Raw genomic sequence first — 144,179 nt, 5'->3', positions numbered from 1 at the left:
CACATCTTCCAGTGTCCATCTACTATCATCCAATCCCCCTCCACACAATACTCCACCATTGTTACTCCTCCACGTCTTCCAGTGTCCATCTACTATCATCCAATCCCCTTCCACACAATACTCCACCATCATTACTCCTCCACGTCTTCCAGTGTCCATCTATTATCATCCAATCCCCTTCCACACAATACTCCACCATCATTACTCCTCCACGTCTTCCAGTGTCCATCTATTATCATCCAATCCCCTTCCACACAATACTCCACCATCGTTACTCCTCCACGTCTTCCAGTGTCCATCTACTATCATCCAATCCCCTTCCACACAATACTCCACCATCATTACTCCTCCACGTCTTCCAGTGTCCATCTACTATCATCCAATCCCCTTCCACACAATACTCCACCATCGTTTCTCCTCCACGTCTTCCAGTGTCCATCTACTATCATCCAATCCCCTTCCACACAATACTCCACCATCGTTACTCCTCCACTTCTTCCAGTGTCCATCTACTATCATCCAATCCCCTTCCACACAATACTCCACCATCGTTACTCCTCCACGTCTTCCAGTGTCCATCTACTATCATCCAATCACCTTCCGCACAATACTCCACCATTGTTACTCCTCAATATCTTCCAGTGTCCATCTACTATCGTCCAATCACCTTCCACACAATACTCCACCATCATTACTCCTCCATGTCTTCCAGTGTCCATCTACTATCATCCAATCCCCTTCCACACAATACTCCACCATCGTTACTCCTCAATATCTTCCAGTGTCCATCTACTATCGTCCAATCCCCTTCCACACAATACTTCACCATCGTTACTCCTCCACGTCTTCCAGTGTCCATCTACTATCATCCAATCCCCTTCCACACAATACTCCACCATCGTTACTCCTCCACGTCTTCCACTGTCCATCTACTATCATCCAATCCCCTTCCACACAATACTCCACCATTGTTACTCCTCCATGTCTTCCAGTGTCCATCTACTATCGTCCAATCACCTTCCACACAATACTCCACCATCGTTACTCCTCCACGTCTTCCAGTGTCCATCTACTATCATCGAATCCCCTTCCACACAATACTCCACCATCGTTACTCCTCCACGTCTTCCAGTGTCCATCTACTATCATCCAATCACCTTCCACACAATACTCCACCGTCATTACTCCTCCACGTCTTCCAGTGTCCATCTACTATCGTCCAATCCCCTTCCACACAATACTCCACCATCGTTACTCCTCCACGTCTTCCAGTGTCCATCTATCATCATCCAATCCCCTTCCACACAATACTCCACCGTCATTACTCCTCAATATCTTCCAGTGTCCATGTACTATCATCCAATCCCCTTCCACACAATACTCCACCATCATTACTCCTCCACGTCTTCCAGTGTCCATCTACTATCATCCAATCCCCTTCCACACAATACTCCACCGTCATTACTCCTCAATATCTTCCAGTGTCCATCTACTATCGTCCAATCACCTTCCACACAATACTCCACCATCATACTACAACACATTCCCACTGTCCATTTACTATCCTCAAATTACCTTTCACACAATACTTCACCATATGTGGTCCACCACATCCTCCATTGTCATCTCAGCACCTTGCTTAGTCTGCCATCGGTTCCCTCCTGGACACAGCAATTCATATCTATACTTTTCTATATGATTCCAGCCTTTACCACTGTGCATGGAAGTTTCCTCAACCTGATGATTGCCCTCCATTAAGTCTCTGCATTTACACCAATATAACCATTAGCTGTTCTTCACCAGGCATATCTACATCTTCTAGCATTGCTCCACCATCATCCATCATCTGACCCCTTCAGACTATCATTAGTAGTCTATTAACATAGGATTATTGACAGGACACTCGTCTTTCAATTCCAATCCACCTTTTCATCCAAGATGCCAAATCATTACCTTTACTGTACTTACAAATGTCATTACTCTTTATTCATCAGTCATTCTACTCAACTGTCCTCGGCTGGATTATCGGTAAAACACACCATTTATCATTTACACACCATTACCAACCCAACACCCATCTTACCTTTCCAAAGACATACCAAACATATCTTACCACCTTCCCAATCACACCAAACCCCATCTTACCACCTTTCACCAACACCAACCTATTCCCAAACCCCATCTATACCACATTTCATCCTAACACAGCAACCCCCATCTTACCCATTTCTCCCCCAACCACCTACATCTTACCACCTTCCACCCAACACCCATCAACCCCCATCTTACCACCTTTCCTCCAACACACCAAACCCCATCTCCCTTCCAACCAAACACCCCCATCTTACCGCCATTCATCAACACCAATTCCATTACCACATGGGTCATCACCCCATCTTACCACCTTTCCCCCCAACACACCAACCCAATCTACCACCTTTCCACCCAACACGCCAAACCCCATCTACCACCTTTCCACCCAACATGGAACACCAAACCCCCATCTTACCACCTTTCCACCCACCAACACACCAAACCCCCATCTTATCACCTTTCCACCCAACACACCAAACCCCCATCTTACCACATTTCCACCCAACACACCAAACCCCCATCTTATCACCTTTCCACCCAACACACCAAACCCCCATCTTACCACCTTTCACCAACACACCAAACCCCCATCTTACCACATTTCCACCCAACACACCAAACCCCATCTTACCACCTTTCCACCCAACACACCAATACCCATCTTACCACATTTCATCCAACACACCAAACCCCCATCTTACCACCTTTCACCCAACACACCAAACCCCCATCTTACCACCTTTCCACCCAACACACCAAACCCCCATCTTACCACCTTTCCACCCAACACACCAAACCCCCATCTTACCACCTTTCCACCCAACACACCAAACCCCCATCTTACCACATTTCATCCAACACACCAAACCCCCATCTTACCACCTTTCACCCAACACACCAAACCCCCATCTTACCACCTTTCCACCCAACACACCAAACCCCCATCTTACCACCTTTCCACCCAACACACCAAACCCCCATCTTACCACATTTCATCCAACACACCAAACCCCCATCTTACCGCATTTCATCCAACACACCAAACCCCCATCTTACCACATTTCATCCAACACACCAAACCCCCATCTTACCACCTTTCCCCCCAACACACCAAACCCCCATCTTACCACCTTTCCACCCAACACGCCAAACCCCCATCTTACCACCTTTCCACCCAACACACCAAACCCCCATCTTACCACCTTTCCACCCAACACACCAAACCCCCATCTTATCACCTTTCCACCCAACACACCAAACCCCCATCTTACCACATTTCCACCCAACACACCAAACCCCCATCTTATCACCTTTCCACCCAACACACCAAACCCCCATCTTACCACCTTTCACCCAACACACCCAAACCCCTATCTTACCACATTTCCACCCAACACACCAAACCCCATCTTACTACCTTTCCACCCAACACACCAAATCCCCATCTTACCACCTTTCCACCCAACACACCAAACCCCCAACTTACCACCTTTCACCGAACACACCAAACCCCCATCTTACCACCTTTCACCCAACACACCAAACCCCCATCTTACCACCTTTCCACCCAACACACCAAACCCCCAGCTTACCACCTTTCACCCAACACACCAAACCCCCATCTTACCACCGTTCACCCAACACACCAAACCCCCATCTTACCACCTTTCCACCCAACACACTAAACCCCCAACTTACCACCATTCTACCCAACAAACCAAACTTCTAAGAGATGTTCCCGAGTCCTCCATTATCATTGCCAAGCCACCATCTTCTCATCACACTTCCCTCTCACTTGTTTGTGGTAGAACATTGGCAATAACCAGGAAGGAATTTCACCTTGGACCCTTTCCTGTAGTTAAGTACAACTCTTAGCCCACACAATTCTGGGACTATTCACCAGCCCATAACAGAAGTTCAGAGCAATGTGGCTCCTCAGTGCACCAAACTTGTGAACTTCCTCTGTGTCCTGAAGCCTCGGAATAGAGTATTATTTCATGATTTGTTGAATGATCTTATTAACCTTCCTGTGATAGGAAAACCTATATTTAGAGAGAAATTCTACACACAGGACCCTTGAAGCCCCTCCCACCTTTCACAGCCTGCCCTGCAGACGCTAACGCCCCCCTGTGGCCGGTGATATGGTAATCTCTTCCCAGCAGGCCTCAGCTCAGGGTGATCAGAAGAAGAGCGACTCTACGCATTTCACAATGGAAATTTTGCCCCCTCTTATAAAAAGGCAACAAAACAAAGAGATCACCCAACGGAGCCCCCATTCCAGGGGAGTGCTAGATGAAGTACTTGAAAAGCAAACGAACTTATGTTTTATGCGTTTTTAAGATGTCTGACAGGGTACAAAAGTTCATCTTTAATAGGGAGGCAACATAGAATGCTTAAAGCTGCATTCTGACACAGAAATCTTGCCTTGCTGCCTTTGAAGTGCTTTCTGATATTCCATTCTGCCTGAAGATACTCGGCATGTTTATGCAGCAGATGGGGGGGATATTCCCAGGATGCTCCTCTCTCTGTCTTCCATCGCACACCAGACACCGCCATTCTCTGCCTCTTAACTCGGTGAGATTCTTAAAAAGCAGCCGGGCCCCCCGGGAGGGAGGCGGGGGACACGGAGCCTTTATTATGCATCCTCATTTCTCTTATTTAATCAGAGGTTTTTTTTTTTATCTGGATAAAATTATTCCTGATAAGTCCAACATGTTTGGAAGCCACTTTAGAGAAAGATGATGGATAAAACGCAGAAGTTTACAGGGGAACAAAAGGTGACCGATTAGCATCTGTTTGAATCCGAGTCACATCAAGTTTAAGCTCCATCAAGTCCACAAAGTTGAGGGAAAAAAACTGCCGATTTGTTGGAGGAGATGAAGTTCACCAAAAACATCTTTCCCGTCTTGTTGCGTTTTTTTTTTTTTTATTAGCGGCTTTGAAAAATAAATACGATGCAAGTTCCATCATATGGCATTGATAGCCAATCGTCATCGCTGGCTGTTGTCTTCCACCAATCCTCCTCGCTCAGCGAGTCTTCCATCTATGATTCCTAAACCCCGGACCTCACCCAGCGCACCGCCCAATACACATGTCCACAACCAAAACATTTCTTTAGTTTCCTTATTTACATAAATTCATTTCATTTGTTTCATTTATTTGTTTTTAAAATCGATTTGAAATGTTTTCTAATAAATTTTCGAAGAGTTTTTGAAGTCGAAAAGTTTTCCAAATTTCCAAAAAGAATAAAATAGAATAGAAAATAAAGCAATAGACTAGAAATAAAATAATTCTTTTTTTTTATTCTATTCTATTCCTTTATTTTCTATTCTATTTTATTCTCTTTGGAAATTGGAAAATAATTCGAAAAGTATTTGAAAACAATTTGAATTCGAAATTCGGCCACATTTTTTTTTTTTTGTATTAATTTAAATTCGGTACTATTCTAATTCAGATGAACCACACATGTTTACCACCCAATGCTACCAGTCATGGGACCCCCCCCCCCCCCCGAGAGGTCTCCACCAAGAAGAACACAGTTCAGGAAGAGGACCCAACACTCAATGACAAGAGGCAGCTGCTAGGGCAAACAAAATGTCCAGATGTAGAAGAAGCAGACGAAACGCGTATGTATGAGGAGGGTGGATTGAGGCACCACATTGTAGAAAGGATAGCATGATGCTCGGGGGAGGTTTAAGGGCCAATTCACATCATATAAACCCAGTCCAGGTGCTTTCTAGATGCTTTTCTGCATGCGTGTTTTTGATGTGTTTTTGATGCAGTCCAGTACATTTTCCCCCCTCTTTTTTCGTGACCTTAAATAAGGACATGTGTGTTCCGGTGCATTTTACAGCGTTCCCTTACAGTCCAGTGAAGGAAAAATGTAGCATGTTCAATTTTTTTTTTTTGGGGAATCTTCTTGAAGCTTCTTGAAGCTTCTTACTTCATCTTCTTCAATGAAGTTTTACCAATAAAAGCTGGAAGCTGATTGGTTTCTATGCAGAGCTGCACCAGATTTGGAACTCTCCGGTTTTAGTAAATCCCCCCCAATATTGCACATTATTCACCATCTATGAGCGCCCTCTCTGAAGGTGGACATTCTTCAATTCACTTTCTTCATCAGCTGTGACTGAGATTCTGATCACCCCCAAATCCCGGGTTCTTCTCGTCTCTTCTGTAGAAGAATACAAACCTGAAATGCCCCCTCCACATCGGCCCCTGGTGGGGTGGTAGGTACCAGCGGGCGAAGAAGGGAGGATCTCGAAGAGAGGAGACTTGGGTGCAGGTTGAGGCCCCTCTGGGTTTCTCATTGGTCATTGGTGGTCAGGGACGTAGTTTGGTCTCTTTATGTGATTTTGGTTTCTGGGATTCCGGAACTTTCTTTCTCCAGAGAGATGAAATGCGACATTCTTCTCCTATCATCTTCCAGCTAATTGGTCCTCGCTGTGTTTTTCTAAACTTGCTGTAGAGAAACCCTTAAAGTCCATCTGATTGTTCTGTGAGATCTGTTATTTTTTTTGGCCCCTCAAGGAGATAAACTTCCAGAGATGACGATTTATAATAGACTGCAATCTCTGGGACTGAAAACACCAAGAAGATGAGGGATCAATAATTGTCCATTTCCACACTGGAAGGAACTACTGCGATGGCCGCCTGTAGGAAACGTCTTTATTCCGATGCGTCTTCCCCCTCTCCTCTTCATTTTATTCCCAACTGAGAAATGAAACTCTAACCTAATTACCGGGAAGAGTTCACCAATTACCAATCCTGCCGGAGAATATCCAGGGTCTGCCGGTCATTGGGAGGTGTGTGGTCTGACCAGTGTCCGGCTGGCATGCTCTGCTCACCTGGTGATGGGCACTGGCCAGAAGAAAGTCAGTTTGTGGGTTTGCATGGGCACAATCCCCTAAGCAGGCAATATACGTAGAAATTTGATTGAGTCATTGAGGACATACAATGGTGGATTCCAGGGCTGCTTTTAGAAACCACGGGACCCCATACAGCCAACCTGATAGAGTCCCCCCCCCCCCTCAAATAAACACAGTTTACTATGCTTCAGTTATCAATGATTGGTACTGATCACTCATTGTGTTCATTCATATGACAGATTTACCAGACTCTCCCCCACTTTCCATCCTCAAGGATCCTCTTGTGTGCTTACAGCTGCCAGCAGGAAGGAGAGGAGGGGAGCTGACAGCAGTGCAGGGGGGCCTGGACAGCAGGGGGAAAGCTATGGTTTATAGGGAGGGTGATTAGTGTGGTAAGGGGGGGGGGGGGCATTACTGAAAGCAATCCCCAGTATGGTTCTTTCTGCAGCAGCTGAAAGCCAGTGGGTGGGAGAGTAGAAGAAGCCGACTTTCAGCTGTTGCAGAGAGAACCATACAGGGGATCAGTTCTAGTTATTGCCCCCCTGCCATGCTGATCATCCTTCCTGCCCACACCCAATTCACCATGTTGCCTGAGCCCCCGTACTGGCCTGGGCCCCATACAGGAGGACCAGTGGTACCCCCTTATCCACAGCCCTGGTGGTTTCCACCAACCTCAGAGAGGGGTGCAGCCAGCAAATCTTATTATATTAAACTTTCTGCATCCAGTGCCTAACCAAACATTGTATATTGGTGCAAACCTTCCTGAAATTTTGTATCACAATTTGCAAAATAAATGGAAACTTTCAGATAAAATATACTGCACATCATATGTGTCCATGTGTGTTCTCCGTCCAGAATATCGGAGTATCTGCCCTCCATGGTGGAGAGATTTCCTTCTTTTATATGGTCACCATGTGTGCTCCTCCAACCATCACACCCCTAGGGATGGGCGAACGGGTCGGCCCAAGCATGAGTTCAAGCTGAACTTTGGTTGTTCATGTTCTGCAGAACACTGAACAATATGCGGTGTTCGAGGCATATTCAAAAAACACCATTAAAGTCTATGGGACATGAACATGAAAAATAAAAAGTGCTAATTTTAGAGGCTAATATGCAAGTTATTGTCATGAAAAGGGTTTGAGGACCTGGCTCCTGCCCCAGGGGAGTGTGTGGGGACCCGGGTCCTGCCCCAAGGGAGTGTTTGGGGACCCGGCTCCTGCCCAAGGGGAGTGTTTGAGGACCCGGGTCCTGCCCCAGGGGAGTGTGTGGGGACCCGAGTCCTGCCCCAGGGGAGTGTTTGGGGACCCGGCTCCTGCCCCAGGGGAGTGTTTGGGGACCCGGGTCCTGCCCCAGGGGACATGTATCGGTGCAAAAAAAAAGGTTTAAGAACGGCTGTTTTTTCGGGAGCAGTGATTTTATTAATGCTTAAAGTGAAACAATAAAAGTGAAATATTCCTTTATATTTTGTACCTGGGGGGTGTCTATAGAATGCCTGTAAAGGGGCGCATGTTTCCCGTGTTTAGAACAGTCCGAGAGCAAAATGACATTTCTAAAGGAAAAAAGTCATTTAAAACTACTCACGGCTGTAATGTAATGTTGGGTTCTGGCAATACACATAAAAGTCATTGAAGAAAACAGCATGGGGTTCCCCCACAGTCCATTACCAGGCCCTTTGGGTCTGGTATGAATATTAAGGGGAACCCCAAACCCAAATTGCGTGGGAGTCCCCCCAAATTCTATTCCAGGCCCTTCAGGTCCCCTTAATATTCATACCAGACCCAAAGGGCCTGGTAATGGACAGTGGTGGATCCCCATGCCGTTTTTCTCAATGACTTTTATGTGTATTGCCAGGACCTGACAATTCATTACAGCCGCGAGAAGTTTTTAATTACCTTTTTCCTTTAGAAATGTAATTTTGCTGTCAGACTGTTCTAAACACAGGAAACATGCGCCCCTTTACAGGCATTCTATACACACCCCCCAGGTACAAAATATAAAGGAATATTTCACTTTTATTGTTTCACTTTATTAAAATCACTGCCCCCGAAAAAACAGCCAGGAGCCGGGTCCCCAAACACTCCCCTGGGGCAGAAGCTGGGTCCCCAAACACTCCTCTGGGGCAGGACCCGGGTCCCCAAACACTTTTCATGACAGTAACTTGCATATTAACCCTTAAAATTAGCACTTTTGATTTTTCATGTTCGTGTCCCATAGACTTTAACGGTGTTCACGTGTTCTGATGAATTTTTTGCCTGTTCGATATGTTTTGGTGCGAACCCAACGGGGGGGGGGGGGGGGTGTTCGGCTCATCCCTACACATTATGCATACATGTAATGAGTAGGTCACCATGCGGCTTCTCCTTTAATCTTGGCATTTACAATCTCTCATGGATTTCTCCCAATTCGCTGCCTTCCCGTCATTCCGATCTGATGTGCTCTCGGCTGTCATGGGCACTGCCGTACTCTCCAGGTCTTCCAGGTTCGGACCCTTTGGCCGGTTGATTGGCTGAACTGTAATGATGTCACTCCTGCACATGTGCAATGGAGTCACATGACCAAAGCACAGAGTAAATGTGTGCTGCGCATGTGCGGCTCAGTTTCCAGCTAAAGGCCAGGAGAAGCTCGTATGTCAGAAGAGACCAATAGGGTCCATCATAAAAATCCCGCTTGTCAGTGTTTTCTTTTTTTAATTCCACCTTAAAACGTTTTGCCAGTTCTGACGCTGAGGGCCAGCAGGTCATGTTTTCCAGATTGTAGGCTCAGCAGATGGGAGAGTAATTGAGTGGTCAGATGAAGTGGGCACTGTGGCACGTTGCTAGTTCCCGGTCACTGTTGGTGTGTTCTGGTAAATTGGCGCCTTTCTGACGGGTGAAGTACAGACGGTAGTGATGGGTTCTGCGTCCGCTCTCCTTGGTTGTCATGACTCCACGCCTCTTTCACCCGCCAGGCTGATCGGGATTCAGAATTGTTCTTCAAGCTATTTTTGTTGTGACAATTTCACAGTCAGTTTCCATCATCGGAGATGATCCCGTATCTCGGCACTTTCCGGAACTTTCCACCTCAATGAACAATTCCTGAGCAGGTAAATGTAGAGCCTGCGCTCCTGGCAATGACGCCGCTTGTGACACGCTGATAGCTGCACTTACAAGACGGATGATTATGTCCCATCTGTCAGTGCTGACGACTCCGAGATCTCAGCTAGAGAATACAGATGTGGTCCCTGAGGCCGGGGCCCCAATTGTGCTCCAGGGCCCCTCACAGACACACAACGAGCCAATAGTTAGAGCGCAGAACGTGCAATGCCATGAAACGTGAGACATTTTCTTTGCCAGTATTCTTTCCCCACTTCCCACCCCCTCTGTGAATGGCGGAGGAAATCACCTCTGTGACCTTGCTGGGAACACGGCGGGCACAGCCCTGACTTACCAGAGACTATCAAGGAGAAGCCGCACTGTGAAGACTGGTGGAGGTCACCTACAGGAAGTGACATCACTGGGCGGTGATGTCACTTCCTGTATAAGTGGAAGGATGAAAATAATCAGGACAGTGACAGTCTAACTGCGGCTAAAATACAGATAATACTTATTAGAGGGAGCAAAACAAACACCAGCCGTGGGAAATTCTGAATCCCTGTCTGTATGGCAGCCGGAAGGAGACCTCAATGAGTCATCATGTCCAATCACATCCAGTCCCTTCCAATCCCTCCAATCACATCCAATCCCTTCCAATCCCCCTTCCAATCGCTTCTAATCCCTCCAATCACATCCAGTCCCTTCCAATCGCTTCCAATCCCTCCAATCACACCCAATCGATTCCAATCCCTCCAATCACATCCAGTCCCTTCCAATCCCTCCTATCACATCCAATCGATTCCAATCCCTCCAATCACATCCAGTCCCTTCCAATCCCCCTTCCAATCGCTTCCAATCCCTCCAATCACATCCAATCGATTCCAATCCCTCCAATCACATCCAGTCCCTTCCAATCCCTCCAATCACATCCAATCGATTCCAATCCCTCCAATCACATCCAGTCCCTTCCAATCCCTCCAATCACATCCAATTGATTCCAATCACATCCAATCGATTCCAATCCCTCCAATCACATCCAGTTGCTTCCAATCACATACAATCTCTTCCAATCCCCCCTCCAATCACTTCCAATCCCTCCAATCCTTTCCAATCACATCCAATCACATTCAAACCCTTTCAACCCCTTCCAATCACTTCCATCCCCTTCCAAACACATCCAAATTTCTTCCAATCGCTTGTATCCCTCCAGGCCATTGATTACCGGCGATCAGTGTTTGTCAGACTCTGTAGACATCACATTGCCGGAATCTCCCTCCAGTTTCCAGTTGAGTCCAGTATCCGCCAATATCGGGCGCATTTCTACATGAGAAAGTTTGAGACGTGAGAGACTGGAAGCGGATTAATAGAGCAGAAAATCCTAAATGATGTGGAAATAATTTCTTAAATCTTAAGTAAAGCTTTCAAGGTGTTTAATTGTATAATTTGGTGGCGCTCCTGTTTGTGAATTGCGGTATCAAGCAGAGGAGACGTTCCTGGACGCCACAAACAATTTGCATTCAGAGCAGCGTGGAGCGGATGGAGCAGCCTCGGAATTTGGAATAAATTAGGAGGATTGATTCTGCCTGAGCAGACGCCTGCCGTCCCCGCTGATGGCGGCACACGCACGCGCGCCGCTCCCCCTCTTCTTCTTGTCCGGTGGTGACCTCTGTAGAGATGTGAGAGGCACAAACATGGCCGACCTCCAAACTTTCCTCCAGTATGTGAGCTGTGGAATACATCCCTCCTCCGGGCCCCTGTGCTCCTGAGGGCCGGGCTATGGTGGACGCACACCAGGGAACGATCGAATAACAATTCATGGGCAGACCTTCATCAGAAGTGAAACAACTGAAAAAAGTGCAGCGCTGAGTGTAAATCTCAATGCAAGGATGAACACAACCATATGCAAAAGGGAAAAACGTTTCATTGTGCACAATGGATATTCAAATATCAGTGTAAAGTGCAATGTGCTAACAAAGGAACGATCAAAAGTATGAAGTCCTACAAAAGGAGACTGATCGAAAGTGACAACTACGCACTAAAGGAGAAGTCCAGACTGGGCTCGTTTGGTTGGGCTTCTCCTCTGGATCACAGGAGTGAAATTTGTTTTGCAGTCCTTTGACCTGGATCTCAGACCACGCTCTGCTGATATCCCCGATATCAGTCCCGCCTCATCCCGACAATAAACTCTGGATCCACCAGGTGCCTGGACTGACACCAGTCTCAGCCTCTCAGCATGCCGCTCCCACCTCCACAGCTCAGTGCTCCAGTGAGCGAGGAGGAGCAGAGCGGAGAGCTGATGATTGACAGACAGCAGCTCCCTGCTTGGGGAGCTGTGAGACCCGAGCCATCGGCGGTGTTCGATCGCTCGGTTCTCAGTGCAGAGGCGGCGGGGGACAGATGCAGCATCCACCTAGGTAAGTATAAAACTGCAATAACCCCCAAACCCATACGTCTCGTTTAACCATTGGAGGTATGGAAATCTGAAGCTAACAGCATGATACTCCAGATGATGTCCTTGTGGACGAAACACGTCGGCTCATATTGAGCTAGCTCCACGTTATTGAGCTTTCCGGACTCCTTTTTGGGGATTTTTTCAGTGCCTGTATACATCATCGCTGATGTAAATGTTCTACTTTTTAAATAAACCCATAGTTTATGGCTTTACACTATGTGGAGGCCTTTTTCTTTTATGGACGGTGGAGTTTAAGGTCTTATCTGGTGATGAGATGTTGCAGTATATAGTGGATCTCATGACCCTTCATAGTGATGACATACAGCTCTACCTTAATGCTTGCTGCTGGCAGAGGATCCATACAGTGTGGTAAGAGTATTTACTCTTCCCTTCTGGTGGTGGATGGACAGATCTGAGGACAACTTCTATCTTTATATTCACATTTCCTCACAGCGGTCCATCGTTCTTCACACTGAATGGAGTGTTATCTTCAGATGTCCTCGAAGGCCTAATGCATAGTTGTCACCTTTGATCAGTCTCCTTATGTAGGACTTCATAGTTTTGATCGTTCCTTTTTTAGTATGTTGCACTTTATACTGATATTTGAATATTCATTGTTCACACTTCTGCACCCGGTTGTGTTCATACATGCATCCAGATGTATGCTCAGCTCTGCACGGTTTTCTGTTGTCGGATTGAAATGTCGGCAGATTTTATGATTACTAAGTAGCGGAATTCTTCGAGATTTTTATTTTCATCAGATGCGATCGAACCTTCTACCGATCTCTGGAAGCTCTCTGATTATTATCAGAATCTTCTCATTCTATCAGTATAATAACAATCCGTGTCCAGGCTGGGATCCACATGATCGGAAGAAAGGGAAACGCATCGATCGTCCTCATCAACACCAGGAAGGAAGATCCAAGTATTCCTCTGATGGTGATGATTGAGCTGCTAGGGATGTGCAGCCTCAATGGCAAGGCGTAATGGAAGAGAAAGCATGAGGAGAGGAGGAGCGAGGAGAGGAGGAGCGCGGAGCCGGTGACATCATGACTCTCAGGAGACCGGTGACATCATGACTCTCAGGAGGCCGGTGACATCATGACTCTCAGGAGGCCGGTGACATTATGACTCTCAGGAGGCCGGTGACATCATGACTCTCAGGAGGCCGGTGACACCATGACTCTCAGGAGGCCGGTGACATCATGACTCTCAGGAGGCCGGTGACATCATGACTCTCAGGAGGCCGGTGACACCATGACTCTCAGGAGGCCGGTGACATCATGACTCTCAGGAGGCCGGTGACATCATGACTCTCAGGAGGCCGGTGACACCATGATTCTCAGGAGGCCGGTGACATCATGACTCTCAGGAGGCCGGTGACATCATGACTCTCAGGAGGCCGGTGACATCATGACTCTCAGGAGGCCGGTGACATCATGACTCTCAGGAGGCCGGTGACACCATGATTCTCAGGAGGCCGGTGACATCATGACTCTCAGGAGGCCGGTGACATCATGACTCTGAGGAGGCCGGTGACATCATGACTCTCAGGAGGCCGGTGACATCATGACTCTCAGGAGGCCGGTGACATCATGACTCTCAGGAGGCCGGTGACACCATGATTCTCAGGAGGCCGGTGACATCATGACTCTCAGGAGGCCGGTGACATCATGACTCTCAGGAGGCCGGTGACATCATGACTCTCAGGAGGCCGGTGACACCATGATTCTCAGGAGGCCGGTGACATCATGACTCTCAGGAGGCCGGTGACATCATGACTCTCAGGAGGCCGGTGACATCATGACTCTCAGGAGGCCGGTGACACCATGACTCTCAGGAGGCCGGTGACATCATGATTCTCAGGAGGCCGGTGACATGACTCTCAGGAGGCCGGTGACACCATGACTCTCAGGAGGCCGGTGACACCATGATTCTCAGGAGGCCAGTGACATGTGTCCACCTTTCCCTTCTCTCCTCTACGCAGTGAATGTGGACGCACAGCTTATACAATCGCTGTTCACATTCATTCCTGCTGTTAAAGATACACGATCGCTTCCCCACGGAACGCAGCAAATTCTTCCCTCTTCCTTCTTTTCAGAAAAAAAAGAACTTTTCAAGGTGTCCTTCCAACTTCACAGAAGATAGATAGATTGATCTGCGATCGGCGTCCCCGGAGACCCTCCTGTCTGTACTGCACACATAGAACGTGGAGGGGTCACGCTGGGGCAGGTGTCGGGGGGCATGTTGGGGGTAAAATCAGCAGCGTCTTTTTCAGGATGATTCCAGAGCGGATGTCAGAAATTGTTTCAGTTTTAATGAAAAATGGGCAATTTGTAGGCGGCTGTGCCGGGGAAGGTTAACCCTCTCCTGTCATGTGTGCGGCGAACGATTCGCTCCATCAGGCTTTGTGTACATCATGTGGGGGAAGGGCAGAGCTCAAAGGATCTTCTGGAAGTCGCTCCGTCAATGTATTCAGCATTTAAGTCATATGTCTGTAGCACTACCCCCGAAGGAGCTGCTGGTTAGATTTGGGCTCACCGTTACCTTCTGTTCTCCTTGTTGTGCGTCTCGGGGTGTCCCGGGGTAGATGGCCCAGTAACTCGAGAGACCGACAACAGATCCACTGGAATGGATTTTATTTGCAAAACGTAGACAATGAACAGTCTCTTAAATTGGGATCAGAGGGTTGGAAAGGAAGTTCAGGTACTCCTATGCCGCGTACACACGATCGAATTGTCCGGCGGAATTGGTCCGGCAAACAATCCGCCGGACTTTATAACGAACGGACTTGCCCACACACGGACGCTCCGAAAGTCCGGCGATTTCTAACGCAATGACGTACAACGCGTACCATGGGACTAGAAAAAGGAAGTTCAATAGCCAATAGCTGCCTTCTCGTACTTGCTTCAGAGCATGCGTCATTCTTTGTTCGTCAGACTAGCACACTGACCAACGGATTGTCCGCTGAAAGCCAAGTCCGGCAGACAAATTTTGAGTCAAAACTACTTTCTAAGTCCGCTGCACTTTACGATGAAAAAGTCCACTGGAGCCCACACACGATCGAATTGTCCGGCGTAATTCCATCACGTGTACGCGGCATTAGTGTCAAAGTCAAAGTGTTGAAGAACTTGCTTACTTTGACTGCATCCAGAGAATAGCCAATCACAGCTGGATGATCACTCAGGTTGGACAGTCCGTCTCTCACAAGGCCTAGCAGCCAACTTGGTGCTTCCTCAGGAACAAAGTGTTTATCACAGACGTTGTTGTAGAACATGTAGGGAATCTAAGCTGTAGAACACTTGTAGGATATCCGGATCTCTCAGCCAGCTTGGTGATATCCACGAGACTGGATTCTCTCGGGTACTTCAGCCCTTCCAGGCTCTTACTAAGAAACCAGCCCGTACGTGGTCTTCTTCTGAAGAGTCCTCCCCTGGAATGCTTGAAGTCACTGGGTCTCTCCCAAACCGGAGACGGCACCCAACCACCTCAGAATCCTCCTTTAGTTTCCTTGCCTCGGGCTAGCCAGCCCCGAGACATCAAGATCGGGTGGATCCGCACCCCAGGCCATAGCCTTCCTGGGGGCTGGTCAGGAGGACCAGGACCATGAAGTCAGAACATCATTCTGGACCGGAAACCCCGAACCATGTGACATCCGCATGTTAAATACCACCCTCTCCAAGAAAGCACAGCAAGAGCGCCACTTCCACTGGGCGGGCTCCGAGAGAGAGTAACTTAAGCACCTAACCAGACCATAGTTCCATGCCTGGCAGAAGAGACAGCGCCCCCTGTGGCCAGGCTGAATCTCTCACAGTCCAGTCAGACTGATGCTGAAGTCTAAATTTAGACAATTGTACCCAAACCGAACTGCAGTTCAGGCATAACTTTAACTTTGAAAAACGCATAGCGCGTGCTCTTCAGGAGCCGCCGCTACCTGTCTGTCACAGATTGTGTATATCGGATGTTGGGGATTGTGTATATCAGTCTCAGATGTCGGGGATTGTGTATATCAGATGTCGGGGATTGTGTATATCGGTCCCGGATGTCGGGTATTGTGTATATCGGTTTCGGATGTCAGGGATTGTGTATATCGGTCTCAGATGTCAGGGATTGTGTATATCGGTCCTGGATGTCGGGGATTGTGTATATCGGTCTCGGATGTCGGGGATTGTGTATATTGGATGTCGGGGATTGTGTATATCGGTCTTGGATGTCGGGGATTGTGTATATCGGTCTCAGATGTAGGGTATTGTGTATATTGGTCCCGGATGTCGGGGATTGTGTATATCGGATGTCAGGGATTGTGTATATCGGATGCCGGGTGTTGTGTATATTGGTCCCGGATGTCGGGGATTGTGTATATCGGATGTCAGGGATTGTGTATATCGGATGTCGGGTATTGTGTATATTAGACATGTGCGATTCGTTTCGTACAAATCTCAAATTCGTACGAATTTCCCAAAATTCGTACGTTCGGGAGGATCCGAAATACGAATTGCCGTGCGTCCAAATTCTGTATGCAATACGAATTTTTGTTTACGAATTTCGGATCAGTTGTCATCGCATTGACGACGACTCAGTCATTATGCTTATTATGAGGGGCTCCCACCATCCCTTTACTGTGCTGACTTCCTACTGGGGCTGCTTATTATGAGGGGCTCCCACCATCCCTGTGCTGTGCTGACTTCCTCCTGGGACTGCTTATTATGAGGGGCTCCCACCATCCCTGTGCTATGATGACTTCCTCCTGGGGCTGTACCTCTGCTGTGCATATTATGAGGGGCTCCCACCATCCCTGTGCTGTGCTGACTTCCTCCTGGGTCTGTACCTCTGCTGTGCTCAGTATGTCAGTAGTATAGCCTTGTAGTATAGCCTTGTAGTATAAGTACTGAAGTTATATCAGGAGCACCTTTACCTCCACTTAACTTATTTTAACCCGTGGATTACAAATCACAAGGAATTATTTTAGCTAGTGAAGACAAAAAGACAAAAAGACCAAGTACTTTAAGTGAGATCTCACTCATAGCTTAAAAAAGTAAGGGGAGCTCCCGAGTATTTATCTATATGTATATTGTTTGATATTATTTATACTGAATTCCATTGTACTGTCGTCTTATGTTGGGATGACAGCTCAATTACTGTAATCACCTCTTTGAATATTTTCACAGTAAAATACACTGTTGTTTACAATGAGGTATCCTGCATTGTATTATATTGTACTGTATTGTATTGCACCACAGCTGTGTCAAGGGGATAAAGAGCCAAGTTAGTGGGGTGTTATTACCAGAGTGCAGGCCCAAATCCAACCAGCCGCTCCTTTGGGAGTCGGTGCTACACGTATATGGATGTCAGGGATTATGTATATCAGTCTCGGATGTCGGGGATTATGTTTATCAGTCTCGGATGTCGGGGATTATGTATATCAGTCTCGGATGTCGGGGATTATGTATATCAGTCTCGGATGTCGGGGATTATGTATATCAGTCTCGGATGTCGGGGATTGTGTATATCGGCCCGGATGTCGGGGATTGTGTATATCGGTCTCGGATGTCGGGGATTGTGTATATCGCTCTCGGAAGTCGGGGATTGTGTATATCGGTCTCGGATGTCGGGGATTGTGTATATCGGTCTCGGATGTCGGGGATTGTGTATATCGCTCTCGGAAGTCGGGGATTGTGTATATCGGTCTCGGAAGTCGGGGATTGTGTATATCGCTCTCGGAAGTTGGGGATTGTGTATATCGCTCTCGGATGTCGGGGATTGTGTATATCGGTCCTGGATTGTGTATATCGGTCCCCCATGTGCTGATTATAAATACATTTACAGATAAACAGTGTCACCAACAACAATAATCGTTCGGTCCTGTAAGAGGGATCTGGCTGGAGATTGCTCAGACAAAATTATGCCTTTATATTTTCAAGCAGCAGAGACAATTGCCGCTGGAGTTGGGGGATGGAGGGGAATCATTTTCCGGTAATGAGGTGCGGGAGTCGGGGGATGGAGGGGAATCATTTTCCGGTAATGAGGTGCGGGAGTCGGGGGATGGAGGGGAATCATTTTCCGGTAATGAGGTGCGGGAGTTGGGGGATGGAGGGGAAATAGTTTTCCGGTAATGAGGTGCGGGAGTCGGGGGATGGAGGGGAATCGTTTTCCGGTAATGAGGTGCGGGAGTGGGGGGTGATGGCCACCAGGAGGAGTTAGAAAACAACAGTAAATACAGGTTACCGTTGCTGAGATTGGAGAGAAAAATATTCATTTCTGAAACCATTTCCAGCAAATTCGCTGCAAAAGTCGAACGGCGTTCAGACAATCTGTAGCAGAATTAGAGGCTTTGGCTGATGGTCACACCTGCAGAAAACGAAACCCTTGATTATTGCCGATAACCGACAGAAAACAGAAGCACGCATGTTGTGCCAGCTAAAAACATTTCACATAAACTCCAAAACAAATGTGTCATCAGCCCGCCAGCTTTTTCGAGACACAGAGATGAGGCACCATTGTATGTTACCCAAACCGTGGCCCAGTGCAGATAACCCGGCAATTGTAGAGTAGTTGGGAGAATGGTCCATTGTAGAGTGGTTGGGACAATCGCCCATTGTAGAGTGGTTGGGACATTCATCCATTATAGAGTGGTTGGGACAATCGCCCATTGTAGAGTGGTTGGGACATTCGTCCATTGTAGAGTGGTTGGGACAGTCGTCCATTGTAGAGTGGTTGGGACAGTCGTCCATTGTAGAGTGGTTGGGACAGTCGTCCATTGTAGAGTGGTTGGGACAGTCGCCCATTGTAGAGTGGTTGGCACAGTCGCCCATTGTAGAGTGGTTGGGACAGTTGCCCATTGTAGAGTGGTTGGGACATTCGCCCATTGTAGAGTGGTTGGGACAGTAGCCCATTGTAGAGTGGTTGGGACAGTCGCCCATTGTAGAGTGGTTGGGACAGTCGCCCATTGTAGAGTGGTTGGGACAGTCGCCCATTGTAGAGTGGATGGGACAGTCGCCCATTGTAGAGTGGTTGGGACAGTCGCCCATTGTAGAGTGGTTGGGACAATGGCCCATTGTAGAGTGGTTGGGACATTCGTCCATTGTGGAGTGGTTGGGACATTCGTGCATTGTAGAGTGGTTGGGACAATGGCCCATTGTAGAGTGGTTGGGACATTCGTCCATTGTGGAGTGGTTGGGACATTCGTCCATTGTAGAGTGGTTGGGACAATGGCCCATTGTAGAGTGGTTGGGACATTCGTCCATTGTAGAGTGGTTGGGACAATGGCCCATTGTAGAGTGGTTGGGACATTCGTCCATTGTAGAGTGATTGGGACAATCACCCATTATGGAGTGGAGAAAGGTCCACTGAGGAGGAAGTTGAGCTGATGGGTCACTGCTGTGGGGCAGGGTGAGCTGAGCTCCTGAATCACTGCTAGGGGGCAGGGAGAGCTAAGATGCTGAGTCATTGCTGGGGGGAGGGGAAGCTGAGGTGCTCGGTTATTGCTGAAAAGAGAAGCTTAGTTGAGAATGGCTCGAAAGACTTCAATGCTTCTGCCATAAATTTGAGGATGAATTGCTCCACCATGCCTGCAGTTACAGAGAACTGGTTTGAATTCCATTATCTCAGGCTATGTACTTAGTAATACACAAATAATAAAAGGCAGAAAAGGTGGCCAGATAGATAGTGGTCAAGGAGAAGGCGAACAGGTAGAATGCGGACAGATAGAAGGCGGACAGGTAGAAGGCGGACAGGTAGAAGGACAGGTAGAAGGCGGACAGGTAGAAGGCGGTCAGGTAGATGGACAGGTAGAAGGACAGGTAGAAAGTGGTCAGGTAGAAGGCGGTCAGGTAGATGGACAGGTAGAAGGCGGACAGGTAGAAGGCAGATAGGTAGAAGGCAGACTGGTAGAAGGCAGACTGGTAGAAGGCGGATGGCGGTCAGGTAGATGGCGGAAAGGTAGAAGGCGGACAGGTAGAAAGCGGACATGTAGAAGGCGAACAGGTAGAAGGCGGACATGTAGAAGGTGGACAGGTAGAAGGCGGACTGGTAGAAGGCGGACAGGTAGATGGACAGGTAGATGGTGGACAGGTAGAAGGCAGTGAGGTAGAAGGCGGACAGGTAGAAGGCGGACAGGTAGAAGGCGGACTGGTAGAAGGCGGACTGGTAGAAGGCGGACTGGTAGAAGGCGGACAGGTTAATGGCAGACTGGTAGAAGGCGGACATGAAGAAGGCGGACATGTAGAAGGCGGACAGGTAGAAGGCGGACAGGTAGAAGGCGGACAGGTAGAAGGTGGACAGGTAGAAGGCGAACAGGTAGAAGGCAGACTGGTAGAAGGCGACCATGTACAAGGCGGACATGTAGAAGGCGGACATGTAGAAGGCGGACAGGTAGAAAGCGGACATGTAGAAGGCGAACAGGTAGAAGGCGAACAGGTAGAAGGCAGACTGGTAGAAGGCGGACATGTAGAAGGCGGACAGGTAGAAGGCGGACAGGTAGAAGATGGACTGGTAGAAGGCGGACTGGTAGATGGCGGACAGGTAGATGGCGGACAGGTAGATGGCGGACAGGTATAAGGTGGACAGGTAGATGGACAGGTAGAAGGTGGACAGGTAGATGGACAGGTAGAAGGCGGACAGGTAGAAGGCGGACAGGTAGAAGGCAGACAGGTAGATGGACAGGTAGAAGGCGGACAGGTAGAAGGCGGTCAGGTAGATGGCGGACAGGTAGATGGCGGACAGGTATAAGGTGGACAGGTAGATGGACAGGTAGAAGGTGGACAGGTAGATGGACAGGTAGAAGGCGGACAGGTAGAAGGCAGACAGGTAGATGGACAGGTAGAAGGCGGACAGGTAGAAGGCGGTCAGGTAGATGGACAGGTAGAAGGCGGTCAGGTAGATGGACAGGTAGAAGGCAGTCAGGTAGAAGGCGGTCAGGTAGAAGGACAGGTAGAAGGACAGGTAGAAGGCGGTCAGGTAGAAGGCGGTCAGGTAGATGGACAGGTAGAAGGCGGTCAGGTAGAAGGCGGTCAGGTAGATGGACAGGTAGAAGGCGGACAGCTAGAAGGACAGGTAGAAGGCGGTCAGATAGAAGGCGGTCAGGTAGATGGACAGGTAGAAGGCGGACAGGTAGAAGGACAGGTAGAAGGCGGTCAGGTAGAAGGCGGTCAGGTAGATGGACAGGTAGAAGGCGGTCAGGTAGAAGGCGGTCAGGTAGATGGACAGGTAGAAGGCGGTCAGATAGAAGGCGGTCAGGTAGATGGACAGGTAGAAGGCGGTCAGGTAGAAGGCGGTCAGGTAGATGGACAGGTAGAAGGCGGACAGGTAGAAGGACAGGTAGAAGGCGGTCAGATAGAAGGCGGTCAGGTAGATGGACAGGTAGAAGGCGGTCAGGTAGAAGGCGGTCAGGTAGAAGGCGGTCAGGTAAAAGGCGGTCAGGTAGAAGGCGGACAGGTAGAAGGACAGGTAGAAGGCGGACAGGTAGAAGGCGGTCAGGTAGATGGACAGGTAGAAGGACAGGTAGAAAGTGGTCAGGTAGAAGGCGGTCAGGTAGATGGACAGGTAGAAGGCGGTCAGGTAGAAGGCTGTCAGGTAGATGGACAGGTAGAAGGCGGACAGGTAGAAGGACAGGTAGAAGGCGGTCAGATAGAAGGCGGTCAGGTAGATGGACAGGTAGAAGGCGGTCAGGTAGAAGGCGGTCAGGTAGATGGACAGGTAGAAGGCGGTCAGGTAGAAGGCGGTCAGGTAGAAGGCGGACAGGTAGAAGGACAGGTAGAAGGCGGACAGGTAGAAGGCGGTCAGGTAGAAGGCAGACAGGTAGATGGACAGGTAGAAGGCGGTCAGGTAGAAGGCGGACAGGTAGAAGGACAGGTAGAAGGCGGACAGGTAGAAGGCGGTCAGGTAGAAGGCGGTCAGGTAGATGGACAGGTAGAAGGCGGTCAGGTAGAAGGCGGACAGGTAGAAGGACAGGTAGAAGGCGGACAGGTAGAAGGCGGTCAGGTAGAAGGCGGACAGGTAGATGGACAGGTAGAAGGCGGTCAGGTAGAAGGCGGTCAGGTAGAAGGCGGACAGGTAGAAGGACAGGTAGAAGGCGGACAGGTAGAAGGCGGTCAGGTAGAAGGCAGACAGGTAGATGGACAGGTAGAAGGCGGTCAGGTAGAAGGCGGACAGGTAGAAGGACAGGTAGAAGGCGGACAGGTAGAAGGCGGTCAGGTAGAAGGCGGTCAGGTAGATGGACAGGTAGAAGGCGGTCAGGTAGAAGGCAGACAGGTAGATGGACAGGTAGAAGGCGGTCAGGTAGATGGACAGGTAGAAGGCGGTCAGGTAGAAGGCAGACAGGTAGATGGACAGGTAGATGGACTGGAGAGGTTTTAGTTTAGGTGAGACCAGCTGTGATAAATTGCCGAGCAGACAGTTTGATAAATAACTTCTCAGAACTGAAGGTAGGATGGTCCCGTTATAAATTCATCGCAGGAAACTCCACCACAGGATTGCGGCATCCCAAACACACAACTGCAGCAGATTCCAAATCAATGGAGAAAGATTCCGGCTCATCCTACACAATGCGCTCCTTCTCCCCTCTGACCATGGAGGGCGCCCTCCCACCCGCCTTCTTCTCTGAAGTTTTTTCATTTGCTGAACCAACAAGATTTGTGTTGAGGAAACAGCAAATATTGACTTTTATACTTTGTATTATTATCTCCTGGGTGAGGAGAGGATGCAGCGGCGGCGGAGATGGCGGGGCTCATTCCTGGGGTATTAACCCCTTGTGTGAGGTCTGAGGACTCCCGCTAAAGTCGGTTGAGATTTGGGGTGTTCCTCTGGGGAGTCCCTCACCCCTCTTCTCTCCTTGTAGGTGACATTGTGGAGAGTGTTGTCTCACTGGGATATTTCCGGACCCGGCATAGGAAGTGACACCTCTCCTCATTTTCTGCTCAGGAACAGCGGGGGGGTCACAGGGGTCCCACAGAATGGGGTGTCTCTGTGTACCGCAAAATCCTTCAAATCCTGCGATATTGCTCTGCGCAGGGAACACTATGAATAAAAGTTGGCGGCCTGTGACTCCGGAGCGAAAGATGGAAATCTCACATCTTCCCAGCTCTGACCTACTTCTGCTACTCGCTGCAGGGTGACATCACACCTGAAGGCATAACAAATGCAACGCCCAATGAAACTGCCTACCAGGACCCCCACACCTACTACAACACCATGACTCCCAGGCCTGCTGCAACTCCATGACCCCCTAGACCTACCATAACCCTGAGACCTCCAGACCTACTACAACACCGCAACCTCCAGACCTACCACAACACTGCGACCTCCAGACCTACCACAACACCGCAACCTCCAGACCTACCACAAGACTGCGACCTCCAGACCTACCATAACCCTGAGACCTCCAGACCTACCACAACACTGCGACCTCCAGACCTACCACAACACCGCAACCTCCAAGCCTACCACAACACTGCGACCTCCAGACCTACCACAACACCGCGACCTCCAGACCTACTACAACACCGCGACCTCCAGACCTACCACAACACCGCAACCTCCAGACCTACCACAACACTGCGACCTCCAGACCTACCACAACACCACAACCTCCAGACCTACCACAACACTGCAACCTCCAGACCTACCACAACACTGCAACCTCCAGACATACCACAAAACTGCAACCTCCAGACCTACCACAACACCGCGACCTCCAGACCTACCACAACACCGCAACCTCCAAGCCTACCACAACACCGCGACCTCCAGACCTACCACAACACCACGAACTCCAGACCTACCACAACACTGCAACCTCCAGACCTACCACAACACTGCAACCTCCAGACCTACCACAACGCTGCAACCTCCAGACCTACCACAACACTGCAACCTCCAGACCTACCACAACACTGCAACCTCCAGACCTACCACAACACTGCAACCTCCAGACCTACCACAACACCGCGACCTCCAGACCTACCACAACACTGCAACCTCCAGACCTACCACAACACCGCAACCTCCAGACCTACCACAACACTGCGACCTCCAGACCTACCACAACACTGCGACCTCCAGACCTACCACAACACCGCGACCTCCAGACCTACTACAACACCGTGACCTCCAGACCTACCACAACACCGCAACCTCCAGACCTACCACAACACTGCGACCTCCAGACCTACCACAACACCACAACCTCCAGACCTACCACAACACTGCAACCTCCAGACCTACCACAACACTGCAACCTCCAGACATACCACAACACTGCAACCTCCAGACCTACCACAACACCGCAACCTCCAAGCCTACCACAACACCGCGACCTCCAGACCTACCACAACACCACGAACTCCAGACCTACCACAACACTGCAACCTCCAGACCTACCACAACACTGCAACCTCCAGACCTACCACAACGCTGCAACCTCCAGACCTACCACAACACTGCAACCTCCAGACCTACCACAACACTGCAACCTCCAGACCTACCACAACACTGCAACCTCCAGACCTACCACAACACTGCAACCTCCAGACCTACCACAACACTGCGACCTCCAGACCTACCACAACACTGCAACCTCCAAGCCTACCACAACACTGCAACCTCCAGACCTACCACAACACGCGACCTCCAGACCTACTACAACACCGCGACCTCCAGACCTACCACAACACCGCAACCTCCAGACCTACCACAACACTGTGACCTCCAGACCTACCACAACACCACGACCTCCAGACCTACCACAACACTGCAACCTCCAGACCTACCACAACACCGCAACCTCCAGACCTACCACAACACCGCAACCTCCAGACCTACCACAACACTGCAACCTCCAGACCTACCACAACACCGCAACCTCCAGACCTACCACAACACTGCAACCTCCAGACCTACCACAACACTGCGACCTCCAGACCTACCACAACACTGCAACCTCCAGACCTACCACAACACTGCAACCTCCAGACATACCACAACACTGCGACCTCCAGACCTACCACAACACCACGACCTCCAGACCTACCACAACACCACGACCTCCAGACCTACCACAACACGCAACCTCCAGACCTACTACAACACTGAGACCCCCAGACATACCACGACCCTGGGATCTCCAGACCTACTTCAACACTGTGACCCACTGGCAGGTGTCAGGCCGGTGTCACCCACTGTGTGAGTTTTAATTTAAATCGTCAGGTGCCTGCCTTCACATAAAGTCCCACCTCCTGGTTTGGCTCCTTTGACAGACAGCACACTTGTCCAATACTGGGACATTTGCTGCCTATCATAGGTGGAAACCGGTCCAAGAGTCGGGACTTGTGTGACAGCGGGCACCCAGCGATTCAAATAAAGCTGACATGTGTGATGTTCTGGCCAGCTCCCCTCTCTGATCCTCTGCACAGGGGAGGCTAAATTCTTGGGCACTGGTGAGGCTGAGATGTGGGCTCTGGTGAGGCTGCCTTCCTGGACACTGGTGAGGATGAGATGTGGTCACTGGTGAGGATGAGATGTGGTCACAGGTGAGGTTGCATTCCTTGGCACAAGTGAGGCTGCCTTCCTGGGCACAGGCGAGGCTGCGTTCGTGGGGACAGGTGAGGCTGCATTCCTGGGCATTTTCTTGTACTGGGATCTGAGGTCTGCACTAGGATCTGAGGTCTGTACTGGGATCTGCGGTCTGTACTGGGATCTGCGGTCTGTACTGGGATCTGCACTGGGATCTGCGGTCTTCACTGGGATCTGCGGTCTGCACTGGGATCTGCGGTCTGCACTGGGATCTGCGGTCTTCACTGGGATCTGCGGTCTTCACTGGGATCTGCGGTCTGCACTGGGATCTGTGGTCTGCACTGGGATCTGCGGTCTGCACTGGGATCTGCGGTCTGCACTGTGATCTGCGGTCTGTACTGGGATCTGCGGTTTGTACTGGGATCTGTGGTCTGTACTGGGATCTGTACTGGGATCTGCACTGGGATCTGTGGTGTGCACTGGGATCTGTACTGGGATCTGCGGTCTGTACTGGGATCTGCGGTCTGCACTGGGATCTGTACTGGGATCTATGGTCTGTACTAGGATCTGCACTGGGATCTGCCGTCTGCACTGGGATCTGTACTGGGATCTGAGGTCTGCACTGGGATCTGCACTGGGATCTGCGGTCTGCACTGGGATCTGTGGTCTGCACTGGGATCTGTACTGGGATCTGCGGTCTGCACTGGGATCTGTACTGGGATCTATGGTCTGTACTGGGATCTGCACTGGGATCTGCGGTCTGCACAGGGATCTGCGGTCTGCACTGGGATCTGCACTGGGATCTGCGGTCTGCACTGGAATCTGCACTGGGATCTGCGGTCTGCACTGGGATCTGTGGTCTGCACTGGGATCTGTACTGGGATCTGCCGTCTGCATTGGGATCTGTACTGGACTGCGGTCTGTACTGGGATCTGTACTGGGATCTATGGTCTGTACTGGGATCTGCACTGGGATCTGCGGTCTGCACTGGGATCTGCGGTCTGCACTGGGATCTGTACTGGGATCTGCGGTCTGCACTGGGATCTGCACTGGGATCTGCGGTCTGCACTGGGATCTGCACTGGGATCTGCGGTCTGCACTGGGATCTGCACTGGGATCTGCGGTCTGCACTGGGATCTGTACTGGGATCTGCGGTCTGCACTGGGATCTGTACTGGGATCTGCGGTCTGCACTGGGATCTGTACTGGGATCTGCGGTCTGCACTGGGATCTGTCCTGGGACCTGCGGTCTGCACTGGGAGCTGTACTGGGATCTGCCATCTGCATTGGGATCTGTACTGGGATCTGCGCTCTGCACTGGGATCTGCGGTCTGCACTGGGATCTGTACTGGGATCTGCGGTCTGCACTGGGATCTGTACTGGGATCTGCGGTCTTCACTGGGATCTGTGGTCTGCACTGGGATCTGCACTGGGATCTGCGGTCTGCACTGGGATCTGTACTGGGATCTGCGGTCTGCACTGGGATCTGTACTGGGATCTGCGGTCTGTACTGGGATCTGCACTGGTATCTGCGGTCTGCACTGGAATCTGTACTGGGATCTGCGGTCTGCACTGGGATCTGTACTGGGATCTGCGGTCTGCACTGGGATCTATACTGGGATCTGCGGTCTGCACTGGGATCTGTACTGGGATCTGCACTGGTATCTGCGGTCTGCACTGGGATCTGTACTGGGATCTGCGGTCTGTACTGGGATCTGCGGTCTGCACTGGGATCTGCATTGGGATCTGCGGTCTGTAAGGGGATCTGTACTGGGATCTGCGGTCTGCACTGGGATCTGTACTGGGATCTGCGGTCTGCACTGGGATCTGCACTGGGATCTGCGGTCTGCACTGGGATCTGCGGTCTGTACTGGAATCTGTACTAGGATCTGCAGTCTGTACTGGGATCTGCGGCCTGCAATGGGATCTGTACTGGGATCTGCGGTCTGTACTGGGATCTGTGGACGTCGGGGTGACTAAATAGAGGAAATGTACAGGCAGTCAGTGTGACTTGGCCCTCTTGTCCCAGAAGCTTACACTCTATAGTGATGAGTAGAGGCGGAAGGTTCCAGTCTCGGAGAATGGTGGCGGGGGAGGGGAGTGGAAATCTCTGGCTATTTTCTTTGTTGTGCCAACAGTTGCGTGTAAAGGGTCATCCATGCGCGAGGAATAGCGTGTCAAGCTGCCCCAGGGGGCGCCGTATCATTTCTCGTTACTTCCCTCTCCTGCACACACACCGGCCACACCGCTTCCATTATCTGCAACTGTCAGTCCTGCCCGATGAGGCGAACCGACTCCATCCCCCCCCCCCGCTCTGCCAACGTGTGTGCCTACCCTGCCAGGACTTCCATTCATGGGGGATTATGGGGAATGCCCAGGTAATGTCAATGCCCACCCTGACAGTGCCGCCTCATCAGTGCCAATCAGTGCTGCTAATCATTGCACATCAATGCTGCCTCATCAGTGCTGCCCATCAGTGCTGCCTCATCAGTGCCAATCAGTGCTCCTAATCATTGCACATCAATGCTGCCTCATCAATGCTGCCTCATTAGTGCTGCCTCATCAGTGCCAATCAGTGCTGCCTATCATTGTTCATCAGTGCCACCTATCAGTGCTGCCAATCAGTGCCGCCCATCATTGTCCATCAGTGCCACCAATTAGTGCTGCCAAATATTACCCATCAGTGCTGCCCATCAGTGCTGCATCATCAGTGCCACCTCATCAGTGCTGCTAATCATTGCCCATCAGTGCCAATCAGTGCCACCCATCATTGTCCATCAGTGCCACAAATCAGTGCTGCTAATCAGTGCCCATCAGTGCTGCCAATCAGTGCTGCCAATCAGTGCCGCCTCATCAGTGCCCATCAGTGCCGCCCATCAGTGAAGGAGACAAATCCTATACTTTCATAGACAGAAATGAAGAAATGATGTTTGTGTCTTTGGTTGGCTGATTTATGGATTATTTATCACCAATAGAAAGCTGGATTTGTGTGGAGTGTTGTATGACTGTGTAATTGTCATTCAAAGTGTGAGAGTGCTGGAAGCTGAGCATTGGCCTGGGCAGGAAGGGGGGGTGTCCGGCATTATCCAATGGGCATTTGTTCTGGTTTGTGTCGGTGGAAGGGATGGAGGCGTGGCTTTTATCATGATGTCATCGCCCATCCATAGACTACAGATACCACGCTCCGCCATCTTTCCCTGGAGTGACCAGTGGTGGGCCGTCCATATGGGTGCATGAGCACCACCCCTCCAACCCATGTGTCCGCCCCCTAATCTACATACGGGGCACATGAGCACCACCCCTCCAACCCATGTGTCCGCCCCCTAATCTACAAACGGAGCGCATGAGCACCGCCCCCCCAAACTATGTGCCCGCCCCCTAATCTACATACGGAGCGCATGAGCACCGCTCCCAAACCATGTGTCCGCCCCCTAATTTACATACGGAGCACATGAGCACCACCCCTCCAACCCATATGGCCGCCCCCTAATCTACATACAGAGCGCATGATCACCGCCCCCAATCCATGTGCCCGCCCCCTAATCTACATACGGAGCGCACGATCACCGCCCCCAAACTATGTGCCCGCCCCTAATCTACATACGGAGCGCATGAGCACCGCCACCAATCAATGTCTCCGCCCCCTAATCTACATGCGGAGCGCATGATCACCGCCCCCCAATCCATGTCTCCGCTGCTAATCTATATACGGTGCGCATGATCACCACCCCCCCAATCCATGTCACCACCCCCTAATCTACATACGGGGTGTATGAGTACGGCCCCCATCCATGTATCCGCCCACTAATCTATATACGGAGCGCATGATCACCGCCCCCAATCCATGTCACCGCCCCCTAATCTACATACGGAGCGCATGAGTACCACCCCAATCCATGTCTCCGCTCCCTTATCTGCATAGGGAGTGCATGATCACCGCCCCCAATCCATGTGTCCGCCCCCTAATCTACATACAGAGTGCATGAGTACCACCCCTAAATCCATGTGTCTGCCCCCTAATCTACATATGGAGTGCATGAGTACCGCCCCCAATCCGTGTGCCGCCCCCTAATCTACATACAGAGTGCATGAGTACCGCCCCCCAATCCATGTGTCCGCCCCATAATCTACATACGGAGTGTATGAGTACGGCCCCCATCCATGTCTCCGCCCCCTAATCTATATACGGAGCGCATGATCACCGCCCCCAATCCATGTCACCGCCCCCTAATCTACATACGGAGCGCATGATCACCGCCCCCCCAATCCATGTCTCCGCCCCTAATCTATATACGGAGCGCATGATCACCGCCCCCCCAATCCATGTCACCGCCCCCTAATCTACATACGGGGTGTATGAGTACGGCCCCCATCCATGTCTCCGCCCCCTAATCTATATACGGAGCGCATGATCACCGCCCCCAATCCATGTCACCGCCCCCTAATCTACATACGGAGCGCATGAGTACCACCCCAATCCATGTCTCCGCTCCCTTATCTGCATAGGGAGTGCATGATCACCGCCCCCAATCCATGTGTCCGCCCCCTAATCTACATACAGAGTGCATGAGTACCACCCCTAAATCCATGTGTCTGCCCCCTAATCTACATATGGAGTGCATGAGTACCGCCCCCAATCCATGTGCCGCCCCCTAATCTACATACAGAGTGCATGAGTACCGCCCCCCAATCCATGTGTCCGCCCCCTAATCTACATATGGAGTGCATGAGTACCGCCCCTAATCCATGTGTCCGCCCCCTAATCTACATACAGAGCGCCCAATCCATGGACTCCAATGGCTCTAATTATCTTAAAAAAGGGGCGGAGCACTGCGTCTTAAATCCACCCACTTGTGTGGCAATAGAAAACGAATATTCACTATGGTCTTCCAGATTCTCCTTCTGGCCAATCAGGAAGCAGGTCCTGAGACCTGATTGGTGAGCGAGTCTTAGGACTCACTTCCTGTTTGGCCGGGAGGAGCAGCCCCTTCCCCGGTTCCTTCTAATCTGCCTCCTGATCGCTGCCCTCCCATCCGCCTCCCGTGGGGGCAAACCAACCCCACCCCCCAAAATATTGAGCCCCGGGGTGACGATATATTATATTACAGCTAGAATGTGTTCTTGTACCATGCTGGATTATTTGGGTTTTTATTGGGTGATTCAGCAGAGATAGAAAGCCAATCACAGAGCCAGGAATATAGGGGAGGAGTGATCCCTACTCATCGTGCCGCCAGCGGGGATCGCCATACAAAACCAATCCGAGAGACAAGGATATTGATTATTTCAGAGAGTTTTTGGGAACACACCGGGGGATGGGCAGAGATCACTTTTTTACCTGCCGGTGCTGGTCACCCTCCTAAACTACACCCAGTAGCCACGCCCCAAAAATGTTATCATTGTACACGGGGCGTGTCTAGTACATCCCGGGACCCCCAGCAAATCAGATCCCATGAATCACAGCCGCATTGCTGAGCACACCGGGAATGTCCCGGCAGCAGTCTGCTCATGTTTATCAACAACATCGCTCAGAAAGATACAAAGAATCTGTCATGTCCCAGTGATCGGGAACAGCGATCTCCGTTATGTCCCTGTGATCGGGAACAGCGATCTCTGTCATGTCCCAGTGATCGGGAACAGCGATCTCCGTCATGTCCCAGTGATCGGGAACAGCGATCTCCGTCATGTCCCAGTGATCGGGAACAGCGTTCTCTGTCATGTCCCAGTGATGGGAAACAGTGATCTCCGTCATGTCCCAGTGATCGGGAACAGAGATCTCCGTCATGTCCCAGTGATCGGGAACAGCGATCTCCGTCATGTCCCAGTGATCGGGAACAGCGATCTCCGTCATGTCCCAGTGATCGGGAACAGCGATCTCCGTCATGTCCCAGTGATCGGGAACAGCGATCTCCGTCATGTCCCAGTGATCGGGAACAGCGATCTCCGTCATGTCCCAGTGATCGGGAACAGCGATCTCCGTCATGTCCCAGTGATCGGGAACAGCGATCTCCGTCATGTCCCAGTGATCGGGAACAGCGATCTCCGTCATGTCCTAGTGATCGGGAACAGCGATCTCTGTCATGTCCCAGTGATCGGGAACAGCGATCTTCGTCATGTCCCAGTGATCGGGAACAGCGATCTCTGTCATGTCCCTGGCAGCCCATCCTCCGCACAGTTAGAACACACCCTAGGGAACAGTTAACCCCTCGATCGCCCCCTAGTGTTAACATCTTCCCTGCCGGGGTCATTTTATTTATTATTTATAAACATTTTCTAGAAAGATAAAACACAGAAAGCGGAAATAAAAGGCCGTCCTTTGTGAGAAGCTTCGATCGCTTCCTCCACAATCCTCATTTCACGTTTATTACAAAATAAACCAAGAAAAGAGCCTCTTCTGCAGTTTTATTCCATTTCATTGGATTGTGAAAAGACGATCGGCACAGAGAATGTTTGTGGGATTTCCGAATCAGCTGATAGAAGAGAAAATCGCTCCATAGGGGTGAATGGGGGAGGGGAGAGCGAGGCGGATACAGAATGGCGTGCGGCTGGCACGGAGGGGGTTAAGCGGTGGAATGGTGTGCGGCTGGCACGGAGGGGGTTAAGCGGTAGAATGGCTTGCGGCTGGCACGGAGGGGGTTAAGTGGTGGAATGGCGTGCGGCTGGCACGGAGGGGGTTAAGTGGTGGAATGGCGTGCGGCTGGCACGGAGGGGGTTAAGCGGTGGAATGGCGTGCGGCTGGCACGGAGGGGGTTAAGCGGTGGAATGGCGTGTGGTTGGCGTAGAGGGGGTGAATCGGTGGGATTAGCGTGCGGCTGGCATGGAGGGGGTTAAGCGGTGGAATGGCGTGTGGCTGGCATGGAGGGGGTTAAGCGGTGGAATGGCGTGCGGCTGGCACGGAGGGGGTTAAGTGGTGGAATGGCGTGCGGCTGGCACGGAGGGGGTTAAGCGGTGGAATGGCGTGCGGCTGGCACGGAGGGGGTTAAGTGGTGGAATGGCGTGCGGCTGGCACGGAGGGGGTTAAGCGGTGGAATGGCGTGCGGCTGGCACGGAGGGGGTTAAGCGGTGGAATGGCTTGCGGCTGGCACGGAGGGGGTTAAGCGTTGGAATGGCGTGTGGCTGGCATGGAGGGGGTTAAGCGGTGGAATGGCGTGCGGCTGGCACGGAGGGGGTTAAGCGGTGGAATGGCGTGCAGCTGGCACGGAGGGGGTTAAGCAGTAGAATGGCTTGCGGCTGGCACGGAGGGGGTTAAGCGGTGGAATGGCGTGCGGCTGGCACGGAGGGGGTGAATCGGTGGGATTAGCGTGCGGCTGGCATGGAGGGGGTTAAGCGGTGGAATGGTGTGTGGCTGGCATGGAGGGGGTTAAGCGGTGGAATGGCGTGTGGCTGGCACGGAGGGGGTTAAGCGGTGGAATGGCGTGCAGCTGGCACGGAGGGGGTTAAGCGGTAGAATGGCTTGCGGCTGGCACGGAGGGGGTTAAGCGGTGGAATGGCGTGCGGCTGGCACGGAGGGGGTTAAGCGGTAGAATGGCTTGCGGCTGGCACGGAGGGGGTTAATCGGTGGAATGGCGTGCGGCTGGCACGGAGGGGGTTAAGCGGTGGAATGGCGTGCGGCTGGCACGGCGCCCTCGTCCTCCTGGCTCTGGCACCCCGCTGAGCAGTGAGGATGGCGGAGTGGAGTCATTGATCTGTTTGCATGTTTCCGTGACAGGAGTGTGGCGGCGGATGGCGTGTGGCGGCGGCGCTGTCAGACTTGTGAAAGTTGACATGACGATGATGGCGTGCGAGGATCCTCCGAGGGGGAGGGGAGGTGTGAGAGCCGAGCGACTGGAAGCACATTGACCTCCGCTGAGCGCCGACCATCCCCCCCCCGCCATACACCATCCAATCCACATCGAGGATCCAACCTGACACCCCCCATAGATCACCGATCACCCAACTACTGCAGGAAATCTCCCCATTGTGGGAGGGGCAGAGACACAAACTACTGCAGGAAATCTCCCCATTGTGGGAGGGGCAGAGACACAAACTACTTCAGGAAATCTCCTCATTGTGGGAGGGGCAGAGACACAAATCTCCTTATTGTGGGAGGGGCAGAGACACAAATCTCCTCATTGTGGGAGGGGCAGAGACACAAATCTCCTCATTGTGGGAGGGGCAGAGACACAAACTACTGCAGGGAATCTCTCAATTGTGGGAGGGGCAGAGACACAAACTACTGCAGGGAATCTCTCAATTGTGGGAGGGGCAGAGACACAAACTACTGCAGGAAATCTCTCCATTGTGGGAGGGGCAGAGACACAAACTACTGCAGGAAATCTCTCCATTGTAGGAGGGGCAGAGACACAAACTACTGCAGGAAATCTCCCCATAGTAGGAGGGGCAGAGACACAAACTACTGCAGGAAATCTCCTCATTGTGGGAGGGGCAGAGACACAAATCTCCTCATTGTGGGAGGGGCAGAGACACAAACTACTTCAGGAAATCTCCACATTGTGGGAGGGGCAGAGACACAAACTACTGCAGGAAATCTCCCCATTGTGGGAGGGGCAGAGACACAAACTACTGCAGGAAATCTCTCCATTGTAGGAGGGGCAGAGACACAAACTACTGCAGGAAATCTCCCCATAGTAGGAGGGGCAGAGACACAAACTACTGCAGGAAATCTCCTCATTGTGGGAGGGGCAGAGACACAAATCTCCTCATTGTGGGAGGGGCAGAGACACAAACTACTGCAGGAAATCTCTCCATTGTAGGAGGGGCAGAGACACAAACTACTGCAGGAAATCTCCCCATAGTAGGAGGGGCAGAGACACAAACTACTGCAGGAAATCTCCTCATTGTGGGAGGGGCAGAGACACAAATCTCCTCATTGTGGGAGGGGCAGAGACACAAACTACTTCAGGAAATCTCCACATTGTGGGAGGGGCAGAGACACAAACTACTGCAGGAAATCTCCCCATTGTGGGAGGGGCAGAGACACAAACTACTGCAGGGAATCTCTCAATTGTGGGAGGGGCAGAGACACAAACTACTGCAGGAAATCTCCCCATTGTGGGAGGGGCAGAGACACAAACTACTGCAGGGAAATCTCCCAATTGTGGGAGGGGCAGAGACACAAATCTCCTCATTGTGGGAGGGGCAGAGACACAAACTACTTCAGGAAATCTCCACATTGTGGGAGGGGCAGAGACACAAACTACTGCAGGAAATCTCTCCATTGTGGGAGGGGCAGAGACACAAACTACTACAGGAAATTTCCCAATTGTGGGAGGGGCAGAGACACAAACTACTGCAGGAAATCTCCCCATAGTGGGAGGGGCAGAGACACAAACTACTTCAGGAAATCTCCTCATTGTGGGAGGGGCAGAGACACAAATCTCCTCATTGTGGGAGGGGCAGAGACACAAACTACTTCAGGAAATCTCCACATTGTGGGAGGGGCAGAGACACAAACTACTGCAGGAAATCTCTCCATTGTGGGAGGGGCAGAGACACAAACTACTACAGGAAATTTCCCAATTGTGGGAGGGGCAGAGACACAAACTACTGCAGGAAATCTCCCCATAGTGGGAGGGGCAGAGACACAAACTACTTCAGGAAATCTCCTCATTGTGGGAGGGGCAGAGACACAAATCTCCTCATTGTGGGAGGGGCAGAGACACAAACTACTTCAGGAAATCTCCACATTGTGGGAGGGGGCAGAGACACAAACTACTTCAGGAAATCTCCACATTGTGGGAGGGGCAGAGACACAAACTACTGCAGGAAATCTCCCCATTGTGGGAGGGGCAGAGACACAAACTACTGCAGGAAATCTCTCCATTGTGGGAGGGGCAGAGACACAAACTACTGCAGGAAATCTCTCAATTGTGGGAGGGGCAGAGACACAAACTACTGCAGGAAATCTCCCCATTGTGGGAGGGGCAGAGACACAAACTACTGCAGGAAATCTCCCCATAGTAGGAGGGGCAGAGACACAAACTACTGCAGGAAATCTTCCCATTGTGGGAGGGGCAGAGACACAAACTTCTGCAGGAAATCTCTCCATTGTGGGAGGGGCAGAGACACAAACTACTGCAGGAAATCTCCCCATAGTGGGAGGGGCAGAGACACTAACTACTGCAGGAAATCTCCCCCTTGTGGGAGGGGCAGAGACACAAACTACTGCAGGAAATCTCCCCCTTGTTGGAGGGGCAGAGACACAATTTATGGCAGGAAATCTCCCCATTGTGGGAGGGGCAGAGACACAAGCTACTGTGGGAAATCTCCCCATTGTGGGTGGGGCAGAGACACAAACTACTGCGGGAAATCTCTCCATTGTGGGAGTGGCAGAGACACAAACTACTGCAGGGAATCTACCCATTGTGGGAGGGGCAGAGACACAAATCTCCTCATTGTGGGAGGGGCAGAGACACAAACTACTGCAGGAAATCTCCCCATTGTGGGAGGGGCAGAGACACAAACTACTGCAGGAAATCTCCCCATTGTGGGAGGGGCAGAGACACAAGCTACTGTGGGAAATCTCCCCATTGTGGGAGGGGCAGAGACACAAACTACTGGGGGAAATCTCCCCATTGTGGGAGGGGCAGAGACACAAACTACTGAAGGATAATCTCATTATTGTGGGAGGGGAAAAGACACAAACTAGTGCAGGATATCTCCGCATTGTGGGAGGGGCAGAGACACAAACTAATGGGGGAAATCTCCCCATTGTGGGAGGGGCAGAGACACAAACTAATGGGGGAAATCTCCCCATTGTGGGAGGGGCAGAGACACAAACTACTGGGGGAATCTCCCCATTGTGGGAGGGGCAGGGACACAAACTACTGCAGGAAATCTTCCCATTGTGGGAGGGGCAGAGACACAAACTACTGAAGGTAAATCTCCCCATTGTGGGAGGGGGAAAAAACACAAACTACTGAAGGGTAATCTCATTATTGTGGGAGGGGAAGAGACACAAACTAGTGCAGGATATCTCCGCATTGTGGGAGGGGCAGAGACACAGACTACTGGGGGAAATCTCCCCATTGTGGGAGGGGCAGAGACACAAACTACTGCAGGAAATCTCTCAATTGTGGGAGGGGCAGAGACACAAACTACTGCAGGAAATCTCCCCATTGTGGGAGGGGCAGAGACACAAACTACTGCAGGAAATCTCCCCATAGTAGGAGGGGCAGAGACACAAACTACTGCAGGAAATCTTCCCATTGTGGGAGGGGCAGAGACACAAACTTCTGCAGGAAATCTCTCCATTGTGGGAGGGGCAGAGACACAAACTACTGCAGGAAATCTCCCCATAGTGGGAGGGGCAGAGACACTAACTACTGCAGGAAATCTCCCCCTTGTGGGAGGGGCAGAGACACAAACTACTGCAGGAAATCTCCCCCTTGTTGGAGGGGCAGAGACACAAACTACTGCAGGAAATCTCCCCATTGTGGGAGGGGCAGAGACACAAACTACTTCAGGAAATCTCCTCATTGTGGGAGGGGCAGAGACACAAATCTCCTTATTGTGGGAGGGGCAGAGACACAAATCTCCTCATTGTGGGAGGGGCAGAGACACAAATCTCCTCATTGTGGGAGGGGCAGAGACACAAACTACTGCAGGGAATCTCTCAATTGTGGGAGGGGCAGAGACACAAACTACTGCAGGGAATCTCTCAATTGTGGGAGGGGCAGAGACACAAACTACTGCAGGAAATCTCTCCATTGTGGGAGGGGCAGAGACACAAACTACTGCAGGAAATCTCTCCATTGTAGGAGGGGCAGAGACACAAACTACTGCAGGAAATCTCCCCATAGTAGGAGGGGCAGAGACACAAACTACTGCAGGAAATCTCCTCATTCTGGGAGGGGCAGAGACACAAATCTCCTCATTGTGGGAGGGGCAGAGACACAAACTACTTCAGGAAATCTCCACATTGTGGGAGGGGCAGAGACACAAACTACTGCAGGAAATCTCCCCATTGTGGGAGGGGCAGAGACACAAACTACTGCAGGGAATCTCTCAATTGTGGGAGGGGCAGAGACACAAACTACTGCAGGAAATCTCCCCATTGTGGGAGGGGCAGAGACACAAACTACTGCAGGGAAATCTCCCAATTGTGGGAGGGGCAGAGACACAAATCTCCTCATTGTGGGAGGGGCAGAGACACAAATCTCCTCATTGTGGGAGGGGCAGAGACACAAACTACTTCAGGAAATCTCCACATTGTGGGAGGGGCAGAGACACAAACTACTGCAGGAAATCTCTCCATTGTGGGAGGGGCAGAGACACAAACTACTGCAGGGAATCTCTCAATTGTGGGAGGGGCAGAGACACAAACTACTGCAGGAAATCTCCCCATAGTGGGAGGGGCAGAGACACAAACTACTTCAGGAAATCTCCTCATTGTGGGAGGGGCAGAGACACAAATCTCCTCATTGTGGGAGGGGCAGAGACACAAACTACTTCAGGAAATCTCCACATTGTGGGAGGGGGCAGAGACACAAACTACTTCAGGAAATCTCCACATTGTGGGAGGGGCAGAGACACAAACTACTGCAGGAAATCTCCCCATTGTGGGAGGGGCAGAGACACAAACTACTGCAGGAAATCTCTCCATTGTGGGAGGGGCAGAGACACAAACTACTGCAGGAAATCTCTCAATTGTGGGAGGGGCAGAGACACAAACTACTGCAGGAAATCTCCCCATTGTGGGAGGGGCAGAGACACAAACTACTGCAGGAAATCTCCCCATAGTAGGAGGGGCAGAGACACAAACTACTGCAGGAAATCTTCCCATTGTGGGAGGGGCAGAGACACAAACTTCTGCAGGAAATCTCTCCATTGTGGGAGGGGCAGAGACACAAACTACTGCAGGAAATCTCCCCATAGTGGGAGGGGCAGAGACACTAACTACTGCAGGAAATCTCCCCCTTGTGGGAGGGGCAGAGACACAAACTACTGCAGGAAATCTCCCCCTTGTTGGAGGGGCAGAGACACAATTTATGGCAGGAAATCTCCCCATTGTGGGAGGGGCAGAGACACAAGCTACTGTGGGAAATCTCCCCATTGTGGGTGGGGCAGAGACACAAACTACTGCAGGAAATCTCTCCATTGTGGGAGTGGCAGAGACACAAACTACTGCAGGGAATCTACCCATTGTGGGAGGGGCAGAGACACAAATCTCCTCATTGTGGGAGGGGCAGAGACACAAACTACTGCAGGAAATCTCCCCATTGTGGGAGGGGCAGAGACACAAACTACTGCAGGAAATCTCCCCATTGTGGGAGGGGCAGAGACACAAGCTACTGTGGGAAATCTCCCCATTGTGGGAGGGGCAGAGACACAAACTACTGGGGGAAATCTCCCCATTGTGGGAGGGGCAGAGACACAAACTACTGAAGGATAATCTCATTATTGTGGGAGGGGAAAAGACACAAACTAGTGCAGGATATCTCCGCATTGTGGGAGGGGCAGAGACACAAACTAATGGGGGAAATCTCCCCATTGTGGGAGGGGCAGAGACACAAACTAATGGGGGAAATCTCCCCATTGTGGGAGGGGCAGAGACACAAACTACTGGGGGAATCTCCCCATTGTGGGAGGGGCAGGGACACAAACTACTGCAGGAAATCTTCCCATTGTGGGAGGGGCAGAGACACAAACTACTGAAGGTAAATCTCCCCATTGTGGGAGGGGGAAAAAACACAAACTACTGAAGGGTAATCTCATTATTGTGGGAGGGGAAGAGACACAAACTAGTGCAGGATATCTCCGCATTGTGGGAGGGGCAGAGACACAGACTACTGGGGGAAATCTCCCCATTGTGGGAGGGGCAGAGACACAAACTACTGCAGGAAATCTCTCAATTGTGGGAGGGGCAGAGACACAAACTACTGCAGGAAATCTCCCCATTGTGGGAGGGGCAGAGACACAAACTACTGCAGGAAATCTCCCCATAGTAGGAGGGGCAGAGACACAAACTACTGCAGGAAATCTTCCCATTGTGGGAGGGGCAGAGACACTAACTACTGCAGGAAATCTCCCCCTTGTGGGAGGGGCAGAGACACAAACTACTGCAGGAAATCTCCCCCTTGTTGGAGGGGCAGAGACACAACTTATGGCAGGAAATCTCCCCATTGTGGGAGGGGCAGAGACACAAGCTACTGTGGGAAATCTCCCCATTGTGGGTGGGGCAGAGACACAAACTACTGCAGGAAATCTCTCCATTGTGGGAGTGGCAGAGACACAAACTACTGCAGGGAATCTACCCATTGTGGGAGGGGCAGAGACACAAATCTCCTCATTGTGGGAGGGGCAGAGACACAAACTACTGCAGGAAATCTCCCCATTGTGGGAGGGGCAGAGACACAAACTACTGCAGGAAATCTCCCCATTGTGGGAGGGGCAGAGACACAAGCTACTGTGGGAAATCTCCCCATTGTGGGAGGGGCAGAGACACAAACTACTGGGGGAAATCTCCCCATTGTGGGAGGGGCAGAGACACAAACTACTGAAGGATAATCTCATTATTGTGGGAGGGGAAAAGACACAAACTAGTGCAGGATATCTCCGCATTGTGGGAGGGGCAGAGACACAAACTAATGGGGGAAATCTCCCCATTGTGGGAGGGGCAGAGACACAAACTAATGGGGGAAATCTCCCCATTGTGGGAGGGGCAGAGACACAAACTACTGGGGGAATCTCCCCATTGTGGGAGGGGCAGGGACACAAACTACTGCAGGAAATCTTCCCATTGTGGGAGGGGCAGAGACACAAACTACTGAAGGTAAATCTCCCCATTGTGGGAGGGGGAAAAAACACAAACTACTGAAGGGTAATCTCATTATTGTGGGAGGGGAAGAGACACAAACTAGTGCAGGATATCTCCGCATTGTGGGAGGGGCAGAGACACAGACTACTGGGGGAAATCTCCCCATTGTGGGAGGGGCAGAGTCGCTTTGGTTGAAGGAATATGTTTGTAGACGGGTCCGGTGACGTGGTGATATTTGTGAGTTTTGAAGTTTGGGGAGTTGTTTTCTCTCGGGGTGTTCGGTGATTTTCAGAGCAGACAGCTGCCACCTGCTGCGTTGCGGCCGCGGACGTTGTCAGACAAATGATAATGACATTCCGCCGGCGATCACCCTGATTAGAGGCGTGATCGGCGAGGTGCTCGGCACACATTGATTTTTCTCTTTGGACTCGCTTAGTTACTGGTAATAAAAACTGAGGAGAAAATTGGGAAAACCCTCGAAATGAAGACAGAATAGCGTGATCTGTGTAGAGTGAGGCTTCTGAGTGAGCACTTCCCCCCAATTGTGGGCGGCTAATAATGGGGTGCCAGTGGGGGGCCATCTGCTAATGCTGGTCACATCCAACGTTTGTCCAACTCCACCGTGTCACATCCAACACCCCCCAAACTGGCCAAATGTCTCCGGATCTCCAGCACAGCCGGGGTTAATGATGATCTATAAGAAGGAGGGGCCACCGACTACTCATCCCGGTGAAGTGTCAGCTCCTATGGTCAGGCTCTCTCCTCCTGTGTCTGATTCCCTTGCTGTGTTCTTTGTAGTATCATGCCGCTTCACAATATATTGATTATTGATCATTGGAATGGTAAAACTACGCAGATATTATGGGGCGTTTGTGGGATATGTAATCGCTGCGGAGCGCCCCATAATGCACTGTGAGATCGCAGTGCATTGCTATATGATGATTGGCCAAAGCATGCGCCTGACCTGCATGCTTTGGCCAATCACAGTGCCCTCTGCTGTGAGAGCCATAATTGGCCAAAGACAGGGTGCCTTTGGCCAATCATGGCTCTGGGGGACTAAGTCCACGCCCCACACTATATAAGGCTGATTACACAGCAGCCACGTGTGGTGATGTTGGTGTGGACGGAGAGAGAGTGTCATTTAGATTAAGGAGGCAGGTTATGCAGTTAGTGGCAGTGTATTTGATATATATATACAGTATATATACACAGCAGAGTATATAGTGCCTGAGGGCCCCCCACCATTTTTAAAAGAAATTTGGTGCAGGGTTCCCCTTAATATCTATACCAGAACTGAAGCGCCTGGTAATGGACTGGGGGGGACCCACACCATTTTTTCCCCAGGACCCGACAATTCATTACAGCCGTGAGCAGATTTAAATGACATTTCTTTCTTTAGAAATGTAATTTGGTTGTGGTATTGCTCTAAACACAGGACAGATGCACCACAGGGCACCCCCCCCCACCCCCGGCACGATATTTAACCATGTATAGTCATATGACGTCCTCTGCTTCCCAGCAGTATTGGGTGTCACTCCGGAGCCGATACAGATGCTCAGTGGCTCAGTGGCTGCGATGTCCGCCAGGCACCCACGATTGCTCGCCACAGAGCAGGAACATGGATCTGTAAACATACAGATCCACGTCCTGTCAGGGGAGAGGAGACAGATCATGTGTTCCTAGTATATACCGTTTCCCCGAAAATAAGACCTGGAATTAACTGTGGTGGGAGGGGACTGACTTGGGGAGGAGACAGATTGGTGTTACTACCCTGTTTCCCCCAAAATAAGACCTAGCGTGATTGTCGGTGATGGCTGCAATATAAGCCCTACATCCCCAAAAAAGCCCTAGTTAAAGTCCTTGTAGGTCTTACTTTCAGGGTAGGGCTTATTTGGGGGTGGGGCTTATATTGCAGCCATCACCGTCAATCACGCTAGGTCTTATTTTGGGGGAAACAGGGTAGTAACACCAATCTGTCTCCTCCCCAAGTCAGTCTCCTTCCACCACAGTTAAAGCGGAGGTCCACCCTAAAGTGTACCTTCCGCTCATTGGAATCCTCCCCCCCTCGGGCGCCACAATTGGCACCTTTCAGGGGGGTGCAGGTACCTGTACAGTACAGGTATCTGCACCCACTTCCAGCATAGCTATCTGCGGAAAGGGGCATAGATTACGCCCCTTTCCGAAAGTCCCCCGCTGCCTGCTGGGAAACACACGGATGCCAGAGGCAGCGGGACCATCCTTATTGCGCAGCGCGACTCGCGCATGCGCAGTAGGGAACCGGGAAATGAAGCCGAAAGGCTCCACTTCCTGATTCCCATACCCAAGATGCCGGCGGCAGCACCCGAGAGACGATCAAGAGATCAGCTTCAGGTGCCGACATCGCGGGCGCGCTGGGCGGGTGTCCTTATTTTAAAAGTCAGCAGCTGCAGTATTTGTAGCTGCTGGCTTTTAAAAAACAAAAAACGGCGGAACTCCCGGCGGACTCCCGCTTTAATTCCACTCCCTAGGTAACACAGTTAACCCCTTGATCGCCCCCTAGTGTTAACCCCTTCCCAGCCAATGTCATTTACACAGTAATCAGTGCATATTTATAGCTCTGATCGCTGTATAAATGACAATGCCCCGAAAATAGTGTCAAAAGTGCCCGATGTGTCCGCCACAATGTCACAGGCATGATAAAAATAAATAAAATCTCAGGTCGCCGCCATTACTAGTAAAAAAATAAAAATAAAAGCCATAAATCTTTTTCCTATTTTGTAGATGCTATAACTTTTTTGATACATGTCCCCTGGTGCAGGACCCGGGCCCCCAAACACTCCCCCGGGGCCGGACCTGGGTCCCCAAACACTCCCCCGGTGCAGAACCCGGATCCCCAAACACTCCCCCGGGGCAGAACCCGGGTCCCCCAACACTCCCCCGGGGCAGAACCCGGGTCCCCAAACACTCCCCCGGGGCACGACCCGGGTCCCCAAACACTTTTTATGACAATACCTTGTATATAAGCCTTTAAAATAAGCACTTTTGATTATTCATGTTCGTATCCCATAGACTTTATCGGGGTTCGCACAAATTTTTTTGCCTGTTCACATGTTTTGGTGCAAAATGAACTGGGGGTGTTCAGCTCACCCCTACTGATCATGGGAATAGCGCCCTCCAGGTACAGAGCCACTGACACCATGCCGGTTCCCAATATATCGATTGATCATGGGAATAGCGCCCCCCCAGGGTACAGAAGCACTGATGTCAGGTCCTGGGTCAGGGGGCGCTCTCCATATAATGAGATCTCAGACATTTCACCATCACCAGGACAGGCCGCCATGTTGGGTCAGCCTGAAGCCACGTCCTCTGCTGATAATGCCGGGTGTCAGGTAGACGGAGCCGCCATGCTGGTTCTGCACACCGGAAATCACCAACGTTCGCTACAGATACGAATTATGTTCAGCTGCTGTGAGATCTGGCGGGAATTCTTCTGCTTATTAAGATTCTCCCTCCCCTCCCCCACCGCATGATAAATAATGAACGATCTGCAGGAAATCTGCCGCTTTGGGGAGTTTTTTAATAAGATGGAAATCTGACCTTTCACCTCCGCCATCAGAGACGCGCCACACACTCGTTCACTGTCACCCGGCCAATCAGGTGATAGGAGGATGTGAACACAATCCAGATCATCTCTTCCAAGTCTGCAGAGTGCAATGACATCAAAAGTGCGCAAATTTCACCGCCGTCAGACAACTGACTGGATGATCCAGATTATTACATTGTTCACATCGGTCCCTGCCCCAGGAGCTTACAATCTAATCACACATACATGGGCCAATATCAGACCAGAGACAATGGACCTACCACTATGTGGAGTATGGGAGGAGCAAAGGGAGGACTCGTAAATTCTATGCAGAAGTGCTGACCACTGAGCCAATCGACAAGGAAGAGCCAAAAATCCACCCAGGGCAACACATTTCACTCCACCAGAGGAGCTTTAACAACCCTACCCAGGCCGGGGGCAACTCTTTTTACTCCACTTCACCACTCAGGTGTCAGATTACACTCAGCTCCCAGCTCTATTTTGCGAGGTGTGTGACATTAGATCCTCCCCACTGTCTTATGGGGTAGAAATGCTGTGTAAATTCTGGACTTTAAATTGTTGTAGAGAAGAGAATACTGCAGATAAACAGGTACAACTTATTCAGGAGAATTTGTTCCATCTCTGTATCACCTGAGGCCGGTCACCTCATTGGGGATATGGAGGGTTAACTATGGCAGGATTATTACGTTAGGCATTAATCAGTACTCGTTTTGGTTGGCGGTATTATTACGGTAGGCATTAATCGCTTGGCGGTAGAAGTGTGTCTTCGGTATAAAGGAAGAAGAGTCTCAGTTGGATGCTGTCTCTGGGAATTGCTGGTCAGCTGATGTTTATTAACTTGTCACTTTGTGATGCCGATCCGCCGGTGCTGACAGGTGAGGTCTCTGCGGTGGTCGGGGACAGGAACGCGCCATCTGTCGTCTACTCTTCAAGATGAAAGACGATGTCTGAGAGCCGAGACGTGGAAGCGTTTGTAATGTTTTATGGAGGGTTCAGAGGGGTTAATAATGAGACAGCGGCATGTCGAGAGGCCGGGACATTCCCCCTCACACCGAGCTCTGAAAGAGGACCCGTCACCAGGACATTCCCCCCTCACACTAGGCTCCGAGAGAGGACCCGTCACCGGGACATTCCCCCTTCACACCGAGCTCCGAGAGAGGACCCGTCACCGGGACATTCCCCCCTCACACTGGGCTCCGAGAGAGGACCCGTCACCGGGACATTCCCCCTCACACCGAGCTCTGAAAGAGGACCCGTCACCAGGACATTCCCCCCTCACACTGGGCTCCGAGAGAGGACCCGTCACCGGGACATTCCCACTCACACCGAGCTCCGACAGAGGACCCGTCACCGGGACATTCCCCCTCACACCGAGCTCTGAAAGAGGACCCGTCACCGGGACATTCCCCCCTCACACCGAGCTCTGAAAGAGGACCCGTCACCAGGACATTCCCCCCTCACACCGAGCTCCGAGAGAGGACCCGTCACCGGGACATTCCCCCTCACACCGAGCTCCGACAGAGGACCCGTCACCGGGACATTCCCCCTCACACCGAGCTCCGAGAGAGAACCCGTCACCGGGACATTCCCCCCTCACACCGAGCTCTGAAAGAGGACCCGTCACCAGGACATTCCCCCCTCACACTAGGCTCCGAGAGAGGACCCGTCACTGGGACATTCCCCCTTCACACCGAGCTCCGAGAGAGGACCCGTCACCGGGACATTCCCCCTCACACCGAGCTCTGAAAGAGGACGCGTCACCGGGACATTCCCCCCTCACACTGGGCTCCGAGAGAGGACCCGTCACCGGGACATTCCCCCTCACACCGAGCTCTGAAAGAGGACCCGTCACCAGGACATTCCCCCCTCACACTGGGCTCCGAGAGAGGACCCGTCACCGGGACATTCCCCCTCACACCGAGCTCCGACAGAGGACCCGTCACCGGGACATTCCCCCTCACACCGAGCTCTGAAAGAGGACCCGTCACCGGGACATTCCCCCCTCACACCGAGCTCCGAGAGAGAACCCGTCACCGGGACATTCCCCCCTCACACCGAGCTCCGAGAGAGGACCCGTCACCGGGACATTCCCCCTCACACCGAGCTCCGACAGAGGACCCGTCACCGGGACATTCCCCCTCACACCGAGCTCTGAAAGAGGACCCGTCACCGGGACATTCCCCCCTCACACCAAGCTCCGAGAGAGAACCCGTCACCGGGACATTCCCCCCTCACACCGAGCTCCGAGAGAGGACCCGTCACCGGGACATTCCCCCCTCACACTGGGCTCCGAGAGAGGACCCGTCACCGGGACATTCCCCCCTCACACCGAGCTCCGAGAGAGGACCCGTCACCAGGACATTCCCCTTCACACCGAGCTCCGAGAGAGGACCCGTCACCGGGACATTCCCCCTCACACCGAGCTCTGAAAGAGGACCCATCACCGGGACATTCCCACCTCACACTGGGCTCCGAGAGAGGACCCGTCACCGGGACATCCCCCCCCCCCCCCTCACACTGGGCTCCGAGAGAGAACCCGTCACTGGGACATTCCCCCTTCACACCGAGCTCCCAGAGAGGACCCGTCACCGGGACATTCCCCCCCTCACACTGGGCTCCGAGAGAGAACCCGTCACTGGGACATTCCCCCTTCACTCCGAGCTCCGAGAGAGGACCCGTCACCGGGACATTCCCCCTTCACACTGGGCTCCGAGAGAGGACCCGTCACTGGGACATTCCCCCTTCACACCGAGCTCCGAGAGAGAACCCGTCACCGGGACATTCCCCCTCGCCCTCTCACCGAGCTCGGAGAGAGGACCCATCACCGGGCAATTCCCCCTCACACTGAGCTCTGAGAGAGGACCCGTCACCGGGACACTCCCCCTCACACGAGCTCCGAAAGAGGACCCGTCATCGGGACATTCCCCCTCACACCGGGCTCCGAGAGAGGACCCCTCACCGGGACATTCCCCCCCTCACACCGAGCTCCGAGAGAGGACCCGTCACCGGGACATTCCCCCTCACACCGGGATCTGAGAGAGGACCCCGTCACCGGGACATTCCCCCCCTCACACCGAGCTCCGAAAGAGGACCCGTCACCGGGACATTCCCCCCTCACACCGAGCTCCAACAGAGGACCCGTCACCGGGACATTCCCCCTCACACCGAGCTCTGAAAGAGGACCCGTCACCGGGACATTCCCCCTCACACCGAGCTCCAAGAGAGGACCCGTCACCTGGACATTACCCCTCACACCGAGCCCTGAGAGAGGACCCGTCACCGGGACATTCCCCCTCGCACCGAGCTCTGAGAGAGGACCCGTCACCGGGACATTCCCCCCTCACACCGAGCTCTGAGAGAGGACCCGTCACCGGGACATTCCCCCTCACACCGAGATCTGAGAGACGACCCGTCACTGGGACATTCCCCTTCACACCGAGCTCTGAGAGAGGACCCGTCACCAGGACATTCCCCCTCACACCGAGCTCTGACAGAGGACCCGTCACCGGGACATTCTCCCCCTCACACCGAGCTCCGAAAGAGGACCCGTCACCGGGACATTCCCCCTCACACCGAGCTCCGAAAGAGGACCCGTCACCGGGACATTCGCCCCTCACACCGAGAGAGGACCCGTCACCGGGAAATTCCCCCCTCACACGGAGCTCCGAGAGAGGACCCGTCACCGGGACACTCCCCCCTCACACCGAGCTCCGACAGGGGACCCGTCACCGGGACATTCCCCCCTCACACCGAGCTCCGACAGAGGACCCGTCACCGGGACATTCCCCCCTCACACCGAGCTCCGAAAGAGGACCCGTCACCGGGACATTCCCCCTCACACCGAGCTCCGAAAGAGGACCCGTCACCGGGACATTCGCCCCTCACACCGAGCTCTGAGAGAGGACCCGTCACCGGGACATTCCCCTTCACACCGAGCTCCGAAAGAGGACCCGTCACCGGGACATTCGCCCCTCACACCGAGCTCTGAGAGAGAACCCGTCACCGGGACATTCCCCTTCACACCGATCTCTGAGAGAGGACCCGTCTCTGGGACATTCCCCCTCACACCGAGATCTGAGAGAGGACCCGTCACCGGGACATTCTCCCCCTCACACCGAGCTCTGAAAAAGGACCCGTCACCGGGACATTCACCCTCACACCGAGCTCTGAGAGAGGACCCGTCACCGGGAAATTCTCCCCCTCACACCGAGCTCCGAAAGAGGACCCGTCACCGGGACATTCCCCCTCACACCGAGCTCCGAGAGAGGACCCGTCACCGGGACATTCTCCCCCTCACACCGAGCTCCGAAACAGGACCCGTCCCGGGGACATTCCCCCTCACACCGAGCTCCAAAAGAGGACCCGTCACCGGGACATTCGCCCCTCACACCGAGCTCCGAAAGAGGACCCGTCACCGGGACATTCCCCCCTCACACCGAGCTCCGAAAGAGGACCCGTCACCGGGACATTCCCCCTCACACTGAGCTCTGAAACAGGACCCGTCACCGGGACATTCCCCCCTCACACCGAGCTCTGAGAGAGGACCCGTCACCGGGACATTCCCCCTCACACCGAGCTCCGAAAGAGGACCCGTCACCGGGACATTCCCCCTCACACCGAGCCCTGAGAGAGGACCCGTCACCGGGACATTCCCCCCTCACACCGAGCTCTGAGAGAGGACCCGTCACCGGGACATTCCCCCTCACACCGAGCCCTGAGTGAGGACCCGTCACCGGGACATTCCCCCCTCACACCGAGCTCCGAGAGAGGACCCGTCACCGGGACATTCCCCCCCTCACACCGAGCTCCGAGAGAGGACCCGTCACCGGGACATTCTCCCCCTCACACCGAGCTCCGAAAGAGGACCCGTCACCGGGACATTCCCCCTCACACCGAGCCCTGAGTGAGGACCCGTCACCGGGACATTCCCCCCTCACACCGAGCTCCGACAGAGGACCCGTCACCGGGACATTCCCCCCTCACACCGAGCTCCGAGAGAGGACCCGTCACCGGGACATTCTCCCCCTCACACCGAGCTCCGAAAGAGGACCCGTCACCGGGACATTCCCCCCCTCACACCGAGCTCCGAGAGAGGACCCGTCACCGGGACATTCCCCCCTCACACTGGGCTCCGAGAGAGGACCCGTCACCGGGACATTCCCCCTCACACCGAGCTCTGAAAGAGGACCCGTCACCAGGACATTCCCGCCTCACACTGGGCTCCGAGAGAGGACCCGTCACCGGGACATCCCCCCCCCCCCCCTCACACTGGGCTCCGAGAGAGAACCCGTCACTGGGACATTCCCCCTTCACACCGAGCTCCCAGAGAGGACCCGTCACCGGGACATTCCCCCCCTCACACTGGGCTCCGAGAGAGAACCCGTCACTGGGACATTCCCCCTTCACTCCGAGCTCCGAGAGAGGACCCGTCACCGGGACATTCCCCCTTCACACTGGGCTCCGAGAGAGAACCCGTCACTGGGACATTCCCCCTTCACTCTGAGCTCCGAGAGAGGACCCGTCACCGGGACATTCCCCCTTCACACTGGGCTCCGAGAGAGGACCCATCACTGGGACATTCCCCCTTCACACCGAGCTCCGAGAGAGAACCCGTCACCGGGACATTCCCCCTCGCCCTCTCACCGAGCTCGGAGAGAGGACCCATCACCGGGCAATTCCCCCTCACACTGAGCTCTGAGAGAGGACCCGTCACCGGGACACTCCCCCTCACACGAGCTCCGAAAGAGGACCCGTCATCGGGACATTCCCCCTCACACCGGGCTCCGAGAGAGGACCCCTCACCGGGACATTCCCCCCCTCACACCGAGCTCCGAGAGAGGACCCGTCACCGGGACATTCCCCCTCACACCGGGATCTGAGAGAGGACCCCGTCACCGGGACATTCCCCCCCTCACACCGAGCTCCGAAAGAGGACCCGTCACCGGGACATTCCCCCCTCACACCGAGCTCCAACAGAGGACCCGTCACCGGGACATTCCCCCTCACACCGAGCTCTGAAAGAGGACCCGTCACCGGGACATTCCCCCTCACACCGAGCTCCAAGAGAGGACCCGTCACCTGGACATTACCCCTCACACCGAGCCCTGAGAGAGGACCCGTCACCGGGACATTCCCCCTCGCACCGAGCTCTGAGAGAGGACCCGTCACCGGGACATTCCCCCCTCACACCGAGCTCTGAGAGAGGACCCGTCAACGGGACATTCCCCCTCACACCGAGATCTGAGAGACGACCCGTCACTGGGACATTCCCCTTCACACCGAGCTCTGAGAGAGGACCCGTCACCAGGACATTCCCCCTCACACCGAGCTCTGACAGAGGACCCGTCACCGGGACATTCTCCCCCTCACACCGAGCTCCGAAAGAGGACCCGTCACCGGGACATTCCCCCTCACACCGAGCTCCGAAAGAGGACCCGTCACCGGGACATTCGCCCCTCACACCGAGAGAGGACCCGTCACCGGGAAATTCCCCCCTCACACGGAGCTCCGAGAGAGGACCCGTCACCGGGACACTCCCCCCTCACACCGAGCTCCGACAGGGGACCCGTCACCGGGACATTCCCCCCTCACACCGAGCTCCGACAGAGGACCCGTCACCGGGACATTCCCCCCTCACACCGAGCTCCGAAAGAGGACCCGTCACCGGGACATTCCCCCTCACACCGAGCTCCGAAAGAGGACCCGTCACCGGGACATTCGCCCCTCACACCGAGCTCTGAGAGAGGACCCGTCACCGGGACATTCCCCTTCACACCGAGCTCCGAAAGAGGACCCGTCACCGGGACATTCGCCCCTCACACCGAGCTCTGAGAGAGGACCCGTCACCGGGACATTCCCCTTCACACCGAGCTCTGAGAGAGGACCCGTCTCTGGGACATTCCCCCTCACTCCGAGATCTGAGAGAGGACCCGTCACCGGGACATTCTCCCCCTCACACCGAGCTCTGAAAAAGGACCCGTCACCGGGACATTCACCCTCACACCGAGCTCTGAGAGAGGACCCGTCACCGGGAAATTCTCCCCCTCACACCGAGCTCCGAAAGAGGACCCGTCACCGGGACATTCCCCCTCACACCGAGCTCCGAGAGAGGACCCGTCACCGGGACATTCTCCCCCTCACACCGAGCTCCGAAACAGGACCCGTCCCGGGGACATTCCCCCTCACACCGAGCTCCGAAAGAGGACCCGTCACCGGGACATTCGCCCCTCACACCGAGCTCCGAAAGAGGACCCGTCACCGGGACATTCCCCCCTCACACCGAGCTCCGAAAGAGGACCCGTCACCGGGACATTCCCCCTCACACTGAGCTCTGAAACAGGACCCGTCACCGGGACATTCCCCCTCACACTGAGCTCTGAAACAGGACCCGTCACCGGGACATTCCCCCCTCACACCGAGCTCTGAGAGAGGACCCGTCACCGGGACATTCCCCCTCACACCGAGCTCCGAAAGAGGACCCGTCACCGGGACATTCCCCCTCACACCGAGCCCTGAGAGAGGACCCGTCACCGGGACATTCCCCCCTCACACCGAGCTCTGAGAGAGGACCCGTCACCGGGACATTCCCCCTCACACCGAGCCCTGAGTGAGGACCCGTCACCGGGACATTCCCCCCTCACACCGAGCTCCGAGAGAGGACCCGTCACCGGGACATTCCCCCCCTCACACCGAGCTCCGAGAGAGGACCCGTCACCGGGACATTCTCCCCCTCACACCGAGCTCCGAAAGAGGACCCGTCACCGGGACATTCCCCCTCACACCGAGCCCTGAGTGAGGACCCGTCACCGGGACATTCCCCCCTCACACCGAGCTCCGACAGAGGACCCGTCACCGGGACATTCCCCCCTCACACCGAGCTCCGAGAGAGGACCCGTCACCGGGACATTCTCCCCCTCACACCGAGCTCCGAAAGAGGACCCGTCACCGGGACATTCCCCCCTCACACCGAGCTCCGACAGAGGACCCGTCACCGGGACATTCCCCCTCACACTGAGCCCTGAGAGAGGACCCGTCACCGGGACATTCCCCCCTCACACCAGGCTCTGAGAGAGGACCCGTCACCGGGACATTCCCCCCTCACACCGAGCTCTGAGAGAGGACCCGTCACCGGGACATTCCCCCCTCACACCGAGAGAGGACCCGTCACCGGGACATTCCCCCCTCACACCAGGCTCTGAGAGAGGACCCGTCACCGGGACATTCCCCCCTCACACCAGGCTCTGAGAGAGGACCCGTCACCGGGACATTCTACCTAGAGTTGAGATTTTATTACGGATTGTATCAATCTTGTTTTTGAAGTGATTAGCGATCTCCTGGGCAGTGAGTCTGCGGGTGGAGGGTGAAGTAGAGAGTTGAAGGTAGAGGGGAGTATACAGGCACTGGATGAGAAGGTGTTAATAAGAGTTGTAATATAGGTCTGCTTGGCAGTGTGGAGGAAAGAATACTATTTTTCGAGGGCAGATTTGTATTGGTTGAAATCTTTGAAAGACTAATGCCCCATACACACGGTCGGAAATTCCGATAGAAAAAGTCAGATCGGATTATGTTGTCAGAAAATCTGATGGTGTATGGGCTTTATCTGACTTTCTGTTGGAATTTCTGATGGAAAAAGTTTGAGAGCAGGATCTAAAATTTTCCGACAACAAAATCCGATCGGACTTTTTCCAATCGCGTGTAGAGAATTCTGACGCACAAAGTGCCACATATGCTCAGAACAAATTTGGAGACGAAAGCTGTTGGCTACTGGCCTCTATCTAGTTCTGTCGTACATTACGAACGTCACCTCGTTCCGAACGATCGGATTTTCCGACAACTTTGTGCAACCATGTGTATGCTAGACTAGTTTCGCCCAAAATCCATCAGAAAAATTCCGAGGGATTTTGTTGTCGCAATGCCTGACCGCGTGTAGAAGGCACTAGTCTTGTGCCACAGGCGCTCCAGTGCGCAACTACTTTTTTTGAGAAGTTTAGTGTCATCTATTTGCCAGGGTCGTAGGGGTGGAGGCCTGATTCTGCATGTAGTGAGGGGAGCGAGCTTGTCCAGGGTGGAGGACCGGGGGTTTATTATAGATGGAAGTGGCTTGGTTGGGGCAGGACAGGGGAGGTGGTCAGGTGGTCAGTAGCAGAATAGAGGAGAGAAGAGTTGAAGCTTCTATGGGTGATGGTTAGGCGATTGGAGGGAAAGGTGGTGGAAGACAGGCAGAGAGAGAGAAACTAATAAGGTGGTGGCCGGAGAGAGGAAAAGGATTGTTGCATGGAGTGTAAAGATAGGAGAAAACAAAGTCAAGGGTGTTGCCAACAGAGTGAGTAGAAGCCTGTACCCAGGTCAAATGAAGAGGTTAGATTCATGCCGTGTACACACAACCGGACTTTCTGGCAGAAAAGGTCCGACGGTATTCCCAATGGACTTTCGACGGAGTTACGACAGTCCTCTGAACGAACGGACTTGCCAACACACGAACGGACTTTAGTGAATGTCATGACGTACGACAGGACTAGAAAAGGAAGTTCAATAGCCAGTAGCCGCCCTTGCGTTGTATTTGGTCCGTCAGACCGGCACACAGACGAACGGTTTTCCCAATAGTTGATGAGTCAGTCGGACAGATTTGAACCATGTTCTATTTCTAGGTCCGTCTGATTTTTTTGAATAAAAACGATCGGATTATCCAATGGAATGGTTCCGTCTGACCTATTCTGCTGGAAAGTCTGGTTGTGTGTACGCGGCATAAGAAGTTTAGAAGTAGGGGGAGTGTTTGTATTAGCAGGGATACTCAATACCCAAGGGTGACAATAGAGCAACATAAGATAATGTCCATTTCCTTATCCACTCATTCTAATATTCCCATATAGAGCTTTATAAATACGACACCCAGGAATGAAACCCTGAGCAGAAAACATGGCAGGAATCACACAGAAAACATTCTCCACGTCCAAACAGCCACGCGTCCATTGATAGGTCCACTCCTTACCAGCTGGATATCCAAAGCCAATATATCGAGGAAACGGTCATCTACCACCAAAGACCAAGTCCAAAGAGCTCAATATAATATAATATAATATAATATATTATATCTATATAGTTCTCTCCCATAAGGACTCACCCACACACGCTCCAATCATCACATGTCAGCGTCCACCATTGCCTCCTTTTATATTAAAGCCTCAAATTAAAGACAATTTGGCTACAATTAACACAATTATATATCATGTGTGTCCATTCCAGCCCTCTCCCAGTTACAGACCCACCAATGCCATGGGCCTTAAACTCCCGGCTGACCGTCTAACATCCCGGCTGACCATCTAACACAACCACAATGGATAGCGGGAATAGACCCCCGGGACCAGACAGGTATGTTCCATCCAGAAATACAGCCCCCATATTCAAGCTCACAATGAACATGTCAGAGATGGGCATCGAAAGGCATGTACATTACAATGAATATCACCAGGTATGTCTGGATCCATCTATGGCACTAACACATCACATGTCAATGGGAGTCCCCCCATTTCCTACCACCATCGCCTATCATTATCCCCCCTGCCCCCCAGATTTTAACCATAGAGGGGGGTCCCTTGATAGTGAAAAGTAAACATCAGCCAGGCCTCTATCTGAAGACAGATATGTACACACCTCTCGAATATGGAAGTTATCTAAAGACCACTTCTAATCCATGGGAACCGATCAATAACATGCTGATATCCAACACCATGATAAACATAGCTTTATACAAATACGTTTCTCAATAATTATCATTACATGATCTCCCCCCAAAAAGTGAGTGAGAACGTCTCCCACCGCTGCTGTCTTCCCACAAGAATTCCAAAAATTCTCCAAAATAATTCCCCCCAAAATGTGAGGTGTGAGGGTGTCTCTGCACCCCCCTGCTTGTATGTCGGATATTCTGCCTCAAAATTCCTCTGTTGGGATTGTTGTTTCCCATGACGACAATACTGACCCAGAGAGAGACCATCGTTTTCACTCATGGTGGAAGATCTCATCGGATTCCTGGAATCACATAGAGGGATCTCCATCTTCATCAGAATCCTGGGATCACATAGAGGGATCTCCATCTTCATCGGATTCCTGGGATCACATTGGGGACCTCCGTCTTCATTGGATTCCTGGGATCACATCAGGGACCACCATCTTCATCAGATTCCAGGGATCACATTGGGGATCTCTGTCGTCGTCGGATTCCTGGGATCACATCAGGAATCTCCATCTTCATCGTATTCCTGGGATCACATCGGGGATCTCCATCTTCATCAGATTCCTGGGATCACATCGGGGATCTCCATCTTCATCAGATTCCTGGGATCACATCGGGGATCTCCATCTTCATCAGATTCCTGGGATCACATAGCGGGATCTCCATCTTCATCAGATTCCTGGGATCACATAGAGGGATCTCCATCTTCATCAGATTCCAGGGATCACATTGAGGACCTCCGTCTTCATCGGATTCCTGGAATCACATTGGGGATCTCTGTCGTCGTCGGATTCCTGGGATTACATCAGGAATCTCCATCTTCATCGTATTCCTGGGATCACATCACGGATCTCCATCTTCATCAGATTCCTGGGATCACCTAGAGGGATCTCCATCTTCATCAGATTCCTGGGATCACATAGAGGGATCTCCATCTTCATCGGATTCCTGGGATCACATCAGGGACCTCCATCTTCATCGTATTCCTGGGATCACATTGGGGATCTCCATCTTTATCGGATTCCTGGGATCACATTGGGGATCTCCATCTTTATCGGTGTGCCGGGATCACACTCAATACTGTATCAAGGAAGTTATAAGTTACAAGTAAGTGGCTCCTTGGTGGATATAACAGTCCTCATTTTTGATCATTTCCAACCCCCTTGGGAGAATAATTACCTGGATTTTGTAACAACTGAGCTTTTTCTCTGCACTTCTCGGGATGTGCGGCTCCTCTGCGTGAGAATACGTGTGATGAGTGGAGACCAATGGCCAATGTCAGGCAAGCTCAGTTCTCATGTCTGCGAGAGATTGGAAAGTCTGAATTGCTAGACCTATGGTCAGTGTTGGGGTCACAAGCCAAGGTCAGTGCAGGAAAGACCTTCGTAGTCGAGGTCACAAGCCAAGGTCAGTGCAGGAGAGAGCTTCGTAGTCGGGGGTCACAAGCCAAGGTCAGTGCAGGAGAGAGCTTCGTAGTCGGGGTCACAAGCCAAGGTCAGTGCAGGAGAGAGCTTCCTAGTCGAGGTCACAAGCCAAGGTCAGTGCAGGAGAGAGCTTCGTAGTCGAGGTCACAAGCCAAGGTCAGTGCAGGAGAGAGCTTCATAGTCGGGGTCACAAGCCAAGGTCAGTGCAGGAGAGAGCTTCATAGTCGGGGTCACAAGCCAAGGTCAGTGCAGGAGAGAGCTTCGTAGTCGGGGTCACAGGCCAAGATCAGTGCAGGAGAGAGCTTTGTAGTCGGGGTCACAGGCCAAGGTCAGTGCAGGAGAGAGCTTCATAGTCGGGGTCACAAGCCAAGGTCAGTGCAGGAGAGAGCTTCATAGTTGGGGTCACAAGCCAAGGTCAGTGCAGGAGAGAGCTTCGTAGTCGGGGTCACAGGCCAAGGTCAGTGCAGGAGAGAGCTTCGTAGTCGGGGTCACAAGCCAAGGTCAGTGCAGGAAAGAGCTTCGTAGTCGGGGTCACAGGCCAAGGTCAGTGCAGGAGAGAGCTTCGTAGTCGGGGTCACAGGCCAAGGTCAGTGCAGGAGAGAGCTTCATAGTCGAGGTCACAAGCCAAGATCAGTGCAGGAGAGAGCTTCATAGTCGAGGTCACAAGCCAAGGTCAGTGCAGGAGAGAGCTTTGTAGTCAGGGTCACAAGCCAAGGTCAGTGCAGGAGAGAGCTTCGTAGTCGAGGTCACAAGCCAAGGTCAGTGCAGGAGAGAGCTTCATAGTCGGGGTCACAAGCCAAGGTCAGTGCAGGAGAGAGCTTCATAGTCGAGGTCACAAGCCAAGATCAGTGCAGGAGAGAGCTTTGTAGTCTGGGTCACAGGCCAAGGTCAGTGCAGGAGAGAGCTTTGTAGTCGGGGTCACAGGCCAAGGTCAGTGCAGGAGAGAGCTTCATAGTCGAGGTCACAAGCCAAGATCAGTGCAGGAGAGAGCTTTGTAGTCGGGGTCACAGGCCAAGGTCAGTGCAGGAGAGAGCTTTGTAGTCGGGGTCACAGGCCAAGGTCAGTGCAGGAGAGAGCTTCATAGTCGGGGTCACAAGCCAAGGTCAGTGCAGGAGAGAGCTTCATAGTCGAGGTCACAAGCCAAGATCAGTGCAGGAGAGAGCTTCATAGTCGGGGTCACAAGCCAAGGTCAGTGCAGGAGAGAGCTTCATAGTCGGGGTCACAAGCCAAGGTCAGTGCAGGAGAGAGCTTCATAGTCGAGGTCACAAGCCAAGATCAGTGCAGGAGAGAGCTTTGTAGTCGGGGTCACAGGCCAAGGTCAGTGCAGGAGAGAGCTTTGTAGTCGGGGTCACAAGCCAAGGTCAGTGCAGGAGAGAGCTTCATAGTCGGGGTCACAAGCCAAGGTCAGTGCAGGAGAGAGCTTCATAGTCGAGGTCACAAGCCAAGATCAGTGCAGGAGAGAGCTTCATAGTCGGGGTCACAAGCCAAGGTCAGTGCAGGAGAGAGCTTCATAGTCGGGGTCACAAGCCAAGGTCAGTGCAGGAGAGAGCTTCATAGTCGAGGTCACAAGCCAAGATCAGTGCAGGAGAGAGCTTTGTAGTCGGGGTCACAGGCCAAGGTCAGTGCAGGAGAGAGCTTTGTAGTCGGGGTCACAAGCCAAGGTCAGTGCAGGAGAGAGCTTTGTAGTCGGGTCACAAGCCAAGGTCAGTGCAGGAGAGAGCTTCGTAGTCGGATCACAAGCCAAGGTCAGTGCAGGAGAGAGCTTCATAGTCGAGGTCACAAGCCAAGATCAGTGCAGGAGAGAGCTTTGTAGTCAGGGTCACAGGCCAAGGTCAGTGCAGGAGAGAGCTTTGTAGTCGGGGTCACAAGCCAAGGTCAGTGCAGGAGAGAGCTTTGTAGTCGGGTCACAAGCCAAGGTCAGTGCAGGAGAGAGCTTCGTAGTCGGATCACAAGCCAAAGTCGTTTCCATACAGCAATAGAAGTATTGTGCAGGATCAGACCACCAAAATCTGGTGACAGGAAGTGCAGAGGCAAGGCTTATAGAGGAAGTTCATGGGAGGAGCAAGGAGTTCAAAGTTCAACAACAATCAAGGCGCAAGGCAGGGTTGTCCAATGGATCAGGCAGGGAGCTGTCCAGTATAGCTCAGCAAGAAGAATCAATACCAGACACAGAAGAGGTTGGTTTTGGTTGTTGGAAAGTATATGGATGTGTTATATTTATAAGCAGCCAGATTTTTTTGTATACGTTTATTAACACTGCAGGTGTTGACTACTGTCATCATCATCATCATCATCCTCATCCTCATCCTCATCCTCATCCAGGGCCTCCTCCCTGGGAGAGATCTCTCTACTTCAATTATCATTATTATATTAGGATTATAATTCTCCTCCTCATTATTCATACCCCCTCCCCCCGGCTCCGCTACTTGTGTTGCTCGGGTTCTTGTCCGTGATGTAGACATTGCATATCAGTGACAAGCTGCCAGCTACTCCTCAGAGGGGTCACCTGGGGGGTCCCATCCAAATGTTGCTCTGGAGCCCCATGATTTGTAGTTGCACCACTGCACACCTGGTGGAGAGTCTCTGGCACGGCGGGGTTAATAGCCAGCCTGCCACCGATTGGCTGACTTTAGAAGCAGCAAAATGTGGCGGTTTGTCTCTTTGGAAAACGTGTCACATGAAAGGCACCACGCCGATGTTTATTCACTTTTTGAAGTCTCCTGATGATCTTTTTTTGCATTCACAAAGCTGAATTTCCCTCTAATCTTCCCGTAATAAATGCCCGGCACATTCCCCCGAAATAATTGTGGAAGCAGAAAAAATACTATTTTATGTTTTATTCATAATCTTTCTGGAGCCGCAAACCCTGACCCTGCACCCGCCCTCAGGAAATGAAAGCGTCTCATGAGTGGAATGCTGCTGGTGGAGAATTTGACGAGATTTCCATCAGTGATTGGAATTCTACTGAGAAGAACATCACCAGGACCTTTATCATCGGTGTCTCCACCATACATACCCCTATCATCGGTGTCTCCACCATACATACCCCTATCATTGAGGTCTCCACCATACATACCCCTATCATTGAGGTCTCCACCATACATACCCCTATCATTGAGGTCTCCACCATACATACCCCTATCATTGAGGTCTCCACCATACATACCCCTATCATCGGTGTCTCCACCATACATACCCCTATCATCGGTGTCTCCACCATACATACCCCTATCATCGGTGTCTCCACCATACATACCCCTATCATTGAGGTCTCCACCATACATACCCCTATCATTGAGGTCTCCACCATACATACCCCTATCATTGAGGTCTCCACCATACATACCCCTATCATTGAGGTCTCCACCATACATACCCCTATCATTGATGTCTTCACCATATATACCCCTATCATTGAGGTCTCCATCATACATACCCCTATCATTGAGGTCTTCACCATATATACCCCTATCATTGAGGTCTCCACCATACATACCCCTATCATTGAGGTCTCCATCATACATACCCCTATCATTGAGGTCTTCACCATATATACCCCTATCATTGAGGTCTCCACCATACATACCCCTATCATTGATGTCTTCACCATATATACCCCTATCATTGAGGTCTCCACCATACATACCCCTATCATTGGCGTCTCCACCATACATACCCTTATCATCGGTGTCTCCACCATACATACCCCTATCATTGAGGTCTCCACCATACATACCCCTATCATTAAGGTCTCCACCATACATACCCCTATCATTGATGTCTTCACCATATATACCCCTATCATTGAGGTCTCCACCATACATACCCCTATCATTGGCGTCTCCACCATACATACCCTTATCATCGGTGTCTCCACCATACATACCCCTATCATTGAGGTCTCCACCATACATACCCCTATCATTGAGGTCTCCACCATACATACCCCTATCATTGAGGTCTCCACCATACATACCCCTATCATTGAGGTCTCCACCATACATACCCCTATCATTGAGGTCTCCACCATACATACCCCTATCATTGAGGTCTCCACCATACATACCCCTATCATTGAGGTCTCCACCATACATACCCCTATCATTGAGGTCTCCACCATACATACCCCTATCATTGATGTCTTCACCATATATACCCCTATCATTGGCGTCTCCACCATACATACCCCTATCATTGATGTCTTCACCATACATACCCCTATCATTGGCGTCTCCACCATACATACCCCTATCATTGGTGTCTCCACCATACATACCCCTATCATTGAGGTCTCCACCATACATACCCCTATCATTGAGGTCTCCACCATACATACCCCTATCATTGAGGTCTCCACCATACATACCCCTATCATTGAGGTCTCCACCATACATACCCCTATCATTGAGGTCTCCACCATACATACCCCTATCATTGATGTCTTCACCATATATACCCCTATCATTGATGTCTTCACCATATATACCCCTATCATTGGCGTCTCCACCATATATACCCCTATCATTGATGTCTTCACCATATATACCCCTATCATTGGTGTCTCCACCATACATACCACTATCATTGGTTGCATCTGTGGTAACTCCACCATGTGTTCACATATATTGGTTGTAGAAGGTAATATCTGGCCCAAGGTGGGAAGAAATGGTGGACTTCCATGAAATGGGAATGTTTTGTGGGAAGATGAAATGGGTGTGGTTTTGTGAGAAAGAGGCAGTTATGGAGAAAATGGGTGTGGTTTTCTAAAAAAGGGACGGCTATGGAGAAAATTTGGCGTGCTATTATAGGAGAAGGGCAATTATGGAGCAAATGGGTGTGGTTTTGTAGTTAAAGGGCAGTTATAAAGACAATGGGGCTGGTTTTGTAGGATAGGGGTGGTTATCTAGAGAATAGGTGTGGTTTTGTAGAAAAGGGGTGGTTATGGAGAAAATGGGTGTGGTTTTGTAGGAAAGGGAGCAGTTATTGAAGACAATGGGTGTGGTTTTGTAGGAAAGGGGTGTTATGGAGAGAATAGGTGTGGTTTTGTAGGAAAGGGGCAGTTATTGAAGACAATGGGTGTGGTTTTGTAGAAAAGGGGTGGTTATGGATGGAATAGGTGTGGTTTTATAGGAAAGGTGTGGTTATGGAAGAAATGGGTGTGGTTTTGTAGGAAAGGGGTGGTTATGGAGAAAATGGGTGTGGTTTTGTAGGAAAGGGGTGGGTGGGGTAGAAATGGGTGCAGTGTTGAAGGAGACTGATTATTGTGGAAAATGGGGGGGGGGGGGCTGAGGGCAGAAAAGGGTTGTTTTTTCACCACTTTCTGGAAAGGGGTGTGGTCTTGGAGAAAATTAGAGATGGATGACCTGGAAGAACTTTATTTGGAAAGTTATCTCTGCGATTTTCTGGCCATTGTGGTGAATGTTTTGTATTCCAGGCTGCTCATGGGCGGAGTTAGCACCTCTGTGATAAGCACTATACGGGGGTCGGACAGAAATATGGAAACAAGTATGTCACCTGATATGATCCACCATTCTCCGGGGAAGGAACAATTATTGTTCTGGTCACAATCCTGCACAGTGTCCTGCTGGTCAGGTGACCATGTCCGCCGTGCTTATACTTATCAGACGATGTTTTCCCAGAAACTCTATATGTCGCGGGAACCTTTGAGTGCCGGACACCGCGTGTAATTTGGACACGATTTGCAGCACACTCCTGTGTCTCCGGGGGGCGAGTGTATCCATAGGTTGGTTGCAGGACCCTTTTTTGTCCAGAATCAGATCACATTGGGTGTTCACGTTGATTCCGTGTGATCGATCGTCACACCCATGTGATCTGATTCTGCGAATCGCACTGCGTTTTGTGAGCTGATGTCAGACTCCGTTCACATGATTGCGATTTTGATGCGGAATCTTCTGTGCTGTGAAGTTGCACCACGTCTAGTGTGAGGCGGATAGTGGACCTCGTGACACCTTCACCAACAATCTGCCCTCTCTGACATGACTCCGGGTGTGGAAGGTGAGGCTTCCCCCGGTACCTCCATGTCTCGTCATCACGCAGCGGAAGGAAGAGAATGTGGGGGGAGGGGGGAGGGGAGCCTGTTTTGAGGCCCCCCTTTTCGGGAGAAATTTTAAGCCCCCTGTTGATGGATTTCAATGAGGGGTTTTGTGATAGATCAAAATTGGTCAGCTGATTGGGAATGTTCTGGAAGTTCTGGGGGTCCTCCAGGATAGGTCATGTAAGGTCAGCTGACCCACCAGGACTTTCCAGAAATTCCCGGGACCCTTCTTTAAGCAGGGGGCTGAGGGGGGTCTTTTGCGGAGGGATATTTGAAGAGCCCCCCACTGATTTCGTTTGAGTTTTTTAGGTATTTATTGATTAGAAGATTAATGATGAATTTTTGTGAAAACCAATAATCAAGCCGGGAAACTCTGGAGGAGCTGCTGAGATCCGGAGCTCAGGTGGGACAATCTGTCCACCGGACACCTATAATGCCGCTACACACGGCCGCACTTTCCGGCAGACGGTCTTCCTGACGGAATTTCCAGCGGAGTTCCGAATGAATGGACTTGGCCACACATAAGCGGACTAAGTCGGTTCGTTTGGAATGTGATGATGTAGGACGGGACTAGAAAAGGAAGTTCAGTAGCCAATAGCTGCCCTTGCGTCGTATTTGGCCCGTCGGACCGGCACTCAGGCAAACGGTTTTCCCAATAGGAATTGAGTCCATCGGACAGATTTGAAAAGTGTTTTATTTCTAGGTCCGTTGGATTTTAAAATGCAAAATGATCGGATTATCCCACACACGATCAGATTCTTCGATGGAATGATTCCGTTTGCCGGAAAGTCAGTTCGTGTGTTCGCGGCATTAGTCGTCTCTCCACAAATCTGCCCTTTATGGAAGAGTGACAAGAAGAAAGACATTGGAGAAAGAAAGTCATAAGAAGTCCTGTTTGTAGTTTGTGAGAAGCCATGTGGGGGAGGGGGCAGCAAACATGTGGAAGAAGGTAATCTGGTCAGAGGAGACCAAAATTCTACTTTATGGCCTAAAAGCAAAACGCTATGTGTGGGGGAAACTAACACCGCCCATCCCCCGAACACACCATCCCCACCGTGAGACATGGTGGTGGCAGCATCATGTGGTGGGGATGGTTTTCTTCAGCAGGGACAGGGAAGCTGGTCAGAGTTGATGGGAAGATGGATGGAGACAAATACAGGACAATCTTAGAAGAAAACCTGTTAGAGTCGGCAAAAGACTTGAGACCGGGGCGGAGGTTCCCCTTCCAGCAGGACAACAACCCGAAACATCCAGCCAGAGCTACAATGGAATGGTTTACATCAAAGCATATTCATGTGTTAGAATGGCCCAGTCACAGTCCAGACCTAAATCCCATTGAGAATCTGTGGCGAGACTTGAAAATTGCTGATCACAGACGCTCTCCATCCAATCTGACAGAGCTTGAGATATTCTACAAAGAAGAGGAATGGGCAGAAATGTCCTCTCTAGATGGGCAAAGCTGGTAGAGACACCCCCAAAAAGACTTGTAGAGAAAGGGGGTTCTACAAAGTATTGACTCCGGGGGGCGCCATACAAATGCCCCTCCCCCACACTTTTCACATATTTATTTGTATCATTTATAATTTTCCTTCCACTTCACAATTATGAGACACTTTGTGTTGGTCCATCACATAAAATCCCAATAAAATACATTTATGTTTTTGGTTGTAACAAAATGTGGGGAATGTCAGGGGGTATGAATACTTTTTCCAGGCACTGTCTGTACTCTCAGCCTGGGGTGTCGGGGAACCGTCCTCTCCTAAAGAGCGCCCCCTGCAGGGCGGAGCACTACATGGGGGGGGGATCGCGGTGTATTGAATTAGAATACAGTTGATGTTCTTCTTATCTTTCTGTAACCCCTTCCCTGCCGCCGTCCCGGAGATCTTTCTGTAGCCATCAGGCGGTGAGCAGTTGGGTATCGGCAGACAATTTCCTCTCCCGCCGGAGACAATCTGTGAAATCCGGGATGTTAATACTCCGCACACAATCCTTTGCTCATTTGTTTAATCTGATCACACAGCGAGCGTCTACTTCTCATCGGATAATCGGCGTCCTGCGGGTCGTGTGTAATCATGGCTTCCTCCAATCCTCAGACTGAAGATCTCCTACCGAAACCTTCCATAATAATTCCATGATCTGAATTCCTGGGGGGAGGGGAATAAAACGTCTCCTAATCACCCCATTCTCACTCGTCGCCCCATTTATATAATGAGCGTCACCCTCTTCATCAGAGGACCTTCCAGGGGCTTCCTGCCATCCTCTGATTGGATATTGCACCTGAGACCATGTGCCTCTACCTGGAAGTCTGGAGAACATGGCCTGTTACTAATCTCTCAGCTGTGCCTCTACCTGGAAGTCTGGAGAACATGGCCTGTTACTGATCTCTCAGCTGTGCCTCTACCTGGAAGTCTGGAGAACATGGCCTGTTACTGATCTCTCAGCTATGCCTCTACCTGGAAGTCTGGAGAACATGGCCTGTTACTAATCTCTCAGCTGTGCCTCTACCTGGAAGATTGGAGAACATGGCCTGTTACTGATCTCTCAGCTGTGCCTCTACCTGGAAGACTGGAGAACATGGCCTGTTACTGATCTCTCAGCTGTGCCTCTAACTGGAAGACTGGAGAACATGGCCTGTTACTGATCTCTCAGCTGTGCCTCTACCTGGAAGTATGGAGAACATGGCCTGTTACTGATCTCTCAGCAGTGCCTCTACCTGGAAGATTGGAGAACATGGCCTGTTACTGATCTCTCAGCTGTGCCTCTACCTGGAAGACTGGAGAACATGGCCTGTTACTGATCTCTCAGCTGTGCCTCTACCTGGAAGACTGGAGAACATGGCCTGTTACTGATCTCTCAGCTGTGCCTCTACCTGGAAGTATGGAGAACATGGCCTGTTACCGATCTCTCAGCTGTGCCTCTACCTGGAAGACTGGAGAACATGGCTTGTTACTGATATCTCAGCTGTGCTTCTACTTGCAAGTATGGAGAACATGGCCTGTTACTGATCTCTCAGCTGTGCCTCTACCTGGAAGTCTGGAGAACATGGCCTGTTACTGATCTCTCAGCTGTGCCTCTACCTGGAAGTCTGGAGAACACGGCCTGTTACTGATCTCTCAGCTGTGCCTCTACCTGGAAGTCTGGAGAACATGGCCTGTTACTGATCTCTCAGCTGTGCCTCTACCTGGAAGTCTGGAGAACACGGCCTGTTACTGATCTCTCAGCTGTGCCTCTACCTGGAAGTCTGGAGAACATGGCCTGTTACTGATCTCTCAGCTGTGCCTCTACCTGCAAGTATGGAGAACACGGCCTGTTACTAATCTCTCAGCTGTGCTTCTACCTGCAAGTATGGAGAACATGGCCTGTTACCGATCTCTCAGCTGTGCCTCTACCTGGAAGTCTGAAGAACACGGCCTGTTACTGATCTCTCAGCTGTGCTTCTACCTGCAAGTATGGAGAACATGGCCTGTTACTGATCTCTCAGCTGTGCCTCTACCTGGAAGACTGGAGAACATGGCCTGTTACTGATCTCTCAGCTGTGCCTCTACCTGGAAGTCTGGAGAACATGGCCTGTTACTGATCTCTCAGCAGTGCCTCTACCTGGAAGTCTGGAGAACATGGCCTGTTACTGATCTCTCAGCTGTGCCTCTACCTGGAAGTCTGGAGAACATGGCCTGTTACTGATCTCTCAGCTGTGCCTCTACCTGGAAGATTGGAGAACATGGCCTGTTACTGATCTCTCAGCTGTGCCTCTACCTGGAAGACTGGAGAACATGGCCTGTTACTGATCTCTCAGCTGTGCCTCTACCTGGAAGATTGGAGAACATGGCCTGTTACTAATCTCTCAGCTGTGCCTCTACCTGGAAGTCTGGAGAACATGGCCTGTTACTGATCTCTCAGCTGTGCCTCTACCTGGAAGATTGGAGAACATGGCCTGTTACTAATCTCTCAGCTGTGCCTCTACCCGGAAGTCTGGAGAACATGGCCTGTTACTGATCTCTCAGCTGTGCCTCTACCTGTAAGACTGGAGAACATGGCCTGTTACTGATCTCTCAGCTGTGCTTTTACCTGCAAGTTTGGAGAACATGGCCTGTTACTGATCTCTCAGCTGTGCTTTTACCTGGAAGTCTGGAGAACACGGCCTGTTACTAATCTCTCAGCTGTGCCTCTACCTGGAAGTCTGGAGAACACGGCCTGTTACTGATCTCTCAGCTGTGCCTCTACCTGGAAGATTGGAGAACATGGCCTGTTACTGATCTCTCAGCTGTGCCTCTACCTGGAAGTCTGGAGAACATGGCCTGTTACTGATCTCTCAGCTGTGCCTCTACCTGGAAGTCTGGAGAACATGGCCTGTTACTAATCTCTCAGCTGTGCCTCTACCTGGAAGATTGGAGAACATGGCCTGTTACTAATCTCTCAGCTGTGCCTCTACCTGGAAGTCTGGAGAACATGGCCTGTTACTGATCTCTCAGCTGTGCCTCTACCTGGAAGTCTGGAGAACACGGCCTGTTACTGATCTCTCAGCTGTGCCTCTACCTGGAAGACTGGAGAACATGGCCTGTTACTGATCTCTCAGCTGTGCTTCTACCTGCAAGTATGGAGAACATGGCCTGTTACTGATCTCTCAGCTGTGCCTCTACCTGGAAGACTGGAGAACATGGCCTGTTACTGATCTCTCAGCTGTGCCTCTACCTGGAAGTCTGGAGAACATGGCCTGTTACTGATCTCTCAGCAGTGCCTCTACCTGGAAGTCTGGAGAACATGGCCTGTTACTGATCTCTCAGCTGTGCCTCTACCTGGAAGTCTGGAGAACATGGCCTGTTACTGATCTCTCAGCTGTGCCTCTACCTGGAAGATTGGAGAACATGGCCTGTTACTGATCTCTCAGCTGTGCCTCTACCTGGAAGACTGGAGAACATGGCCTGTTACTGATCTCTCAGCTGTGCCTCTACCTGGAAGATTGGAGAACATGGCCTGTTACTAATCTCTCAGCTGTGCCTCTATCCGGAAGTCTGGAGAACATGGCCTGTTACCGATCTCTCAGCTGTGCCTCTACCTGGAAGTCTGGAGAACATGGCCTGTTACTGATCTCTCAGCTGTGCCTCTACCTGGAAGATTGGAGAACACGGCCTGTTACTGATCTCTCAGCTGTGCCTCTTCCCGGAAGTCTGGAGAACATGGCCTGTTACTGATCTCTCAGCTGTGCCTCTACCTGTAAGACTGGAGAACATGGCCTGTTACTGATCTCTCAGCTATGCCTCTACCTGGAAGTCTGGAGAACATGGCCTGTTACTGATCTCTCAGCTGTGCTTTTACCTGGAAGTCTGGAGAACACGGCCTGTTACTAATCTCTCAGCTGTGCCTCTACCTGGAAGATTGGAGAACATGGCCTGTTACTGATCTCTCAGCTGTGCCTCTACCTGGAAGTCTGGAGAACACGGCCTGTTACTAATCTCTCAGCCGTGCGTCTACCTGGAAGACTGGAGAACATGGCCTGTTACTAATCTCTCAGCCGTGCCTCTACCTGGAAGTCTGGAGAACATGGCCTGTTACTGATCTCTCAGCTGTGCCTCTACCTGGAAGTCTGGAGAACATGGCCTGTTACTGATCTCTCAGCTGTGCCTCTACCTGGAAGTCTGGAGAACATGGCCTGTTACTAATCTCTCAGCTGTGCCTCTACCTGGAAGATTGGAGAACATGGCCTGTTACTAATCTCTCAGCTGTGCCTCTACCTGGAAGTCTGGAGAACATGGCCTGTTACTGATCTCTCAGCTGTGCCTCTACCTGGAAGTCTGGAGAACACGGCCTGTTACTGATCTCTCAGCTGTGCCTCTACCTGGAAGACTGGAGAACATGGCCTGTTACTGATCTCTCAGCTGTGCTTCTACCTGCAAGTATGGAGAACATGGCCTGTTACTGATCTCTCAGCTGTGCCTCTACCTGGAAGACTGGAGAACATGGCCTGTTACTGATCTCTCAGCTGTGCCTCTACCTGGAAGTCTGGAGAACATGGCCTGTTACTGATCTCTCAGCAGTGCCTCTACCTGGAAGTCTGGAGAACATGGCCTGTTACTGATCTCTCAGCTGTGCCTCTACCTGGAAGTCTGGAGAACATGGCCTGTTACTGATCTCTCAGCTGTGCCTCTACCTGGAAGATTGGAGAACATGGCCTGTTACTGATCTCTCAGCTGTGCCTCTACCTGGAAGACTGGAGAACATGGCCTGTTACTGATCTCTCAGCTGTGCCTCTACCTGGAAGATTGGAGAACATGGCCTGTTACTAATCTCTCAGCTGTGCCTCTACCCGGAAGTCTGGAGAACATGGCCTGTTACCGATCTCTCAGCTGTGCCTCTACCTGGAAGTCTGGAGAACATGGCCTGTTACTGATCTCTCAGCTGTGCCTCTACCTGGAAGATTGGAGAACACGGCCTGTTACTGATCTCTCAGCTGTGCCTCTTCCCGGAAGTCTGGAGAACATGGCCTGTTACTGATCTCTCAGCTGTGCCTCTACCTGTAAGACTGGAGAACATGGCCTGTTACTGATCTCTCAGCTATGCCTCTACCTGGAAGTCTGGAGAACATGGCCTGTTACTGATCTCTCAGCTGTGCTTTTACCTGGAAGTCTGGAGAACACGGCCTGTTACTAATCTCTCAGCTGTGCCTCTACCTGGAAGATTGGAGAACATGGCCTGTTACTGATCTCTCAGCTGTGCCTCTACCTGGAAGTCTGGAGAACACGGCCTGTTACTAATCTCTCAGCTGTGCGTCTACCTGGAAGACTGGAGAACATGGCCTGTTACTAATCTCTCAGCCGTGCCTCTACCTGGAAGTCTGGAGAACATGGCCTGTTACTGATCTCTCAGCTGTGCCTCTACCTGGAAGTCTGGAGAACATGGCCTGTTACTGATCTCTCAGCCGTGCCTCTACCTGGAAGTCTGGAGAACATGGCCTGTTACTGATCTCTCAGCTGTGCTTCTACCCAGGAGATTGGGAACCCCTATAAGGATGAATTATGCCATGTGGAGGACTCCCCCCCCTCCCCCATCATACAAACACGCCAGGTTCTCAGAATGTCACTTTATTCCAATGATAACATGGGAGAGTCTCCATGATGTAACAAAGAAGATGATGTCACAAGGTTTCTCCTGATGATGTCATACATAATAAACATGACATGTCGTCTGGATCTTCCATGGGAAGAAATGATAGCAAACTTCCAGTTCAGGCTGGTGGGGGATGTGCTGTGATTGGTGTCATCAGACGTCTACTGTAATTCCTATGAGGGCGCCACCTTTTGTTTATAACACGGCTTGGGTACAAGGGGGGCACAAACTGCTGGAAGGGAGACCCTGGACTGCCACCAAGGGGGGCTCCTGACCACTATAAAGGGGGACTTCTGATTAGAGCGGACATCTGCCCGGTGTAGGGGGACTGGTGACTAATGTAGGGGGGGGGGCATCTGACCGGTATGGGGGACTGGTAAATAATGTAGGGGGGCATCTGCCCGGTGTAGGGGGCATCTGCCCGGTGTAGGGAGACTGGTGACTAATGTAGGGGGGCATCTGCCCGGTTTAGGGGGGACTGGTGACTAATGTAGGGGGTACATCTGCCCAGTGTAGGGGGACTGGTGACTAATGTAGGGGGTACATCTGCCCAGTGTAGGGGGACTGGTGACTAATGTAGGGGGGGCATCTGGCGGTATGGGGGACTGGTAAATAATGTAGGGGGGCATCTGCCCGGTGTAGGGAGACTGGTGACTAATGTAGGGGGGGCATCTGCCAGGTGTAGGGGGACTGGTGACTAATGTAGGGGGTACATCTGCCCGGTGTAGGGGGACTGGTGACTAATGTAGGGGGGGCATCTGCCCGGTGTAGGGGGACTGGTGACTAATGTAGGGGGGGCATCTGCCCGGTGTAGGGAGACTGGTGACTAATGTAGGGGGTACATCTGCCCGGTGTAGGGGGACTGGTGACTAATGTAGGGGGGGCATCTGCCCGGTGTAGGGGGACTGGTGACTAATGTAGGGGGTACATCTGCCAGGTGTAGGGGGACTGGTGACTAATGTAGGGGGTACATCTGCCCGGTGTAGGGGGACTGGTGACTAATGTAGGGGGGGCATCTGCCCGGTGTAGGGGGACTGGTGACTAATGTAGGGGGGACATCTGCCCGGTGTAGGGAGACTGGTGACTAATGTAGGGGGTACATCTGCCCGGTGTAGGGGGACTGGTGACTAATGTAGGGGTACATCTGTCTGGTGTAGGGGGGGCTGGTGACTAGCATAGGGTGGGGTCATTTGTCTTATGTAGGGGGTACATCTGCCTGGTGTAGGGGGACTGATGAATAATGTAGGGGGTACATCTGCCTGGTGTAGGGGGACTGGTGAATAATGTAGGGGATGCATCTGCCCGGTGTAGGGGGAACTGGTGACTAATATAGGGGGGACATCTGCCCAGTGTAGGGGGAACTGGTGACTAATATAGGGGGGCATCTGCCCGGTGTAGGGGGAACTGGTGACTAATATAGGGGGGAAATCTGCCCGGTGTAGGGGGGACTGGTGAGTAGCATAGGGTGGGGTCATCTGTCTTATGTAGGGGGGACATCTACCCAGTGTAGGGGGACTGGTGACTAATGTAGGGGGACATCTGCCCGGTGTAGGGGGCATCTGCCCGGTGTAGGGAGACTGGTGAATAATGTAGGGGGGACATCTGCCCAGTTTAGGGGGGACTGGTGACTAGCATAGGGTGGGGTCATCTGTCTTGTGTAGTGGGGGACATCTGCCTGACGTAGGGGGACTGGTGACTAATGTAGGGGGTACATCTGCCCAGTGTAGGGGGACTGGTAACTAATGTAGGGGGTACATCTGCCTGGTGTAGGGGGGACTGGTAACTAATGTAGGGGGTACATCTGCCCGGTATAGGGGGACTGGTGACTAATGTAGGGGGGCATCTGCTCGGTGGTTGTAGGTGGACGTTGGTTTTAAAGGGGAATGTTTTCTATGGTAAAGGAATGGCGGTGACAACTATTGGCAGCCATGTTTGTGGACCCCCAATACTCAGACAGCCAGAGTCCAGGGTATCCAGGAACTCGGGATTGGTATCCAGGGACTCGGGATTGGAATCTGGGGACTCGGGATTGGTATCCAGGGACTGGGATTGGTATCCAGGGACTGGGATTGGAATCCAGGGATTGGTATCCGGGGACTTGGGATTGGTATCCAGGGACTGGAATTGGTATCCAGGGACTCAGGATTGGACTCCAGGGACTCGGGATTGGAATGCAGGGACTTGGGATTGGTATCCAGGGACTCGGGATTGGTATCCAGGGACTGGGATCGGTATCCAGGGTCTCGGGAATCGGTATACAGGGACTCGGGATTGGAATCCAGGGACTGGGATTGGTATCCAGGGACTGGGATTGGAATCCAGGGAGTCGGGATTGGTATCCCGGGACTTGGGATTGGAATCCAGGGATTTGGGATTGGTATCCAGGGACTCGGGATTGGTATCCAGGGACTAAGGATTGGTATCCAGGGACTGGGGATTGGTATCCAGGGACTGGGATTGGTATCCAGGGACTCGGGATTGGTATCCGGGGACTGGGATTGGAATCCAGGGATTGGTACCCGGGGACTCGGGATTGGTATCCAGGGATTGGAATTGGTATCCAGGGACTCGGGATTGGTATCCAGGGACTGGGATTGGTATCCGAGGACTCGGGATTGGTATCCAGGAACTCGGGATTGGAATCTGGGGACTCGGGATTGGAATCTGGGGACTCGGGATTGGTATCCAGGGACTGGGATTGGAATCTAGGGATTGGTATCCGGGGACTCGGGATTGGTATCCAGGGACTCGAATTGGTATCCAGGGACTCCGGATTGGAATCCAGGGACTGGGATTGGAATCCAGGGACTCAGGATTGGACTCCAGGGACTCGGGATTGGAATCCAGGAACTCGGGATTGGTATCCAGGGACTCGGCATTGGAATCTGGGGACTCGGGATTGGTATCCAGGGACTGGGATTGGTATCCAGGGACTGGGATTGGTATCCAGGGACTGGGATTGGAATCCAGGGATTGGTATCCGGGGACTTGGGATTGGTATCCAGGGACTGGAATTGGTATCCAGGGACTCAGGATTGGACTCCAGGGACTCGGGATTGGAATGCAGGGACTTGGGATTGGTATCCAGGGACTCGGGATTGGTATCCAGGGACTGGGATCGGTATCCAGGGTCTCGGGAATCGGTATACAGGGACTCGGGATTGGAATCCAGGGACTGGGATTGGTATCCAGGGACTGGGATTGGAATCCAGGGACTCGGGATTGGTATCCCGGGACTTGGGATTGGAATCCAGGGATTTGGGATTGGTATCAAGGGACTCGGGATTGGTATCCAGGGACTAAGGATTGGTATCCAGGGACTGGGGATTGGTATCCAGGGACTGGGATTGGTATCCAGGGACTCGGGATTGGTATCCGGGGACTGGGATTGGAATCCAGGGATTGGTACCCGGGATTGGTATCCAGGGACTGGAATTGGTATCCAGGGACTCGGGATTGGTATCCAGGGACTGGGATTGGTATCCGAGGACTCGGGATTGGTATCCAGGAACTCGGGATTGGAATCTGGGGACTCGGGATTGGAATCTGGGGACTCGGGATTGGTATCCAGGGACTGGGATTGGAATCTAGGGATTGGTATCCGGGGACTCGGGATTGGTATCCAGGGACTCGAATTGGTATCCAGGGACTCCGGATTGGAATCCAGGGACTGGGATTGGAATCCAGGGACTCAGGATTGGACTCCAGGGACTCGGGATTGGAATCCAGGGACTGGGATTGGTATCCAGGGACTGGGGATTGGAATCCAGGGACTCGGGATTTGAATCCAGGGACTTGGGATTGGTATCCAGGGACTCGGGATTGGAATCTGGGGACTCGGGATTGGTATCCAGGGACTGGGATTGGTATCCAGGGACTGGGATTGGAATCCAGAGATTGGTATCCGGGGACTCGGGATTGGTATCCGTGGACTGAGGATTGGTATCCAGGGACTCGGGATTGAAATCCAGGGACTCGGGAATGGTATCCAGGGACTCGGGATTGGAATCCAGGGAGTCAGTATTGGAATCTGGGGAATGGGGATTGCTTTCCAGGTACTCGGGATTGGAATACAGGGACTGGGGATTGGTATCCAGGGACTTAGGATTGGTATCCAGGGATTCGGGATTGGTATCCAGGGACTCGGGATTGGAATCCAGGGACTCGAGATTGGTATCCAGGGACTCGGGATTGGAATTCAGGGACTCGGGATTGGAATCCAGGGACTGGGGATTGATATCCGGGGACTGGGGATTGGAATCTGGGGACTCAGGATTGGACTCCAGGGACTCGGGATTGAAATGCAGGGACTTGGGATTGGTATCCAGGGACTGGGGATTGGAATCCAGGGACTCGGGATTGGAATCCAGGGACTTGGGATTGGTATCCAGGGACTCGGGATTGGACTCCAGGGACTCGGGATTGGAATGCAGGGACTCGGGATTGGAATCCAGGGACTTGGGATTGGTATCCAGGGACTCGGGATTGGAATTCAGGGACTTGGGATTGGAATCCAGGGACTGGGGATTGATATCCGGGGACTGGGGATTGGAATCCAGGGACTCGGGATTAGAATCCGGGGACTTGGGATTGGTATCCGGGGACTGGGGATTCGTGTCCGGGGACTGGGGATTGGTATCCGGGGACTCGGGATTGGTATCTGTGGACTGAGGATTGGTATCCAGGGACTCGGGATTGAAATCCAGGGACTCGGGAATGGTATCCAGGGACTCGGGATTGGAATCCAGGGAGTCAGTATTGGAATCTGGGGAATGGGGATTGCTTTCCAGGTACTCGGGATTGGAATACAGGGACTGGGGATTGGTATCCAGGGACTTAGGATTGGTATCCAGGGATTCGGGATTGGTATCCAGGGACTCGGGATTGGAATCCAGGGATTCGGGATTGGTATCCAGGGACTCGGGATTGGTATCCAGGGACTTGGGATTGGTATCCAGGGATTTGGGATTGGAATCCAGGGACTGGGATTGGTATCCAGGGACTCGGGATTGGAATCCAGGGACTGGGGTTTGGTATCCGGGGACTGGGGATTGGTATCCAGGGACTCAGGATTGGAATCCAGGGACTGGGATTGGTATCCAGGGACTGGGGATTGGTATCCAGGGACTCGGGATTGGAATCCAGGGACTCGGGATTGGTATCCAGGGACTCAGGATTGGAATCCAGGGACTCGGTATTGGAATCTGGGGACTGGGGATTGGTATCCAGAGACTCGGGATTCGAATCCAGGGATTCGGGATTGGTATCCAGGGACTCGGGATTGGTATCCAGAGACTCGGGATTGGAATCCAGGGACTGGGATTGGTATCCAGGGACTTGGGATTGGTATTCAGGGATTCAGGATTGGAATCCAGGGACTGGGATTGGTATCCAGGGACTCGGGATTGGTATCCAGGGACTGGGATTGGTATCCAGGGACTGGGATCGATCGATCTGGTCTCGGGAAGCAGCAATACTCATTGAGGTAATCATTCGGGATTGATATCCAGGGACTTGGGATTGGTATCCAGGGATTCGGGATTGGTATCCAGGGACTCCAGGTTGGAATCCAGGGACTGGGATTGGTATCCAGGGACTCGGGATTGGTATCCAGGGACTGAGGATTGGTATCCGGGGACTCGGGATTGGTATCCGGGGACTGGAGATTGGTATCCAGGGACTCGGGATTGGAATCCAGGGACTGGGGATTGGTATCCAGGGACTCGGGATTGGAATCCAGGGACTCTGGATTGGAATCCAGGGACTCAGTATTGGAATCTGGGGACTGGGGATTGGTATCCAGGGACTCAGGATTGGAATCCAGGGATTCGGGATTGGTATCCAGGGACTGGGATTGGTATCCAGGGACTGGGATCGATCGATCTGGTCTCGGGAAGCAGCAATACTTATTGAGGTAATCATTCGGGATTGGTATCCAGGGACTTGGGATTGGTATCCAGGGACTGGGGATTGGTATCCGGGGACTCGGGATTGGAATCCAGGGACTGGGGATTGGTATCCAGGGACTCAGGATTGTAATCCAGGGATTCGGGATTGGTATCCAGGGACTCGGGATTGGAATCCAGGGATTTGGGATTGGTATCCAGGGACTCAGGATTGGTATCCAGGGACTCGGTATTGGAATCCAGGGACTGTGGATTGGTATCCAGGGATTCGGGATTGGAATCCAGGGACTGGGATTGGTATCCAGGGACTGGGGATTGGAATCCAGGGACTGGGATTGGTATCCAGGGACTGGGGATTGGTATCCGGGGACTCGGGATTGGTATCCTGGGACTCGGGATTGGAATCCAGGAACTGGGATTGGAATCCAGGGACTCGGGATTGGTATACAGGGACTGGGAATTGGTATCCAGGGACTCGGGATTGGTATCCAGGGACTTGGGATTGGAATCCAGGGACTGGGATTGGAATCCAGGGACTGGGGATTGGTATCCAGGGACTCGGGATTGGAATCCAGGGACTCTGGATTGGAATCCAGGGACTCAGTATTGGAATCTGGGGACTGGGGATTGGTATCCAGGGACTCAGGATTGGAATCCAGGGATTCGGGATTGGTATCCAGGGACTGGGATTGGTATCCAGGGACTGGGATCGATCGATCTGGTCTCGGGAAGCAGCAATACTTATTGAGGTAATCATTCGGGATTGGTATCCAGGGACTTGGGATTGGTATCCAGGGACTGGGGATTGGTATCCGGGGACTCGGGATTGGAATCCAGGGACTGGGGATTGGTATCCAGGGACTCAGGATTGTAATCCAGGGATTCGGGATTGGTATCCAGGGACTCGGGATTGGAATCCAGGGATTTGGGATTGGTATCCAGGGACTCAGGATTGGTATCCAGGGACTCGGTATTGGAATCCAGGGACTGTGGATTGGTATCCAGGGATTCGGGATTGGAATCCAGGGACTGGGATTGGTATCCAGGGACTGGGGATTGGAATCCAGGGACTGGGATTGGTATCCAGGGACTGGGGATTGGTATCCGGGGACTCGGGATTGGTATCCTGGGACTCGGGATTGGAATCCAGGAACTGGGATTGGAATCCAGGGACTCGGGATTGGTATACAGGGACTGGGAATTGGTATCCAGGGACTCGGGATTGGTATCCAGGGACTTGGGATTGGAATCCAGGGACTGGGATTGGAATCCAGTGACTTGGGATTGGTATCCAGGGACTGGGGATTGGTATCCAGGGACTCGGGATTAGAATCCAGGGACTGGAATTGGAATCCAGGGACTCGGGATTGGAATCCAGGGACTGGGGATTGGTATCCAGGGACTCGGGATTGGTATCCAGGGACTCGGGATTGGAATCCAGGGACAGGGATTGGAATCCAGGGACTGGGATTGGTATCCAGGGATTCGGGATTGGAATCCAGGGACTGGGATTGATCGATCTGGTCTCGGGAAGCAGCAATACTCATTGAGATAATCGTCATGTTGGGGCCCTTCTGGCACAGTGTGCCCGGCGTGGCACCAACAGCAGCGATGGTGAAATGGACCCTCCGCCAATCCTGCGGTACACACTGCCGTCTTTTAACCCTTTCAGTGCCATCTGGATATGAGGAGCAGCTGACGGCACGGAAGGCGTCCAATCACACATCGGTCTCCAGTCTTTGGTAAGCAGCCAATCACATGGCTGGCTCAATTGCCATCACTCAGAGTGGGCGCCATGTATACCCAACAAATAGGGGGCGCCCTCCATGGTACATTTGGTGAGTTTGAGTGTCTGTAGTGTGAGACCCGTATTTCCGGAGCAGAGAAGGAGCGCCCCACATTGGGGGTCCCGTCTGAAGAGTTTGGGGTGGAACGGAGGGCTGCCGGTGACCGGATCTCAGCCGCCGCCCTCCGTTCTCCGGGATCAGATGGAAGCTGGAAAATGTCCTTCATATACAGGTGTGGATGTCCATCCAGGGGCGGGGCCCGGCCCGGGGGTGTGCCTTCATGGGGTGGTCCCTCCCTAAATATGGGGGTGAGGCTTCCGACATATAGAAAAGATCTGACTGACTGGGGGGTTCTAGAGCCGGGGCCACAACCTGCGTACCGCATCATACATAGTTGCCAACATTCTCATAAAATGTATAAAGACACTTTTTTGTCTGTAGGTAGCATCTTAATATAATTAAGGGGCGGGGCATTCATTTATTAACGTGGTGTGGCGGGGGGGGGTCAAAAAAATGAAAGCGGTTTGGAGCAGCTCAGTTTCTATTGGAAGCCACTTTCATTGCCAACCGTGCTGCGCCTCGTTCCTTCTTCACAAGAGCTGGTCTTCTGTAAAATGGCGTTGGAGACAATTCACTAGTGCTGCCCCCGACCTCTAGCAGCAGCTCTGGAGAAGAATCGAGAAAACAATAAATCCTGTGGAATTTCCCAGAACCGGGACAGGAGTCCAAATACCGGGAATGTCCCGGGAATTCCGGGACTGTTGGCAACTATGCATCATATGGTTCCCTATGTATATAGGAGCTCCTGTATATAGAACCTCTGTATATAGAACCTCTGTATATATAGAACTTCTGTATATAGGACCCCTGTATATAGAACCTCTGTATATAGAACTTCTGTATATTGGACCCCTGTATATAGAACCTCTGTGTATAGGAACTCTGTATATAGGATCTCTGCATATAGAACCCCTGTATATAGAACCTCTGTATATAGGACCTCTGTATATAGGAGCCCTGTATATAGAACCTCTGTATATGGAATTTCTGTATACAGAACCTCTGTATATAGAACTTCTGTATATAGGACCTCTGTATATAGGAGGCCTCTATATATAGGACCTCTGTATAAAGAACCTTTGTATATGGGACCTCTGTATATAGAACCTCTGTATATAGAACTTTTGTATATAGGACCTCTGTATATAGGACCTCTGTATATAGGACCCCTGTATATAGAACCTCTGTGTATAAGAACTCTGTATATAGGATCTCTGCATATAGAACCCCTGTATATAGAACCTCTGTATATAGGACCTCTGTATATAGGAGCCCTGTATATAGAACCTCTGTATATGGAATTTCTGTATACAGAACCTCTGTATATAGAACTTCTGTATATAGGACCTCTGTATATAGGAGGCCTCTATATATAGGACCTCTGTATAAAGAACCTTTGTATATGGGACCTCTGTATATAGAACCTCTGTATATAGGACCTCTGTATATAGAACCTCTGTATATAGGACCTCTGTATATAGAACCTCTATATATAGGACTTCTGTATATAGGACCTCTGTATATAGGGCCTCTGTATATAGGACCTCTGTATATAGTACCTTTGTATATAGAACCTTTGTATATAGGACCTCTGTATATAGGACTTATGTATATAGAACCTCTGTATATAGGAAGGCCTCTGTATATAGGACCTCTGTATATAGAACCTTTGTATATGGGACCTCTGTATATAGAACCTTTGTATATGGGACCTCTGTATATAGAACCTCTGTATATAAGACCTCTGTATATAGAACCTCTGTATATAGGGCCTCTAAATATAGGACCTCTGTATATAGAACCTTTGTATATAAGACCTCTGTATATAGAACCTCTGTATATAGGGCCTCTGTATATAGGACTTCTGTATATAGGACCACTGTATATAGAACCTTTGTATATGGGGCTTCTGTATATAGAACCTATGTATATAGGACTTCTGTATATAGGAAGGCCTCTATATATAGGATCTCTGTATAAAGGGCCTCTGTATAAATGACCTATGTATATAGGACCTCTGTATATAGAACCTCTGTATATAGGACCTCTGTATATTCAACTTCTGTATATAGGACCTCTGTATATAGGAAGGCCTCTATATATATAGGTCCTCTGTATATAGAACCTTTGGATATGGGACCTCTGTATATAGAACCTTTGTATATAGGACTTCTCTATATAGAACCTCTGTATATAGGACCTCTGTATATAGAACCTCTATATATAGGACTTCTGTCTATAGGGTCTCTGTATATAGGACCTCTGTATATAGAACCTTTGTATATAGGACCTTTGTCTATAGGACTTCTGTATATAGAACCTCTGTATATAGGACCTCTAAATATAGGAAGGCCTCTATATATAGGTCCTCTGTATATAGAAATTGAACCATCACAAACCATCATGAACCGTCTCTGTATATAGGACCTCTGTATATAGAACCTTTGTATATAGGACCTCTATATATAGGACTTCTGTATAGGACCTCTATATATAGGACCTCTATATATAGGACTTCTGTATATAGGACCTCTGTATATAGGACCTCTCTATATAGGACTTCTGTATATAGAACCTCTATATATAGGGCCTCTATATATAGGAAGGCCTCTGATTTCCCCCAGAACAATATTGCACACTTGCCCTTCTATTGCACAATGTGAGCCGCCATCTTCCTGCCATCACAGAATAAAATATAAAAAAGTGCAGTTGGTGATAACATGAAAACAGCGGTCTCCTAGTGGCCATTCTGGAGGGGGAGAAGCTCAGAATGACCCCCTCCCCCGGACGCACACAGAGCTCATACTGAACCCGGCTCTGTCCACTGACATCATATCATATCTCCGGAGAAGGCGGGCTCACTGAAGTCCATGGCATATTTCATTGGCTGGCACACCCGGCGGGGGAGGGCTCACTGAAGTCCATGGCATATTTCATTGGCTGGCACACCCGGCGGGGGAGGGCTCACTGAAGTCCATGGCATATTTCATTGGCTGGCACACCCAGCGGGGGAGGGCTCACTGAAGTCCATGGCATATTTCATTGGCTGGCACACCCAGCGGGGGAGAGCTCACTGAAGTCCATGGCATATTTCATTGGCTGGCACATCCAGCGGGGGAGAGCTCACTGAAGTCCATGGCATATTTCATTGGCTGGCACACCCAGCGGGGGAGGGCTCACTGAAGTCCATGGCATATTTCATTGGCTGGCACACCCAATGCTGGAATCCATGTGAGATTCTGTAGGTACACACAGCCAATGAGGGTGAGGTTAATGGAATCCATATGAGATTCTATAGGTTGGCACACCTAGTGGGGGTGGGCTCAGTGGAATCCATGTTAGATTCCATAGGTCGATACACAGGCTCCACCCTGTAGGCATGGCTCCACCCTGTATACATAAAGCACCCTGTATTTCCGAGATATACTATTGCTATATCGAGACCGCAGCACAAAGAGATCTCTATGTAAACACATCACACGGGGACCCGGAACACGATGCAATGAGTTAAGAGAGGAAGCCCGACGGCGGGCCTGAAGGCCTCTCAGTCACATGATCTCCGGACCGGAGAGGAAACAGGTCCTCTTTGCACATTCAGGTATCGGGCTCATTCAGAGTCTTCATCACAAGTGCATTCTGGGTCCTAATGTGTTGATGAGCTGAGCCCTCATGATCTGGATACTGGTGAGGATCTTTTTTTGGTGTCCTATCAGAGTGATTCCAAGTCTCCGAATGTCCCTGCAGAGAAGACACAACATGTGTAAGTGACCCGTACCATCCAACATTGTCATATGAAGACTACTAGAGTCCCCATACCAACTGCCATTGTCATATGAAGCCTACTAGAGTCCCCATACCAACTGCCATTGTCATATGAAGACTACTAGAGTCCCTGTACCAACTACCATTGTCATATGAAGCCTACTAGAGTCCCCATACCAACTGCCATTGTCATGTGAAGACTACTAGAGTCCCTGTACCAACTGCCATTGTCATGTGAAGACTAGTAGAGTCCCCCTACCAACTGCCATTGTCATATCAAGTCTATTGGAGTCCCCATACCAACTGCCATTTTCATGTGAAGACTATTAGAATCCCCATACCAACTGCCATTGTCATATGAAGTCTATTAGAGTCCCCATACCAACTGCCATTGTCATATGAAGACTAGTAGAGTCCCCATACCAACTGCCATTGTCATGTGAAGACTACTAGAGTCCCTGTACCAACTGCCATTGTCATGTGAAGACTACTAGAGTCCCCATACCAACTGCCCTTGTCATGTGAAGACTACTAGAGTCCCTGTACCAACTGCCCTTGTCATGTGAAGACTACTAGAGTCCCTGTACCAACTGCCCTTGTCATGTGAAGACTAGTAGAGTGCCCCTACCAAATGCCATTGTCATATCAAGTCTATTGGAGTCCCCATACCAACTGCCATTTTCATGTGAAGACTATTAGAATCCCCATACCAACTGCCATTGTCATATAAAGTCTATTAGAGTCCCCATACCAACTGCCATTGTCATAGGAAGACTAGTAGAGTCCCCATACCAACTGCCATTGTCATCTGAAGACTACTAGAGTCCCTGTACCAACTGCCATTGTCATATGAAGACTACTAGAGTCCCCATACCAACTGCCCTTGTCATGTGAAGAATTCTAGAGTCCCCATATCAACTGCCATTGTCATGTGAAGACTACTAGAGTCCCTGTACCAACTGCCATTGTCATATGAAGACTACTAGAGTCCCCATACCAACTGCCCTTGTCATGTGAAGAATACTAGAGTCCCTGTACCAACTGCCCTTGTCATGTGAAGACTACTAGAGTCCCCATACCAACTGCCCTTGTCATGTGAAGACTACTAGAGTCCCTGTACCAACTGCCCTTGTCATGTGAAGACTACTAGAGTCCCTGTACCAACTGCCCTTGCCATGTGAAGACTAGTAGAGTGCCCCTACCAAATGCCATTGTCATATCAAGTCTATTGGAGTCCCCATACCAACTGCAATTTTCATGTGAAGACTATTAGAATCCCCATACCAACTGCCATTGTCATATAAAGTCTATTAGAGTCCCCATACCAACTGCCATTGTCATAGGAAGACTAGTAGAGTCCCCATACCAACTGCCATTGTCATCTGAAGACTACTAGAGTCCCTGTACCAACTGCCATTGTCATATGAAGACTACTAGAGTCCCCATACCAACTGCCCTTGTCATGTGAAGACTACTAGAGTCCCTGTACCAACTGCCCTTGTCATGTGAAGACTACTAGAGTCCCTGTACCAACTGCCCTTGTCATGTGAAGACTAGTAGAGTGCCCCTACCAAATGCCATTGTCATATCAAGTCTATTGGAGTCCCCATACCAACTGCCATTTTCATGTGAAGACTATTATAATCCCCATACCAACTGCCATTGTCATATAAAGTCTATTAGAGTCCCCATACCAACTGCCATTGTCATAGGAAGACTAGTAGAGTCCCCATACCAACTGCCATTGTCATCTGAAGACTACTAGAGTCCCTGTACCAACTGCCATTGTCATATGAAGACTACTAGAGTCCCCATACCAACTGCCCTTGTCATGTGAAGAATTCTAGAGTCACCATACCAACTGCCATTGTCATGTGAAGACTACTAGAGTCCCTGTACCAACTGCCATTGTCATATGAAGACTACTAGAGTCCCCATACCAACTGCCCTTGTCATGTGAAGAATACTAGAGTCCCTGTACCAACTGCCCTTGTCATGTGAAGACTACTAGAGTCCCCATACCAACTGCCCTTGTCATGTGAAGACTACTAGAGTCCCTGTACCAACTGCCCTTGTCATGTGAAGACTACTAGAGTCCCTGTACCAACTGCCCTTGTCATGTGAAGACTAGTAGAGTGCCCCTACCAAATGCCATTGTCATATCAAGTCTATTGGAGTCCCCATACCAACTGCAATTTTCATGTGAAGACTATTAGAATCCCCATACCAACTGCCATTGTCATATAAAGTCTATTAGAGTCCCCATACCAACTGCCATTGTCATAGGAAGACTAGTAGAGTCCCCATACCAACTGCCATTGTCATCTGAAGACTACTAGAGTCCCTGTACCAACTGCCATTGTCATATGAAGACTACTAGAGTCCCCATACCAACTGCCCTTGTCATGTGAAGAATACTAGAGTCCCCATACCAACTGCCATTGTCATGTGAAGACTACTAGAGTCCCTGTACCAACTGCCATTGTCATATGAAGACTACTAGAGTCCCCATACCAACTGCCCTTGTCATGTGAAGACTACTAGAGTCCCTGTACCAACTGCCCTTGTCATGTGAAGACTACTAGAGTCCCTGTACCAACTGCCCTTGTCATGTGAAGACTAGTAGAGTGCCCCTACCAAATGCCATTGTCATATCAAGTCTATTGGAGTCCCCATACCAACTGCAATTTTCATGTGAAGACTATTAGAATCCCCATACCAACTGCCATTGTCATATAAAGTCTATTAGAGTCCCCATACCAACTGCCATTGTCATAGGAAGACTAGTAGAGTCCCCATACCAACTGCCATTGTCATCTGAAGACTACTAGAGTCCCTGTACCAACTGCCATTGTCATATGAAGACTACTAGAGTCCCCATACCAACTGCCCTTGTCATGTGAAGACTACTAGAGTCCCTGTACCAACTGCCCTTGTCATGTGAAGACTACTAGAGTCCCTGTACCAACTGCCCTTGTCATGTGAAGACTAGTAGAGTGCCCCTACCAAATGCCATTGTCATATCAAGTCTATTGGAGTCCCCATACCAACTGCCATTTTCATGTGAAGACTATTAGAATCCCCATACCAACTGCCATTGTCATATAAAGTCTATTAGAGTCCCCATACCAACTGCCATTGTCATAGGAAGACTAGTAGAGTCCCCATACCAACTGCCATTGTCATCTGAAGACTACTAGAGTCCCTGTACCAACTGCCATTGTCATATGAAGACTACTAGAGTCCCCATACCAACTGCCCTTGTCATGTGAAGACTACTAGAGTCCCTGTACCAACTGCCCTTGTCATGTGAAGACTACTAGAGTCCCTGTACCAACTGCCCTTGTCATGTGAAGACTAGTAGAGTGCCCCTACCAAATGCCATTGTCATATCAAGTCTATTGGAGTCCCCATACCAACTGCCATTTTCATGTGAAGACTATTAGAATCCCCATACCAACTGCCATTGTCATATAAAGTCTATTAGAGTCCCCATACCAACTGCCATTGTCATAGGAAGACTAGTAGAGTCCCCATACCAACTGCCATTGTCATCTGAAGACTACTAGAGTCCCTGTACCAACTGCCATTGTCATATAAAGTCTATTAGAGTCCCCATACCAACTGCCATTGTCATAGGAAGACTAGTAGAGTCCCCATACCAACTGCCATTGTCATCTGAAGACTACTAGAGTCCCTGTACCAACTGCCATGGTCATATGAAGACTACTAGAGTCCCCATACCAACTGCCCTTGTCATGTGAAGAATACTAGATTCCCCATACCAACTGCCATTGTCATGTGAAGACTACTAGAGTCCCTGTACCAACTGCCATTGTCATATGAAGACTACTAGAGTCCCCATACCAACTGCCCTTGTCATGTGAAGAATACTAGAGTCCCTGTACCAACTGCCCTTGTCATGTGAAGACTACTAGAGTCCCCACACCAACTGCCCTTGTCATGTGAAGACTACTAGAGTCCCTGTACCAACTGCCCTTGTCATGTGAAGAATACTAGAGTCCCTGTACCAACTGCCCTTGTCATGTGAAGACTACTAGAGTCCCCACACCATCCAACATTGTCATATGAGGAGTCCCCGCACTGCTCTATCCTATGGGCTTTCTAGGGAAGTGACAAGGCTCCAGTGTTAAATTTGTCAGCACAAATATTCTCGACAATGAAACTAACACTATTTTAGTTGACTAAAATACGACAATGGCATTTTAGTCAAAAGACTCAGACTAAACAAAATCCAAATTTGACATCAAGATGAAGAGTGGAAGGTTCTCAGCACTCCCACCAGAATGTGACTATGGAGGATCCCGGAGAACTTCCGTCATATCCAATCTTCCATTGCTAGCCAGTGGCACAGCCCAACCGGCACATAGACTGTTTCTGATTGGCTTAGACCCACATTTTGGATTTGCTACATATTTCTCTAGAGTATTTTCTCCCTCCTCCATGAGATTCCATTATATATAATGTAATTGGTCAATGTAAAATCTAGAGGGTCAGATCATGGGATGAGGCTTGGTATCTCTACTCACATTGTGAGCCCAACCAGGCAACCAATATTCTTGTAGGCTCAATGTCATCCCACATTCATGTGACCAGATGCCCAATCTAGTGTTTGATCCCATCCCATCACATTCAGTCCCATCCCATCCCATCCCACTCCCAAGAGTATGAAGACGTTCAACACTAGACAAGGTGCTCAGGAATTGTACACACAAGGGGCTGTTGTCCAGAGCTGGTTGGAGCCCACAGGAGGGATATCCGGGCCGGGCCTGTATATGGTATAAACTGGGGTTTTGTTCAGTAACGGGGGCAAACCTCATGGATTTACCATCTGGGATAAAAAGAACCAGTCCAAAGAATCTGACTTTCCCTCCTGAATTGATAGAATAGCAGGACCCTTTCTCTTGTGGATCTCTGTTTGTTGATTATTTACTTGTATTCACTCCCTGTCAGGCTGAGTGTTAGGCTGTAGGACCACCAGAGAGGCCGCACTATCTCTCATATAACACAGATTCTGTCAGGGTTACATGGAGGAAAATTAAAGGCTTTGTTCATTAAGACTTTCCCTTCCCCAACATTCCAGAGTGTCAGTCAGCAGCCCCCTGGCTCAGGCAGGTGTCAGAAAAGCCCCATAAAACACACCTACCCCCCAAGAGGTAAGGCTGCTCTAATATGGGCCTTACAGCCTGACAGTGGGATGAGGTCTGCTCTGGGGGGAGGGGGGAGAATACATCTGAGTAACCGCACACAGTGCCCCTGAGAGGTACTGCTGGATAATGACAGCTTCGAAGGGACATTGAGATTCTAATCATTTCCAGATGGTTGTTCTTCAGGTTTAGGAAATGTGCTGAACTTTGCCACTTGTTTATCCACTCTGGATGAGACTGGGGTAATTGAGCAGTGGGAGTGGCCTGTTCTGGGGAAGGTGGGGCTCCCCTCAATATGGTGCCCTATGTAGGTGACAAGTACACTTTAAGAGGTCACCTATGACAGGCTGAATTGTATTCTTTGCCCCATGCCAACAAAGGTGATCAGACTCACTCTATATTCATCCGCATGACCATCCCTAGGGTTCGGTAACCGCCCATCACGAAATTCTGCTTGTACTGGCCCATCTTAATGGAGTCCAGCCAGTCATTCACTGTGGCACAACTGGCAAAATCGAAGAGTCCCCGGTCCAGCCGCGGGTGGGTGAATCTAAGAGGCAACAGAGAATGAGATCAGTGGTGGTGGAGGAGCATGGGCCACAGGATGAATTATGGACCTTTATGAGATCTTTTCTCTATAATCACATTGTATAACCAATACTCATCTCTTCTTCTCCGAATATCATCTAATAAACATCTCATTGGTGAAGTCTCACCTCACCCTCTATACACATGGGAGCTCTTCTAGTCCTGAGCTTCGCATTAGTTATGTAAAAATGATGGAACTTTCCCTTTGCTGGAACCCTCAATACGAGGGAATGGAGCAGAGCCAGGAAACCAGCTGGGTACCTTCTGCCATTAGAATTTCTGGAACTTCGAAATAATAGACACCATTCCTGGGGTCACCTGAGGTCAGTCTTCTGCATCTAATTCCTGGGGTGACATTAATTCAGTCATCTTCTGGATTTTATTCCTGGGGTTAAAGGGGGTCAGTCTTCCTATGGATCTTATTCCTAGGGTCACATGGGGCCAGTCTTCTTCTTGATCTGGGTTCCCATGGAGCCAGTCTTCTTCTTGATCTGGGTTCCCATGGAGCCAGTCTTCTTTTTGATCTGGGTTCCCATGAAGCCAGTCTTCTTCTAGATCTGGGTTCCCATGGATCCAGTCTTCTAGATCTGGGTTCCCACGGAGCCAGTCTTCTTCTAGATCTGGGTTCCCACGGAGCCAGTCTTCTTCTTGATTTGGGTTCCCACGGAGCCAGTCTTCTTCTAGATCTGGGTTCCCATGGAGCCAGTCTTCTTCTTGATCTGGGTTCCCATGGAGCCAGTCTTCTTCTAGATCTGGGTTCCCATGGAGCCAGTCTTCTTCTAGATCTGGGTTCCCACGGAGCCAGTCTTCTTCTAGATCTGGGTTCCCATGGAGCCAGTCTTCTTCTTGATCTGGGTTCCCATGGAGCCAGTCTTCTTCTAGATCTGGGTTCCCATGGAGCCAGTCTTCTTCTAGATCTGGGTTCCCATGGAGCCAGTCTTCTTCTAGATCTGGGTTCCCACGGAGCCAGTCTTCTTCTAGATCTGGGTTCCCATGGAGCCAGTCTTCTTCTTGATCTGGGTTCCCATGGAGCCAGTCTTCTTCTAGATCTGGGTTCCCACGGAGCCAGTCTTCTTCTTAATCTGGGTTCCCACGGAGCCAGTCATCTTCTAGATCTGGGTTCCCATGGAGCCAGTCTTCTTCTAGATCTGGGTTCCCATGGAGCCAGTCTTCTTCTTAATCTGGGTTCCCACGGAGCCAGTCATCTTCTAGATCTGGGTTCCCATGGAGCCAGTCTTCTTCTAGATCTGGGTTCCCATGGAGCCAGTCTTCGTCTAGATCTGGGTTCCCATGGAGCCAGTCTTCTTCTAGATCTGGGTTCCCATGGAGCCAGTCTTCTTCTTGATCTGGGTTCCCATGGAGCCAGTCTTCTTCTGGATCTTTTTCCCAAGGTTACATAAAACCAATCTTCCTTTAGTTTTTATTCTTGAGGTCAGTCTTCTTCTGTATTTTCATTCTGGGGTCAGATGAGTTCAGTCTTCTTCTGGATCCTACAGTGCCTTGAAAAACTATTCAAACCCCTTGACATTTTCCACATTTTGTTACAACCACAAACATAAATATATTTTATTGGGATTTTATGTGATGGACCAACACAAAGTGTCACATAATTGTGAAGTGGGAGGAAAATTATACAAATAAATATGTGAAAAGTGTGGGGGGGGGGCATTTGTATGGCGCCCCCCAGAGTCAATACTTTGTAGAACCCCCTTTCTCTACAATTACAGCTGCAAGTCTTCTTGGGGGTGTCTCTACCAGTTTCCCTGTCCCTGCTGAAGAAAACCATCCCCACCACATGATGCTGCCACCACCATGTTTCACGGTGGCGGATGGTGTGTTCGGGGGATGGGCAGTGTTAGTTTCCCCCACACATAGCGTTTTGCTTTTAGGCCATAATGTTGAATTTTGGTCTCCTCTGACCAGATCACCTTCTTCCACATGTTTGCTGCCCCCTCCCCCACATGGCTTCTCACAAACTACAAACAGGACTTCTTATTTACTAATTGGGTGGCTTCTGAAGGCAATTGGCTCCACTAGATTTTAGTTAGGGGTATCACTTCACAATTATGTGACACTTTGTGTTGGTCCATCACATAAAATCCCAATAAAATACATTTATGTTTTTGGTTGTAATAACATGTGAAACATTTCAAGGGGTATGAATATTTTTTCAAGCCACTGTATTCATGGGGTCAGATGTGGTCAGTCTTTTTCTGGATCTTATTCCAGGGGTCACATGGGGTCAGTCTTCTTCTGAGTTTTTTTTCCAGGGGTCACATGAGGTCCGTCTTTTTCTGGATTGTATTCCTGGGATCACATGGGATCTTCTTCTAGATCTCATTGTTTTATATGGGTTAGAACTTCACAGGAAATGTAATCAAAGGTTTCCCAATGGTAACTCAGATGAGATGTGATCTTCTGGAACCTTTCTTGAGACTTTGAAGATTAGATCTCAGACCAAATTCTGCACCCCAGTCTACTGGATTGGACTGTGCAATGAATGTGTGGGTCTGGCAGAGGGCTCTGAGAAGATCTGGGATGGTGCACATGTGTGCAATCCTAGGGGGCGCTGTGCTGGGGGACTTAGAAAAGTCATAATACAGTCACAAATGGTTTTCTAACAATGGAGTGATGAATATTGTGGGTGCAGTTCATACCGGTTGACGGTCGCGCTCAGTTTCAGGTGCTCCGGGTTGCGGATGAGTTTGTCCAGAATACTGACAATCAAGGAGAATCGCGGTCGCTCATTGCGGTCTCTTTGCCAACAGTCCAGCATGAGTTGGTGTAATGCTGTGGGACAACCCATAGGCGCAGGAAGCCGATAACCTTCCTCAACCGAATTTATTACCTAAAGCATAAAAACATTATTAATACTCTTCATCCTTTAATGCAGCGATTCCAGTTTGTAGACACGCCACGCACTTCCCCTCTCCACCACCAGCTCATGGTACGCCCTCCACCTCCATATACAGTATAGTAAGATGGATCATATGTATGGGCAATGGGAGTATTCATGGGCAATATGGGTATTTATGGGTAATGTGAGTATTTATAGCACGGTACGGTATATGCATGTAAATACTTTGCAGCTTGTATTGGTTGGTTTAATATATCTGATAGATTTTATGGGGCTGAGTGTCTCAGTTTTATTGGGAAGTTATCTGGAGGTGTGATCTGTTGGTAATGAGTATTAATCATGGCCTTTCCCCATTCTCTCCTTCTCAATCCAGCCCACTAGGGGGAGAAATGAAAGTCATAATTATCATCAGTTGGTGACAGATTGGTCTACACACATCTCGGTTGGTCATGTTCCAGTACGGTCTCTCGCCATACGCTAGGACTTCCCACATGACAATTCCGTAACTCCACACATCGCTGGCAGAGGAGAATTTACGGTAGGTGATAGCTTCTGGTGCCGTCCAGCGGATAGGAATTTTACCGCCCTGAGAAAACAAAGAGCAGATCATTTCTCTTTTAGTCATCACACTTTTCTTCTTTTCCAGTGAAATTCTCTATATCTTAGATAGAATGGTGGACACTTACTGTGGTGGTGTAGGCAGCTTCGGGGTCATCCTCCAAAATCCGAGAGAGGCCAAAGTCAGAGACTTTACATACCAGGTTGCTGTTTACCAGTATGTTGCGAGCGGCCAGATCCCGATGGACAAATCCCAAATCAGAAAGATATTTCATGCCTGAAGAAATTCCCCTCAACACGCCAACCAGCTGAATTATAGTGAACTGACCATCCCGACTCTGAAACACAAAATACATCCTCAATCTCCTACCAAATCTGGAGGTGACATTGTGATAGAACCTTCCATGTGGGTGTACCCTAAGTCATGTCTTCCCTTCTTCCACATAAGTGTTCATTCTAATGCCATCCTATCCATTGTTCTTGATTGGAAGAACTATATACAGGCAGTCACAATTGATCCCTCTATGATCTTCAATCAGTGAAAGAGATCAACATCTCGATTCTATGCAGTCCATGGTTCAGAGACTTGCAGGTGGAACCTCCAGAAGCTCTCCATGGTGGAGCTTCCAGGAGTCCCTCTGAGTAGAGCTTCCAAGAATCCTCCTAGGTGGAGCTTCCAGGAGTCCTCCTGAGTAGAGCTTCCAGGAATCCTCTTAGGTGGAGCTTCCAGGAGTCCTCCTAGGTGGAGCTTCCAGGAATCCTCCTAGGTGGAGCTTCCAGGAGTCCTCCAAGGTGGAGCTTCCAGGAATCCTCCTAGGTGGAGCTTCCAGGAATCCTCCTAGGTGGAGCTTCCAGGAATCCTCCTAGGTGGAGCTTCCAGGAGTCCTCCTAGGTGGAGCTTCCAGGAATCCTCTTGGGTGGAGCTTTCAGGAGTCCTCCAAGGTGGAGCTTCCAGGAGTCCTCCAAGGTAGAATTCCTTGACAGACACCTTGGAAATCTGCTGCACAGGTTTATCATCTCAATTAAGCTTATTTTGAGTTCTTACCCTGAGAAATGTATCCAGGGAGCCATTTTCCATGTACTCTGTCACAATCATTGTTAACTTACCTGCAAACACAGAAGAAGAAAAGGCATATAGCAATAAACAGCACCTGACTCTGACCCACTAGGTCCATATTGGATGAAACATGTGGGACTGTTTTCAGAAACTTACTTCGGGTCACTACACCTTCAAGATGAATGACGTTGGGGTGATCAAACTGGGCCATGATGCTGGCTTCACTCAGGAAGTCTCTTCGCTGCTTCTCGCTGTAACCAACTTTTAATGTCTTGATGGCCACTGGGATTTCCCGCTTTCCGGGAAGTTTCAAACGACCGTAACAGACCTCTCCAAACTCCCCTAGAGACAGGAGTGAGAACAAGATGGTCTAAGTTGTGACTCCTAACCCCCCAAATATGTGAAAAATGGTGGACATTAGAGTTTGGTCATCAATGAACAGGACTGGGAAGGGTTATAGAAATATGGGTTTGGGTTTTTGTAGGAGATGACATTCTTGGTATATCTATATAGCATACGGATTAACCCAGATCAGTGAGAAGTTAGACTTACCAGAACCAATTATCTTCTCAATTTTAATTCTGGAGGCCTCGATCTCCCGCGCAAACTCATGGACAGCCTGACAGGGGTCCTCATAGGTGTGGGGGTCCACATAGAGTTTGGGTTCAGTAAAGGTTACTGTTGAACAAACACATGAGAAAGAAGACTGAGCAATTGACCCCCTACTGCGCCATATTGGAAAGGATTTGTCCTCCACTCACACTGTCCATTCTGATAGTGCATCTTCTCCTCATCAGAATCCTGGAAGGCCTTGCTGTACCCACAATGCCTGAGAAAAGACATATGGAGGACATGTGTTAGGAAATGGTGGACAGGTAACACGGGGAGATGAATTCCGCCACTTACCGCTTTTTGCAGATTAGAAAAGTCAGGAGGATAACCAGCCCCGTTATTAGCGTCAGACAGATCCAAACAATGGTCATTGTGTCGTATCGGAGGGCGGCTGCCATAAAATTACAAAACAGATAGCATTATGGACCTAAACACCGACACAAGTGGAAACATGAATATGTCTGTTCTATGGAAGGTCACTTATAGTTGGTTTCTCAAGGGAGGTCTTTGGACAATACAGAGGGTCCAGATTTACTGACCGGTCAGTGCCATGGTTTCACCGACATATGACATGAACACTCTGATAATAAGAAATATTATCATGTGTAGACAGATGTACATAACAGCTTATGGTATTCCATCAGATACACATTCCAATATCTCAGGAGGTTAGTGCTTTGTATGGGATATTGGGGAATAAGACACAAACCATCATTATCAGAACACAGGGGTCAGGGTCTCAGCTGTCCTTCAAGACTTACTTGCTTTACTCGTCTCAATCTCTACAGTTTGGCTAAACTTGCCACAGCCGGCTGAGGTTCGGGCCCTGACCTGGAAGACATAGCGAGTGGATGGTTTGAGGCTGGTCACTACAGCCTTGGTTTCCTTGGCCTTCAGGGTGGAATAACTCTGCATCTCCTTGTCCTGGAGACCGAGAAGAGCACAAAGCAATCAAGAAACAAAAAGCCACCAGTGGCACCTACATCACATGCACACACATGACAATGATGAAAATCGCTCCAGGTCTACAGGACCAGAATTTCCTAATACTGAGAAGCCCATTCTACATAGTAAAGTGTGGATTTGAAGTCATACTTCAAGGCTCTGGATATATTGGTGGAATTTGTTTATACAGTCGACCACTTTAGTTGGAAATTAGAATTGATGAAAAAATGATCAAACATTGGCGAAAAAGATGATTTACTACTAAAATGAAGAAGATTAATAATCACCTTTTCAAAGTATTTGATCTCATATTCCAGGATAATTCCATTGGGCTGGTCAGGCTCCTGCCATACAAGCGTAATGGTGTTCTGCGAAGTCTTTTCTTTACGAATGGCGACTACCTGAGAAGGGGCTGACAGACGTAGAGTGTCATTTCTGAAGGGTTCATGCTTTTATCTAAACAAATGCATTGGTCTGGGGGCCCCTCTGATATGGGGCCAAGTGTGGTCACATGGCTTTCTGGCTCCACCCATACACTATTCTGGGGTTTTCTGGGTGCCCGTTTTATAGAAGTATACCAGGTATTTACACAGCAGTATATGCAGACTTCGCCTAGTCTCCTACCTGCCTGATTGGTAGTTATATTCACAGTGGAGAACATCCGTTGCTCCAAGCTGAAGTCAGACACACCATTGACAGCCTCCACCCAGAAGGTATAGTTCATGTGGGCCTGGAGATTGGCTACAATAAGGGAGGTCTTTGCTAGACTCATCTGTTGAGGGGTATAGCGGACTCCTCCACCGCACGGCTCACATTGTCCGGCATCCCAAGCGCAGCGGCGGCAAATTACATTATAGGTGACATCCCTGCGCCCACCTGTGTCCCGTGGTGGGTTCCACTCCAGGGTTACTGTTGTGCCATTTACACCTGAGATTAAATTGACCGGAGCTGAGGGAGGACCTAAGAAGATCAAAGGACACAGATTTACTGACCAGAAGACCTGAGCAGGACAGAGGACACATAGAGACTGATTAGTGGACCAGAGAGTAATAGAGGACTAAGGACACATAGAGACTAATTAAGACCAGAGAGTGATAGAGGACACAGAGACTGATTAGTGGAGCAGAGAGTAATAGAGGACACATAGACTGATTAGTGGAGCAGAGAGTAATAGAGGACACATAGAGAATGATTAGAGGACCTGGGAGAGATAGAAAACACAATAGAGACTAAAATAAGGACATATGCCACGTACACACGACCGGACTTTCCGGCAGACTAGGTCTGATGGTCTTCCCAATGGACTTTTGGAGTTCCGAATGACTTTCCGAACGAACGGACCTGGCCACATACAAACGGACTAAGTCCGTTCGAAAGTCTGTTTGTTTTGAACGTGATGACGTAAACGGGACTAAATAAGGAAGTTCAATAGCCAGTAGCCAATACTTGCAATGTATTTGGTCCATCGGACCAGCACACAGACAAACAGTTTTCCCGATTTTAGTCTGTCGGAATTGAGTCCTTCGGATAGATTTGAAACATGTTCTATTTCTAGGTCCATCTGATTTTTTTTGGAAAAACGATCGGACTAGGCCTCACACGATTGGATTGTCTGATGGACTAATCCCTTCGGACCTAGTCTGCCGGAAAGTCTGGTCGTGTGTACACGGCATTAGAGATACTGAGGACACATAGAGACTGATAAGTGGACCACAGAGTAATAGAGGACACATAGAGACTGAGAAGAAGACCCAAGACTAGTAGAGGACACACAGAGACTGATTAGAGGACCCGAGAGTAATAGAGGACACATAGAGTCTGAGTAAAGGACCTGAGAGAGATAGAAAACACAACATACACTGAAATAAGGACATAAAGAGATTGAGAACGCATAGAGACTGAGTGGAAGACCTAAGAAAGATGGAGGGCACATAGAGACTGAATGGAAGACCTTAGAAAACTGGAGGGTACCTAGAGACTGAGCAGAGGATCTGGCAGAGAATATGACACACAGAGACTGAATAGGGACCTGAGTGATGGAGATTGAAGAACACATGGAGACTGGGTTGAATACCTGAGAGGAATTGAGAACACATGGAGACTGATTAGAGGACCTGGGAGTGATAGAGGACACATAGAGACTGATTAGAGGACCCGAGACTAAGAGGACACATAGAGACTGATTAGAGGACCCGAGACTAAGAGGACACATAGAGACTGATTAGAGGACCCGAGACTAAGAGGATACATAGAAACTGAATGGAGGTACATGAGAAGGCCAACTGGGTAGAAGACATGTGAGAGATGAAGGTCACATAGAGACTCAGTAAAAAACCAGGGGAGGAAAGGAGAACACTTACATACTGGACTGAGAACACGAGAAGGATTGTGGGCATTAGGGATGAGCTTCGTGTTCGAGTCGAACGTACGTTCGACTCGAACATTGGCTGTTCGTGCGTTCGGCGAATTCCGAACGTTTTGGCCGTTCGCGTCAAAATTCGAGTGACGCGCGCGCGGACCACAATGCACTGCGTTGGCGCAGTGCATTGCTGCCGATGATTGGCCAAGCATGCACTGTGACCCCGCATGCTTGGCCAATCGCAGCGCCGGCAGCGAGGAGAGCCATGATTGGCCACAGGCATCCTGCCTGTGGCCAATCATAGCTCAGGCTGTGTAGTGCACGCCCCACACTATATAAGGCCGCCTTTAAGGCGGCCTCCTGTAGTGTCTGTGTTACTTTGCATCTGAAGCAGTGGGTGTTCTGTGTACCTTCAACACAGTACACACCGATCGTTTTTGGCTGATTTCCTATCTTGCTGCTGTGTAGTGGTTGTTGTCTGTGCCCTGACTGCAGTATACACCACTATATTCACCTCACCTATATAGCTAGTGATCTAGCCTTAACCACTTAACAACTGCCCATTGCCGATTAACGGCTTCAGGGCGGTTGTTTAACTCAGAGAGGCCGTTAATTAACGGCCTCCCAGAATTCTGCTCTCGCGTGCCCCGAGGTGTGCGCACTCGAGAGCATCCGTGACCGCCGGGTCCATAGGACCCGGCGCATCACGGTAAACGGCCGCTCATAGCGGCCGTTTACCACGTGATTGCTCCGTCAAATGATGGAGTGATCACTTGGAAAAAAACCGGCGTCATGTTATGACGCCTGTTCCTCCCTCCCCTTTCTGTACCGATCGGTACAGCGGAGGGGAAAGAGATCGGTGTCAGCAGCGATGTGGGCTGCATCTGCAGTGCCCACATCGCTGCTCACCGAATTTAACCCCTCAATTCCCTGCCAATACTCTGCAATACCAGTGCATACTCTGCAGTACCCTGCCATTACTCTGCAGTACCCCGCCATTACTCTGCAGTACCCTGCCATTACTCTGCAGTGCAGTACCCCGCCATTACTCTGCAGTGCAGTACCCTGCCATTACTCTGCAGTACCCCGCCATTACTCTGCAGTACCCCCCATTACTCTGCAGTAACCCCCATTACTCTGCAGTACCCCCCAATACTCTGCAGTACCCGCCATTACTCTGCAGCACCCCCAATACTCTGCAGTACCCTGCTATTACTCTGTAGTACCCCGCCAATACCCCGCCAATACTCTGTAATACCCTGCCATAAATTGCCATACCCAGCCATACTCAGAGATACCCAGCCATACTCGGTGATACCCTGAAATACCCAGCCATAGACGCCCCCCACCCCTCACCGCCCTCCGGTGCTTCTACCAACTCGCCAGTACAATCAAAGCCAGAATCTTTTTTTTATTTTTTATTTCAGGCTTCCCAGCCTAGAGGTGAGATGTGGGGTCATATTGACCCCCCAGATTTCACTGTAAAGAGGACCTGTCACCCCATATTCCTATTACAAGGGATGTTTACATTTCTTGTAATAGGAATAAAAGTGATCAAAAATATATTTTTGGGAAAAAAAATGTCAAACTAAAATAAATAAAGTAAAATGAACAATAAAAAAATAAAATAAAAATTAAAGCGCCCATGTCCCCATGTGCTCGCATGTGCCACACATGTGAGGTATCGCCGAGAATGTTAGAGCGAGAGCAATAATTCTAGTCCTAGACCTCCTCTGCAACTCAAAACATGTAACCAGTAAAAAAATATTTAAAGCGTCGCCTATGGGGATTTTTTAAGTAGCGACGTTTGGCGCCATTCCACGGGCATGTGCAATTTTGAAGAGTGACATGTTTGATATCTATTTACTCAGCATAACTTCATCTTTCACTTTATGCAAACATTGGGCTAACAAGTGGTTAATAATAGAGCTTGCAGTCAGTAGTGTTAGGAGATAGTGCGTGCTGTCTGCGTGCTCTGTACCCAGTACATACCGCTATAATATAGGGCAGGCCCCTACTTTCAAACATCCAACTTACAAACATCTCCTACTTGCAAACGCAAGGAGACAACAGCAAGTGAGATGAAAAAAGATGGACGACAAAACAAATTATACAGGGGTGATAACCCTTCCCTATGTTTTCCAAAAAGCTTACAGATATTTTTTTTGACTGGAGCTACACTTTAAAAATGTACCGGTTGAAAATGACAAACAGATTCAACTTAACACAACAAACCTACACAGTCCCTGTCTTGTTTGCACCGCCTGTATACTGCTGTTCTGAGTATATAGGGCCTGGGGGCCACACGCATTTCCTTTTTTTAATATGGGTACAGGGTTCCCCTTAATATGTGTACAAGACCCAAATAGGCTGGTAATGGGCAGGGAGGGCTACCCATGCCATTTTTCTCAATGATTTTCATCCATATTGCAGGAACCAGATATAACATTAAAACCGCAAGCAGTTTTAAATGGTGTTATTTCCGTTTAATGTCATTTTGTGCAGGGACTGTTCTAAACACGGGAAACACGTGGCACTTCACAGGCATACTACAGACACCCCCCAGGCACCATATTTAAAGGAATATTTCACTTTTTTTTTTCACTTTAATCGTCATTAAAATCAGTGCTCCCGCCAAAACGGTAGTTTTTAAAACTTTTTTTTGCAGTGACCCATGTCCCCTGAGGCAGGAGGCAGGTCCCCAAACCCTTTTTAGGACACTATCTTGCATATTAGCCGTTAAAATTAGCACTTTCCAATTCGAACGTTCGAGTCCCATAGACTTCAATGGGGTTCTAACATTCGTACCGAACGCGGGGGGTCGTTTGCAAGTTCTGGTGCGAACCGAACCGGGGGGTGTTTCGGCTCATCCCTAGTGGGCATACAGTAAGTGAGTGGAGGACCTCAGAAGGATTAAAGAAGTATAGAGACTGAATGGAGAAGTGGAGAAAGATGGAGGATACATAGAGACTGAATTTAGGACATGAGAAGGATTGTGGAAACATAGTAACTGAGTGGAGGACCTGATAGTGATGAAGGACACATAGAGACTAAATGAAAGATCTTAGTGAGATGGAGGACACATATATACTGAATAGGGGACCCGAGAGGAATAGAAAACACATAGACACTAAATTAAGGACTTCAAAAGATTGAGGACACATAGAGACTTAATAAGGGCTTCAAGAGATTGGGGACACATAGAGCCTGAGCAGAAGACCTGAGAAAGATGGAGGAAACATAAAGCATTAGCAGACCTGAGAGGGATGGAGGATTGAGACTAAATAAACGGCCTTAGAGAAATGGAAGAAACATAGAGACTGGGTGGAAGACCTGAGAAAGATGGAGAACATATGGAAAATGAGCAGAGGACCTGGGAATTATAGGGGACACACAGAGACTGATTGGAAGACCTTAGAAAAATGGAGGTCTTGAGCGATGGTGAACACAGAGAGACTGAGTACAAAGTGACACTAAGTGGAGGGCTTGCGAGGGATGGAGGACAAATAGAGATGAGTGTAGGACCTGAGAAGGATGGGGGACATAAATACTGAAGGGAGGACCTGAGAAGAATATAGCAGGAGTGGGTCAACATGGAGTTTTGCTCTTCATATTATAATACATAGATCCACTCACGTGTACAGGCGAGGATGGGAGAGTCACTCATTGCTCGGTAATAGTTGGGGTCACAGTCACAGATTTGGGAAGCCAATGTGTCGGAGTGACTGAAGGGCGGACACCTGGAGCACAGTTGGTCTCCTGGGGAGGCCTTATAGTAGCCGAGGTCACAGGCTGCAGGAGAGAAGGAGGCATCATTATCAACAAGACGAGATGGCTGATACAGAGCCTGCCAAGGCCAGATGTAGGATGATCTGAGCACTTTAATATATTTGTTCCTGGCATTGGCCTAGGCTTTCCATGCTCATCATTTCATACGATTTGTATAAAAAGAGAATAAGAAGGGTGTGTTATAAACTTTAGGTCAGTCAAGCTGCATTGCATATTACAAGGATGTTACCCTTCCATGTTCCAGTAAACGGCCAGGAGGCTTTCATCAAAGAAGCAAACTGAGAGCCTTTAAAAATGGGACGAAAGCTCATCTGCGGCTACAACATAAGAAGGAAGATGTCTGAATTTGCTGAATTGAAGGCATTGTGCATCCTCATTTGAATTCTGTTGCTGTATGTTGTAGTTACATGACCAAAACCAAGTCATTTGATTTTTTTAGTTCTGCTATAACAAATAAAGGAATGATGTACCCGGCCCCTCAACATCAGCTGAATTCCAGCTATGGCTTTTATTGGTTCAGCTTGGACTAATGTATTTATGTGCATGTCCTACGTGTTGGACCTCTTATCACCATATTAGCCACCACTACTACACAGATTGCGGCTGTCTTCTGGGTTCCATGCTGAGCAGCCCTACCGCATAGTAAACACAAGGGGGTGCCTGCTGGGCAGGGGTGCCAGTCACAGAGCGCCTTGGAGATTGTGATGTCACAACCCCCCCTCTCTGCCTCGTCCTATCAGAGGCCACCTTGCATTCATTGAGAAAATTCCATGACATTCCAAGCGAGTGTAACCAGTGTAACCATACAATAAAAGCCTACCTGGAATTCAGCTTTAAAGGATACGTCCAGTAAAGTCAGAAAGGTGGAGAGACAATGGCCAGCACATCCAGATCATTGCTTACAAATGTTATATACATACTGATACCAGATGTGAGGAAATATGGAAATGTAACCCTTCTACTGCCAACCCAACATGGCCAAAACCAAAAACTTGGCCTTCAGACTCCATCTTCCATATTCACCTTTTGTCATAGCTCTCAACTGTCCCCGGAAAAAAGTCCCTCTGTACCTCTTTTCTCCTCATTGGTCCCTCATGTTGCTTTGTATATATAGTTGTATATAAAATGTACTTTTTATCCCCCAGTGATAAACCTTTCATCCCATTTCTACATTTGTAAATTACAAAAGGAATGGTAGTGGTAAAAAGGCACTTGTGGGGTTAACCAATCATTTTTGGTTCCCCCAATCCATGCGCTCATCTCAGAAAGTTGGGAAGTATGTTTTGTGTACCAATGGTGAATAGAGTATATGGTCACATGACATCACAACGTCGTTTTGTAGTATTAGATAAAGTTTGTATGAATCCTCCTTCATATATCTGATGTTTTACATATACAATCCATCAGCATTCATGTATATATGATGAGGATGGGAGGAGCCTTCAGCCTCCAGGACTTCATGGAAAAGCCACTTGAATGAGTCCAGGCAACTGGAAACAGAAATGTGAGATCATCAGGCTGAAAATCCAACCAGAAAGTGAGAGAATCCAATAATCTGATTGATTGATATATATTTGTTGAGTTCTCTGTGTTGTCATTTTAGGGACATGTCATGACATTTCATCAGGAGAATTTGCACAGCCGAGACACAACCATAGCAAGGAGGACACCAGAACCCGTGTGTAGCCTCCGGAGAGGTTCCTGAAGCAGCCTGGAGAACCTGCCCTGGCATCTCTGAACTATTGTCCCGGATGGGGCCTCACCTGAGAGACTCATTGGGTTCAGAGGACTAGGATTTTCTCCAGGAACAGATTCTCTATATACAGCTACAACCCTGGAACTGTGTGGTAAACCAGCCACAGATGCTTTAGTGGGCAGAGTTTGATTTTGCAGACGCTCTCATAGTGAAGGAGAATCTGTTTCCCGTTATGAGTTAGCCACCCTTCAGATTTGGACCCTTACATAGATCAAAAAAAGAGCAAAAGGGAATTGTGACTTTAAAGGTGTTGGAACCTCCTTTCCAGAGTAGCTACAAGTCCAAAAACATGTTATTACAAAATGTATAAAAACAGTGTAATGTTAGGGATAGGCAATTCAGTTCACGTTGTGCGCTATACAAATACTTCATTCATTCATTCAGGGATAGACATTCTTTTTAGAAACAAATGAAACTATAATAAACTCTTAATTCTCATCATATGCACCCCTGAAGATCGTGATATCTCCCTATGTATGTATACAATGTATTTTAGTTATTATGCTGTAGCACCCCGATGTTTAGGCAGGGTGGATATTACATTTATTTGCCAAGTGATAGTTGCCTTGGCCAATTGTTAGGAGGTCAATTGATCTCAACCTAATTCTGGAATTGCTGCAGTTCTCTCTTCTGTCACTAGATGGCCGGGTATCTGGTGGCATTAGATGAGGGCAGTGACAAGGACAGATTAAGAATGAATGGGGTGTCTCAGCCAATGGGCAGGGATTTTCTTGGGTCCCTTGGCCTGCTGGGAACGCCTATTTCTTTGGGTGGAGTCAGGTGATCGGGGTTCTGTACCACGAGGATGGCTGTCTGGGTGGATGTGTGTTGTATTTCCCCGGGGCTGCTAGGCCAGAAACCTGAGGCCTATCCTGGGACATCAGGCTTCTAGGCTATCTGAGGGCCTATTCAGAAGCAGCACAGGGTTGGCACTGCGGTCTTGTAGCCCAACCAGAAGTAACAAGTAACAGTTCCGCAGACCGGGGATGGATGTGGTTGGATGTAGAGGGGAAGCTGTCGCCACTAAGGGGCCATCCGCCTTCCTATCGGAGATCACTGTGAATAAACTGAGGCCAGTACCAGAGCAGTCTTCTCACCAGCCATGGACAGTGAAGAAGTGGGAAGCATTAGCAAGTGCCAAGTCAGGGACCCAGCTGGACAGCAGAGGTGACACTTGTGGAGTTCCCAGCCAGGGACCCAACGGGTGGCCCCGCCCTCAGCTATAAAAGCCTGCAGTCAGCGGGAGCCTCCCATTGAGGCGGAGTTTTTTACATTTATTTTTTCTCAGCCATCGAACGATGCGATTGAAGATGAAGGGACATCACAGGACACTTTATTTATTTATTTATTTAATAAAGGACTTGTCCCAAACTGACTCCTGTAATTTTTACTTTTTGACACTTTTTTGGTGAATGTGTAGGGGTACAATATACCCGATGCCCATGTACGTAGGGGGATTCTGGGGGTCCCCTTGTTAAAGGGGGCTTCCAGATTCCAATAAGCCCCCCGCCTACAGACCCCCACAACCACCGGACAAGGGTTGTGGGGAAGAGGCCCTTGTCCCCATCAACATGGGGGCAAGGTGTTTTTGGCGGGACCCTAAAGCATCCTCTCCATGTTGAGGGCATGTGGCCTGGTACAGTTCAGGAGAGGGGGCAGTCTCTTGTCCCCCCCTTTTCCTGCGGCCTGCCAGGTTGCATGCTCAGATAAGGGTCTGGTATGGATTTTAGAGGGGACCCCCGCACAATTTTTATTTTTAATTTTGGTGCGGGGTTCCCCTTAATATCCATACCAGACCCAAAGGGCCTGGTAATGGACTGGGGGGGACCCCACGCCGTTTTTATTTCAATGAGTTTTATGTATATTGCCGGGATCTGACAATACATTACAGCCGCGAGACGTTTTAAATTACAATTTTCCCTTTACAAATGTAATTTTTCTGCTCTCATTCATACAACTCTGTACAGCAACTTGGCCATTTGGAGGGGCGGAACGTTTTAACCAGATATTTAAAAATGCCCTAAAGACACATCTGCATGAAGGACTCCTCCTCAGCAAAGCTCAACTTCTCAGCTCCTCATAGCGCCACTGGGAAATCGCCCGCCAGACTGGTGATGGGCCATAGATTGGAGAAGTATCAGGTCAAAGAAGAAAATGACAGTAATGCCAAAATAACTGCCAAGATAACTGCCCTCATTCCTGGCCAGTGGTGAGGAAAGATAAGAAAGCCACCAACCAAGGCAAAGTTTAGCTCCAGTCCATCTGTTTCTGCATGCCTCCATGACCAGATGTGACCAGTAACCTCTAGGCTGGTGGAAGGATCCGCCTGGCATTGGAAAGGGATAGTACCTGTTCAGGATCCTTCAGTCAGGGAGGACATTACTGATATTCAGCTTCCTTGGAATGATGCGTCCGGCCCAACCACACAGCCACAAACATCTGGAATCCCGGACAACAACTTCCACTTTCATGAACTGACGAGAGGAACTCAGTGGAATTCAGAACACACCAAAACTTTACCTAGACACCTAACTGACTGGACTTCATAAGCTTATCAGGTTTTGAAGGGTAATGGGGGAATGTTGTGTATTTGTTCAGTTCTGTGCATTGCCAGATTAAGTAAATGTTATGGAATTTCTTCTTTAAGAGACAGTAAGAGATATCAGGTCATAGATGGAAGGTTGGAGGATAGAGGAGATATCAGGTCATAGATGGAAGGTTGGAGGACAGAGGAGATATCAGGTTATAGATGGAAGGTTGGAGGACAGAGGAGATATCAGGTCATAGATGGAAGGTTGGAGGATAGAGGAGATATCAGGTCATAGATGGAAGGTTGGAGGATAGAGGAGATATCAGGTCATGGATGGAAGGTTGGAGGACAGAGGAGATATGAGGTCATAGATGGAAGGTTGGAGGACAGAGGAGATATCAGGTCATAGATGGAAGGTTGGAGGACAGAGGAGATATCAGGTCATAGATGGAAGGTTGGAGGACAGAGGAGATATCAGGTCATAGATGGAAGGTTGGAGGGTAGAGGAGATATCAGGTCATAGATGGAAGGTTGGAGGATAGAGGAGATATCAGGTCATAGATGGAAGGTTGGAGGACAGAGGAGATATCAGGTCATAGATGGAAGGTTGGAGGACAGAGGAGATATCAGGTCATAGATGGAAGGTTGGAGGGTAGAGGAGATATCAGGTCATAGATGGAAGGTTGGAGGATAGAGGAGATATCAGGTCATAGATGGAAGGTTGGAGGACAGAGGAGATATCAGGTCATAGATGGAGGATTGGAGGACAGAGGAGATATCAGGTCATAGATGGAAGATTGGAGGACAGAGGAGATATCAGGTCATAGATGGAAGGTTGGAGGACAGAGGAGATATCAGGTCATAGATGGAAGGTTGGAGGATAGAGGAGATATCAGGTCATAGGTGGAAGGTTGGAGGATAGAGGAGATATCAGGTCATAGATGGAAGGTTGGAGGACAGAGGAGATATCAGGTCATAGATGGAAGGTTGGAGGACAGAGGAGATATCAGGTCATAGATGGAAGGTTGGAGGATAGAGGAGATATCAGGTCATAGATGGAAGGTTGGAGGATAGAGGAGATATCAGGTCATAGATGGAAGGTTGGAGGACAGAGGAGATATCAGGTCATAGATGGAAGGTTGGAGGATAGAGGAGATATCAGGTCATAGATGGAAGGTTGGAGGACAGAGGAGATATCAGGTCATAGATGGAAGGTTGGAGGACAGAGGAGATATCAGGTCATAGATGGAAGGTTGGAGGGTAGAGGAGATATCAGGTCATAGATGGAAGGTTGGAGGATAGAGGAGATATCAGGTCATAGATGGAAGGTTGGAGGATAGAGGAGATATCAGATCATAGATGGAAGGTTGGAGGATAGAGGAGAAATCAGGTCATAGATGGAAGGTTGGAGGGTAGAGGAGATATCAGGTCATAGATGGAAGGTTGGAGGATAGAGGAGATATCACGTCATAGATGGAGGATTGGAGGACAGAGGAGATATCAGGTCATAGATGGAAGGTTGGAGGATAGAGGAGATATCAGGTCATAGATGGAAGGTTGGAGGATAGAGGAGATATCACGTCATAGATGGAGGATTGGAGGACAGAGGAGATATCAGGTCATAGATGGAAGGTTGGAGGACAGAGGAGATATCAGGTCATAGATGGAGGATAGAGGAGATATCAGGTCATAGATGGAGGATTGGAGGATAGAGGAGATATCAGGTCATAGATGGAAGGTTGGAGGATAGAGGAGATATCAGGTCATAGATGGAAGGTTGGAGGATAGAGGAGATATCAGATCATAGATGGAAGGTTGGAGGATAGAGGAGATATCAGGTCATAGATGGAAGGTTGGAGGGTAGAGGAGATATCAGGTCATAGATGGAAGGTTGGAGGATAGAGGAGATATCACGTCATAGATGGAGGATTGGAGGACAGAGGAGATATCAGGTCATAGATGGAAGGTTGGAGGATAGAGGAGATATCAGGTCATAGATGGAAGGTTGGAGGATAGAGGAGATATCACGTCATAGATGGAGGATTGGAGGACAGAGGAGATATCAGGTCATAGATGGAAGGTTGGAGGACAGAGGAGATATCAGGTCATAGATGGAGGATAGAGGAGATATCAGGTCATAGATGGAGGATTGGAGGATAGAGGAGATATCAGGTCATAGATGGAAGGTTGGAGGATAGAGGAGATATCAGGTCATAGATGGAAGGTTGGAGGATAGAGGAGATATCAGGTCATAGATGGAAGGTTGGAGGACAGAGGAGATATCAGGTCATAGATGGAAGGTTGGAGGATAGAGGAGATATCAGGTCATAGATGGAAGGTTGGAGGACAGAGGAGATATCAGGTCATAGATGGAAGGTTGGAGGATAGAGGAGATATCAGGTCATAGATGGAAGGTTGGAGGATAGAGGAGATATCAGGTCATGGATGGAAGGTTGGAGGACAGAGGAGATATCAGGTCATAGATGGAAGGTTGGAGGATAGAGGAGATATCAGGTCATAGATGGAAGGTTGGAGGACAGAGGAGATATCAGGTCATAGATGGAAGGTTGGAGGACAGAGGAGATATCAGGTCATAGATGGAAGGTTGGAGGGTAGAGGAGATATCAGGTCATAGATGGAAGGTTGGAGGATAGAGGAGATATCAGGTCATAGATGGAAGGTTGGAGGACAGAGGAGATATCAGGTCATAGATGGAGGATTGGAGGACAGAGGAGATATCAGGTCATAGATGGAAGGTTGGAGGATAGAGGAGATATCAGGTCATAGATGGAAGGTTGGAGGACAGAGGAGATATCAGGTCATAGATGGAAGGTTGGAGGACAGAGGAGATATCAGGTCATAGATGGAAGGTTGGAGGATAGAGGAGATATCAGGTCATAGATGGAAGGTTGGAGGATAGAGGAGATATCAGGTCATAGATGGAAGGTTGGAGGACAGAGGAGATATCAGGTCATAGATGGAAAGTTGGAGGATAGAGGAGATATCAGGTCATAGATGGAAGGTTGGAGGACAGAGGAGATATCAGGTCATAGATGGAAGGTTGGAGGACAGAGGAGATATCAGGTCATAGATGGAAGGTTGGAGGGTAGAGGAGATATCAGGTCATAGATGGAAGGTTGGAGGATAGAGGAGATATCAGGTCATAGATGGAAGGTTGGAGGATAGAGGAGATATCAGATCATAGATGGAAGGTTGGAGGATAGAGGAGATATCAGGTCATAGATGGAGGATTGGAGGACAGAGGAGATATCAGGTCATAGATGGAAGGTTGGAGGACAGAGGAGATATCAGGTCATAGATGGAGGATAGAGGAGATATCAGGTCATAGATGGAGGATTGGAGGATAGAGGAGATATCAGGTCATAGATGGAAGGTTGGAGGATAGAGGAGATATCAGGTCATAGATGGAAGGTTGGAGGATAGAGGAGATATCAGGTCATAGATGGAAGGTTGGAGGACAGAGGAGATATCAGGTCATAGATGGAAGGTTGGAGGATAGAGGAGATATCAGGTCATAGATGGAAGGTTGGAGGACAGAGGAGATATCAGGTCATAGATGGAAGGTTGGAGGATAGAGGAGATATCAGGTCATAGATGGAAGGTTGGAGGATAGAGGAGATATCAGGTCATGGATGGAAGGTTGGAGGACAGAGGAGATATCAGGTCATAGATGGAAGGTTGGAGGATAGAGGAGATATCAGGTCATAGATGGAAGGTTGGAGGACAGAGGAGATATCAGGTCATAGATGGAAGGTTGGAGGACAGAGGAGATATCAGGTCATAGATGGAAGGTTGGAGGGTAGAGGAGATATCAGGTCATAGATGGAAGGTTGGAGGATAGAGGAGATATCAGGTCATAGATGGAAGGTTGTAGGACAGAGGAGATATCAGGTCATAGATGGAAAGTTGGAGGATAGAGGAGATATCAGGTCATAGATGGAAGGTTGGAGGACAGAGGAGATATCAGGTCATAGATGGAAGGTTGGAGGACAGAGGAGATATCAGGTCATAGATGGAAGGTTGGAGGGTAGAGGAGATATCAGGTCATAGATGGAAGGTTGGAGGATAGAGGAGATATCAGGTCATAGATGGAAGGTTGGAGGATAGAGGAGATATCAGATCATAGATGGAAGGTTGGAGGATAGAGGAGATATCAGGTCATAGATGGAAGGTTGGAGGGTAGAGGAGATATCAGGTCATAGATGGAAGGTTGGAGGACAGAGGAGATATCAGGTCATAGATGGAAGGTTGGAGGATAGAGGAGATATCAGGTCATAGATGGAAGGTTGGAGGATAGAGGAGATATCAGGTCATAGATGGAGGATTGGAGGACAGAGGAGATATCAGGTCATAGATGGAAGGTTGGAGGACAGAGGAGATATCAGGTCATAGATGGAGGATAGAGGAGATATCAGGTCATAGATGGAGGATTGGAGGATAGAGGAGATATCAGGTCATAGATGGAAGGTTGGAGGATAGAGGAGATATCAGGTCATAGATGGAAGGTTGGAGGATAGCGGAGATATCATGTCATAGATGGAAGGTTGGAGGATAGAGGAGATATCAGGTCATAGATGGAAGGTTGGAGGATAGAGGAGATATCAGGTCATAGATGGAAGGTTGGAGGACAGAGGAGATATCAGGTCATAGATGGAAAGTTGGAGGATAGAGGAGATATCAGGTCATAGATGGAAGGTTGGAGGACAGAGGAGATATCAGGTCATAGATGGAAGGTTGGAGGACAGAGGAGATATCAGGTCATAGATGGAAGGTTGGAGGGTAGAGGAGATATCAGGTCATAGATGGAAGGTTGGAGGACAGAGGAGATATCAGGTCATAGATGGAAGGTTGGAGGACAGAGGAGATATCAGGTCATAGATGGAAGGTTGGAGGGTAGAGGAGATATCAGGTCATAGATGGAAGGTTGGAGGATAGAGGAGATATCAGGTCATAGATGGAAGGTTGGAGGATAGAGGAGATATCAGATCATAGATGGAAGGTTGGAGGATAGAGGAGATATCAGGTCATAGATGGAAGGTTGGAGGGTAGAGGAGATATCAGGTCATAGATGGAAGGTTGGAGGACAGAGGAGATATCAGGTCATAGATGGAAGGTTGGAGGATAGAGGAGATATCAGGTCATAGATGGAAGGTTGGAGGATAGAGGAGATATCAGGTCATAGATGGAGGATTGGAGGACAGAGGAGATATCAGGTAATAGATGGAAGGTTGGAGGACAGAGGAGATATCAGGTCATAGATGGAGGATTGGAGGACAGAGGAGATATCAGGTCATAGATGGAAGGTTGGAGGATAGAGGAGATATCAGGTCATAGATGGAAGGTTGGAGGATAGCGGAGATATCATGTCATAGATGGAAGGTTGGAGGATAGAGGAGATATCAGGTCATAGATGGAAGGTTGGAGGACAGAGGAGATATCAGGTCATAGATGGAAGGTTGGAGGATAGAGGAGATATCAGGTCATAGATGGAAGGTTGGAGGACAGAGGAGATATCAGGTCATAGATGGAAGGTTGGAGGATAGAGGAGATATCAGGTCATAGATGGAAGGTTGGAGGACAGAGGAGATATCAGGTCATAGATGGAAGGTTGGAGGATAGAGGAGATATCAGGTCATAGATGGAAGGTTGGAGGACAGAGGAGATATCAGGTCATAGATGGAAGGTTGGAGGATAGAGGAGATATCAGGTCATAGATGGAAGGTTGGAGGGTAGAGGAGATATCAGGTCATAGATGGAAGGTTGGAGGACAGAGGAGGTATCAGGTCATAGATGGAAGGTTGGAGGACAGAGGAGATATCAGGTCATAGATGGAAGGTTGGAGGACAGAGGAGATATCAGGTCATAGATGGAAGGTTGGAGGACAGAGGAGGTATCAGGTCATAGATGGAAGGTTGGAGGACAGAGGAGATATCAGGTCATAGATGGAAGGTTGGAGGACAGAGGAGATATCAGGTCATAGATGGAAGGTTGGAGGACAGAGGAGATATCAGGTCATAGATGGAAGGTTGGAGGACAGAGGAGGTATCAGGTCATAGATGGAAGGTTGGAGGGTAGAGGAGATATCAGGTCATAGATGGAAGGTTGGAGGACAGAGGAGATATCAGGTCATAGATGGAGGATTGGAGGACAGAGGAGATATCAGGTCATAGATGGAAGGTTGCAGGAATTTTGGAAGGTGTTAGGAAATGGGGTTACTGTGGTAACCCAGGGTAAGTCTTATCAGAGAGGACAGAGCCAAGCAGATTCGGTGGCAATCTGCCCATTATTCTGCGTTTTACACGTCATTCTCTTCAATTAGTGTGCCGTCCTCGCAGTTCCCCGGCCTTCGTTACTGAGAGAAGTCGTGGAAATTGCTTCTTACTCGGAGGTCTTCCCAAGTCATTAAAGTGAAGCCAAAGTAATTAAAGTGAAAGTTAATTAACTCATTTAGCTGGAAGGCCAATGAAGATATTAAGGCAAATAGGTTTGTTTTTCCTGATCTAAAAGCAACGAGGTAAAAGTTCAGTAACAGGGGTGACCCTATTACCCCCAATACTGACCCAAATTATAATCCCCTCATTAACCCCAACAATGTACCCCAGCTAACACCTTCTTAACACTGAATAATCGTAATATGACCCCGACACTGAGCCCAGGCTATCACCCCAACATTACCACCAACATTCACCCTAGACTATCACCCCAACATTATCCCAAACACTGAGCCCAGACTATCACCCCAACATTATCCCAAACACTGAGCCCAGACTATCACCCCAACATTATCCCCAACACTGAGCCCAGATTATCACCCCAACATTATCCCAAACACTGAGCCCAGACTATCACCCCAACATTATCCCAAACACTGAGCCCAGACTATCACCCCAACATTATCCCCAACACTGAGCCCAGACTATCACCCCAACATTACCACCAACACTCACCCTAGATTATCACCCCAACATTATCCCAAACACTGAGCCCAGACTATCACCCCAACATTATCCCCAACACTGACCCCAGTCTATCACCCCAACATTACCACCAACACTGAGCCCAGACTATCACCCCAACATTACCACCAACACTCACCCTAGACTATCACCCCAACATTATGCCCAACACTGAGCCCAGACTATCACCCCAACATTACCACCAACACTGAGCCCAGACTATCACCCCAACATTACCACCAACACTGAGCCCAGACTATCACCCCAACATTATCCCCAACACTGAGCCCAGACTATAACCCCAACATTATCCACAGCACTGAGCCCAGACTATCACCCCAACATTACCACCAACACTCACCCTAGACTATCACCCCAGCATTATCCCCAACACTGAGCCCAGACTATCACACCAACATTATCCCCAACACTGAGCCCAGACTATCACCCCAAAATTACCACCAACACTCACCCTAGACTATCACCCCAACATTACCACCAACACTGAGCCCAGATTATCACCCCAACATTATCCCCAACACTGACCCCAGACTATCACCCCAACATTATCCCAAACACTGAGCCCAGACTATCACCCCAACATTATCCCCAACACTGAGCCCAGATTATCACCCCACCATTATCCCCAACACTGAGCCCAGACTATCACCCCAACATTATCCCCAACACTGAGCCCAGACCATCACCCCAACATTATCCCCAACACTGAGCCCAGACTATCACCCCAACATTACCACCAACATTCACCCTAGACTATCACCCCAACATTATCCCCAACACTGAGCCCAGACTATCACCCCAACATTATCCCCAACACTGAGCCCAGACTATCACCCCAACATTATCCCCAACACTGAGCCTAGACTATCACCCCAACAGTATCCCCAACACTGAGCCCAGACTATCACCCCAACATTATCCCCAACACTGAGCCCAGACTATCACCCCAACATTATCCCCAACACTGAGCCCAGACTATAACCCCAACATTATCCACAGCACTGAGCCCAGACTATCACCCCAACATTACCACCAACACTCACCCTAGACTATCACCCCAGCATTATCCCCAACACTGAGCCCAGACTATCACACCAACATTATCCCCAACACTGAGCCCAGACTATCACCCCAACATTATCCCCAACACTGAGCCCAGACTATCACCCCAAAATTACCACCAACACTCACCCTAGACTATCACCCCAACATTACCACCAACACTGAGCCCAGATTATCACCCCAACATTATCCCCAACACTGACCCCAGACTATCACCCCAACATTATCCCAAACACTGAGCCCAGACTATCACCCCAACATTATCCCCAACACTGAGCCCAGATTATCACCCCACCATTATCCCCAACACTGAGCCCAGACTATCACCCCAACATTATCCCCAACACTGAGCCCAGACCATCACCCCAACATTATCCCCAACACTGAGCCCAGACTATCACCCCAACATTACCACCAACATTCACCCTAGACTATCACCCCAACATTATCCCCAACACTGAGCCCAGACTATCACCCCAACATTATCCCCAACACTGAGCCCAGACTATCACCCCAACAGTATCCCCAACACTGAGCCCAGACTATCACCCCAACACTATCCCCAACACTGAGCCCAGGCTATCACCCCAACATTACCACCAACACCGAGCCCAGACTATCACCCCAACATTACCACCAACACTCACCCTAGACTATCACCCCAACATTATCCCCAACACTGAGCCCAGGCTATCACCCCAACATTACCACCAACACTGAGCCCAGACTATCACCCCAACATTACTGCCAACACTGACCCCAGACTATAACCCCAACATTACCACCAACACTGAGCCCAGACTATAACCCCAACATTATCACCAACACTGACCCCAGACTATCACCCCAACATTACCACCAACACTGAGCCCAGACTATCACCCCAACATTATCCCCAACACTGAGCCCAGACTATCACCCCAACATTACCACTAACACTGAGCCCAGACTATCACCCCAACATTACTGCCAACACTGAGCCCAGACTATCACCCCAGCATTATCCCCAACACTGAGCCCAGACTATCACCACTACATTGCCACCAACACTGAGCCCAGACTATCACCCCAACATTATCCCCAACACTGAGCCCAGACTATCACCCCAACATTACCACCAACACTGACCCCAGACTATCACCCCCAAGATTACCACCAACACTGAGCCCAGACTATCACCCCAACATTACCACCAACACTGACCCCAGACTATCACCCCAACATTACCACCAACACTGAGCCCAGACTATCACCCCAACATTATCCCCAATACTGAGCCCAGACTATCACCCCAACATTACCACCAACACTCACCCTAGACTATCACCCCAACATTACCACCAACACTGAGCCCAGACTATCACCCCAACATTACCACCAACACTGAGCCCAGACTATCACCCCAACATTACCACCAACACTGAGCCCAGACTATAACCCCAACATTATCCCCAACACTGAGCCCAGACTATAACCCCAACATTATCCCCAACACTGAGCCCAGACTATAACCCCAACATTATCCCCAACACTGAGCCCAGACTATCACCCCAACATTATCCCCAACACTGAGCCCAGATTATCACCCCAACATTATCCCCAACACTGAGCCCAGACTATAACCCCAACATTACCACCAACACTGACCCCAGACTATCACCCCAACATTGTGACTATGTGACAAACAATGATCATCCCGTTTCATCTTATTTTTAATCCGATCGGCCTCTAGTGGAAGGAGAGACTCGATCGGCCCCTAGTGGAAGGAATGACTTGATCGGCCTCTAGTGGAAGGAGTGACTCGATCGGCCTCTATTGGAAGGAGTGACTCGATCGGCCTCCTTCCATTCGATCGGCCTCTAGTGGAAGGAGAGACTCGATCGGCCTCCTTCCATTCGATCGGCCTCTAGTGGAAGGAGTGACTCGATCGGCCTCTAGTGGAAGGAGAGATTCGATCGGCCTCTAGTGGAAGGAGTGACTCGATCGGCCTCTAGTGGAAGGAGTGACTCGATCGGCCTCTAGTGGAAGGAGTGACTCGATCGGCCTCTAGTGGAAGGAGAGACTCGATCGGCCTCTAGTGGAAGGAGAGACTCGATCGGCCTCTAGTGGAAGGAGAGACTCGATCGGCCTCTAGTGGAAGGAGTGACTCGATCGGCCCTTAGTGGAAGGAGTGACTCGATCGGCCTCTAGTGGAAGGAGTGACTCGATCAGCCTCTAGTGGAAGGAGAGACTCGATCGGCCTCTAGTGGAGGGAGAGACTCGATCGGCCTCTAGTGGAAGGAGAGACTCGATCGGCCTCTAGTGGAAGAAGTGGCTCAATCGGCCTCTAGTGGAAGGAGTGACTCGATCGGCCTCTAGTGGAAGGAGTGACTCGATCGGCCTCTAGTGGAAGGAGAGACTCGATCGGCCTCTAGTGGAAGGAGTGACTTGATCGGCCTCTAGTGGAAGGAGAGACTCAATCGGCCTCTATTGGAAGGAGAGACTCGCTCGGCCTCTAGAGGAAGGAGAGACTCGCTCGGCCTCTAGAGGAAGGAGTGACTCGATCGGCCTCTAGTGGAAGGAGTGACTCGATCGGCCTCTAGTGGAAGGAGTGACTCGATCGGCCTCTAGTGGAAGGAATGACTCGATCGGCCTCTAGTGGACGGAATGACTCGCTCAGCCTCTATTGGAAGGAGAGACTCGATCAGCCTCTATTGGAAGGAGTGACTCGATCGGCCTCCTTCCCTTCGATCGGCCTCTAGTGGAAGGAGTGACTCGATCGGCCTCTAGTGGAAGGAGAGACTTGATCGGCCTCTAGTGGAAGGAGAGACTTGATCGGCCTCTAGTGGAAGGAGAGACTCGATCGGCCTCTAGTGGAAGGAGAGACTTGATCGGCCTCTAGTGGAAGGAGAGACTCGATCGGCCTCTAGTGGAAGGAGTGGCTCAATCGGCCTCTAGTGGAAGGAGTGACTCGATCGGCCTCTAGTGGAAGGAGAGACTCGATCGGCCTCTAGTGGAAGGAGAGACTCGATCGGCCTCTAGTGGAAGGAGTGACTTGATCGGCCTCTAGTGGAAGGAGAGACTCAATCGGCTTCTATTGGAAGGAGAGACTCGCTCGGCCTCTAGAGGAAGGAGAGACTCGCTCGGCCTCTAGAGGAAGGAGTGACTCGATCGGCCTCTAGTGGAAGGAGAGACTCGATCGGCCTCTAGTGGAAGGAATGACTCGATCGGCCTCTAGTGGAAGGAATGACTCGCTCAGCCTCTATTGGAAGGAGAGACTCGATCGGCCTCTATTGGAAGGAGAGACTCGATCGGCCTATAGTGAAAGGAGAGACTCGATCGGCCTCTAGTGGAAGGATTGACTCGATCGGCCTCTAGTGGAAGGAGAGACTCGATCGGCCTCTAGTGGAAGGAGAGACTCGGTCGGCCTCTAGTGGAAGGAGTGACTCGATCTGCCTCTAGTGGAAGGAGAGACTCGATCGGCCTCTAGTGGAAGGAGTGACTCCATCGGCCTCTAGTGGAAGGAGTGACTTGATCGGCCTCTAGTGGAAGGAGTGACTCCATCGGCCTCTAGTGGAAGGAGTGACTTGATCGGCCTCTAGTGGAAGGAGTGACTCCATCGGCCTCTAGTGGAAGGAGAGACTCGATCGGCCTCTAGTGGAAGGAGAGACTCGATCGGCCTCTAGTGGAAGGAGAGACTCGATCGGCCTCTAGTGGAAGGAGTGACTCCATCGGCCTCTAGTGGAAGGAGAGACTCGATCGGCCTCTAGTGGAAGGAGAGACTCGATCGGCCTCTAGTGGAAGAAGAGACTCGATCGGCCTCTAGTGGAAGGAGTGACTCCATCGGCCTCTAGTGGAAGGAGAGACTCGATCGGCCTCTAGTGGAAGGAGAGACTCGATCGGCCTCTAGTGGAAGGAGAGACTCGATCGGTCTCTTGTGGAAGGAGAGAATCGATCGGCCTTTATTGGAAGGAGAGACTCACTCGGCCTCTAGTGGAAGGAGTGACTCGATCGGCCTCTAGTGGAAGGAGAGACTCGATCTACCTCTAGTGGAAGTAGAGACTCGATCGGCCTCTAGTGGAAGCGGTGACTCAATTGGCCTCTAGTGGAAGGAGAGACTCGATCGGCCTCTAGTGGAAGGAGAGACTCGATCGGTCTCTTGTGGAAGGAGAGACTCGATCGGCCTTTATTGGAAGGAGAGACTCACTCGGCCTCTAGTGGAAGGAGTGACTCAATCGGCCTCTAGTGGAAGGAGAGACTCGATCTACCTCTAGTGGAAGTAGAGACTCGATCGGCCTCTAGTGGAAGCGGTGACTCGATCGGCCTCTAGTGGAAGGAGAGACTCGATCGGTCTCTTGTGGAAGGAGAGACTCGATCGGCCTTTATTGGAAGGAGAGACTCACTCGGCCTCTAGTGGAAGGAGTGACTCGATCGGCCTCTAGTGGAAGGAGAGACTCGATCTACCTCTAGTGGAAGTAGAGACTCGATCGGCCTCTAGTGGAAGCGGTGACTCAATTGGCCTCTAGTGGAAGGAGTGACTCCATCGGCCTCTAGTGGAAGGAGAGACTCGATCGGCCTCTAGTGGAAGGAGTGACTCGATCGGCTTCTAGTGGAAGGAGAGACTCGATCGGCCTCTGGTGGAAGGAGTGACTCGATCAGCCTCTAGTGGAAGTAGAGACTCGATCGGCCTCTAGTGGAAGGAGAGACTCGATCGGCCTCTAGTGGAAGGAGAGACTCGATCGGCCTCTAGTGGAAGTAGAGACTCGATCGGCCTCTAGTGGAAGGAGAGACTCGATCGGCCTCTAGTGGAAGGAATGACTCGCTCAGCCTCTATTGGAAGGAGAGACTCGATCAGCCTCTATTGGAAGGAGTGACTCGATCGGCCTCCTTCCCTTCGATCGGCCTCTAGTGGAAGGAGTGACTCGATCGGCCTCTAGTGGAAGGAGAGACTTGATCGGCCTCTAGTGGAAGGAGAGACTTGATCGGCCTCTAGTGGAAGGAGAGACAGTGACTCGATCGGCCTCTAGTGGAAGGAGAGACTTGATCGGCCTCTAGTGGAAGGAGAGACTTGATCGGCCTCTAGTGGAAGGAGAGACTCGATCGGCCTCTAGTGGAAGGAGAGACTCGATCGGCCTCTAGTGGAAGGAGAGACTCGATCGGCCTCTAGTGGAAGGAGTGGCTCAATCGGCCTCTAGTGGAAGGAGTGACTCGATCGGCCTCTAGTGGAAGGAGTGACTCGATCGGCCTCTAGTGGAAGGAGAGACTCGATCGGCCTCTAGTGGAAGGAGTGACTTGATCGGCCTCTAGTGGAAGGAGAGACTCGATCGGCCTCTAGAGGAAGGAGAGACTCGCTCGGCCTCTAGAGGAAGGAGTGACTCGATCGGCCTCTAGTGGAAGGAGAGACTCGATCGGCCTCTAGTGGAAGGAATGACTCGATCGGCCTCTAGTGGAAGGAATGACTCGCTCAGCCTCTATTGGAAGGAGAGACTCGATCGGCCTCTATTGGAAGGAGAGACTCGATCGGCCTATAGTGAAAGGAGAGACTCGATCGGCCTCTAGTGGAAGGATTGACTCGATCGGCCTCTAGTGGAAGGAGAGACTCGATCGGCCTCCTTCCCTTCGATCGGCCTCTAGTGGAAGGAGTGACTCGATCGGCCTCTAGTGGAAGGAGAGACTCGGTCGGCCTCTAGTGGAAGGAGTGACTCGCTCGGCCTCTAGAGGAAGGAGTGACTCGATCGGCCTCTAGTGGAAGGAGAGACTCTGTCGGCCTCTAGTGGAAGGAGTGACTCAATCGGCCTCTAGTGGAAGGAGAGACTCGATCGGCCTCTAGTGGAAGGAGAGACTCTGTCGGCCTCTAGTGGAAGGAGTGACTCAATCGGCCTCTAGTGGAAGGAGAGACTCAATCGGCCTCTGACTCCCCCGCACCGGGTGTAAATATTTCCTGATAATTGGCCTCCAGTCGGAATCTAATGAATGGAGATAACCTTGAAGAGGTGTCGGAGGAGCGCGGCGGAGGCCGGCGGCGTCTCGGTAAACATCATTTCCATGTTTGAAGAAGAGGACACCTTCCACTAAGTGCCCATTATGGGGCTCAACAAGCACATCGCCCTCTAAAGTTGTCCCTCGGGGGCGTTATCTATACCGAGTCCCCGCCGGGCCGGCACCAGATATTATCAGCGTTTACACAGCTGGAAATTCACCGCCGCGGATTTCTGTGTCTGGAAAGTTTTCTTGTGTGGGGGAGGGGGAGGAGAAATGATTGTCACTCATCTCTACATCTTCACCGTCCAATCAGAACCTTCCCTGACCTCCGGAGGGCCGACGTCCAACCAGGGACAGAAATGGCTCAGCCCCCCCCCCCGAGGGCCCCCTATCCATACCAGACAGAGCTGGGGGCCCCCTATTATCCATAGCAGACAGAAAAGGGGCCCCCTATCCATACCAGAGAAGGGGGCCTCCATTCATAGCAGACAGAAAAGGGGCCCCCATCCATACCAGACAGAGAAGGGGGCCCCCTATCCAAACCAGACAGAGCAAGGGGCCCCCTATCCATATCAGACATAAAAGGGGCCCCCTATCCATACCAGACAGAAAAGGGGCCCCCCTATCCATAGCAGACAGAAAAGAGGCCCCCTATCCATAGCAGACAGAAAAGGGGCCCCCTATCCATAGCAGACAGAAAAGGGGCCCCCTATCCATAGCAGACAGAAAAGGGGCCCCCCATCCACACCAGACAGAAAAGGGGCCCCCTATCCATATCAGGCCACACACATGTCGTGGTACCATGCCAGGAATGGCCCCATGGTGATGAAGATGAAGGGGGTATGTAGAGGGTATTATCCTAGAGGAGGAAGGTACCCCGGGGGGTATGTAGAGGGTATTATAGTAGAGGAGGAGGGTATCCCGGGGGTATTCAGAGTGTATTATAGTAGAGGAGGAGGGTATCCCGGGGGTATTTAGAGTGTATTATAGTAGAGGAGGAGGGTACCCCGGGGGGTATGTAGAGGGTTTTATAGTAGAGGAGGAGGGTACCCCGGGGGTATTCAGAGTGTATTATAGTAGAGGAGGAGGGTATCCCGGGGGTATTTAGAGTGTATTATAGTAGAGGAGGAGGGTATCCCGGGGGTATTCAGAGTGTATTATAGTAGAGTAGGAGGGTACCCCGGGGGTATTCAGAGTGTATTATAGTAGAGGAGGAGGGTACCCCGGGGGGTATGTAGAGTGTATTATAGTAGAGGAGGAGGGTACCCCGGGGGTATTCAGAGTGTATTATAGTAGAGGAGGAGGGTACCCCGGGGGGTATGTAGAGTGTATTATAGTAGAGGAGGAGGGTACCCCGGGGGTATTTAGAGTGTATTATAGTAGAGGAGGAGGGTACCCCGGGGGTATGTAGAGGGTTTTATAGTAGAGGAGGAGGGTACCCCGGGGGTATTCAGAGTGTATTATAGTAGAGGAGGAGGGTACCCCGGGGGGTATGTAGAGTGTATTATAGTAGAGGAGGAGGGTACCCCGGGGGGTATGTAGAGTGTATTATAGTAGAGGAGGAGGGTACCCCGGGGGTATTTAGAGTGTATTATAGTAGAGGAGGAGGGTATCCCAGGGGTATTTAGAGTGTATTATAGTAGAGGAGGAGGGTATCCCAGGGGTATTCAGAGTGTATTATAGTAGAGGAGGAGGGTACCCCGGGGGGTATGTAGAGTGTATTATAGTAGAGGAGGAGGGTACCCCGGGGGTATTTAGAGTGTATTATAGTAGAGGAGGAGGGTATCCCAGGGGTATTCAGAGTGTATTATAGTAGAGGAGGAGGGTACCCCGGGGGGTATGTAGAGTGTATTATAGTAGAGGAGGAGGGTACCCCGGGGGTATTTAGAGTGTATTATAGTAGAGGAGGAGGGTACCCCGGGGGTATGTAGAGGGTTTTATAGTAGAGGAGGAGGGTACCCCGGGGGTATTCAGAGTGTATTATAGTAGAGGAGGAGGGTACCCCGGGGGGTATGTAGAGTGTATTATAGTAGAGGAGGAGGGTACCCCGGGGGGTATGTAGAGTGTATTATAGTAGAGGAGGAGGGTACCCCGGGGGTATTTAGAGTGTATTATAGTAGAGGAGGAGGGTATCCCAGGGGTATTTAGAGTGTATTATAGTAGAGGAGGAGGGTACCCCGGGGGTATTTAGAGTGTATTATAGTAGAGGAGGAGGGTATCCCAGGGGTATTTAGAGTGTATTATAGTAGAGGAGGAGGGTACCCCGGGGGTATGTAGAGGGTTTTATAGTAGAGGAGGATGGCGAGGAGGTCGGGGGTGGGGTTTATAGGTCCTGTTCTGATTGGTTTCTGCACAGCAGTCTGCATACAATATACTCTGAGATGCGAGGAACTCGGACACTGACTAAAAGATCCATTATCAGATCTAAGAATCCCGATAAATAGAGAGATTTTATCTGAAAGTCTACGACAAGCTGAAGGTTGATGCTGTATGCAGATTGTATAGACATTGTATGGACCTTGTATGGACGTTGTATGGAGATTGTATGAACGTTGTATGGAGATTGTATGAACGTTGTATGGAGATTGTATAGACATTGTATGGACCTTGTATGGACGTTGTATGGAGATTGTATGAACGTTGTATGGAGATTGTATGAACGTTGTATGGAGATTGTATGGACGTTGTATGGAAAATGTATGGACGTTGTAAGGAGATTGTATGAACGTTGTATGGAGATTGTATGAACGTTGTATGGAGATTGTATGGACGTTGTATGGAAAATGTATGGACGTTGTATGGAGATTGTATGAACGTTGTATGGAGATTGAATGGATGTTGTATGGAGATTGTATAGCCCTTGTATGGAGATTGTATGGATGTTGTATGGAGATTGTATAGCCCTTGTATGGAGATTGTATGGATGTTGTATGGAGATTGTATGGACGTTGTATGGACGTTGTATGGAGATTGTATGAACGTTGTATGGACGTTGTATGGAGATTGTATGGACGTTGTATGGAGATTGTATGGACGTTATATGGATATTGTATAGACTTTGTATGGACGTTGTATGGAGATTGTATTGATGTTGTATGGAGATTGTACGGACGTTGTATGGAGATTGTATGGACGTTGTATGGAGATTGTATGGACGTTGTATGGAGATTGTATAGACGTTGTATGGACGTTGTATGGAGATTGTATAGACTTTGTATGGACGTTGTATGGAGATTGTATGGAGATTGTATGGACTAGAGTGGATGATATGACGAGGTGGACCTCCTGATGGTGTAGATCCAATGTATCATGAACTGTGAGGAAATTTTCGGTCTTACCTACACAGGAATCGCTGCGTTCCTCGAATCCCGCACTACACACGCACTTCCCGATGGGAACCAACCACTCGCCCTCGGCACTGCAGTACATTTTTGGGGTGTCTCTTTCCTCAGAATGACCCACACATTCTCCACGCACCTCCACCAAGGAAGAGGAATCGGCGCCGGTGATTGCCTCAGAGAAGGCGGCCAGGTTCCTGACCATGGAGGGGCACTTCTTGTAATAAACCCTCACCGACACAATGGCGATACACGCCCCGATGTCCTGGAAGGCCAAAAAAAAGCCCCGCCGGCTGAGAGGCCCCACACCACGCACTTCTGTATTGAGCTTCAGCCTCCGAACCCCCAGATCCACGCTGGTGAAGCTCTCGTCGGCAGCGATGGTGTCAATCTTCATGAATTGGCTCTCCCGGGTGCTGGTGCCCAGATCTCGGTCACTTTCCATGTAGTAGAGGTTGAAGGTCTCCTTACATGTGCCCAGCACCCCCGGCATGCTGTTACAATCTCGCAGGGTGAACTTGATCTCGGCGTAGACTCGGCGGGCGCCGTCTCTCTGCACCCAGTTGGTTCGCAGCCAGTTGTTCTGGTTGGGGGTCATCACATTGCAGACTTGGTAGGTGTGTATGGGAGCGAAGAACTCGTCCATCTCATTGATGGAATCCCACTGCAAAGAGGAGCAAAAAGAGGTTCAAGGAAATAATCCATAAAAAACCCCAACATGACACAATGTCCCCATCACCCCAACATGACACAATGTCCCCATCCCCCAACATGACACAATGTCCCCATCCCCCAACATGACATAATGTCCCCATCCCCCAACATGACACAATGTCCCCATCACCCCGACATGACACAATGTCCCCATCCCCCAACATGACACAATGTCCCCATCCCCCAACATGACATAATGTCCCCATCCCCCAACATGACACAATGTCCCCATCCCCCAACATGACACAATGTCCCCATCCCCCAACATGACATAATGTCCCCATCCCCCAACATGACACAATGTCCCCATCACCCCGACATGACATAATGTCCCCATCCCCCAACATGACACAATGTTCCCATCCCCCAACATGACACAATGTCCCCATCCCCCAACATGACACAATGTCCCCATCACCCCGACATGACATAATGTCCCCATCCCCCAACATGACACAATGTCCCCATCACCCCAACATGACACAATGTCCCCATCCCCCAACATGACACAATGTCCCCATCCCCCAACATGACATAATGTCCCCATCCCCCAACATGACATAATGTCCCCATCACCCCAACATGACACAATGTCCCCATCCCCCAGCATGACACAATGTCCCCATCCCCCAACATGACATAATGTCCCCATCCCCCAACATGACACAATGTCCCCATCCCCCAACATGACACAATGTCCCCATCCCCCAACATGACATAATGTCCCCATCCCCCAACATGACACAATGTCCCCATCACCCAACATGACACAATGTCCCCATCCCCCCAATGTGACACAATGTCCCCATCCCCCAACATGACACAATGTCCCCATCCCCCAACATGACACAATGTCCCCATCACCCCAATGTCCCCATCACCCCAACATGACACAATGTCCCCATTCCCCAACATGACACAATGTCCCCATCACCCCAATGTCCCCATCACCCCAACATGACACAATGTCCCCATCACCCCAACATGACACAATGTCCCCATCCCCCAACGTGACACAATGTCCCCATCCCCCAACATGACACAATGTCCCCATCACCCCAACAAGACACAATGTCCCCATCCCCCAACAGGACACAATGTCCCCATCACCCCAACATAGCACAATGTCCCCATTCCCCAACATGACACAATGTCCCCTTCACCCCAACATAGCACAACATCCCCATCACCCCAACAGGACACAATTTCCCCATCACCCCAACATAGCACAATGTCCCCATCACCCCAACATAGCACAGTATCCCCATCACCCCAACAGGACACAATTTCCCCATCACCCCAACATAGCACAATGTCCCCATCACCCCAACAGGACACAATTTCCCCATCACCCCAACATAGCACAATGTCCCCATCAACCCAACATAGCACAATGTCACCATCACCCCAACAGGACACAATGTCCCCATCACCCCAACATGACACAATGTCCCCATCACCCCAACATGACACAATGTCCCCATCACCCCGATATGACATAATGTCCCCATCCCCCAACATGACACAATGTCCCCATCCCCCAACATGACACAATGTCCCCATTCCCCAACATGACACAATGTCCCCATCACCCCAATGTCCCCATCACCCCAACATGACACAATGTCCCCATCCCCCAACATGACACAATGTCCCCATCCCCCAACGTGACACAATGTCCCCATCCCCCAACATGACACAATGTCCCCATCCCCCAACATGACACAATGTCCCCATTCCCCAACATGACACAATGTCCCCATCACCCCAACATGACACAATGTCCCCATCACCCCAACATGACACAATGTCCCCATCCCCCAACATGACATAATGTCCCCATCCCCCAACATGACACAATGTCCCCATCACCCCGACATGACATAATGTCCCCATCCCCCAACATGACACAATGTCCCCATTCCCCAACATGACACAATGTCCCCATCACCCCAATGTCCCCATCACCCCAACATGACACAATGTCCCCATCCCCCAACGTGACACAATGTCCCCATCCCCCAACATGACACAATGTCCCCATCCCCCAACATGACACAATGTCCCCATTCCCCAACATGACACAATGTCCCCATCACCCCAATGTCCCCATCACCCCAACATGACACAATGTCCCCATCACCCCAACATGACACAATGTCCCCATCCCCCAACATGACACAATGTCCCCATCACCCCAACATAGCACAATGTCCCCATCACCCCAACATGACACAATGTCCCCATCCCCCAACGTGACACAATGTCCCCATCCCCCAACATGACACAATGTCCCCATCACCCCAACATGACACAATGTCCCCATCACCATCACCCCAACAAGACACAATGTCCCCATCCCCCAACATGACACAATGTCCCCATCACCCCAACATAGCACAATGTCCCCATCCCCCAACATAGCACAATGTCCCCATCCCCCAACATGACACAATGTCCCCATCACCCCAACATAGCACAATGTCCCCTTCACCCCAACATAGCACAACATCCCCATCACCCCAACAGGACACAATTTCCCCATCACCCCAACATAGCACAATGTCCCCATTACCCCAACATAGCACAGTATCCCCATCACCCCAACAGGACACAATTTCCCCATCACCCCAACATAGCACAATGTCCCCATCACCCCAACAGGACACAATTTCCCCATCACCCCAACATAGCACAATATCCCCATCAACCCAACATAGCACAATGTCCCCATCACCCCAACAGGACACAATGTCCCCATCACCCCAACATGACACAATGTCCCCATCACTCCAACATAGCACAATGTCCCCATCACCCCAACAGGACACAATGTCCCCTTCACCCCAACATAGCACAATGTCCCCTTCACCCCAACAGGACACAATTTCCCCATCACCCCAACATAGCACAATGTCCCCATCACCCCAACATAGCACAGTATCCCCATCACACCAACAGGACACAATTTCCCCATCACCCCAACATAGCACAATGTCCCCATCACCCCAACATAGCACAATGTCCCCATCACCTCAACAGGACACAATGTCCCCATCACCCCAACAGGACACAATGTCCCCTTCACCCCAACATAGCACAATGTCCCCATCACCTCAACATAGCACAATGTCCCCATCACCCCAACATAGCACAATGTCCCCATCACCTCAACAGGACACAATGTCCCCATCACCCCAACATAGCACAATGTCCCCATCACCCCAACATAGCACAATGTCCCCATCACCTCAACAGGACACAATGTCCCCATCACCCCAACAGGACACAATGTCCCCTTCACCCCAACAGGACACAATGTCCCCATCACCCCAATATAGCACACCACCCCATTAGGAGCATGTATGGAATGTGAAGAGTGCAGTGAGTTGATGAATGGGACGCTCGGATTTCTGGCCTCTGTAGGGCGCTCAGCACCACAGGGTGCACAACGCTCCTTATTAGATCTTCATTTCCATACCACGAGCGCCTGAAACCCCCAATGTCCAACAATGACCCCTCTGCTCTAAGAACATCACCTGAAGGCCAAGCTCTGCTTCTACCTGGAGGTCTAGAGAACATGAGCTGTTAATAATTCTATGGAGATGATGTGTGGGGAGGATTGATGGGAACGTCAGTGAGTGAAGCCGGAATCTTCCAGACACCATGACGGAGAATGAGAATGTCCTGGGGGGGGCAGAGCTGGCGATTCTCGCTCTGTGGGTTACCATGCATGACCGCATCTCATTATTCAATCATATTCAATGTGATTAAAGTCTCGCCTTCTCCGGAAACTTCCACACTTTGTATTGTTCCACTTTCACATTCTAAAATTATTTCTAACCAGAATTTGAATAAAGTAATTTCCGTCAGCAGATGCAGTTCGGCCCCCGAAATAAAGAATCCCAGAGGAATCCATTGGAATATACCTTCCCGCCGACCGACCAGGGTCCTGCCCCGCCGCCATAGTCATGTTCATACCTGCGTGCAAATCCAGCGCCTGTCATAAGGTGCTTTACCTGTATGGGGTACTCTACCTGTATGGGGCACTCTCTACCTGTATGGGGCGCTCTCTACCTGTATGGGGCACTCTCTACCTCTACGGGGTACTCTACCTGTATGGGGTGCTCTCTACCTGTATGAGGCGCTCTCTACCTGTATGGGGCGCTCTCTACCTGTATGGGGCGCTCTCTACCTGTACGGGGCTCTCTACCTGTACGGGGTACTCTACCTGTATGGGACGCTCTCTACCTGTATGGGGCGCTCTCTACCTGTACGGGGCTCTCTACCTGTATGGGGCGCTCTCTACCTGTATGAGGCGCTCTCTACCTGTATGGGGCTCTCTACCTGTATGGAGCGCTCTCTACCTGTATGAGGCGCTCTCTACCTGTATGGGGCGCTCTCTACCTGTACGGGGCTCTCTACCTGTACGGGGCGCTCTCTACCTGTACAGGGCGCTCTCTAGCTGTATGGGGCGCTCTCTACCTGTATGAGGCACTCTCTACCTGTACGGGGCACTCTCTACCTGTACGGGGCACTCTACCTGTATGGAGCGCTCTCTACCTGTACGGGGCACTCTACCTGTATGGGGCGCTCTCTACCTGTACGGGGTGCTCTCTACCTGTACGGGGTACTCTACCTGTATGGAGCGCTCTCTACCTGTACGGGGCACTCTACCTGTATGGGGCGCTCTCTACCTGTATGAGGCGCTCTCTACCTGTATGGGGCGCTCTCTACCTGTACGGGGCTCTCTACCTGTATGGAGCGCTCTCTACCTGTATGAGGCGCTCTCTACCTGTATGGGGCGCTCTCTACCTGTACGGGGCTCTCTACCTGTACGGGGCGCTCTCTACCTGTACAGGGCGCTCTCTAGCTGTATGGGGCGCTCTCTACCTGTATGAGGCACTCTCTACCTGTACGGGGCACTCTCTACCTGTACGGGGCACTCTACCTGTATGGAGCGCTCTCTACCTGTACGGGGCACTCTACCTGTATGGGGCGCTCTCTACCTGTACGGGGTGCTCTCTACCTGTACGGGGTACTCTACCTGTATGGAGCGCTCTCTACCTGTACGGGGCACTCTACCTGTATGGGGCGCTCTCTACCTGTACGGGGTGCTCTCTACCTGTACGGGGTACTCTACCTGTACGGGGTACTCTACCTGTGTGGGGTGCTCTCTACCTGTACAGGGCGCTCTCTACCTGTATGAGGCGCTCTTTACCTGTATGTGGCGCTATCTACCTGTATGGGGTACTCTACCTGTATGGGGCGCTCTCTACCTGTACGGGGTACTCTACCTGTATGGGGCGCTCTCTACCTGTATGGGGTGCTCTCTACCTGTACGGGGTACTCTACCTGTATGGGGCGCTCTCTACCTGTATGGGGTGCTCTCTAGCTGTATGGGGCGCTCTCTACCTGTATGGGGACCTATCTACCTGTATGGGGTGCTCTCTAGCTGTATGGGGAGCTCTCTACCTGTATGGGTGCTCTCTACCTGTACGGGGTACTCTACCTGTTTGGGGCGCTCTCTACCTGTATGGGGTGCTCCCTACCTGTACGGGGTACTCTACCTGTATTGGGAGCTCTCTACCTGTATGGGGCACTCTACCTGTATGGGGCACTCTCTACCTGTATGGGGTGCTCTCTAGCTGTATGGGGACTTATCTACCTGTATGGGGTGCTCTCTAGCTGTATGGGGAGCTCTCTACCTGTATGGGGTGCTCTCTGCCTGTACGGGGTACTCTACCTGTTTGGGGCGCTCTCTACCTGTATGGGGTGCTCCCTACCTGTACGGGGTACTCTATCTGTATTGGGAGCTCTCTACCTGTATAGGGCACTCTATCTGTATGAGGCGTTTTCTACCTGTATGGGGCGCTCTCTACTTGTATGGGGCGCTCCCTACCTGTATGGGGAGCTCTCTACCTGTATAGGGTGCTTTCTACCTGTACGGGGGACTCTCTACCTGTATGGGGCACTCTCTAGCTGTATAAGGGGCTCTCTACCTGTATGGGGTACTCTTGATCTATATGGGGCACTCTCTACCTGTATGGGGCACTCTACCTGTATGGGGCGCTCTACCAGTGTGGGGTGCTCTCTACCTGTATGAGGTGCTCTCTACCTGTACGGGGTATTCTACCTGTGTAGGGTGCTCTCTACCTGTACAGGGCGCTCTCTACCTGTACGGGGTACTCTAACTGTATGGGGCGCTCTCTACCTGTATGAGGTGCTCTCTACCTGTATGGGGCGCTATCTATCTGTATAGGGTACTCTACCTGTATGGGGCGCTCTCTACCTGTACAGGGTGCTCTCTACCTGTACGGGGTACTCTACCTGTATGGGGTGCTCTCTACCTGTTTGAGGCGCTCTCTAGATGTATGGGGCGCGCTCTACCTGTACGGGGTACTCTACCTGTATGGGGCGCTCTCTACCTGTATGGGGTGCTCTCTAGCTGTATGGGGAGCTATCTACCTGTATGGGGTGCTCTCTACCTGTACGGGGCACTCTACCTGTATGGGGCGCTCTCTACCTGTATGGGGTGCTCTCTACCTGTACAGGGTACTCTACCTGTATGGGGTGCTCTCTACCTGTATGGGGTGCTCTCTAGCTGTATAGGGAGCTATCTACCTGTATGGGGCACTCTCTACCTGTATGGGGCGCTCTCTACCTGTATGGGGTGCTCTCTACCTGTACGGGGTACTCTACCTGTATGAGGTGCTCTCTACCTGTACGGGGTACTCTACCTGCATAGGGCACTCTCTACCTGTATGGGGCGCTCTCTATCTGTATGGGGTGCTCTCTACCTGTACAGGGTACTCTACCTGTATGGGGTGCTCTCTACCTGTATGGGGTGCTCTCTAGCTGTATAGGGAGCTATCTACCTGTATGGGGCACTCTCTACCTGTATGGGGCGCTCTCTACCTGTATGGGGTGCTCTCTACCTGTACGGGGTACTCTACCTGTATGAGGTGCTCTCTACCTGTACGGGGTACTCTACCTGTATGGGGCACTCTCTACCTGTATGGGGCGCTCTCTATCTGTATGGGGTGATCTCTACCTGTACAGGGCGCTTTCTACCTGTATGAGGCGCTCTCTACCTGTATGAGGCGCTCTCTACCTGTATGGGGCACTATCTATCTGTATGGGGTGCTCTCTACCTGTATGGGGCACTATCTACCTGTATGGGGTGCTTTCTACCTGTATGAGGTGCTCTTTACCTATAGGAGGTGCTCTCTACCTGTATGAGGTGCTCTTTACCTATAGGAGGTGCTCTCTACCTGTATGAGGTGCTCTTTACCTATAGGAGGTGCTCTCTACCTGTATGGGGCGCTCTCTACCTATATGGGGTGCTCTCTACCTGTATGGGGCGCTCTCTACCTATACTGTAGGGGGTGCTCTCTACCTGTGTAACATTAACTGGTCAGGGTCTGGCTTTAGTAAGACTTTAGCTCCAGTGATTGATTGGAACAAAGGTGTGGAACCTTTCCACTTCGTATATATTGGTGGAGCCCACAGCGGGGGTGTGTCTCTTTCTAGGACAGCCCAGGAGGAGCCTTATGGAGAAGACCTGTCAGTAGTAAACCTCCAGGAATGGTCAGCAGTGCTGAGCAGATGGAGGCCAATGACCCGACGCGTGCCGTCACTGACCGGGACTCTACAGAACGTTTGCTGTGTCTGGAGGACCTCCATTTCTCTTGTGAGGCCTGAGCCTCATGAATCCGATGGGCCTCTTCCCATACTGTGTGACTTTGTATTCCGGAGAGATTAATCCCAGGCTGACGGCTCGCAGAATCCTCGTCTAATGATATGCTTATTTCGAAGTATCAGCATTGCGCTAAATGTCTTGTTTGGGAAATGAAATGAGCTGGAAGCAGCAGGTACCATTCTTAAGCCTATAAACACCGAGCCAGCAGGACATCGTCTGTTCTACAGCTGGTGCAATTCCTCACATAGGTACATGCCCCCCACTGGTGAATTAGTGAGACAATCTGCTTTATTATGGGGGATTCAGACAGGACGGGGCCACCCCAGAGGGCTGGGAGGAAGCAGGCGGCTAAACGCAGATTTTCAGCTCTTTAATACATTAATTGCCATCTCCAGAGCAAAACATCCATTAACGTTTTATCCTTTCAGATAAATGAATTAGACCTGGAAATATCCTTCTCCTTTAGACTTCTTTCTGAGCGTCTTCCTTGTGTGTGGTAGAAGGCAGAGGGCAGCTATGGGGCATTCTGGGGGATCACAGAAGGTGGCGAGAGGAGACCTCTAGGGAACCAGAGAGAGTGGAGAGAGGAGATCTCTGGGGGACCAGAGAAAGTGGAGAGAGTGGACCTCTGGGGGACCAGAGAAAGTGGAGAGAGGGGACCTCTGGGGGACCAGAGAAGGTGGAGAGAGGGGACCTCTGGGGGACCAGAGAAAGTGGAGAGAGGGGACCTCTGGGGGACCAGAGAAGGTGGAGAGAGGTGACTTCTGGTGGACCAGAGAAGGTGGAGAGAGGAGATCTCTGGGGGACCAGAGAAAGTGGAGAGAGGAGATCTCTGGGGGACCAGAGAAAGTGGAGAGATGAGATCTCTGGGGAACCAGAGAAAGTGGAGAGAGGAGATCTCTGGGGGATCAGAGAAGGTAGAGAGAGGAGATCTCTGGGGGATCAGAGAAGGTAGAGAGAGGGGACCTCTGGGGGATCAGAGAAGGTAGAGAGAGGGGACCTCTGGGGGATCAGAGAAGGTAGAGAGAGGTGACCTCTGGGGGACCAGAGAAGGTGATGAGAGGAGACCTTTGGCGGAACGGAGAAGGCGGGAGAATGGAAGGGGGATGGGGGGAGGAATGGGGGGGAATGGAAAGGTGGAGGGAGGTGACCTCTGGGGGAATGGTGAAGGTCGAGAGAGAAGACCTTTGGGGGACCAGAGAAGGTGGAGAGAGGAAACGTTTGGGGGACCAGAGAGGGTGGAGAGAGGAGATCTCTGGGGGACCAGAGAGGGTGGAGAGAGGAGATCTCTGGGGGACCAGAGAAGGTGGAGAGAGGAGATCTCTGGGGGACCAGAGAGGGTGGAGAGAGGAGATCTCTGGGGGACCAGAGAAGGTGGAGAGAGGAGATCTCTGGGGGACCAGAGAAGGTGGAGAGAGGAGATCTCTGGGGGACCAGAGAAGGTGGAGAGAGGAGATCTCTGGGGGACCAGAGAAAGTGGAGAGAGGAGACATCTGGGAATGGAGAAGATGGAAAGAGGTGACCTCTGGACACAGAGATGGAATCTGGATATAAAAAGGTCTGGATGGGGGTTTTTAACTAGAACATCATGTGAAACCGATCTGCAGAATAAAAAATCTCTCCCCTTTGAGCGAATATTCATCTTCTTCTGGATCAACAGGATTTTTTAACTAAAGGGGCTCTCTGCATTTGATGAAAACTTTCCATCTAGCATCAGATTAGCAGCGGACAGCCTGTGAACACCCAGAAGAGATGTTATCAGCCAATCCTGGTGCTCCCAGAGGAGTCGGGACATCGGACATGAGACCATCAGAATTATCATCCGATGTCTCCAAGTAGCTTCATATTCCGTCTATCTGCAGCTGCAATATTGAAGAGTCTCCTTATCTGTTATTAGACTCACAAAACTCATTTCATTGCCATATTTCACAGGTGACTTCTTACAATAAGACCGTCCAGTCCCTCTGCGGGGCTAATTGGAGTTGAGGAGAGTCGGGAAGATTACATTTGTTGATGTCAATAATCGCACATTGCTGCGGGGGAAAATAATCACATATTTATTAAAACTCATAAACAGACATAAGAGTCCGGTGACGTACGAAGGAGTCTGCCGGCCAGGACACGAAGAATTCCATTAACACCTTCACCGGCGAGCAGCCGGCGCTAATTCTCTACAATGCAAAGTTCCTCTCAGGACGGTCAGAAGGAAGACGGTTTCCGACATCCAATATACAGAACTGACCCCGAGGACCATGATTAGTGATGAGCCAAACGTATCTGGATTCGGTTTAACAAACATGACCAAAGTTCAGGGGGCAAATCTGACCCCTATGAAAGCCAGTGGAAGCCAAATGTTAAAAATAGATTCTGGCCATTATCTAGGCTACCAGGCGAAGGCGTGGCAAACAAATGGCAAGGGGGCTGGACACTGCTCAGGACGACATGGACCAAAGCAAAAAATTTGGCCACCCATAATGTACAGCAGACGGGTGGCCCCTGCTGGCAAAGTGATGTACCCGTACACCGCTGTCTGCTTCTGGGTTTAGGGCTCATGCATTCACACCCACCCCCTCCCCCCTCCTGCCGACACCCACTGTGATTGCACACAGTGAGTGTCTGTCAGCAAGTCCCAGACAATTAGTTATAGCCGGGACCTGCTGACCAGAGCCCTGTGTTGGCAATCAACACAGAGCTCTGTACAGAGGGAACGATCTCTCAGTTTCTTATCCCTGCAAAGAAATTTGATTTGGATTTGTGGAGGGTTCCCCTTTAAAATTCAAACCAGACCTGAAGGGAAACCCCATGCTGTTTTTTTTAACTATCCTATCTGCTTTGGTTACATGGCCAGGGATTCCCCCAGTACATGAATGGGGCCAGTGATGTCACTGGTTGCTAAGGAGGTGGTGGGTGATGGAACTCACAGCTCCTTAACAACAATGGACAACAGGAGGAACCTGCCCTATATAGTAGTGTGGAAAAAAAACGCTACTAGGAATATAGACCAATTAATACCATGGGGGGGGGGGGGGGGTGCAGGTCATAAAGGTAAAGTTGGCCATACATGGGTCCAATTCCGAAATAATTTTCTTTAGAAAATGGTAATTAATAATTTTTCTCCTGATTTCGCAACGGCTGGTTTTCGTGCGGCCTTTGAATTTGAGTGATCAGGCATGTTGGGAATTTTTTGAAAAATGAACAAATTTCTAATCAATGATGGATGGATCCTCAATGATAAATTTCGAATCAAGAATCGTGTGAAAAATATAATCAAAGAAGAAATGCGCATGAGCCGTGACCTGAAAATAAAAGAAGATTCCCGGCCACAAAATGTCTTCTCTGTAGCACGAGATGACGGCTCGCTTGGTTGAATTTGGAAATCAATGGCGGTGCCTTCAGATCCCGAAACACACAAAAGTTCTGATTTTTGAAAGAAAATCTATTGTGGTTTCGGCCCATGTACGGCTGCCATTAGACTTTATTTTTGGGGAATTTTCAATTTCTTTATTTTTTGGGGCTCACAAAGCGCTTGGAATGTGAGACGTCATATGAATAGAAAGAAGAAGAAACCTTCATCATCTACTTTATAAAGATCTGAATACCAGGACATTGTGTCCCATTATTATCTACGGGGATCCGATCTTCTCCACCATCGGAGTTCTCTGCCAGGACGCTGGAGACGTGAATATCTTTATTTTCTGGCTTCACATCGGTGGCGCCTTCCTGGTGTCGTAGTGCAGATTTCAACCCTCCAAATCATGAAGACAAGAAGATCTCTCCTAGAAAGAGGAGACTCCAGCAATCAGGGTGCATGCGCTCCGCCATGAATGTGCAGAAGACAATGTAGTGGGGTGACAACGATTGACTGTGACAGCGAGGGGCCCGACCACTCCTATCTATGGAGCATGGACATCCTCCCACCGATTGGAAAACTCTGAGTGACCTTCTGCGGAATATTCCAGCAAGGTGGATGTACACCTCCGTGAGAAAAGGCGCGCGTCAGGTGGAGGCGGGAAGCCGCACCGAAGACGCTTTTGATGTTTTATTCTTAAGTTAAAAAAAAAAAGAAAACTAATTAACGAGTTTCAAAAAGCACTTCACTTCCTGATGGGAGCGTCCAGGAGAAGGTTCTTTGGGCTGGAATGAGCGCACGGCGAGATTGCGATCAGCGTCATATCTCCACCAAATACCTGGCCTCTCCGCCGCTCTTTCATCCACACTGTTAGCTTGAAGTATTTCTTCATAAATGAACTTCAGTCCGTCTCGTCTGCTGCCATCGTGATAACATCCCCTAGCGGGTGCAAAATGAGGACGTCTTAATTAACAGGGGGAGGTTCTAATTCCATCTGTATTCAGGCTTCTTCTTATGCTTGAAATGAAAGTCCAGGCGCATTGTCGGAGAGAAAATCCGCCGGTAGAATGAAGCCGGGAAAGATGCATGGCGGTGATAGGCAGAAACTTGGCAAAGAGAATCTGAATGAAGTGGAGGATCCGCTGAACGCCTGGCTCTCTTCATTCTGCCGCTCTTATCTCCTGTGGTCAGTGGAATCCTCTATCTCTCGCCTCTTATCTCTGCGTCTCTTCAGTCAGACCGCGCGTGCGGCTCAACGCTTTGTTCATTCTCTACTGGCACAAGCCATCTCTGGCAAAGCCAATTCTCCCATTGACAGCCAATCTCAGATCTGTCTTTTGTCTCCACCATCGTCTCGCTGTGTCTGGCCTATTATTCAGACCATAGATGCTACTTCACAGAGTCCCAGAGGATCATGGGGGACATCCAACTGGAGGACGTCAGAGCTCAGAGCTGTTATTATCCTGACATCGGACTTTTGTAGCGCGAATATCTCACACATCTGTCCAGGAGGAGTCTGTACCGCCTCCGAAAATGGTGCTAAAGGAAATGTGTACAAAACAAGTATGGTGGCCACCAACGTAGCCCTCACCTTCTGGAAATGCGGCTCGCCTGGCTGCCGTGCTTAGACCAGCCATACGCGTGTTGGGTTCCAAACTATTTTTTATTAGAAAAATCACACCTTTGAATAATCGTTATTAGTGGCGATTTTCATGCAGCCATCAAATTTGAGTGATGGGGCATGTTGGAAATCTTTTGAAAAACAAATGAATTTTGAATGACCGATGGGAGAATCGCGTGAGAAATATAACGCGCATGAGCTGTGACCTGGACAGGAACGAAGATTCCCTGCCACAAAATTCCTTTTCCTTAACAACAATGAAGGCTTAACTGGTTGAATTTCCAAATCAAATGTTGGCGCAATCGGATTACAAAATGCATGAAATTTTAGATTCGTTCGGAATTCGGCCCATGTATGGTCTGCATTCGTCAATGGCAAATTCGATTTTTGAAGGTGTTCAGCAACAACAACCCCCATGATCCTCTTCATACAAGGGAACTTTAAGTCTTCTTGGCTCTTTGCCAATGGAGAATAAACATTTGATTTAGATTATTAGATCATTCAAAAGACCTAACATTGGCGATCCGGGCAAAAATACAAAACCCGACCAATCATAAGATTCAATATGGCAAGGAACGTTATCCTTCCTGCCCCATCAGTGACACCCACCCCCAATGCTGACTGCAGATATAAAACACTGGGGGGGGGGGGGGGGTTCAAAGTGTCCGAGTAATCAGACAAGTATGGAAAGTTTGCAGGAGGACCATAGGTGTGCACAGAGGGTGTGCCGAGTGTGCCTGGGCACACCCTAATCACCCAGAGCCACCACCGATAAGGCAGTACAGCCGGCCCTCCTGTACCAAGCAAAGGGGCCTATCAGTTCAAATAGGGGGCTTGGGCACCTGCAGGAGGATCAGCTGTACTGACCTATTGGAGATACCGATACTCTTGTTCCTCCCCCTGCAGCACTGCCAGCTTCTCCTCATCATCCTCCATCCAGCTGTGCTGCAGGGGGATGAGGGGGAAGGGGCTGTTAAATATGTCATTTACTGGCCCCTCTCTTTTCTAAATGAACACAGTGAGCGATCGGTACCAGTCGCTCCTGTGTCCATTCATGACTGAAGTATAGTAAACTATTTACTATGCTTCCGTTTGTGAATAAATAGGAAGCCTGTAAGTGCTTCCTATTCATTTTTTTGTGCAGCTGAGGCTTAGTCAGAAATGTGAGACATCAGGGGTCTGTACAGAGCCCTTATATTTCACCAAAGCCCCCCACTTAAAACTTAAAAATTTAAAAATAAATAGATAAAAATGTAAAAAAATGTAAAAACAAAAATAAAAGTAAAAAAAAAAATCAAAATTCTGAAAAAATCTTGCTTTGCTCTATATTTTGTGTCATGGAATAGCCTCACATCCGTGGCCTGTGCATACCCCAACCACTGCCTCTGCTGCTCTGTGTTTGAGCGTTGGGGTGCAATACACTGTGCACACCTATGGGGAGGACCTTGTGCTATATATAGAGATGACCTGAACACCCCCCCCCCCCCACCCACCCCCCGGTTCGGTTCGCACAAGAACATGCAAACAGGCAAAAATTTTGTGCGAACAATGGTAAAGTCTATGGAACTCAAACGTGAAAACTCAGAAGTGCTCATTTTAAAGGCTTATATACAAGTTATTGTCCTAAAAAGTGTTTGGGGACCCGGGTCCTGCCCCAGGGGAGTGTTTGGGGACCCGGGCCCTGCCCCAGGGGAGTGTTTGGGGACCCGGGTCCTGCCCCAGGGGAGTGTTTGGGGACCTGGGCCCTGCCCCAGGGGAGTGTTTGAGGACCCGGGTCCTGCCCCAGGGGAGTGTTTGGGGACCCGGTCCCTGCCCCAGGGGAGTGTTTGGGGACCCGGGTCCTGCCCCAGGGGAGTGTTTGGGGACCCGGGCCCTGCCCCAGGGGAGTGTTTGGGGACCCGGGCCCTGCCCCAGGGGAGTGTTTGGGGACATGGGTCCTGCCCCAGGGGAGTGTTTGGGAACCCGGGTCCTGCCCCAGGGGAGTGTTTGGGGACCCGGGCCCTGCCCCAGGGGAGTGTTTGGGGACCCGGGTCCTGCCCCAGGGGAGTGTTTGAGGACTCGGGTCCTGCTCCCGGGGGAGTGTTTGGGGACCCGGGTCCTGCCCCAGGGGAGTGTTTGGGGACCTGGGCCCTGCCCCAGGGGAGTGTTTGGGAACCCGGGTCCTGCCCCATGGGACATGTATCACTGAAAAAATAAGTTTTTAAAATGACAGTTTTTTCGGGAGCAGTGATTTTATTAATGCTTAAAGTGAAACAGTAAAAATTAAATAGTTCTAGACTGCTGTAAAGTGGCGCATCTTTCCGATGTTTATTACAATGGAAAAAAATGTAATGCAAAATTGCTCGCGGCTGTAATGAATTATCAGATCCCGGCAATATAGATAAAACATCTATAAAAAAAAGGCATGGGTCCCCCCACACTCCAGTACCAGGCCCTTTGGGTCTGGTATGGATATAAAGGGGAACCCCGAACCAAAATTAAACATTTTTTGTGTAGGGGTCCCCCTTGAAATCCAGACCCTTAATCCAAGCATGCAACCTAGCAGGCCACAGGAAAACAGGGAGGGACGAGAGAACCTCCCCTTGAACCATACCAGGGCACATGCCCTCAAGATGAGGTGGGGGCTTTGGGGTCCCCTCCAAAACCCCTTGTTCCCATGTTGATAGGGACAAGGTCCTCATCCCCACAATCCTTGCTCGATGGTTGTGGGGGTCTGCGGGTGGGGGGCTTATCAGAATCTGGAAGCCCCCTTTAACAAGGGGACCCCCAGATCCTGGCCCAAAAAGGTGTCAAAAAAATAAAAATGACAGAAGAGAGACAGTTCCTTTATTTAAAAAAATCCCATCAACATGAGGAAAAGGTGTTTTGGGGGGACCCCAAAGCACCCTCCCCATGTTGAGGGCATGTGGCCTGGTACAGTTCAGGAGGGGGGATGCTCTCTCGTCCCCCCTTTTCCTGCAGCCAGCCAGGTTGCATGCTCGGATAAGGGCCTGGTATGAATTTAAAAAATTAATTGTAACTATATTGCTGGGATCCGACAATACATTACAGCCACAAGCAGTTTTAAATGAAATTTTTCCTTTAGAAATGCCATTTTGCTGCTCTCATTCCTTACACTATGTACTCCCGCTATGTAGGCGGCCTTACATAGTGTGCACCCTGCCTTTGGCCAATCATCTTACAGCAGAGCACACTGTGATTGGTCAAAGCCTGCAGGTCAGGTGCATGCTTTAGCCAATCAGCAGCTGTCAATGCACTGAAATCTCACAGTGCATTATGGGTAGTTCCGCGGGCGCTCAGATTTCCCGCAAACGCCCCATAACTTTCTAAATTTGGCAAACATCGGTCTCATCCCTAGTTATATAGACATTGACTGCACTCCTGGAATGGTTCCAGCCATTTATTTCATTGTAGATGTCAATAGATCACATATCAGGCTCCTCCCACATAAGACAAGTCATAAAAATCTCTTCTACAAGTCAGAACATAGAGAGTCACCACGATAGACCATTATAGAATTGTGATGATAGTGGGGGAGGGGGGGGGGGGAATTCACTCGATCACTTATTCCAGTATGAGGTCAGCTCTGCCAGGAGTAGACTGTGTGTGTGTAGGGCTGATGGGCTCCCGAATCCACCTCAAATAAAACCATCCTCCCTACAAATATATGTACCAGGATGGGAACCTCAGCACAAGCTGAGAAAACAAATCTACATTCCTTTCCAGGTGATGGGACTGGGCTGAGGTCCAGGTGATGGGACAGGGCTGAGGTCCAGGTGATGGAGAGGGCTGAGGTCCAGGTGATGGACAGGGCTGAGGTCCAGGTGATGGAGAGGACTGAGGTCCAGGTGATGGGACAGGGCTGAGGTCCAGGTGATGGAGAGGGCTGAGGTCCAGGTGATGGGACAGGGCTGAGGTCCAGGTGATGGACAGGGCTGAGATCCAGGTGATGGACAGGGCTGAGGTCCAGGTGATGGACAGGGCTGAGGTCCAGGTGATGGGACAGGGCTGAGGTCCAGGTGATGGGACAGGGCTGAGGTCCAGGTGATGGGACAGGGCTGAGGTCCAGGTGATGGGACAGGGCTGAGGTCCAGGTGATGGACAGGGCTGAGGTCCAGGTGATGGGACAGGGCTGAGGTCCAGGTGATTTGACAGGGCTGAGGTCCAGGTGATTTGACAGGGCTGAGGTCCAGGTGATGGACAGGGCTGAGGTTCAGGTGATGGACAGGGCTGAGGTCCAGGTGATTTGACAGGGCTGAGGTCCAGGTGATTTGACAGGGCTGAGGTCCAGGTGATTTGACAGGGCTGAGGTCCAGGTGATGGACAGGGCTGAGGTCCAGGTGATTTGACAGGGCTGAGGTCCAGGTGATTTGACAGGGCTGAGGTCCAGGTGATTTGACAGGGCTGAGGTCCAGGTGATTTGACAGGGCTGAGGTCCAGGTGATTTGACAGGGCTGAGGTTCAGGTGATGGACAGGGCTGAGGTTCAGGTGATGGACAGGGCTGAGGTTCAGGTGATGGACAGGGCTGAGGTTCAGGTGATGGACAGGGCTGAGGTCCAGGTGATTTGACAGGGCTGAGGTCCAGGTGATGGACAGGGCTGAGGTCCAGGTGATGGGACTGGGCAGAGGTTCAGGTGATGGAGAGGGCTGAGGTTCAGGTGATGGACAGGGCTGAGGTTCAGGTGATGGACAGGGCTGAGGTCCAGGTGATGGGACTGGGCAGAGGTTCAGGTGATGGAGAGGGCTGAGGTCCAGGTGATGGACAGGGCTGAGGTTCAGGTGATGGAGAGGGCTGAGGTCCAGGTGATGGACAGGGCTGAGGTCCAGGTGATGGACAGGGCTGAGGTCCAGGTGATGGACAGGGCTGAGGTCCAGGTGACAGGACCATATAGAGGTGCAAATGACTTGACCAAGGGGAGGTTCAAATAACAGGACTATGCAGGGGTCCAGGTGGCAGGAAGGTAAGAGAGTCCAGTTGATGGGTCCATGGGGAGGGTCTAGGCGATGAAGCCATTAGAACATCTAGGTGACATGCAGGTCGGAAAGTTCAGGTGACAGAATTGTGGGGCAGTTAAGGGGATGGGATGATGCAGATGTGCAGATGAGGGGTATATGGGGAGGTCCAGGCGATTAAACCATGGGGTGTCTAGGGGATAGAACAGTGTGGAGGTTCAGGTGACAGGGTCATAGGCAGGTTTAGGTAGTGGTACCCAGGGTAACATGTCCACGTCACAAGGATATGGGATGATCCAGGCAAAAGGGACCTTAGGGGGGTCCAGATGGAGGGACCTTGGGGAGGTCCAGATGGTGGGACCATGGGGAGGTCCAGATGGAGGGACCTTGGGGAGGTCCAGATGGAGGGACCATGGGGAGGTCCAGATAGGGGATCTGTGGGGAGGTCCAGTCATAATTACTGTAGTGAAAGCCAAGAAGTGAGGTCTTTTTAGCTAAAAGAAAATACGTTTTAAAAAACTGGCTGCCATCCTGAATCACGGTATATGTGTGAAAGGTTTATTGCTGATAACCGAGTAAAATTGGAGGCTCGAGGTGACGGCTTTAGCCGGATAAGTGAAGGGGTTCAGTTGGCAGCGCTGTGTTTCTGTCCATATAAACACAGAGAATGTCTCCTGTAGAAGCTCCAAGAATGATTTTTGGTGAACGGCGACATGTCAGCCAGTGCTGAGCCTTCAGTGTGCGGCTTTTTTTGCTCTTATATTCCTGTACGATCGGTGACATGTCTTCTGACATTCATTATCAAGGTGTGCGGTCAGATGTCACCGCAGAGCCTCTTGCTGTCACTTATCTGTGATATCTCTTTCAGGGAACGTGGTCAGTGCTGGTTCAGCCTCAGGGGTCTCCCTAGAAGACTGTGACGGGGTCAGGCCTACATACTGACCCTTCCTCCTGCCTGCAGGCTGCAGAGAAACGGTACCAATTACCCTCCTCTACAATCTGCAGCCATTTTACAGACAATTACACCCCCGACTAGAGCAGATGACATTTCAACCCGCTCCTCAGCCTGTCAGGGGGCGTCATGCAGCTTACCCACAAATCCTGGAGCTCTTAGAAGTAATTGGCTTCCAACAAGGGCCAAAGGTGGAATGGGCTACACACAGCTTTGGACAGCAACTTTCATCCCCACCAAAAAATTCCCCAAAACGCTGAGAATTTCTCATATACAAAATGCAAAACCAGGGATATAGAGGCCAAGAGCTCCGGAAATATTCTCATCTACACAATGCAAAACCAGGGATATCGGAGGCCAAGAGCTCTGGAAATATTCTCATCTACACAATGTAAAACCAGGGATATCGGAGGCCAAGAGCTCCGGAAATATTCTCATCTACACAATGTAAAACCAGGGATATCGAGGCCAAGAGCTCCGGAAATATTCTCATCTACACAATGCAAAACCAGGGATGTCGGAGGCCAAGAGCTCCGGAAATATTCTTATCTACACAATGTAAAACCAGGGATATCGGAGGCCAAGAGCTCCGGAAATATTCTTATCTACACAATGTAAAACCAGGGATATCGGAGGCCAAGAGCTCTGGAAATATTCTCATCTACACAATGTAAAACCAGGAATATCGGAGGCCAAGAGCTCTGGAAATATTCTCATCTACACAATGTAAAACCAGGGATATCGGAGGCCAAGAGCTCCGGAAATATTCTTATCTACACAATGTAAAACCAGGAATATCGGAGGCCAAGAGCTCCGGAAATATTCTCATCTACACAATGTAAAACCAGGGATATCGAGGCCAAGAGCTCCGGAAATATTCTCATCTACACAATGTAAAACCAGGGATATCGAGGCCAAGAGCTCCGGAAATATTCTCATCTACACAATGCAAAACCAGGAATATCGGAGGCCAAGAGCTCCGGAAATATTCTCATCTACACAATGCAAAACCAGGAATATCGGAGGCCAAGAGCTCTGGAAATATTCTCATCTACACAATGCAAAACCAGGGATATCGAGGCCAAGAGCTCCAGAAATATTCTCATCTACACAATGCAAAACCAGGAATATCGGAGGCCAAGAGCTCTGGAAATATTCTCATCTACACAATGCAAAACCAGGAATATCGGAGGCCAAGAGCTCCGGAAATATTCTCATCTACACAATGCAAAACCAGGAATATCGGAGGCCAAGAGCTCCGGAAATATTCTCATCTACACAATGCAAAACCAGGAATATCGGAGGCCAAGAGCTCCGGAAATATTCTCATCTACACAATGCAAAACCAGGAATATCGGAGGCCAAGAGCTCCGGAAATATTCTCATCTACACAATGCAAAACCAGGAATATCGGAGGCCAAGAGCTCTGGAAATATTCTCATCTACACAATGCAAAACCAGGGATATCGAGGCCAAGAGCTCCGGAAATATTCTCATCTACACAATGCAAAACCAGGAATATCGGAGGCCAAGAGCTCCGGAAATATTCTCATCTACACAATGCAAAACCAGGAATATCGGAGGCCAAGAGCTCCGGAAATATTCTCATCTACACAATGCAAAACCAGGGATATCGAGGCCAAGAGCTCCGGAAATATTCTCATCTACACAATGCAAAACCAGGGATATCGAGGCCAAGAGCTCCGGAAATATTCTCATCTACACAATGGCACCCCCAGATACCTTCAAGCTTAAACCCTGCTGACTGGATCGGTCCATAGATTGACACAAGGCTGCTCTGCAAGCATCACCTCTGCTGGTTGGGTCTCTGACTTGATCACCGCCTGGATTTTCCCAATTCTCCACCGTTCCCCTTCGGTCAGAATACTGGTCTGGTACTTGCTTCAGTTACTCACTGTGGTCTCTGGTTAAGGCGACTGGTCCCTTCGTGGAGACAGCTTCCCTTCTACCTCCAACCACTGACAGGTTCTCTGGCCGGCAAAACCGTCACTTCTGGTGGGACTGCAAGCCGCAGTCCCAACTGTGAGCTGCTCTCTTGCTTCTGGATAGGCCCTCACACAGCTTGGCAGCCTGATGCCATCCGGGTGGCACACAAGAGCCAGGATCACCTGACCTCATCCGAATATATAGGCTATCCCAGAAGTCCAAGGGATTCAACAAAATCTCTGCCTGTTGGCTGAGACACCCCATATACCCATAACCTGACCTTGAGTTGTGCTTCTCAATCTAATACCTTCAAGTGCCCGGCCACCTTGTGGTAGAAGAGGAAAGTACAACCAGGCCAAACGTAGGGAGAAGTCAATGGATGCCTATTAATTAACTACAGTAACTACTCCTGACAAGGATTTTGATGAGGAGCTCCCTGACTGAACCCCAGGGTGCTACACCAGGGTTATCAGAGGCCAAGAGCTCCTGAAATATTCTCATCTACACAATGCAAAACCAGGGATATCGGAGACCAAGAGCTTCAGATACATTCTCATCTAGACGAGGCAAACCCACCAAAAAACACATTTCCCTCCATGTTTGCCCTCAACCTTGACCTACCTCCTCCCAAAACCTAGCCCATCTATGTTAAACTTATTACCCAACCCCAATACATATCTGGACACTTCCCCCCTTAATCATCATAACCAACCATTCATCAAACGCTTCTCAATAAAACACTCAACTTCCCTTTTTAGCACCAAAAATATCCTCATAGCCACACTCTACATGGAGGTGTTTACCCCCCACCACCCAACCCAACTACTTTGCTGAATACTTGTAGAGATCATCAGACCCTTCTCACGGGGGGGTGATGCCGATGTTGGGTGGAGGAGAGAAGAGCCGGTATGATTTCCAGCTTCTCCAGGAAACGTCAGGGAAGGTAGGAAGCGATGACGCACAGCTCTGCAAAGCCAGAAGGGGCATTTATTGGTGAGAGGTTGCTTCCCTTGGCCTTAGTTTGGTATGTGATACAGTAAATTGTTAGATCTTTTGGGCAGAGCCGGATTTAGACCTTGGGGGGCCCAGGACACTTCCAGTTCAGGGGCCCCTTAACATAGATATTAAATTAAAGTTGACTGAATAGAATGATAAATCACATTTGTTCTGAAAGCCATGAGTTAGGTTCTGAAGAAGACACTTCTCTGATTTTTTTTGCAATTTTAATGACTGTAAGAATTCATATTACACGGGTGATTGGATCTGCCCAGTCATACATCACGCTACAAATGTATGGAAAGTCTTTCTTCCTCTACTCAGCATCTGCAAAATGTTTTCCTAACTTGTCACACCGTATCATGGGGAGAACATGACTCTGGACAGCCAGTAGGCACAGAGCATTTAGACTCCATTCACATTTGTGCGACTTTGGACACTTAAAGTTGCTTTACAAGTTGTAACCCATTGTTTTCAATGACATCCGAATCTGAATCTATGCAGAAGGGATTGATGGTGGAAAATGATGGTGGGAATTAATGGTGGAAAATGATGTTGGGAAATGATGATGGGAATTATTGGTGGGAATTGATGGGGGAAATAATAGTGGGAATTGACTATGGGAAATGATGGTGGGAATGGATGGTGGGAAATTATGGTGGGAAGGAACTGATGGTTGGAAGTGATGGTGGGAATTGATGATGGGAAGTGATGGTGGGAATTGATGGTGGGAAGTGATGGTGGGAATTGATGGTGGGAAATGATGGTCAGAATTGACTGTGGGAATTGACTATGGGAAATGATGGTGGGAATGGATGGTGGGAAATTATGGTGGGAAGGAACTGATGGTGGGAAGTGATGGTGGGAAGTGATGGTGGGAAGTGATGGTGGGAAGTGATGGTAGGAACTGATGGTGGGAACTGATGGTGATAAATGATGGTGGAAGATGTTTCTATGATTGTATCTGGATGGATGATCCCACAATAGAGTTGGAGTCTTGTGACCACACTTGGTGGAGCGGATGGTTTCCTTACTCTGTGGCCAAAAATAAACCCAAAAATCCCATCAGAGGCTGAGATGTTGGCCTTTAACCAATACTGGCATCTCATGGAAGACTGGAAATGTCCCATATCAGGGCCTCCATCACTTCCCCCGTCTTGCCTCTGTCCAGTAGGAGGTAGATAGTGCTCTGTATTTGGCTTTACATGCTTTAT

The 144,179-nt window shown here is 50.3% G+C and overlaps 2 protein-coding genes and 1 pseudogene across 2 annotated transcripts; 1 reads left to right on the top strand and 2 right to left on the bottom strand.

Moving 5' to 3' along the window:
• Window positions 1–74,702: 74,702 nt before the first annotated feature.
• On the bottom strand, window positions 74,703–77,105 carry LOC143933387 (uncharacterized). The gene has a single exon (XM_077456254.1). The coding sequence runs from the start codon at window positions 77,103–77,105 to the stop codon at window positions 74,988–74,990; it is 2,118 nt and encodes a 705-aa protein (XP_077312380.1). The 3' UTR covers window positions 74,703–74,987.
• A 3,883-nt stretch (window positions 77,106–80,988) lies between these two features.
• EPHA8 (EPH receptor A8) lies at window positions 80,989–121,389 on the bottom strand. Its single transcript, XM_077456265.1, has 15 exons — window positions 120,731–121,389; window positions 98,933–99,088; window positions 93,562–93,897; window positions 93,225–93,349; window positions 92,754–92,916; window positions 92,287–92,383; window positions 92,142–92,209; window positions 91,933–92,058; window positions 91,537–91,722; window positions 91,369–91,430; window positions 90,452–90,661; window positions 90,202–90,351; window positions 89,566–89,756; window positions 86,715–86,870; window positions 80,989–81,128 (listed from the first exon to the last, which is right to left on the bottom strand). The coding sequence occupies exons 1-15, from the start codon at window positions 121,374–121,376 to the stop codon at window positions 81,014–81,016; spliced, it is 2,787 nt and encodes a 928-aa protein (XP_077312391.1). The 5' UTR covers window positions 121,377–121,389; the 3' UTR covers window positions 80,989–81,013.
• A 21,533-nt stretch (window positions 121,390–142,922) lies between these two features.
• The window catches only part of LOC143933337 (uncharacterized), a 4,925-nt pseudogene continuing 3,668 nt past the window's right edge, over window positions 142,923–144,179 (top strand).

Source organism: Lithobates pipiens, unplaced genomic scaffold (genome assembly GCF_037356315.1).
Source record: "Lithobates pipiens isolate NorthernLeopardFrog02 unplaced genomic scaffold, aLitPip1_a1.2 Scaffold_27, whole genome shotgun sequence".
In the NCBI taxonomy this organism is placed as follows: domain Eukaryota; kingdom Metazoa; phylum Chordata; class Amphibia; order Anura; family Ranidae; genus Lithobates; species Lithobates pipiens.
Note: the sequence above shows the minus strand (reverse complement) of the source record. Positions and strands in the feature narration are given on the sequence as shown.

Excerpts from the sequence above, each read along its gene's own strand:
- LOC143933387 (XM_077456254.1), bottom strand. The coding sequence starts at position 77,105 with ATGACGATTATCTCAATGAGTATTGCTGCTTCCCGAGACCAGATCGAT.
- EPHA8 (XM_077456265.1), bottom strand. The coding sequence starts at position 121,376 with ATGGACGAGTTCTTCGCTCCCATACACACCTACCAAGTCTGCAATGTG. Across the intron at positions 92,210-92,286 it reads TTTCTAATCTGCAAAAAGCG|GCATTGTGGGTACAGCAAGG; the intron begins GTAAGTGGCGGA and ends GTCTTTTCTCAG. Across the intron at positions 91,431-91,536 it reads TGAAGGTGTAGTGACCCGAA|GTAAGTTAACAATGATTGTG; the intron begins GTAAGTTTCTGA and ends CTGTGTTTGCAG.